Source organism: Dromiciops gliroides, chromosome 3, assembly GCF_019393635.1.
Source record: "Dromiciops gliroides isolate mDroGli1 chromosome 3, mDroGli1.pri, whole genome shotgun sequence".
Lineage (NCBI taxonomy): Eukaryota > Metazoa > Chordata > Mammalia > Microbiotheria > Microbiotheriidae > Dromiciops > Dromiciops gliroides.
In genome coordinates, this window is record NC_057863.1 from 2,118,802 (window position 1) to 2,240,697 (window position 121,896).

The 121,896-nt window shown below is 55.8% G+C and overlaps 2 protein-coding genes across 4 annotated transcripts; one reads left to right on the forward strand and one right to left on the reverse strand.

The window, feature by feature from the left end:
- Window positions 1-7,702: 7,702 nt before the first annotated feature.
- On the forward strand, window positions 7,703-85,518 carry CAMKK1 (calcium/calmodulin dependent protein kinase kinase 1). Its single transcript, XM_043994395.1, has 16 exons — window positions 7,703-7,847; window positions 48,197-48,687; window positions 53,233-53,280; window positions 54,279-54,332; window positions 58,392-58,443; window positions 59,666-59,799; window positions 60,617-60,653; window positions 61,668-61,689; window positions 62,236-62,324; window positions 69,849-70,048; window positions 71,847-71,900; window positions 72,811-72,884; window positions 76,273-76,360; window positions 78,529-78,657; window positions 79,846-79,943; window positions 82,571-85,518. The coding sequence occupies exons 2-16, from the start codon at window positions 48,244-48,246 to the stop codon at window positions 82,626-82,628; spliced, it is 1,581 nt and encodes a 526-aa protein (XP_043850330.1). The 5' UTR covers window positions 7,703-7,847; window positions 48,197-48,243; the 3' UTR covers window positions 82,629-85,518.
- A 14,301-nt stretch (window positions 85,519-99,819) lies between these two features.
- On the reverse strand, window positions 99,820-120,990 carry MELTF (melanotransferrin). 3 transcript variants are annotated; one of them, XM_043995786.1, is made up of 16 exons: window positions 120,892-120,990; window positions 117,177-117,331; window positions 116,827-116,926; window positions 116,085-116,267; window positions 114,514-114,670; window positions 113,272-113,339; window positions 111,000-111,187; window positions 110,473-110,653; window positions 109,919-110,070; window positions 108,882-108,978; window positions 106,650-106,844; window positions 105,922-106,078; window positions 105,733-105,800; window positions 105,023-105,210; window positions 102,504-102,702; window positions 99,820-101,166 (listed from the first exon to the last, which is right to left on the reverse strand). In XM_043995786.1, the coding sequence occupies exons 2-16, from the start codon at window positions 117,264-117,266 to the stop codon at window positions 101,090-101,092; spliced, it is 2,100 nt and encodes a 699-aa protein (XP_043851721.1). In that variant the 5' UTR covers window positions 117,267-117,331; window positions 120,892-120,990; the 3' UTR covers window positions 99,820-101,089. The 3 variants fall into 3 exon arrangements, with proteins under 3 accessions (XP_043851721.1, XP_043851720.1, XP_043851719.1); XM_043995785.1 differs by lacking the exon at window positions 120,892-120,990 and adding an exon at window positions 118,361-118,542 and having other exon boundaries at window positions 106,650-106,841; XM_043995784.1 differs by lacking the exon at window positions 120,892-120,990 and adding an exon at window positions 118,361-118,542.
- Between the last annotated feature and the right edge of the window lie 906 nt (window positions 120,991-121,896).

The window sequence follows — 121,896 nt, forward strand, 5'->3', positions numbered from 1 at the left end:
TCTCCCCCTCTTCCTCAGCTTCAGCTGAGCGAAAAAGCCCCGTGGGCTATAGAAGACGCCAGGTCAGACAGCTGGGGGGAAAAAAAGCCCCAGCTCCCTCCGACCTGAGCGGAGCTATCTGAAAGATAGCCTGTGCTGAGGCACGAGCTGCTCGCGCCCCCCCCCACACACACACACCCACCAGCCGCAGCCCTGGCTGGCGGATTAGCTTGGTCTGTGGGGGCGCAGGAAGCCCCGAGATTTGAGTGGAGAGAAGAAAAGGTATATATAGAGCTGGGAGTTAGCAGAAAAAAGGAGGGAGCAAGGACAGAGTAGAGAGGCTGACTAGAGGGCAGTGCGGACAAGGACGGAGGAGAGTTCGGTTTGGACAAGGAGCCGGGGCTTAGAAGAGGTCAAGAGGGCGGCTGACAAGATTAGAAAGGGGGGGGGGACAAGACAAACAGTAACACAGGACTGGGGGGCTGACAAGGTTACAGGCCTTAATACGAACCAGGGAAAGTGTAACGTGCCCTGAGGCCGAGGCGGCTTAAGGCCCTTATTGTATTCAAGAAGTTCAAGGCGCAGCAGGTGGGAAAGAGACGGAGTGGAAAGAGACCGCAGGAAAGCAGTCAGGTTGTACATTTTATTTCCCTGTATTCTTAATTTTAAATAGTCTCTCATAAATAAACTCTGCTTGGATTATTTAGTTAAGAGCCTTCTTAATCCTGTGCTTATCAATTTGGGAGTGGAGTAGTATGGTGGAACTTTATAAACGGCCCACATTAAATTAAATGCAGTCAGATAGCCAAATAGTCAAAAATCCCCAGATTAGTCCTCCAGTCAGATTAGCCCCCCCCCCAAAATTAGGCTAGTCAATTTAAAAATATTTCCACATTTGAATGGCAACCCAGATGGGACTTACAGCCCAATTATAATTTTTCTAAATTTATAATTTTTCATATAATCATAATTTTTCATAAATCCAATTATATATTTTCCCAGGTTAGTTATAGTTATTAATAATTAATTTTTCTACACTACACAATAAATATATTCCACTTAGAGCCTAATGGAAAGAGCCCAGGGTGGGTGTGAGGGGAATGTTTTGTCTGTGTGCTTGGCCATGAATCCTTTGTATTTGTATCATTGTGTAAAGACGTTATTTAACCTTTTCCATGCTTAATGCCATTGTTAGCTTGAATGCTTTCAGGGGTGCTAAAGGAGTTGGTTTTTTCTCTGAAATAAAATATACTTGATAATGGTGGCCAGAGTATTCTTGGGTGGAGACATGCCACTCCCATGCCACTGGGGAGTGGGAAAGTACTTCCCAAATTGTATGTATCCTCTCGTCAGGACAGATGCTTCAGTATCAAGGTCACATTTCCATAGGTAGAGTTATTGTGCATATTCTGCTATTTTCACTCTTCATCACTTCATCTATCTCATCATGCATTGTTCCTATTTGTCATTTCCTATGGAGCAGCCATCATTCATTTCATTCATAGACTACAATTTGTTCAGCCATTACTTTGTTTTTTGTTTTTGTTTTTTTAGTGAGGCAATTGGGGTTAAGTGACTTGCCCAGGGTCACATAGCTAGTAAGTGTTAAGTGTCTGAGGCTGGATTTGAACTCAGGTACTTCTGACTCCAGGGCCGGTGCTCTATCCACTGCACCACCTAGCTGCACCTGTTATTCTTTTTTTAATATTGTTATTCTACTTTTTTGTGAGGCAATGAGGGTTAAGTGACTCGCTCAGGGTCACACAGCTAGTAAGTGTCAAGTGTCTGAGGCCAGATTTGAACTCAGGTCCTCCTGAATCCAGGGCCAGTGCTTTATCCACTGTGCCACCTAGCTGCCCCTGTTATTCTACTTAAAAAAAATCTCATCTCTACTAGTAGTTATTAGGGTGCCTGTTTTCCACAGCCCCACCATCACTGAGGCTTATCATTTCTATCTTTCTTTGTCTTTTCAGTACCTATATAATGAGTTATGGAATTTATTTGGAGTTGATTTCACGACATGGGAGACGCTTACACAGGACTACTCAGCAGGGCGTGCCCTCATCAGAGAAGGTGCTGTGCTCTATGAGCAAAGCAGAACTGAAATAGCTCCAAAGAATTATGATATGCATAAATTTATTGAATCCATCCCCAAATGTTCACATAGACTGATTTTTTATCTTTAAAAAATGTTTCGAGGGCAGCTAGATGGCGCAGTGGTTAAAGCACCGGCCCTGGATTCAGGAGTACCTGGGTTCAAATCCGGCCTCAGACACTTAACACTTACTAGCTAGCTGTGTGACCCTGGGCAGGTCACTTAACCCCCATTGCCTGCAAAAAAAAAATTCCCCAATTACAGGTAAAAATAGTTTTCAACATTCATTTTTTTAAGATTTTGAGTTCCAAATTTTTCTCCCACCCTTCCTTCCCTCTCCACTCATGAAGCCAGCAAGCAATCTGATATAGGTTATACAGTACAATCATGTTAAACATATTTCCACATTAGTTATGTTATGAGAGAAGAAACATAACAAAGGGAAAAAACACAAGAAAGAAGAAACAACAACAATAAAAACCCACACACAACAAAAGTAAAAAAATAGTATGCTTTGATCTGCATTCAGACTCCATACTTCTTTTTCTGGATGTGGGGAGAATTTTCCATCATGAGTCTTTTGGAATTGTCTTGGATCATTGTATTGCTGAGAATAGTCAAGTCATTCACAGTTCTTCATCAAACAATGTGGCTGTCGCTGTGAACAATGTTCTGGTTCTGCTCACTTCACTCAGAATCTGTTCATGTAAGTCTTTCCAGGTTTTTCTGAAATCTGCTTGATCATCATATCTTATAGCACAAGAATATTGCATTACAGGGGCAGCTAGGTGGCGTAGTGGATAAAGCACTGGCCTTGGATTCAGGAGGACCTGAGTTCAAATCCAGCCTCAGACACTTGATACTTAACTAGCTGTGTGACCCTGGGCAAGTCACTTAACCCTCATTGCCCTGAACCCCCCCAAAAAGAATATTCCATTACATTCATATACCAAAACTTGTTCAGCCATTACCCAGTTGATGGGCAACCCTTCAATTTCCAATCCTTTGCCACCACAAAAAGAGGTGCTATAAATATTTTTGTATACGTGGGTCCTTTTCCCTTTTTTATGATCTCTTTGGGATACAAACCTAAAAGTGTTATTTCTGGGTCAAATGGTCCGATCAGTTCACAACTCCACCAACAATGTATTTGTGTTCCAGTTTTCCCACATCTCCATCATTCATCATTTTACTTTTTTTATCATATTAGCCAATCTGATAAGTGTGAGGTGGCACATAGACCATTTATGCCTGACGTATGGTAGAGCATTCCAAGCTCATATTGTTCTGATCATCCACAGTCAGACACACTGTAACTTGACTCGAACATGGCGATGTCACTTTGGTCCTCTTCAGGAACGAAGGACAACAACGAATGGGTTATGGTAGTTTCGGTCTGAAACTCTATTTTAAAACTTTTCAGGCAGTTATTAGTAATTTGCATATTGTCTTTCAAGAACTGCCTATGATCATTTATCTTTTAGGGAATGGATCTTCCTCATAAAGTTGTGTCATCTCTTTATAGAATTCTGATGTCAGATTTTTATAAGGAATGTTTTCTGCAATGATTTTTCCTTATCTATTTCTTTCCTCTTAAAATAAATGTTTATTGAATCAAACTGCATTTTCTTTTGATTCCATATGCTTTTAGCTGTGCCAAAGGTCTTTTTAAAATCATCAAATCCCTCTACTTTGCTCCTCTTGTGTCTTCTATTTGTTGAATACAGATAATAATAATAATCAGAGGGCTGCTGGGTAGTTATCTCTCCTGGGTCGTCTTGCAAAGAATCTTAAATGATTAACTTCTGTGCAGTAGGCAGCTTGTTGGAGGCAAAGAGCTCCAAGTTCATCCATAAAACCTCTGTGGCGGGCTGTGGATCCCTTTGGGAGGATTTCCATGAGTGTGCCCAGGATGGGCTGTGATCTGCAAGGCTGGAGGAAAGAACCACATCACCAAGACCCAATGAGTTACCTCATCCCCCTAACTAGAGAAGACTCCCTTCACAGAATTCATCCACAGAAATGACTCTCAGAGCTGGAAGAAGCAGTGGGGCTGCTAAGAAAAACCATGCAGGACAATTCAGATTGTTGACATCTCAACACAGCTGAGCATGTGGACAGCAATGCTGTGCCTTCCTGCTGTAGTAGGTAGAAAGAAAGGTTAGAGTTAGTCAAGACCTGCTAGCCTAGGTGAGCTAGAGACTGGATCTCAAAGCCCTGGATACCTCTTCTGCTTTGTGCTTCTTCCCTAAGCGTAGGTGACCAAACAATAACCCTGTTTATAATTCCTCCAGGTTTGGAGGAAGCTTCCTGAGCTCTATGTGGGCGGTGATCCTCCTGGATCACCCAGTTCGTGATGAATGACAGTAGGAGAAGCCGACACTTCAGAGAGAATGACAACATGGATAGAAGGAGGAACTCCAAGCTGGGAGTGGCTCATTGGAAGACATGGACCTAGTGGGAGTTTTTTTTTTTAATAATAATAAACATTGTTGTTTAAAGTTTTGAGTTCCAAATTCTATGCCTCTCCCGTCCCTGAGGCAGTAAGCAATCAGATAGAGGTTATCCATGTGCGATTATGAAAACATGACCGCATTAGTAATTTTGTATAAGAAAACTCAACTAAAAGAAAAAAAATGAAAGAAAGTGAAAAATAGCCTGCTTCAGTCTGTATCCAATCAATATCAGTTCTTTCTTTGGAGGTGGATAGGATGTTTCATCATTAGTCCCTTGGGATTATCTTGGATAATTGTATTGTTGAGAATAGTTAAGTCCTTCACAGTTCTTCATCCAACAATATTGCTGTAGCTGTGCACGATGTTCTCCTGGTTCTGCTCACTTCACTCTACATCAGTTCACGTAAGTCTTTCCAGGCCTTTCTGAAATCATCCTGCTTGTCATTTCTTATAGCCCAATAATATTCCATCACCATCGTATGCCACAGCTTGTCTAACCATTCTCCAATTGATGGGCATTCCTTTGATTTCCAATTCTTAGCCACCACAAAAAGAGTTGCTATAAATAGTTTTGAGCAAATAGGTCTTTTTCTGTTTGGGGGATATAAACCCAGCAGTGGTATTGCTGAATCAAAGGGTATGCACAGTTTTATAGCCCTTTGGGTATAGTTCCAAAGTGCTCTCCAGAATGGTTGGATCCACTCACACACAACTCCACCAACAGTGGATTAACATCCCCATTTTCCCACATCTTTGGGAGCTTTTTGGAAGGTGCAGAGTTGAGATGAGTATGGAATGCTGAGTCAGCAATCCAGGGAAATGCTTCAAGGTTGAATACTTTAAGTATCAATCTCCCAAAAGAGTGTCACCATTGTTCTGTTACTGCTGCTTGTTAAGTGATTTGTCTGTTCACCTGCTTGTGTTTTGTCTGAAGGTAACAAATAGCTGTCCTACCATTGATACCTACTGTACATTGAGTACCTTTCTACTCCCTCGAGATGAGTGGGAGATAAGCTTTGAGTGGGTCTCCCCAAGGCTCTCGGTCAGGGCCATAAAGAGTCAGAGACAAGGAGAAAAGGCATCTAGCCCTTGTTCCACTCGAGTCCATTCTCTGCTCCCACTCCACCTGTGCTGAGTCCCCTGGGTCTAGAGCGGAGAAGGGCCCTTAGTAGGAAAGGGGCAGCAGAGGTGTCCCAACCCTCTGGTCCAGCAGCCGTACAATATCACGGGACAGGAATTCTCTAAGCGTGGCTTTAACCATGACTGCGTGCTGGGGTCATTGTCCCTTTGTCGGATTCCCAATTGGAAGTTCCTCTCTCCATCTGCTTGGCCTTTGTTTACTTTCAAGGGAGAAGGAGACACTAGGCAGTGTCTGAGGGTCTGGCTTTGTCCCACGATTGCTCAGCATTTTCAGTCGCTCTCTGGGACAGCTAAGGAAAGCTGCCAGTCACAGCCTGATCCTGATGGGTGGCTGGGCCAGCTGCAAGTCCTGGCATGGGGCCCAGGCAGTCCAGGATTCCTGCAAACAGCTCTGCTTTGGAGGTTCAATGAACCCCGGGCACTATCCTCAGCTATGGTGGGCCTCTTCTGGGGCTCTGGTCTGGAGCAAGGGGAGGGGAGAAGGCAAGAGAGACCAAAAAGCCAACGTAGAAGGCCAACCAAAGTCTTCTTTTGCTACAAACACAGCGTCTCCCCACGGAAAAGGGAAGGGGCATATGGGTTTCCTATCCAGTCTGTTTCATCTCTATCTCCATGTCTTTGTACTGACTGCATTTCTTCCTTACCTCTGTCACCCCAAAACCTGAGATTTCTTCAAGGCTTAGCTCTTAGGTGTCACTTCCTCCATGAAGCCCACCTTGATCTAGCCCCTTGTCACTACTTCTCCTCTGTTACTCTGGGTATCCCTTGTATCCCCCCTTCCACCCCTAGAGATCACCAGTCAGCTCCTTGAGGTCATGGACTCACAGGAACACAAGAAATGTCATTGAATGAGTGGACGAAGGAATGAATGAATGGGTGAATGAGTTAGTGAGCGAGGTCCCTGGCCTCCCTTTATCCTTTCTTGTCCCAAGGCCTGCATCTCCCTGGCAGGCCAGGCTTTCAGGAGAAGATGGAGGTGGCGTGTGTCCGAGTCATCTGTCCCCCCCACCCCATCACCACCACGCAGGGGAGGGTTCTGACTTCCACCAGTCGGTGGAGCGGGACCGTCCCGACCCAGGGTCTCCGCTGTGAGGTGCCAGAGAGGGAGGCAGAGGGATGGGCTCCTGGACTGTGGGCCCTGCTTCGGCCCAGGCCTGGGATCCTGGCTCTGGCGGGGTTCAGGACTGTGGCTTTGTTTCTAGCCCTGACTCTGCCTCCTCCCCTCCCCCCTCTCCAGTGATCCTGAGGCGGAGGCTAGGGAGATGGGGGCAGCCGGGTGGGAGCTGACAGTGCTGGGAAATGTGGCCTGAGACTAAGCCCCTAACCCACGCTCTCCCCTTCAATCCCAGCCCCAGTGATAGTGAGCAACCTCCAGCTGCGGGCGCGCTTGGCTCGGTACTAGCGGCTGAAAGCCGCTCAAACCTATTTCCCAGCGGAGGAGCCTGAGGCACAAAGGGGGCAGCTCCTGGTCCAAGGTCCTACCGCTGGGAAGGGCCCGGGCCTGGGGGCAAAGTCAGATCCGCTCCTGATTCGAGGGCGCTGGCTTCTGCCCCTCGGCTCCTGGGTTTGCTAGCCCTGGATCCCAGGTACCCGCCCAGGTTCGGCACTCTCACCTCCCCGGCCCAGGTGTCCGCCCCAGGGGCGGCGGGGGCGCCGGACCTACCATTGGACGCCGACAGGGTGGGGGCCCGCTTCCCCGGCCCAATCTGGCAGCGGCCCGGCCAGGGTCCAATGGGCGGCAGTCTGCTGGGCTCTGGCCCCGCCCCTCCGCGGCCGGGAGGCTGAGCCAACCGTGCCTAGTCTGGCTGAGTCGGGAGCTGGCGGCTGTGGCCGAGGCGGGAGGAGGAGGAGGAGGAGGAGGAGGAGGAGGAGGAGGAGGAGGAGGAGGAGGAGGAGGAGGAGGAAGGAAGAGAAGGAGGAGGAGGAGGAGGAGGAGGAGAAGGAGGAGGAGGAGGAGGAGGACGGGGAGGAGGAAAGGAGGAGGAGCAGGAGTGGCAGAAGGAGCCTCGGCAGCAGCTCGTAGACGCGGCCCCCCGGCCCGGGATCGAGGCAGAAAGCGAGACAGCCCGGGCCCCCGGCGCACTTCAACTGGGCGCCGCTGCCGGCAGTGCCTGACGCCGGCCCGGCCCGGTGCCCACCTTCCTGTCTGCCCGAGCGGAGGCTACTGCAGAAGCGAGGTAAGCCTGGACAACCCGGCCCAGCCTGGCGGGGCCTGGGGACTGAGCCGAGTCGAGCAGGGCAGAGCCGAGCGCCGGGGTCGGGAGGGGATGCTGACTAGGTCGCCATCCCCATGGCCCCTGGGGCCGTGCCCATGCCCTGGTTGCTCAGGGACATGGTGCTGGCCGCCAGCTCCCGGGAGCCTGGTGGATTATCCGCCTGCGGGGACTAAGACAAGTGGGCAAAGAGAGGTGCCGCCCTCTGAGCTGGGCAGCTGGTCGTCCCTAACGGCCCGCAGGTCTGGTCAGCCTCTTCGCGTGGGAGCTGGGAGCGGGCTGGCGGGAAGGGGGGAGCGCCTGTGCTCTGGAGAGGAGGCCTTTGCTGGAGGGCTCCTGTGTGTCAGCTGGAAAAGGAAGCCGGTGCCGACGCTCCCTCCACCCCACCCCCATGTCCATAGGGGCGGCCCGGAGGTGCCCTCATTGCTTGGGGTGCTCCGGCAGAGCAGGGCACACACCTGTGCAAGTTGTTCCAGAGGTCCTCAGCTCATGTGCGCCAGCAGCCGGGCCCTGGCCCCTCCCCCTCCCCCTTTTTGTTCCTGGGGAGCTGCTCTGTGTCCCGCCCCCTCCCTGGCCCTTCTGTCCGGCTCTGCGGGGGTGGGGTGGGGGCCTGAGAGCCAGCAATCACTCATCCTCTCTCTCTCTCTCTCTCTCTCTCTCTCTCTCTCTCTCTCTCTCTCTCTCTCTCTCTCTCTCTTTCTCTCTCTCTCTCACACACACACATCACACCACACCACACACTCACCCTGCCGCCCCCCCCCCCCCATAAGGGAAAGAGAGCAGGGATCAGTCCCTGCCTGGCCTCTGGCCACTGGCACTGCAGGGTGCAGCCAGGCTGGGCTGGGGGCCTGCTTTGGGTGGCCCCTGGGCTGATCTCTGCCAGCAGCAGCTCCTGTTTCTTACCCACCCACCTAGTGGTAGGCAGCTTCTTGGTTGCCTCTGGCTTTCCCATCCTGAGGGTGTGTAGGTGGGAGCTGGAAAGTCTCAGAGCTGAGAATTGGGGCGTCCTCCCCCTCTCCCTTGGCAGCACCCCCTCCCGTTGGCTGGGGCACCCCGGCCTTGCTGCTGCTGCTGTCCTGAAGGTGCCAGGCCCCACTGGGGGCCTCGGAGCTGGGCAGTTTGCTCCTCCCCACACATGCCCAGTTCCCAGAACTTGGGGCGCTGGCCATGTTAGCGCATTCCCCTGGGCGGCTGAGTAGTTCTGTGCCCGTGGGAGGTCTTTGGCTGCCCAGACAGCTCCTGGGAAGCTCTGCTTCTCATTATCATTGAAGGTAAACGCCCAGCCCGGGATGGGTGGAATATTGTCCCTCCGCCTCTTGGGGTAACCAGTCTCCAAAGGACCTTTGACCTTCTGGCTTCAGAAATGCATGATTTCACCAACTCACTAGCTTTGTGATCCGTCTGCCTCAGTTCCTTCCTCAGTGTGGGTGGCCCCTCCTCCTAGGACCAAGATGGCAGATGGTCTCCAAGTCCTGTCCCAGCTGGAGCTCTCAAATTCTAGGTGGGCACTGCTGGGGAGCTCAGCCTCCTCCAGCTTTTCAGCCAGGTGGTAGCATCAGAGTCGCTCTTCCCTGGCCTGACCTCAGGGGACATCTGCTCTGGGCCCCGGCAGCCGGGACGAGCCACGGGACTTTTCCAAGGTCAAGGAGACGATAGAAAATGACTGATGGTGGAGTGTGATTCTTTGAGTGGGGGCAGCAGACTCACCATCTCCATGGCCTAGCCGCTCTTGTCCTGGCCGAGCCTCACCTCCAAGTCTGTGAAATGAGGCCAATGGTGCCTGCCTTCCTTGCCTGCCTAGGAGTCTGGGGAGAGGAGTGCTCTGCAGACTGTGGCGGGCCCTGGAAGTGGGGGGGGGGTTGTTTGCAGGCAAGGAGATGAGCTCTGCAGAGCCGACAGACAGCAGTGATGGGAGCGGGCTCCTCTATCAACCAGCCCTTGTGCTAAAGTATTACCTCAGAGTCTGCAAACATCCCGGCCGTGAAATCTGTCCTGGGAAGCAGATCGCAGCCCTTCTTGGCCTTTGGAGGTGGGTGGATTCCTGAATTGCTGCCATCCTGGCACGGTACTCAAAGCTAATGAGGTTCTGGTCGTGGCTGGGTCGGCTTGGGGCCACTCCTGGGCCACATCCACACCAGAGAGGCCTTGGAATCGGGCTTCAGTGGCTCTTCAGAGAATCTGAGTCTTCCCTTGGAACGGAGCTTCTTAGTCAGACCCCCTAACCCCGCCCCCCCCCCCCCGGCCTGAGAGGGGCCTACAGGCCGACGGACCGTAGAAGTGTGGGCCTCAGTCAGGACGCCTTCCTGCCTCTGACTGGCTGGCCCTGGGCACATCGCTCAATCCCTCAAAGGCCTTGGCAGCTCGGAGATGAAGATGCTGAGGGTTTAGTGCTCTCCATCGGCAGAGGGACTTCCCATACAAGGAGTCCCCTACACGCATGATCTCATCCACTGCTCCTAGCCAACAAGCCAGCAAAAATCCCAATGGAAGGGATGGGCGGCGGAGGCTTTGGATTCGGCATCTGTGGTCCACAAGCACAGGCCCACCCGGCTCCTGCCCGGGAGGCGGAGGCAGATTCCCTCCCACCCCCTGGCTTGGGCTGTTTTCTTCATGGCCTCCTAGACACCCGCTCCATTTACCTCCCAGCAAATGGAGCGGGTGTCTAACAGATGCATACAGAACGGTTTTATTGCTGAAACAAACAGGGACTGAAGAGTACGGGATGTGAGCTGCATTCAAGATTCACGCAAGGGCCTTCAGCGGCCCTCCTCTGAGACCAAAGCCCCTTTCTGGGGGAGACTGTCCTGGGCCGGGCGAGAGGGGAAGGCTGTGGGGAAGGAGGAGGATGGGGACCCGCTCAGTGGCTCTTTGCCCTCTGGGATGTGGCTTTCAGGGCACTGAGTGACTGAGGTGATTCCCGGGGCTCCCTGGCTAGGCCGGCTCGGGGGTCAGGACTGCAGGTCTGACAGCTGGAAGGCTGCTGGGCTTGGGCCGGGGCTCACCAGTGCCTCCTCCTGTCGTGGCTGGCGAGGGTCAGTAGGTCTCTGATGTGGCGTCATCTCGGATACCCTAGCCAGGCTGCAGGCAGACCTGGCATTGTACCCTCCAGGCCCTTGGCTGAAGCCATTTCGGGGGCCTGGGCTGATCAAAGGAAATCTAGCTGGTCAGTGGGAGAATCCTGGCATCGTACCAGGCTCTGGGGAGGATGGGTATGCCCCCCTTCTCTGTGCCCTGGACAGGGCTGCCTCATCCGAGCCTTTCTGAGGTTTCAGGACCTGGTGTCCTCCGTAGGATGGGGGCGGGGCAGTGAGGACCAGTCTGAAGGTAGCCAGGTCACCTCTTCTTGGTGACCTTTTCCTAGGACCCCACTTATTAGCTCTTCATCTATGGACTATTTGCCAGTGGGAGTGGGGGCAGGGGCAGGGCTTTAAGAGCCCCATTCAGAGATATTTGGCGGGGCAGCTAGGTGGTGCAATGGACAAAGCACCGGCTCTGGATTCAGGAGGACCTGAGTTCAAATCCAGCCTCAGACACTTGACACTAGCTGTGTGACCCTGGGCAAGTCACTTAACCCTCATAGCCCTGCCCCCCCCAAAAAAAAAACCCCAAACCAGAGATATTTGGGGCAGCTAGGTGTCTAATGGGATAGATCACTGGCCCTGGAGTCAGGAAGACCTGAGTTCAAACCCGACCTCAGACATTTGACACTTACTAGTTGTGTGACCCTGGGCAAGTCACTTAACCCAGATGACCTCAAACATCCGGGACCATCTCCAGTCATCCTGATGTATATCTTGCCTTTGGACTCAGGTGGCTCTGGAGGAAAGTGAGGCTGGTGGCTTTGCACAGCCTCCCTCACTTCAATCCAGCTCACTGAGAGTCATGACACTAACCCCAAAGTCACGGCCCTCTTGCAGAATGAAGGACAGACAACAACACAATAAGAGACATCTTCTACGTGCTCTGCCAACAGCTGAAGGTGGCCAGGCCCAGGGTGGGGCTCAAGGGGGGCTGAGGATAAGGCGCCAAGGTTATCTGGGCTCTTGTTCAGCTGGTGGGAGTGAGGCGCGAGGTGGAGGCCGCCCTGCCCTCCAGCTAGGGGAGCAGAGGGGACCCTGCTTTCACGCACCCCTTCTTCTAAAGGTCAGGTCAGGGTAACCTTGCTTTGGACACACTGACCACAAGCTCAGCTGGTATTACTGGGGCTCAATAAGGGATGAAATAGGACATGTAAAGCACAAACACTTGAGTCATACAAAGGACCCTCGGAGCCTTGGCAAAGCCGGAGGGGGCAGGGCCGAGGGTGCCTGGAGCCACTGCCTCTCTGGGCGGACAAGTCAGGGGGAGTTCACTCACCCCCAAGGAGGGAACAGAGGTCACTCAATGAATGTCTCAGCCACACTGAGGGGCAGTGACAGGAAAGGCCCCCTCCTCTATATGGTACCGGAAAGATGACCATTACCTTGCCCTCCCCCATATCCCCTGGTCCGGTGGTCCCATTGTTTCCAGGCATTTGGTGGTGGGCCATGGGCAGCCGCCTGACAACAGAGCTTGGAGGTGCCTTGTGTGAAGGAGGAGGTCCCCAAGCTGGGGCCTGTCCCATGGGCCTCCTGGTGACCAAGGTCAGTGGAAGGAAGTGGTCAAGAGGAAGAGAGAGACGCAGTCAAGGGAAGGACTGTGTGAACCTGAAAACCCTGGAGACAGATCAGCCCTCTCTTCCTCTTCCTCTTCCTCTCCCTCTTCCCCCCCTCCTCCCCCCTCCCCCTCCCTCCCCCTTCCCCCTCCTCCCCCTCCCCCTCTTCCCCCGCCTCCTTGCAAGCTGACCAGTCTCCAAGCATTCAGGCTGTCTCAGAGGAGGCAAGGCTGCCTTGGGAGCTGGGGCTCCTCACTCCTGCCCAGCTGTGCATTGGGCTCCCGTTCACTTGGAATCGCTTCTAACTGAGAGCCTGTGACACTGGGAACAGCCATTGTTGGCCATGCCTGACCCCGTGACTCTCTTTGTTTGAGATGTTAGTGTCTCCCCCCACCCTGTGGGGTCCTCTGCAGAGCCCACTGTGGGATGAAGCTCCATGGGCCTGCAGGGCTGGGGCAGCCTCTCTCTGGGCTCATTCATCATGGACAGGTCCAAAGAAGACTGAAGAATTCCTCAGCCAGGCCAGGGGGCAGCAAGACAGGGTCCTGGGGGAGCTGTCAGCTGTCTCCATGGCCCTGGGCTCTGGACTGATCTGGCACAGCTTGGGGGGGGGTGCTCCAGGCTCCAAAGCTCAGCAAGTCTCCTTTTCTAGGCTGAAGGGCAATCGGCTACCACAGGGAACTTGTTCTACTCGAGGTACCTGCCCAGGGGGAGGGGGCACCTGAGCCCACCTGGCTTGTCTGGCAGGGCTGCTCAGGTCTCTGTCCAGGGCCCCGGGTGCTCAGGTCTCCATGTAGGGGCCCAGGTGTTTAGGTCTCTGTCCAGGAAAAAGTGAATGAAGGGGGCCAACTAGGAGGTGCAGTGGATAAAGGACCGGCCCTGGATTCAGGAGGACCTGAATTCAAATCTAGCCTCAGAAACTTGACACTTACTAGCTCTGTGACCCTGGGCAAGTCACTTAACCCCCACTGCCCTGCAAAAACAAACAAAACCAAACAAAATTTAAAAAAAGTGAATGAAGCAGGAAGGACCCTCAGAGTCCCTCATTTTACATATAGGAAAGGTGAGGCCTAGGGTTAGGTAACTTCCTCGGGCCTGACTGCATCCAGAGCCTTCCCTTGGTCCACGCTGCTTTCTTTGTTTCTTGGTCCTATGGTCCCTGCCTCTTGGGGCAGCCACACTTCCGAAGAGGTCATGGACAGAGGACCCTTGGGGATGGGGGAGGATGCAGGTGGTTTGGGCAGCAGGGCCTGTGTCTCTGAAGTCACACCACCTATGCTGCTGTCCCCAGTTAGTCACAAATGCGTTCTGCCTGTTGACTTCTCACAGAAATAGTATCACCATCAGCTGACACGGCCACCCTCGTTCTCCATAGTTCCTCAGCGATTACAGGGGTCTGGCGGGGCCGGGGAGCAACATCTGGGTCGCCACTGGGCTAAGAGGACGCAGGAGTCAGCTGGGAGCATCCCTCTGTTCTCTGTCCTCGGCCCGGGTCACACCCCGCTCTGCTCAGGGCACTGTGGTCTAAGGAAGACGCTGACAACCAGGTGTCCAGAGAGACAGCCAGGACAGGGCATGGTCTGGACTCCATCTTTTCATATGAGAAACTGTTGAAGGAATTGGAGATGTTTGGCCTGGAGAAGGCATGGCGCGAGGGACCTGAGAGCTGTGTCCTGGTGTGGGAAAGTCTGTCCCGGGGAAAAGGGCAGAGATTTGGGGTTTGGCCCCGGAGGCAGAGCCGGGAGTTACAGGTTGAAGCTACAAAGTGGCAAATTGAGGTTTGGTGTCACAAACACCTTCCAAACAATGAGCCGCATCCCCAGGGGAAGCCCCCCAGGAGCCGGTGGTGGCCCCTCCCAGGAGGTCCGCGCCTGTCAGGTTATTGTAGACACGGGGCCTTGTTCAGACACAAGATGGTCTGGGTCCCCTTTGAGACCCCTTCCCCCTCCCCTCCCCTTTCCTCCCTGCCCCTCTTCCCTCTCCCCTCTCCCCTCTCCTCATCTCAGCCATCTCTGAGTCGGAGTTCTCAGTGGCCAGCTCCTTACATCGGCGCTCCTTGTGTGGAATGTTCTGCTGAATGGTGTGTGTATGTGTGCATGCGCACACACATGCATGCTGGGAGAGCGCAGGGGCATGAGTCTGAATCCACACTAGCCTGGGGCATGGAGGTGTTGATCTGCACTTTGGATCTCTCCTAGGAGTGTCCAGGGCTGATTTTTTAGTAGAGGGACGATAGGGGTGGGGTAGGGACCAAGTCCCAACCCCCCTCTGCATCTCCTTCATAGCCCACCTACCTCCGTCCTTTGCACAGTCTGATCCCTCATAAAAACTGATGGAACTTGAATAGCAGGGCTCAGTGAATACTTGGTCGATGGGTTTGGGGCATGTTTTTAAAGACCAAGTGAAGAGGAGAGGCAGAGAGGACCTAGGACTGCCTCGTGCCATCCCCTGTGGGTGATGAGTGGCCGCACTGCAGTTTGGGACAGGCTGAGTGGGGAATGAGTTGGAGGGCAGCTCCCTGGGGAGCGCTTTCTTACTGTTCGTCCTGGCTCCTTCCTGCCATCCCTCCCTGCCGGGTCACCCGGCCAGTGAACTCCCCGGGGGCCCAGGTGTTAGAGCTTCAGCCTCCCCGAGCATGGCATCTGCCGTGAGCCTGCGCCACCTCTGCTGCCCCTGCAGCTTGTCTGTGAGCATGACTCGGCAGCAGCCCGGCACCACCACTGAAGAGGCTGGATGCTTCCCAGTTCTGCCAGCCTCTGACTCATCTATGCAGGTTGGCTGCCGGCCGGCAGGGTGGGCGGGTGACTCACTTAACCTGGACAGGATTCGCTTGCTGGCAACAGCTACCGGCATCACTCAGCACCGGGCAGGGGCTTCTCTGATCCTGAGCAGGAGCAGAAGCTGGCTCCCCGGGGCCTCTGCCTGACTTCCCAATCAGCTTTGCTCCCTGCTGTGTCACCCAATTTCTGCACCAAGGTGGACCTCCTCTCTGTTCTAGGAAGGGCAGTGCAGGACAGTAGCATAGGAGCTTGCAGGCTTGGGCCCGAGGGTTGGGGCTGACCCTGCTGCTACCCCTGCCCAGGCTCACAGATGGAAGGGGCTCAGAGGCCTTCTGCCCACATCCGCTAGTTTTACAGAGGAAGAAACTGAGGACCAGAGACTAAAAGGACTTATGCAGGGTCTTCCCCCTGCATAAGAATGAGGAGTCGGGCTGGGATCCGAACCCAGGGGCTCTGACTCAAATGCTGAGTTCTTTCTAGCAGCTTGTGCTGCCTTCAAGGGGCCCTCACGTTTATCATTCTGTGGCTTTCCCCTCCCCTCCCCTTCCTGTCCTCACTCCTCCTCCCCCACCTTCATCCTGCCCCTGTGCACCAGGGAGCCTGATCTGTCACTAGCCTTGGTCTGTCACAGCCATTCCCACCTCCATGCCCATTCCTGCTCTTCCCCCAGACCTCCTCTGGCCCCCCCTCCTCTGGGGAGGCCTCCTTGTCTGCCCCCTCTCTCCCCTCCAACTCGGCCATCTGTTGTCTTCCCAAGCTGGGTGGGCCCAGAAGCCCCCCATCCTCTTGGCTCATCTCCCCAGTCTTGACACCAGCAGACACTTTGGAGCGCCCTGTTTTTTCTCTCCTCTGGGCTGGGTGGGGGATGAGGACGGTACTCTCTGCCAGGAGCCTGTAGGCCAGTTGGGGCTAAGCCAGGAGAGATCCCTTGGGGGACTCCTAGGGAGCTTCAGGGATAAGAGCAGGGCAGAGGGGCAGGAGCCCTGGACAGCTTCTGAGAGCACTCTTGACTGGCCCCACGCCCACGGGCCAGATGTTGAGCCACGGTGTCATAGATTCAGTTGACAGAAGGTTCTCATCCCCATCCCTGGCACTGAAAGATGAGAAAGGGCCGGAGAAGGGCAGGGTCTTGTGAGCTCGAGCCCCAGCATTTGAGCCCGGTTTCTGACTTCAAATCCAGAGTCCTTCCCACAGCTTCCCCAGTGCCGGACTCAGCAGCTGACCCACCAAGGGGAGGCTACAAGGCAAAGTAAGCTGCCGATGTCAGTGTGCAGCCTGAGGGACCCCAGCAGACTGGGCCAATGGGCTGAATCTGAGAAGAGGAAGCACAGTAGGAATGAATGTGGTCCCCCCTGGAGGTGAAATGCACCCTGTTCATGAATCCAGCGGGGCAGGGCTCATCCACCAGTCTCCCTGTGAGCCAGCAGCACGTGGGCTAGGGCAGTCTAGCCCCACCGGAGGGACAGAGCCCGCCTGACCTCTTCTGGAGCTTGGGGCTTGGTTCCGATGACCCACAGTTTTAAGAACACTCTAAGAAGCCTGAGAGGGCATAGCGAGGGGAAGAAACTGGGGTGGTCAAAGGGACAGACGATGTTTAGCCTGGAGAAAAGAAGACTGGGGGAGTGGTGGAGATGCTATGTCAGCTAGCTGTTTTCAAGTATCTGAGCAGCCAGCACATGGAAGAAGGTTCAGCCTTGTCCTGCTGCTCTGCATCAAGGGGCAAATTAGAAATGATTCATGGGGTGGACTTGGGGGGCAGCCTGCTGTGAGGAGGAGGGGGAGGTGCCAAGAGGCAAAGTTGCCTGGATGTAAGAAGAAAGTCAACAAATTCTCTCTGAGTGGCCTGGGGAGGCTGCCTGGGGAAGCAGGGGATTCCCCCTCACTGGGGGTGGGGCAAGCCAACTGCCCCCCCCATTGGGAATGTTAATGAGGAATTCTTCCTGAGGCATGGCTGAGCTAGGTGAGGCCAAGCTCCTTCCCAGCTTTGAGACTCGGAGGCCAAGGTTTAAGTCAACCCCTTCTCTGTCTCCATTAATCCCCAAGCCTCCCTTGAAGCCAGAGCTTCCAGCTCTGCCCCCCAACCACAGCTTTCTCCAGGTTGGCTCTGAGGAAGGTCAAGTGTAGCTTCTCTGGTCAAAGCCGGGAATTGTGGGGGGGGGCTACTTGTGAGTAGTGGCAAGGCAGAGGGGCATTAGGGCCCCAATGCCATCCTAGTCTTCTCCCCTTCCACTGGCTAATGGAGAGACAGTTATACAGAATGAGGAGCTTGGGTAAAGGTAGAGGAGGCAATGCCTGGGTCTGACACAAAACTGGGAAATGAAACCAATTATCTAGCAGGTATCAGAATCAAAAGTCAAACTGAGTCAGATGGGCTGGCAGAAGGAGCCCAAACTACTCACAGGAAAATGCAGAAGTGGGGGGGGGGCTCTGCCAAAACTCAAAGGAGGAAACAAGGAATGGAAAGGGCTGATTTCACAGCAGTTTTTAATAAGGAGACGGGGTCTAATTAACCATAAACTCAACATGAAAGTCATTTGAGAAGTTTGGTGCATTGGAATCCAAGAGGGTCTGGCAAGCGGGGAGAGAAAAGGTGGCATTGCTCAGACCTCTGAAGAGGGCCAGGCATCGAGGAGCCAGGGGTCTGGGACCCAGGGGTGCCTGCCCTTCCTCTGGGCTCTGTGAGTGGGGAGGGGAGCATCCTCAAGGGAGAACCGGCTTACAGTGAAAGAGGAAGTGGGAGGACGCTGGTTGAAGAGCGGGTGTATGGAGGGAAGTTCTTGGCAGCAGAGGCCAGCGCGAAGCCCCATGTGTGGGGAGTGGACCCGGGGGTTGCTCTGGTGGCTCTGAGCACTGGCCCAGCTCAGCAGGAGAACTCTGAGGACCTGCATCGATGTAGGGGTCTTCCACACTGTGGCCATCGGGGAACGTCCAAGACTGGGTGTTATAGAATCAGCGCTTGGGGGGCAGGGCAGGGACATCGGGATGGGCTGTGAAGGGGTCTGGGAGGATGAGAGTGTCCTAAAGTCACACGACTTGTGCCTGAGGTGGGGAGCCTGGACTCCTCTCAGGAAGTAGGGGGAGGAGGTGCCCGAGGGCCGGGCTCTGGGGCCCCACAATGACAAGTCCTCTGGGGGTGGATTCCCCCAGGCTCCTTGAGTGAATGTCAGCTTCTTATGGGTAGGGATCTCTCATTCTGCATGTGCGTCCTGGTGCCTGGAACATGAGGTGATTAACAAATCCTTGTGCATCCCTTGAGAGAACTGGCCTTGGGGTTCTAGGTTCTAGACCCTGGTGCTTCAGGGGCAGAGGAGCCCAAGGCTGTCCTCATCGGGATTCCTCTCTCCAGAATGCCATCTGGGACGCTGGCTGTTGTCATTCCCCTTCCTAGGCTGTGAGTCCCCCAGAGCCCGAGGTCACCAGTCCACTCAGCACACAATAAGCACTTCGTGACCACTGAATTGAATATGGGATGGTTCCTCTGGCTTCCGCCTTCAAACCACAGTTGTCATCTGCCCTCTGTGGTCCGGTGAACCTTGGCCCAGGGTGTCATCCCTCCATGCCCTCCTTCCTCGTCTGTCCCCTTTCTGGGCGCCTGCCCCTGCCCTTGTCATCGGGCCTGCCAGGAGGATCCTCCTCTCACTTGTGACTTCCCAAAAGCCTTCCCTTCCTTCAGGGTCTAACTCCAAGGTCCCATCCTTCAAGAAACCTGCCTGCCTGCCTCCCCCTAACAGGAACTGATCTCTCCTCCCTCCTCTTCGAATCTCCCAGGCCTGTGCTCAGAACTTGTTGAATCCTAACGTGTATTAGGTGTGTGTGTATGCATGTGAGTATGTGAGTGTGTGTGTGTGCATGTGCATGTGTGTATGTGTGTGTGTGTTCCTTTTACCCAGCCCTGCCCTAGCGGAAGGAAGCCCCCACCCCCCCCAGGCAAGCACTGGCATTTTCCTCTCTGAGTCCATGGAACTGGGCTTGGCCCTTAATATTTGCTGACATGAAATGAACAGTGTTTTTAACTGGTCTCAGCTCTGCCCCACTTAAAGCCAATTCCTGTGCAAGTCGAGACATCACCCACATGAGGTCATTGGTCCTCTTGCCAGAAATGAGGACCAACAATGACAACAGCAACAGCACCCATTGCTCAGGCCATGGGGCCTGGCCACTGACGAAGCAGGCAAGAATCTTGGCCAAGCCCAGGGCCCCGAGCTGGGCAACTGTTGGCAGGAACTTTACCATCCCCAGGTCCTTCGGTTCCCCTCCGCTAGGGTGGCTTTTTCCCCAGGACCGCCTGGGGCTGCTTTCCCTCCAATTTAAGCCCTTTGGGTGTAGCCTCAAAGTCGGGCCTTCTCTCTGAGCTTGTGTTGGAGAGCGCCCTTTCCCACGGGCTGAGGAAAGAAGAAGGGGTATGTTTTGGGGGGATGGGCCAGGGTGAAGGAACCTCTTTTTTTCCTGTCTTATCACTCTCAGCTCCAACCCCGAGAGAAGGGCTGCATTTGCAAGGGTCTGGGGTCCTTTCATCAGGGAAGGAGGAGAAAGAAGACTAGCAATGGGGAAAGCAGGGTGAGGGGAGCAGAGAAGGGCCCCAAGTGGAGCCCGTGTGCCTCGTGGGCTGACGCACCAGCCCTGCCCCGCTCTGAGGAGCGGCCGCCCAGCTCAGGCCTCAATGCACGGCTATGAACTAAGCAAGAAGCATTTATTAAACACCTCGCATGCGCCAGTCCCTGCCCCTTAGGAGCTCCTCGTCTGACGGGGGAGGCCCATTAGCATTCTTAGTTAGGGGCCGACCAGATACCAGAGGAGATCAAGGAGCTGCTACTACTAACACACCCGTCTGAACAAGAGGATTCCATAAGTTACGGATGTGAACGCTGCAAAGAAATAGGTCTATGTGACAGTTTTCTCGTTCTAGATTTTCCTGGTGTACAATAAGGTCTTCATTTTATTTGAATAAAACATAAGCTAAGAAAACTTGAAAATGAAGACACCTGTTTTTGTAAAAAGGAGGAGGAGAGGGAAGGGAAGGGGCAGGGGAGGAGAGGGGAGGGGAAGGAGAAGTGGAGTGTTGCACACAGAGTTTGAACGCCCTTGAAGGGGGAGGAGATGAGACCCTCACACAGAAAGGGGTGTCAGCAGGCAGGAGTGTGGGGAAATCCCAGGGGGTGTGTTCCTTCCCCTCAAACAGATCACAGCCAATGGTGCTAGGAGCCAGCGAGGCTCATTGACTTCCTAGAGTCACACAGCCTGCAAGTGTCAGACAAAAATCTAGACTCGAACCCAGGCCACTCAAGTTCTAAAAGCACGCTTTTGGAGTTAAGCCGAGTGGTCCAGCTCAAAGCTGAGGCAGGAAAGCTGAGGCTGGGCAGCTGAGGGCCGTTTCTCCAGAGGGGACAGTCGAGGCTGTGGGGCCCAGGTGAGGAGGTGACAACAGGCTCCTTCCCAGGGAAACGCTGCTGCTACATAGGAAGGAACCTCGTAGGGAGGTTGTGGAGACCTTGGCTCTCGGGGGCAAGCCCGTGTGCCACATTGTATTGATGGAAAGCTTTCTGATAGCCAAGCCCCTCATTTTATAGAGGAGGAAACTGAGGGCCAGAGAGGGGAGTTATGGATTTGCAGTCACATTGAGTAATTGACAGAGTTGGGGAGGGATAAACATTTATAGAGCACCTACTGTTTGCCAGACGCTGTGCTAAGGGCTTCACAAAAAACTCTAATTTGATCCCCACAACAACCCTGTAAAATCAGGGCTATTATCCCCATTTTTACACTTGAGAAAACTGAGGCAAACAGGTTAAATGGCTTGCCTGGGGTCATGTAGTTGGTAAGTATCTGAAGAAGGATTCGAACTCAGGTCTTTGGGATTTTAAGCCCACTGCTTTACCCACCAAGCCACCAGCTACCTGTAATCTATCAGATGGGATTGGAACCCAGGTGATCTGAGACTCCCATTCAGAGAGAATTCTGAAAGAATGGGCAGCGTTGGGTTAGTGTGAGGTCACAGTTCACAGTTGAAAGGTCAGTAAGGAAGGCATCCTGCATTTTGGGGGAACTGTAGGGTGGACTTCAATCCAGAAAAGCTCAGTATGTCTCTCCAGGAGGGGGCCCAGCCTACTTCAGCCTGCCTTTACCTCCTCAAAGATCCAGTGACATCTCAGCAAGTGTTTTCATAGTACCTCAGCTGCTTGTAGGATGGAGTGCGTGTACCTTAGTGTCAGGCTAAAAGCAGGTTCAGAGGCAGTCGGGTGGCTCAGTGGATAGAGTGCTGGGCCTGGAATCACAAAGCCCTGAGTTCAGATCTGGCCTCAGATGCTTCCCAGCTATGTGACCCTGGGCAAGTCACTTCACTCTGACTCAGTTTCTTCAAATGAGTTGGAGAAGGAAATAGCAAAGCGCTCCAGCATCTTTGCAAAAAGAGCCCCTGGACAGCATTAGTGTGCTGGGGTCACGGAGAGCTGGTCATGCCTGAACAAAGGCATATTCAATCCCCAGCCCCTCAGCCCAAAGAAGAGCTTGGACAGGCCCTTGTGGGGTGGAGCAGAGTTAGCCTGTCTGCTGGATGGGGGTCTGGACTCTCACGGGGCGCATGTGTACACCAAGCCCTCCCTGAGGCCCCATTTGGCTGGTGGCCATTGGTGACCCAGGCATCAGTTGGTGTTGGCCTTACCTCGGCTAACCTCCAACTGGCTCTTGCTCCCACCCAGAGAGTTTGCCTGTGCTGTGCATCCCCACCTGTCTGTCTGTCTGTGTGTGTCTGTGTCTGTATTTGTCTGTCTGTGTGTGTCTGTGTGTCTGTGTCTGTGTCTGTATTTGTGTGTGTCTGTGTGTGTCTATGTGTGTCTGTATTTGTCTGTGTGTATCTGTGTCTGTGTGTGTCTGTGTCTGTATCTGTGTGTGTCTGTGTGTGTCTGTGTCTGTATTTGTCTGTCTGTGTGTGTCTGTGTCTGTGTCTGTCTGTGTGTGTCTGTGTGTGTCTGTATCTGTGTGTGTCTGTGTCTGTCTGTATCTGTCTGTCTGTCTGTGTCTGTCTGTGTCTGTGTCTGTGTCTGTGTCTGTCTATGTCTGTGTGTGTCTGTGTGTGTCTGTCTATGTCTGTGTGTGTCTGTATCTGTCTGTCTGTGTGTGTGTGTGTCTGTGTGTGTGTCTGTGTGTGTCTGTGTGTGTCTGTCTGTGTCTGTGTCTGTCTGTGTCTGTCTGTGTCTGTATCTGTGTGTCTGTGTCTGTCCCGCTCTCCTTCCCTCCCCCCTTCCCTCTTTCTCCCCCCTTTTCTCTCCCTCCTTCCATCTTGCTCTCTCCATCCCCTTCCCCTCTCTGTCTCTTCCTCTGCCACCTCTTCCCTTTTCTCTAAATTACCTTGTGTCTGTACTTTTCCTTTGCTAACTATGTACATAGTGTTTTCTCTCCAGTACACAGGAAGCTCCTTGGGGGGCAGGATCTAGTTTTTCTTTTGGGCCCACCCCCAATGCCGTGCCCAGTAGAGGCACTTAATGTCACAGATGGGGAAACTGAGGCCCAGAGAAGGGAAGGGACGTGGGTCAGGATTTGAACCTAGGTTCTTTGACTCCCAACCAGGGCATTTTCTACCTCATTTTGAGGATATGGGGGTGGGGGCAGCGGTACCTCCTACTAAAACAGAATAGGATATCTGTGTGTGTGTCTGTGTGTGTGTCTGTGTGAGTGTGTGTGTGTGTGTGACAAAAAGAGAGGATGTGACTGGCACGGGAGCCCCCACCCACACATTGGGATGCTGTTTCTGGCCCAATTTCTCCGGGATTTTCTCCTTCAAAGCCAGTCCTCTCCCCCGTCTGGAGCCAGCCTCGCTTTGGTTCCCCCCGTCCCTGCCCTGTTCTCTTCCCCATGTGGGCCCTGGGAGCTACCTCCATTGATGCCTGACCCATGTCCACTTTCTGTGGGGACCTCATAGAGCAAAGGACTTGGTGTTTTGTCCCTCCAAATAGGCAGCCCCACATTGAGTGGCTTCCGGGCTGGATGTGGGGAAGGGTGAGTCCGGGGGAGGCTGGGCTGGGCACTAGGCAGGACGGCCTGAGAAACAGCCCCCCCCCCCGGCCCTGCCTTCCTCCTCACTGCCACCCTTCCCTCCAGCTGTCCTGGCTGTGGAATTCCTGCTGGCCCCTTGGCCACACACCATCAGCAATCCTTCATCTCAGGTGAAGGCCTGTATTCCTCACAGGCCACGTCTGGGAACTTTTCTTCACCCATCCTTGCATGTGAGCCCATCGGCAGACAGCCCGGGCCACACTGGACAAATGGGCATCAGAAGCTGGAGCTCTGACATGAACCTGTCCACCTGGAGACTGAGGCACAGAATTAGAAAGGGGGGGAGGGAGGGAGAGAGGGAGGCCCCAGCCAGCCCTGCCTGGGGCTGAGCCACCTGCAGCTAGCTTTAACTGCCAGTCCACTGCTTGCCCACAGTTCTCCCTGAAATCCTCAGCTTCATTTCTGCATTGGCAGAATCTTCCTCCCCACCCCCTTGGGGTTCAGCTTCCCACCCCAACTTTGGCCACCGCTACTGCCCTTGACCGTGCCCTGGGTCCACATGCAGGACCCAGGGAGGCAGGAATGCCGGGCATCTGGCTCCTGCACTTGGCCCAAGCCTGGGGTTCTACATCTCCTAGCCCCAGCTCAGGATGCTCTGCCCTGGATCGGGCCTGAAAGAACCTGCCATTCCTCAGGGCCAGGGCCCTGCCCTTTAGAATCTCTCTGAGCCCCTGTGGGCAGAGGTGCTGGAAGCAATGGAGAGTGACCCTCCCACCATCGGGCAGCTGCCTGCCTGCTGCACCCGGGCTTTTCCAGCTGGGGCCTGGTGGGGAGGCGGAGATCCTGCCACTCCAGAGGGGCCTTAGAAACAACGGCATTAATGAATCAGAGCAGAAGTGTCTGGAATGCATTCTGGGCTGCGGAGCGTTCGCAGCCCATGGTCTCACTGCAGCTTCCCAGCGCCGGGAGGTGCTGTCCTGCCTGCATGACAGTCACAGAGCTGGTGTGTGATGCCCAGGCAGATCTTGAACCCGGGGCATTCTGACCCCAGCCCGCTTTCTCCCCTGGATGCCAAGCTCGTGTTCTTCCCAGCTCCCCAAGCTCCAGCCCCTTCTGTAGGAGGGGAGGCTGGAAATCTCATCACATGGCACTGAATGCCTCTGAAAGGGGCTTCCGGGCTCCCAGAGCCCTTCTTTCCTCTGCCTGGGGGCTAAATCAGGAGCGGGGACCACCAAGTGCAGGCTGCTGGGGTTGGGCAGGGCAGCTTTCTTGGCATAGTAAATTAGCCTTCTGAACCCTAGACAGGGCCCTAGCTCCTTGGTAGTGGGCAGGTGGCCAGTACCTGAGCAGCAGGAGGGCTTTGGGGTTTGCTGGGTTCTCTGTCCAGGGTAATCTCCATTAGATCAAACCACTGGTCAATAAGCCCATGGGAGTACCCCCCATTATATCCAGGACCTAAGCTCAACCAATACTTTGTTATGTTGACAAGCGTAACCAAAGAACAGGGCATTGAGCATCTACAGGGTGCAGACCGGAGCAGCTGTTGTCTAACTGGGGTGGTGCTTTGGCTGTGTGTATTGTCTGGCAGAGCACTGCTTGTGTGTGTGGGGGTGGGGTGGGGTGGGTGGGTGTGGGTGTGTGTGGGTGTGTGTGGGTGTGTGTGTGTGGGTGGTGAGGAGCATGGGAACGTTGGTCTCTGGTCTGGTCCAGGGCCTTCTTCGGCCAACTAACATCTGAACCCAGTTTGTATCTACGGCAGTGTTGGGTTTTCCTCAGTTTCCTCAAGACCAAGGCAGGGCAGTGGGGGTGCTGTGTGATCTTCTCCGTTCTTGGCACTAGCTGGAAGCTCCCAGAAGCAGCTGGGCTTGCTTTTGCATAGGAATGAAGACAACGTGTAAATAACCACGTGAGCAGTTTCTTAGGAGGGGCTCAGCCCAGTAGGCCGCTCACCTGGGAGGGCTTCTTTAATCCATTGTCATTAGCCCAGGAGATCATTGTTCCTTTCAGCTCTTAGTGACCCAAAGCTTATAGCCCAACAAGAGGCCTGGGGACCAGACAAATCGAATGGCTGCTCCGAGGCAAAGAAAGAGCCCAGGATGATGGGTGCAGAGACAGGGCCCCGAGATCCACTCACCAATAACACTTCAAGTCCAGCCACGGCTGACACCACCTCCACTGCCCTTAGAGCACTCCCAGGTGGGGTTCTCTCAGGGAAGCTGTGGCCACCCCCGTGACAAACACACGCATGCCCCAGGTCACCTTTTGGATCAGCTCTTCTGGGATGGGCAGAAGGCTTCAAGGAGGGGACGAGGAAGGTATCCCAAGTGTGGGGGACATTCTGTGCAGACACAGAGATGGGAGGGCATGAGCTGTGGTCGGGGCTGTGCTGGGGCCAGCCCATAGGCAGTCAATGATTAAATATTCAGTGTGAGCATTTACATCTTAGAAGCTGGCAAATACTACAAATCAGAGCTTGATTTATTATTTTATTGTACTCTAGGCTTAAGAAAGTGATGGAGAAAATGGTGACAATGCAGATCAAATTTTAAAATGATACATGTATTTTCAGAGTCAGTTGTTAAACATCTCCCAGCATCTTGACAAAGTCCATGCTGGTGATAAGCCTTGTCTGGCAAGATTACAGAACAATGTGAGAGAAGGTTACAAAGGCGGAGTGGGCTTTGGATGTCAGACCAAGGAGGTGGCACTTGCTGGGTCTTAGTGCTCACCAAGACCTGTAAGAAGGTGGGTGGGTGTGGGAAACAAGGACAAGGGTGAGGGCAGCAAGCAGAGAGACATGGGTAAAGTCAGGATGGCCTTGCAGCCTTGAGGGGGCTGGCAGAGGCTAAGCTCTGTGATCATCTAGGTCTTGATTTTCTCCTCGCATGGCTGCTCATCTGTGCTCAGCAGCCCTGGAATGAATGCCTGCTTCTTCCCTGAGATTGAAGTCTTATGATATATTTTAGAACAACCTCAATGTTAGGCCATCAGTATCTTTTACCTTTTTTTAGTATCTTTTACTTTTAAGGATAGTTTCTGTTGATGGGTTTTGTTGGACATTTTTATGTGTACTTTTTTTCTTTTTTATTATTTTTGTCCATAAAAGTATTTTATTACTTTCCAGTTACATATAGAGATAGTCTACAACATTTGTTTTTATAGGATTTCTAGTTTCAATTTTTTCTCCCTCCCCCCCCAAGACAGCTAGCAATCTGATATAGGTTATATATGTACAATCACATTAAACATATTTCTGCATTAGCCATGTTATAAGAGAAGAATCAGAGCAAAAAGGAAAAACCTTAAAAAAGAAAAACAAAAAAAAATAGAAATAGTATGGTTCAATCTGTATCTAGATTCCATAGTTCTTTTTTTTCTGGATGTGGAGAGCATTTTCCATCATGAGTCCTTTGGAAATATCTTGGACCATTGTATTGCTGAGAAGAGTCAAATCCATCACAGTTGATCAACACACAATGTTGTTGATACCGTGTACAATGTTCTCCTGGTTCTGCTCATCTCATGCAATTCCTTCCAGGTTTCTCTGAAATCCGCCTGGTCATTGTTTCTTACAGCACAATAGATGGCCAACCCCTCAATTTCCAATTCCTTGCCACCACAAAAAGAGCAGCTATAAATATTTTTGTACATGTGGGTTCTTTTCCTTTTTAAAGACCCTTTCTTTACATTCTTTTGTTTTGTTTTGTAGGGGCCAAATTTAATATGGGGAGAGTTAATTGGGTGGCTCGCCATAATATTGAGGGACTTCTAGGTCCAAAGTTTCCTCCCTTCTGAACTGCCTTTTTAGTTATTTCTCCCAGGCCAATAAGAAAGGAGATTAACAGCCTCTTTTCCACAAACAAATCAGGTTTTATTAATGGGAACAAAATACACAGTAAAGGTGAAATTAATTAAGTCAATGACAAGGAAATAGGGAAAGAGAAAAATGGATAAGTTCCCTGGCTCTAGCAAAGACTGACACAATCCCCAAACTTGCTTCTGGCTTAGCTAATTCAAAGATCCTGGACTGGTTTTTAATTAACCCACCACCTCCCCTCCCCCCCCCCCCAGTTTCAGTAGGAAACAGCTGTGCAGCCTCTCAGCAGTCTCCTCCTGGAAGCTCACTGACAGAAAAGATGAGCTCCCCTCAGCGAGTGTTCCCTTTTCCACTTTTACTCTCCCTCCCCCAAAAGGGAGGTCCTTCAAGCTGGATGTCAGAGAGTGGTTCCCCTGCTGACACTAGCAGATATGGCACTCAGGGCAGGCCAGGTGTGGCCCATATTCAATCATCCCTAACCGGTTTCCCAAACAGTACCAGTTCATTCAGGTGGGACCCCTGCCAAATTCCATTATTTTATCACAGTTTTGTTTTGTTTTTGCAAGGCAATGAGGGTTAAGTGACTTACCCAAGGTCACACAGTTAGTAAGTGTCAAGTATCTGAGTTAGGATTTGAACTCAGGTCCTCCTGTATCCAGGGCTGGTGCTTTATCCACTGCGCCACCTAGCTGCCCCATAATTATTTCTTTTAATCCAGGAATTCAGACCATCTTTGATGTTATAAATGTTCAAAGCCTCTTTGGGTTTTGTTCTTGATATTATCTGAAGTGAGTCAAAATTATCTTACTCTTCTACATCTCCTGCTACTATTTAGTGAATTACATTCCTTCCTTTTATTTATTTCTCTATTTCTTTCTCCATTCATTCATTCATTTATCTATTTATCTATCTATTTATTTATTTATTTTCGGGGCAATGAGGGTTAAGTGACTTGCCCAGGATCACACAGCTAGTAAGTGTCAAGTGTCTGAGGTCGAATTTGAACTCAGGTCCTCCTGAATCTGGGGCCAGTGCTCTATCCACTGTGCCACCTGGCTGCCCCCTTTCTTTTAATACATGAGCTATTTGTGATAGGTGAATATGAGTTTAGCTTTCTTGGCATAGCAGTTACTGGATCATAGATTTGGGATGGAGCAGAATTTTAGATGTCCTCTAGCCCACACACTGCCAAATGAAGGTAGAGAAAATTAGAGAACCATTCTGCCTGGGTCCACTACACTTTGTGCTACAGAATCTTGACCAGGCCCTCACCGCTGCAAGGCAAACCTTGCTTCTCCCTAATGAGCTCTCCAGCCCCCTCCCCACCAAGGCTCTTCCAAATCTCGTCCCTCCTCAAACCTTCCATGGTCTCCCCCCCCCCTGCCCCCGGCAGCTGAGATTCTTGCCCTCTTTGTTACAGAAAAAAATGAAGACCGTTCATCATGAGCTTCCCCTTCTCCCCTCCTTATCTTCCATCATCCTTCCGATGACTTCCTCCACTATCCCCTCCCTCATTACCCATCTCACATGAGGAGGTAGCCCTTCTCCTAGTTCTCCATGTTCGAATTATCCCAGTCCATTCCATCTTCTCCACAAGACTGCCCCTCTCTCATTTCTACTCTCTCACTTACCTTCAATCTCTCCCTTTCAACTGGATGCTTCCCAGATGCCTGCAAACATGGCTATGTTTCCCCATCCTTAAAAAACCCTCACCCTGGGGGCAACTAGATGGCGAAGTGGATAAACCACCGGCCCTGGATTCAGGAGTACCTGAGTTCAAATCCGGCCTCAGACACTTGACACTTACTAGCTGTGTGACCCTGGGCAAGTCACTTAACCCCCATTGCCTTACAAAAACAAACAAAAAACCCTTCACCCCATCCATCCACCTCCCCCCCGCCCCCGCCCCATGCCAGTTATCATCCCATATCTATCCTGCCTTTTGTGGTTAAACTCCTGGAAAATTCTGTCTACAGTAGAATTTTCTTCCTTTCCTCTTACTCTCTTCTTAAATCTATATAGTCTGACATTATTTCACCAAAACTACCCTCTCCAAAATGATTATCAATCTCTTAATCACCAAATCCAATGGTCTCATCTCAGTCCTCATTTTCCCTGATCTTGCTATAGTCTTTCTCTCTGTGTTCTCCTCCTACCCCTGACTGTTCCTTTGCTGGATCCTCCTCCCAATCACACTTTCTAATGACGATGATAACAACAGCAGCAGCAGCAGCAACAACAACATCTAATTACAGGATTCCCTCTGGGTCTGTCCTGGGCCTCTTCTCTTCTCCCTCTATACACTTTCCTCTCATCTGCTCCCAGGGATTTACCTTTCCTGCCCCAACCTCTGCCCCAGCCTCTGATCCCACATCTCCAACTGCCTTTCAGACCCCTTGGACTAGATGTCCAGTAGACACCTTAAACTAAATATGTCCAAAACAGAACTCAGCACCTTTCTTAAAAAAACATTTTATTTTATGTGTGATATATAATTATATTTTATACATATGTCATAGACATAATATATACAAAGACATATATATATGACATGTATAATATAAATTTTCTACATTATTACATTTAGATATACCTAGATTTCTTCTTCTTCTTCTTTTTCTTCTTCAGGGCAATGAGGGTTAAGTGACTTGCCTGGGGTCACACAGCTAGTAAGTGTCAAATGTCTGAGGCTGGATTTGAACTCAGGTCCTCCTGAATCCGGGGCTAGTGCTCTATCCACTGGGCCACCTAGCTGCCCCCCCATATATTCTTTTTTTTTCAGATATATTCTAATACACATAAATTAGCATTTTAATTCCTTAAATAACTGTTTTATAAATAACAAATATATATCAATTTATATGACAAGTTTGTTTAAATATAATTACTATATAAATAATACCTAAATTACTCATAAATGCACAACATATATATGTGTATATACCTCCTGTACCCTTCCCAGCACACCCCTCCCCCACCTTTCCAGATTAAACATTTTTATTTCTATTTTTCTATTCCAATCTCTACCCCTCCCTTGCCCCCTCCCTGAGTCAGTAAATAATCCAATATGATCATGGAAAGCATCACCATATTTGTCACTTAATGAAAGAATGTGAAGAATAGCCTGCCCCAATCTGTTCCATTAATATCAGTTCTTTCCCCGGAGGCGGATAGCATGTTTTATCAATATTCCTTTGGGATTGACTTGGATCGTTGCATTGCTGAGAATAGTCAAGTCACTCACAGTTCTTCATCAAACAATATTGCTGTCTCTATGTAGAGTATTCTCTTGGTTCTGCTCACTTCCCAATACATCATTTCATACATGTCTTTCCCCCCTCTTTCTGCCTTCCCTATTACTGTACAAGGCACCACCATGCTCCCAATCCCCTGGACTCTCAGCCTAGGAGTCATCCTGGACTCCTCACTCTCTCGCCGCCACCACCCTTTTATCCAGTCTGTAGCCAAGGTCTGTGGATTTCACCTCTGCAGCATCTCTTGTCAGTTCCACCTCTGCAGCATCTCTTGTCAGTTCCACCTTTCCAGCATCTCTTGTCAATTTCATCTCTGCAGCATCTCCCCAATAACCCTCTCCTCTCCTTTGACCCTTCCCGGACTCTAGTGCAGACCCTCCTCATCTCACACCTGGACTATGGCAATAGCTGTTGGGGGGATCTGCCTTCCTCAAGGCTCTCCCCCACTCCGGTCCATCTTCCATTCAGCCACCAAAGTGATTTTCTTAAAGTGCAGGTTTGACCATATCACACAAACACCTCCCACTCAATAAACTCCAGTGGGTTCTTCTAAGTCTCTCCTACCTTCCACAGGAAGCCTTTCCCAAGCCCACTTAATTCCAGAGCTGTCTGTAGCTTGTTTGCATGGATTTGCTTGTGTGTTTTCTCCCCCGTTAGACTGGGAGCTTCTTGAGGCCAGGGATTAGCTTTTGCCTTTCTTTGTATCCCCAGCTCTTAGCACAGTGCCTGGCACACATAATAGGCACTTAATGCATTTTATTGACTGACTGGTTAATCCAACCACCCTCCCTTTGACAGAGGAAGAAACTGAGAGACAGAAGGATGTGACAGCAGCAGGATTTAAGCTCAAGTTCTCTGTTTGTTTGGTGGGGTTTTGGGGTTTTTTGCAGGGCAATGAGGATTAAGTGACTTGCCCAGGGTCACACAGCTAGTGTCAAGTGTCTGAGGTCAGATTTGAACTCAGGTCCTTCTGAATCAAGGGCTGGTGCTTTATCCACTGCACCACCTAGCTGCCCAAGCTCAAGTTCTCTGAAATCGCCGCTGGTTTTGCTTCTCCCTCTTTAAAAAAGTATCTGTTTTAATTTAGTTATTTCTAAATATGGACATATTTTCACCCCTTTCTCTTTCCACTCATCACAATGCACATATCAAACTCAAACTGTACTTGTTTCCATTAAAGTTATTCACAATGGCATGGCTTGTTTGGTGATTTTCAAGCTAAAAAGTGTTACTGCTTTTAGGAAGTTATAGTTCTGTTGACCTAGAATTCCTTCTCTGTTGGCTATTGAGCTTTTTGTACTTCTTCAGTTTTGTGGAAAATTTCTTTGAAATTTTTCAGATTCTTTTGAGGAAACTAGGGGGTGCCAGAATACACAGAGTATTTGGCCTGGCATGAGTTCAGATGTAGCCTCAGATACTTACTAGCTTCATGGCCCTGGGCAAGTCATTTCACCCTAGTCCACCTCAGTTTCCTCAACTGTAAAATGGCGATAATAACCACACCTGCTTCTCAGAATTCTTATGAGGGTCAAATGAGATAATATTGGGGGCAGCTAGGTAGTGCAGTGGATAGAGCACCAGCCCTGGAGTCAGGAATACCTGAGTTCAAATCTGGCCTCAGACACTTGACGCTTACTAGCTGTGTGACCCTGGGCAAGTTACTTAACCCCAATTGCCTCACAAAACAAACAAACAAACAAATGAGATAATATTTGTAAAGTGCTGAGCGCACAGTGCCTGGCACAGAGTAGGAATTCCACAAATGTTTATTCCCCATCCTTCCCCTTTTCTTCCCCCTTTCCCCTTTACTGAATGTGCTGACAGGGGCAGGACACATAACTGAGAGAGATCGACTCCTGTGCCTTTAAGAGTTGTGTATAGTGCTGTCTGCTTTGTAGTCTTCTTCCCGTGGCCGAGAAGTACTGTGATCTATTTGGTGTTTTAAAATAATTTTCTTTTTTTAAGCTCTTAGGTGTTCTTTCTTTGCTTTTATAACTTAGAAACTTAGCGATCATGTACCTAGAAGACTTCTTTTTTGGCGGGTGGGGGTGGGACAGGGCAATGAAGGTTAAGTGACTCGCCCAGGGTCACACAGCTGGTGTCAAGTGTCTGAGGTTGGATTTGAACTCAGGTCCTCCTGAATCCAGGGGCCGTGCTTTATCCACTGCGCCACCTCGCTGCCCCCCACCCCAAGACTCCTTGTTTTTGTTTTTGTTTTTGCAGGGCAATGAGGGTTAAGTGACTTGCCCAAGGTCACACAGCTGGTGTCAAGTGTCTGAGGCTGGATTTGAACTCAGGTCCTCCTGAATCTGGGGGCCATGCTTTATCCACTGCGCCACCTTGCTGCGCCCCCCCCCCAGACTTCTTGATAGGATTTCACCTTGCTGGGGTCCTGTGAATTTGTCTCCTTGCCTGTATTTGTCCACAAGAACAAGTTTCTGCAGTTCCTCAGATGTTGGGTTGGTTTCTTTGATTGTTTTTATATACTTTCTAAAATTTTCTGACCTTTCTTCCAAGTTCTCTGCTTTAGCCAAAATATCTATTCATTGTTTTTGAAGTTCTGTGACATTCTGGGCATGATTCGATTTTATTTTCATGGTCCATCGACTGAATCTCAGTTTTGTGCATGCTGCTGGATGATCCCTTCTAGGGTCTGTCAGGGTGGGTCCCCTGTGGGGGGTCCACTGGGCAGCTGCTGAGGTTCTCTGGAGCTTCCAATGTCTGCAGCCTCCATGGAGGCTTCTGCCTCTCCTGTGTTACTTCCATGTGTCCTTGTGTCTTTTTTCCTCACTAAGTCAGTGTCACTATAATGTCCCCTCAGCCCATTGACTGTTTTGTCTTTTCTCCTTTCATATTTCTTGCTCGCCTGCCTGCTAGCAGTGTTCCAACCACATGTCTGAGGATGGCTTATCCCCGGGATCTCTGATCTTGCTGCACCAGACACTGGTCCTGACTCACGCGTTATTGTTTAGACAAGTTTTATTTCTCTGGCTTTGTTTCTGGGTTCCTGTGGAACCCCGAAACCCTGCTCTTTGCTGTTGCCTCTCCCTGAGGCCTTTGCTGCTGGGTCTTTGGGTTCTCCCCCCTTTCTCCCCTCCAGTCATTCCCTTCTTATTCCTCCGGGCTCTGAGGAAGGTGGGGGAGTGCATGTCTGGCTCTAAAGTGATGCTTTCTAATCTCCATTCGGTTTCTTTGTTTCTCTGCTCCACGGGCCTTCCCTCCGTGGCAGTGATGGCCACAAAAGGAGCAGGTCATGCAGCCAGCATCCAAGGCCAAGGCTGTGGGGCTTAGAAGGGGTGGGTGCCAGCACAGGGAACGGTTCCCACCTCTGGATTGAGGGTGAAACCCATTGCCCTGAGATTGGGCCGAACGAGGCCATAGGCCGGCTGAGAGCCGGACATGCAGACCCTGGTGAGCTGCCCTGATTGGTTGTCAGGCTGGGCCGGATGCCCCTTCCCTCCTGGTCAGGGTCTCCTCCCTGCTCTTCGAAGGTCAAGGAGCAGCTGGGCTGGATTCTGTGCTTTCCCTCCCTGGGTCTCCCCTTTCCCCTCCCCCACCCACCCCAACAACAGTAGAAGCTCAGAAAGCTTAGGAGAGGGAAGCCCAGGATCGCAGCTTCAAGCCTGGCCTCAGGTTTGGGGGTGTTTGCGCCTCTGGCAGACATGAGGAAGTCAGGAAGAGGAACAAGACTAGGGGCAGGAAATGATGACTTCTCCTTCGGACCCAGTGAGTTCAGCACAAATTTGAGTGGTTCCAAAAACATAAACTGTGCAGCTTGGCTTTGAGGGCCCCCCCCCCCCCCCCCCCGCCAAAGTCCATGAGAATGGCTCCCAGAGGGTGGGGGAGGGGGCTGGGGGCGGACTCACTCTGGCTCCCGTCCCAGGGCCAGCCCAGTGAAGCTGTTGCTGATTCTGCCTGATGGGGTCAGCAGCCCAGGGCCAAGGGCCTTGGGGCTGATGCCAAGCAGCCGGGATCTGAAAAGAAAGGTCAAAAGAATGACCAGGTGAGATCCCAGCCAATGACAGGGCGTCTTTCCAAACCTCTGTTTCCACATCTGTGAACTTCAGCTGGATCCAACAAGTATTTACTCTGCGTCCGATGAGAGTCAGTGCAACATAGTGGATAGCAAGCTGGCCAGAAACCAGGGAGACCGGGGTCCAGTCCAGCTTTTGTTCTGACCCACGACGGACCAGGCCCTGCGCTGGGGCAGGCCCTACTCCGCCCGCGGAGCATGTGCCTCTCGGGGCGCACACCCGGAGAAGTCATCAGTGCCAGATCACTGTGCCCAGAGAAGAAATATAAAACAAACTCAGACCCATTTCAGAGACTGGGGTGGGGGCAGCCCCAGATCAGGCCTGGTAGGAAGCTTGGCATCACTAAAGGCAGAGGAGAGAGGGCATCCAGGCATGGAGGGCAGCACGAGCAAAGCTGCAAGGGGGGGGGGTCATGGGAGTAGAGACGGAGCAGAGAAGGACGCTCCCCGCCTTCTTCCTGGGGGTGCTGGGTGGACACAAGGAGACTTCTGTTACTGGAAGGGGGCTGAGGAGTGGGAAGCCCAGCTCCGAGGACTGTGGGGGGAGGGGCGAGGAGGGAAGGGAGGGGGGCAGCTCCCTCTCCGCCCCCAGGTGAGGCCTCTCCCCTGGTGAGCCTCCCACCCCACCCCGCCCCCCAGCTGGCCCCTTCTCTCCCTTCCCTGTCTGGCTGCCTGGTTTTCGGTTTCAGAGGCACCTTTATGAGTTTTAATTAAAGGGCCGATGGTGTGCGTCAAGCCTCAGGCGCTGCGGCTCCCCTGCTGCCACCGATCAGTCTGGGGCACCTCACTGGCCAACTTCTGCCAACATGGGGATGGCCCCAAAGGAGGCCTCCCCTTCCTTCTTCAGGACAAGGGGGGATTGCAAAGAAAGTCATGCCTGGTGCAGTGACCGTTACACAGGGAAAGGACAGGCCAGCACCGGGACTGCTGAAGTGGCTGCCTCCGCCAAGGTTAGCCAGGAGCAGGAGGCCCAGATGCCTTCTCGGGAGTGGTTAGTATGGACGGGGCAGTGTCCAGGGCAGAGCTGAGCTGACCGGCCACAGGAAGGCTCTGGCTCCCTGCTGGGGTGGCAAGACAAGGTCACAAGCTCAGGCCCAAATGGGGCTTATGACCCATCTGTGGCCCTGGGTCCAGGGTGGGAGGCAGCAGGCGTGGAGCATATGCATCCCTGCAGAGTCATGGGGCACAAGGAGGAAGAGGAGAAGGGAAGGTTGTTCTGGGGCCAAGGGCTACCAGCTGGCAACTTGGCTAAGGGGGCTCCTTTGCACACATCCATCAGCTGGGCTGGGCCCAAGGGCCCAAGCTCCAAAGATGAGCAGAGAAAATTTCCCCCCAGGATGGGGTCTGGGGCCCAGAAAGGCCTGGGGTGAAGGCCCAGGGCTCGGACCACTGTGGGGGGATCTGGCTCAGGTGGCACTGTGCCTAGGCTGGGGACATCTAGAGGGTAACAAATGACACCTCCTGGTGAGTGTTTTCTCTGCCCCACATCCGGGTCTGAGGTGGCAACTGTGTGAGACTCCCTGGTTGGGCTCCTCTCCAAACTCATCAAGGTGCTCTCCCTGGGCTTGTGCCCAGTCATTCTGGCCCTCTAGCAGCATTCTGGCCCTGAAGCAGCATCTGCTTCAGAGGTGCCACCTCTGGGAGAGAGCTGGTTGGCTTCTGTGCCATGTTACACCCACTGTGTCATGCCACACCATGCCCACTGTACCACACCATGCCATGCCACACCATACTTACTGTACCACACCATACCATGCCAAGCCATGCCATGCCATGTGATGCCATGCCACACCCACTATACCATGCCAGGCCACACTGTGCCATACCACACCATACCATGCCCACTGCACCATGCCACATCAGGCCATGCCATGCCCGCCAGGCCGACATGTGGGACAGATGCTTGCAGAATACACGCCGTTGCCTCAGACATCTGTCACTGACTCCAGCGGTATCCGTTGCCTGGGTGGAGGGTGTCCGGGGAGGCTGAGCCTTGCCCACTTCTGTGGAGCATGGACCAGCCTGGGGAGGGCGCCAGGCAGATTGGCAGGCTGGTTCTCTTCTCCTGCTTTCTGAGCCGCCGGGTTAAATCCTGGGTCTCCTCTGCGTCCTCTGGCCTCGGTCGAACAGCTCATCTCTGGGTCTGTTTTGTGTCCTTGGGATTTCAAACCCGATCCTTCCTGGGGGGGCGGTGAGAGGCATCTGGCTGGGCCTCCCTGAGTCCCTGGTCAGGTCCCTCCTTTTCTCAGGGAGGGATCAGGGCTCACTCTCCCTCCTGTTTGGGAGTGGAGGGGCCAGCTGCTCCCCACCTGGTCTTGTACCAGCTTTGACCTCCTCAGAAGACTTGTAATGGACTTTTAAAAAAGAGAAAAGCTTTTGATGGGTTTTTGAGCTTCATCAGGAGGGTTCCTGATGCGGGCTGGGTCGGGTGGGAGCTTCTGCAGGGTTGGGGCCAGGGCCCCCTAGCTGGCACCCCAGGGAAGGCAGGCCCCATCCCTGGGGCCTCCAGGTCTGCCCTTACAGGGATTTCCTCCAGGAAGGTCCTACCCACCTGCCCCAGGGGTGCCCAGGTGGGGTATCACTGACCCCTCCCATTACCAGCAGGGCACGGTGCCCATCTGCCCTCTAGCCCTGGTTAATATTCCCTTCTCCGAACTTCTCTCCCGCTGCATTTGCTAGAATTCTTGGCCCACTCGGGCACCACCAGGTCTTGTGAAGCCTTCTTGATCCCCACCTCTCACCCGACCTGTTCTATCTCCTGCTAACATCTGTGGCCTCTCCCTGTGTCCAGGAAAATGTAAGCTCCCTGAGGGGAGGGGAAGCTTCACTTTGGTCTGCGTGTCCACAGTGTTCAGCCCAGTGCCTGGCAGAGCAAATGCTTGGATCACTTTATCCAGATCTGGCCATTCCTCTGACGTGGGTGCTGCCAGCACCCCCTCCCCTCCCCCTCCCCAGGCCCGACTTTGGTCTTCAGAAACCAGAGGCCTCCATGCCCTCCAGCCCTTGCTTCTGGGTGGGCATGCCTAGTCCCTGCTTGTTCCTGGTGTCTGCACCAGGCATTGGCCTGGGTGTCTGGAGAGGCCGGGCCTGGGCCTGCCGCCGACCAGACTGCCTTAGATGCTTTGCTTATCTGAGCTGGAGATCCTCCTCCCAGATGAGGCAGGGACCATTAGTACCTGCCACCCGGCAAGGCAGGAGCCCTTGTAATATGTAAAACCCCGTCGAGACGTCAGGGTGTATTGTCCCTGTGGTCAGTGGGTTGTTCTGGGTTTGTGCCTGCCCAAGCTCAGACTCCTTAGTGGCTGGGTCCTGCCAGTCTCTTTGTCCCCTTTGGGATGGAGAGACAAACAGCCGGGGGAGGGGGCGTTGGCTCGGTGAAGCCCCCTTCTTAGCCCTCTTCTTTGCCCAAGAGCCTTCAAGAGGCCCGAGGGCCTGAAGAACAGGGTCCTAGCATGGCCTTGGCATTGACTGTGTCGGACACGTGGCGTTTGAGCTGCTGCTGGCCAACCAGGCGGAAGTGCCCCAAGGCAGGAAGTTGATGAGCTTTAAGCTGTGAGGGCTGGTGAGGCCCCGAAGGGCGGAGAGGGAAGGGCAGCTGGACGCCCGCTGGGAGGGGCAGCTAGGGATGATGGGCAGTGAGTTACGGAGATGAGGTAGCCAGCATGATGAGGAGACTGCACACCTGAGAGGGCCAGAGAGCGGCCTGGGAGAACCTTCTCTGCAGGGCCTGCTTCACCTCCTGGGCTCATGCTGACAGCACCATCTCAGCCTGGGGAAGAGAAGGCCCCAGGGTGATGCTGGGGAGGGCGGGGGATGCTCTGGGCCTGATCACTGGGCCCACGAGAGGCTTGTTCTAGGAGTCAGTAGAAGCTCCGTCTCTGGAAGGGCTGCCTGGGGAGGAAGAAGGCTCGCTGTCCTCTGAGGCTGTGAGGTCCCGGGATGCCATGGGGTGATGCTCAGAGCCAGATCCCGGCACCTTGCGTGTCTGCACAAGCCGTGAGAAGCATAAAGCTTCACACACTGTTGGGCTGGTGGGATTACAGAGGAGTAATAACCTGGGGACTAACGGGCAGGTATTTAGCGGCTCCTCCTTGGCCGTGATGGGCTCGGTACAGGGCTAGGCTCCTCAGAGGGGGGGGGAGGGGAGTCCTGTTTCATCAGGTGGCATAGAAGCGGCCTCTGAGAGGGCGTCCCGGTGCTTGGAGAAGCCCTTTTGGCTGTGGCTCTCCCTGGAAGTTTCCTTGTTCTCTCTGCCCACACACGCCTCCCCTGGACGGAAGGATTGTCTTTGGGAAGACATGACCCTCTGCCCTGCTCTGCCCTGCCCCGTCTCTGTTCCCCCTGCCAGCTCCCCAGAGCCTACCCTATCATTCCTCCCACCCTCCTGCCCCTTCTGATCTAAGCAAGGGGTGCTTGGGGCACCCCAACCCCCAAGGCAGGCTGGCTGAGCCGGGTTGGGACATCCATCCGGTGATGCTTTTGGTCTTTATCCCAAGGTCATCTCGTTATAGGACCAACTCCTATAGCGCCTGCCCTTGTAACAAGAGAAGTGGCCACTGTTCACAGTGTATGTGGCATTCCTAGCCCGTTGTTCCCCACTTCTCTGTGGAAAGGATCGAGGATGCTGGTGGTGCGGTGGATAAAGCGCTGGGAAATCAGCAAGACCTGAGTTCAGAGGTGACCTCAGACACTTTGTGGGTCAAAGGAAATAGCATTTGTAAAGCACTTAGCACAGTACCCGGCATGTGGTGGGGGCTGCAGAAATGCTCATTTCCTGCGTCCTTCCCCTTCTCCGGCTGAAGGTCATACAGGGCTTTCCAGGTTTCTTTGGATTTCTCACTGTTGTCATTTCTCATGGGACAGTAGCGTTCCCTTGTGCCCATGTATCTCTAATGCCCTTTTGGTGCAGCTGGAGATCGGCCCGAGCGCTCCGGGAAATTATCTGTAAGTATGCCAAGGAAGTGGCTCAAATGCACACACCCTGGCACCCTGGGGTTCCATGGTCAGGGTCAGAGCCTGAAGGAAGGGCCCTATGGACACCAAAATCTTCACAGCATCATCACTTCTTGTGGTAACAAAAAATGGAGCCAGTGGGTGCCCACTGGTGGGGAGTGGCCGGCCCAAGTCCATCAGAATGTGGTCCCAGGGCGCTGGTTATTCTACTCTGACTCCTGGGAGCCTTCTGAAAATTGGCTCCCTGCAGCTGGAAATGCCCCTTCATCCCCCTCCGACTGAGATGTTGGCAGTGTTTCCCAGGGATCCCTGAGACTTTGATTAGAACCCAGTGGTGGAGAGATACACCTTCTCAATACACACAGAGTCAACATCACAGAAGCCACACTTGCCCCTGTCCCTGTGAGATTGGCAGCGGGTCTGGGTCCCCTTGAGCCAGCGGTCATCCTCACTGCTGGGGGGAGTCTGGGCAGGCTCTGGGGGTGGGCAAGATGGCCAAGCTGCTGCCACCCTTGTTCCCCGATGGAGCTGTCAGAGATCGGCCTCGCCGTTGGTGTGAGCCTGCCTGGGATGCTGCTGGGAAGGACAGCCGGAGACCAGAGGTTGGAGAGCAGGGGATTGTACACAGAGCAGACAGTGACAGGGATGGTGCATGGGAGGGTCTGGAAGGTCACTGTAACCTGATAAAAACCCACTCTCACCACCCGGAGCTCCATAACAGGCACTGTGCCAGCTCCCTCGGACGTGGAGAAGGCCCCCCGGGGGGGGGGGGCTTCCAGTCTGAGAGAAGAGCCCAAGAACCAGGAAAGCAGATTGTGCTGCGGATGAAGGCCAGGAGATCCCAGCACCCAGACGAGGTCCTCCCCTTCTGAATCCCCCGTGACCCCACGGGCCACAGCATGCCACGCCCTCCCACCCTCCATGGTCTCCCCAAGTCTGGCCAAGCTCCCGCTCATTGCTTCCATGACACTCTCTGCCGTCCCCTCTTCCTTTGGCTTCAATCTTTCCCAACAATGAGTCCCGTCTTCTCCTTACATGGCCAGAGGATTTCGGCTTCAGTAACTGACCTTCCAGGGAAGAGCCTGGATTAATTTCTCTAAGTTTTGACTGATTTGGTCTCCCTGCTGTCCAAGGGATTCTCAAACGTCTTGGAAAGTGTCGATTCTGCGGTGCTTAGCTTTCACTAGAGTCCAGCTCTCACCGCTTTATGCTGCTACTGGAAAAACCACAGCTTTGACGATGCACGCCTTTGTTGGCAAGGTGATGTCTGCTTTTTGGTCTGCTCTCTGGATGGGCCAGAGCTTTCCTTCCAAGGAGCAAGCCTCTTAATTTCATGGCTGCAGCCGCCATCTGCAGTGATGCGTGAGCCCCAGAATAGAAAACTAAGCCAGTACTGGGGTCTAACTCTGGTGGAGGCAGCCCCGGGCTGCCAGAAGTGCAAAGGTAAAAACAAGAAAACCACGTTCTTGTGGAGCTTGGGCCCAGCTGGGGGTTTCCTTTCTAATCTGGGTCTAGCTGGGCAGATGGAGGAACGCCTCACGGGGAGACACGTCACTTGGACTGCACAGGCCAACGTTAGGGTGGAGTGCATTCCCAGTCTTTGGGGATGAGATCAGGAAACACTCCCTGGCCCAGTTTGGAATATGGTGTATAAAGAGGAGGATTGTGCAATGAGGCTGGATGAGCCCAGGGAAGAAGGACAGAGGGGGATCTCTGTGGAATGCAGTTTGGCTCCAAACAAGGTCGGGACTTGAAGGATGTGCACACACAATGGCTGGAGGGACATATCCCAAAGGGTGGAAAGAAGAGGTGTTGAGTGGAAGACCCAAAAGCAGTGGCTGGCGGCTTCCCTTTTGTCTCCGTTGCTCCAGCCCTTGGTCTTGGCCTCTTGGGGCTGGATGAGTGTCTGGGGTGTGCTGAGACTTGGGGGAAGGGGAAGGATATAAAAAGCTCATCTAAGAGCTTCCAAATGGTCCGAGTCAGCCGACCGAAGAGGGTAAGGCCGACCCACCGTGAGGGAGGAAGCCGGAATGTTCCCAGAGGGGACCCAGGGGCATTTGTGGCCCATCTCCAGCCTGGAGAGGGCAGGGCAAACAGGCTTGGGGGAGGGGAGCTCAGCCAGGTAGGCCCCGAGGCTGACCAGATCTTCTGATTCAGGTGGCTTTCAACCTCAGTCAGGGAGTGCATCTGCTGATGTGATCAGGTCATCTCTGAAAACCGTAGTCATCAGTCAATAAACATTTATTTATTAAGCACCTACTATGGGTCATGCACTGCATCAGGTGTTGGGAGAATGCATGGGAGAGAAGCTTGCTAGAAAGTTGCTGTGGGGGGGCATCAGAGGGTCAGAAAGGGGAGGAGAATTCCAAAACATGATATTACCTAGAGTTCTGTGGGATCTGAGGAAGACATGGTGATGCAGAACAGGTGTGCCACCCTCCTCACCTTTCTGATAATGAAGGCTACAGGATTAATGTAGAGCTTGGAAGTTTACAAATCACTCTGTGGACTTTGAAATTCCATCCTCACGAACCCGTCAGGGCTACAGATGAGGAAACTGAGGCTCCCCAGGAGTTTAGTGGCACAGCCAAAAGTGGGCAGCTGTTACTGACAGCTGGGAGGCACACCCGCCCGGATGAGTGCTTCCCAGGGTTCATCCTCATGAGTCAGGAGGCCTCCGATCAAACTGGCCAATGCAGACACGTGCTGGAGGTGCCATGTGTGTGTACGAGGCCAGGCGTCTGACGGGGCACGATGCAGACACGATGGAGAACTGGGCAGGACGATCATACACTGGCTGAGTGTGTAAGGGCTTCAATACCTAGGCCAGGAAGGAATAATTACCGGGTTGACCGACCTAGGGGTCGGGTCTTCATCAGAGTGCCTCCGGGCTCTGTCAGTGGCCCTGTCTGGTTTGTCATTGACTTGGATGGATCCCAGCAGCTTGCTCATCACACGCCCAAACGACGCGGAGCCGGGAGCTTGAGTATGTTGACAAGCTGGAGCAATGCGCCAAAGGGAGGCTCAGAAAAGCCTTTGCCCGTGCACCGGCTCGTGCTCCTCGGGCTCTTCCTTCCACGCCCGCTCATCGGCCACATGCTCCTCGGGTTTGGTCATCGAAGGGAGCGCTCGGGTCCGGCGCCAGACCGGGACAGTCGGGAAGCTCTCCTCTCCAGCAGCCAGTGTGGACAAAGGAGCTGAGCTGGGGCCATACTCGGGCCGGAGAAGAGGAAGGATAGGGAAAGTGTGCACTGTCAAGCCAGTTCCCCTGCGCAGGGGGGAAGAACAGTCGGCTCCCCAAAGCCCTCCCAGGGCTGTAGGCCGGGACTGATGTGGCCTCTCTCCGCGATTGTTGAGAACAGTCCTGGGGAGCTGAAGAGAGGCGGCCAAACGCCTGTGGGATTGTGTTTCCATGTATGACAGGTCTACTCAGGCCCCCGCACAGAGGTACAACTAGGGGGCTGCCCCGCCTCTGGGTCTCCTCCCCTGCCTCAATAGGGGGTGCCCGGGGGCATCGGGATGTGGCCTCTTCCTAGCCAGACTCTGACTCTCCTGCTGCTAGACAGACTTGGGCAGTCTTCACACAGACCACGATATTTGGGAATGATGGGCAGGCAGGGGAATGCATTGTGAAAGCTGACACCGAGTGGAATTAATTGGCCAGGCTCCTGAAACAGCCTTTTGTGTCTGCCAAGAATGGCTGACATTTCTATTTGAGCGGATGCTAAGCCGGGGAACCCTGGAGTTCCAGACTTGGCCAGGCTGAGAAGCCTTCTCCAGGTGCGAGGGGTGGGTGCCTGCGCCCGGGACCGGGTCCAGCTACAGAACTTTCCCTCGGTATGTCATATTACAGTAGGGCTCCTCCTTCCGTTATGGGAGAAACCCGCCCTGGGCTTGCCAAGATGCCTGGGAATCCCCTCCAGGCACCACCTGGCATTTGGGGAGGACTACTGGTGTGGCCAGGCTGGTGCTGGCAGGGGCACCGGGATGAGGGCAGAGTGGTCACCGGGTCAGACCAGACCCGGAGCCTCGTTGGGATGCTTTGGGCTACCTCCTCATGCAGTGATGCTTTTTGTCTTTATGTCAATCATTTCAACCCTTTCCCCGAAAACACACACACACACACACACACACACACACACACACACACACACAAACACAGAAAGAGAGAGAGCGCTTGCCTCTTGATTTAGAAAAACCTTTAAGCTAGAGGACTCAACAGAGTGAGGGCATCTGGTAATGCTTGCAGTATTCTGCCCCAGTAGCCCCTCACCTCTCTACAGGGAGGCTGAAGACTTGCTTTTCTGGGGTGTCCATTCTTTTCAGCTCCTCCGATTCTCTTTTGATCTCCTGGTTCTGTATTAGCTCATACAAACCTTCCCGTGTTTTTGCAGATTGCTCACATTCCTCATTTCTTACAGTGCAATGGTGACCCTTGCATTGGCCATTCCCTAATTGATGGGCACTGCGTTCACTTCCAGTCCTCCGATCCCCCAAAGGCCAGGGTGGCCGTTTGGGGAACCTTCCTTCTCTTTGACTGCCTTGGGGCATGTGAGCTCAGTGAGTCAGAGGATAAGGACAGCTTGGTCAGCTTTCCTCCATGGATGCCCTGCGTGGCTGGGCACACATGCAGCTCCACCCACAAGGTCCCCAGCAGCTCCTCCCTTGCATGTGTCCATTTGTTGATCTCTTTGCCACCCTTATTTCTAAAAATGGAGAGGGGTCTCAGCAGCCCAAGGGAGACACCCTTCCAGAGAATTCAGCTTCCCAAAGGCTGCTCCGGACTTTTGGGGACCCCTAGAGCAGTAGGTTGTGTTAGATTTTTTTTCCCCATTGGAAAACGAGCCAGGTTTTCTTTGCGAGCTTAATTGATCAGATTGCAGCCAGATTCCCCGGAAGGTCACATTCATGCCCTGCAGGACTGAAAGGCTCTGCCTCCATCAGCTGCTGGGAGCAGCCCTAGCCCGCCCCCAGGTCGCCAGATAGCCGGTGGCCCATGCTTGGGGGCTGGGGCTGGCTCCTCCAGCTGAGTTCTGTTAGGGTTTTTCCATGTTATTCATTTTTCCCGAAGTGAAACCTTCCCATCCTGACTCACCAAGGAGAGAGAGCACAAGAAGCCCTGGCCAGGACAAGAGATGGAGGCACTGGTGGGTACTGTGGGCAGAGCGCTGGCTTAAGCAGCTCTGCTCACTAGCTCCAAGACCCTCCAAAAGCCACAGAAACTCTTGGAGTCTCAGTTTCCTCTGGAGGAAAGATGGGGGGAGTATTTGAAAAGCTGTCCCATGGAAGAAGGAGCAGAAGACAGAGGGAATCAGTCTAATTAGAGAATGGCCTCTTTGAAAAGGTAGTGAGTTCCCTGTCTCTTGAGGTATTTGTGCAGAACTACAGTGCACTTCTGCCAGGGCTGTCATTGAGGGCATTTCTGTTTTGGTGGGAAGCTGAACTAGACCTCTGAGGTACAGTTTTTGGTTCTCTGAGAGCCTTGAGGATAGAATTGTGGAGGCTGTCACTGGCCAGCGGCCTGAGGACCTGCATGGTCTGGCACAACACTTAGACACGTGCTGCGGTGGGTGGGCTCTTAGGTATCCTTTGTCTGGAGAGCCAGGAGCCTGTGGACCAAAGGTGCTGGGCTTGGAGGACCTGGGTTTGGTCAGCTGGGGGACCTGGACTCAGTTTTCTCATGTGTAAAATGGGAGGAGGGCCAGTGTAGACTAGATTTGCCTCGAGGTTATGCCCCTCACCTTGCCTGCCCCAGAGGAGGCACCAGGCTGTTGGGCCCGGGCCTGAAGCTTGCTAGGGGCAGGGGCCTCACACCAGCTCAGCCTTCAGGGCTAGCAAAGAAACCGGGACAGGGTGGGGAGGGATAGGCGGGGCCAGCTGGCGTCTGTGGGAGGGAGACAAGGCCGCATTTCTGCGCCTGCCAAGGCTGGAGAGGGGTTGCCATGGTAGCAGTCTGTTGTGCTCCGGATCCGGGCGTGGGTCAAGGACGGCTTGGCTGGCTCAGGCCCCCTCCCCCACGTGCTAAAGCAGCTTAAAACTCCCAGGGCAGAGCCAAGTATGGGGGCTTCAATGAGGCCAGGCTCCGAGTCACAGGACCTGGGAGAAGGGGGAGCAGACGAACTAGCAAGGGGGCAGGAGACAGTGAATCAATATAACTGGAGAATGGCCTACCTTATAAGGTAGTGAGCTCCCTGTCACTGGAGGTATTCACACAGAAGCTCATCCACTCACTGCCTACTTGGGCTCCTGCAAGTCCTTTCCCTCTCTGGGACTCAGCCTGTAATACGGAGGGGTAGCCTGGAGGTCCTGGTCCCTGCTCTGCTCCTCGGTGGGTGCCTAGGAATGATGTGGACAATGGTGGAGGGTGGACCTCCAGAGCGTAGGGGAATGGGAGTACCAGCATCAGAACAGGGACTGAGGGTGTGGGGAAAAGAGGACCCCCATCTGCCCTGCCCTGGCCTCGCAAATCCTCCTCAAGGTTGACCCGCTACCCTCATCTCTGGTAGCTGCTCCCATCCCAGGGCCCCCTCACTGGCTCCTTCCTCGGCCGTCCGATGCAGAAGGCACCGATGAACCTCTCATGGACTGGATTGAGGCTGGGGTGGTGACGGCTCCTCTATGCTCCTCAGACCCCATCTCCAGAGAGGCGGGAGGCCCTAGAATCTACGGCCCAGCGAGGCCCTGGGGCACTTACCTTGGAGAAGACTCCAAGGGCCCCAAGGGTCACAACCAAGTACTGGGAGGAGGCATGTTCTGCTCAACCGAGGGCATGACCAAGAGTGCCAATGGGGAGAGAAGCTGCAGACAGTCAGGAGAAGGCGGCATCCTGAGGGCAACAGGTCCCTCTGCAGCGGGTGGGCTCGCCCTCTCGGGAGGTCTTGGAACAGAGTCTGGACCACCACCGGTGGGAGCTGTTCTAGGGGGGCTCCCTTCACTGCAGGTTAGACTCCATGGCTGCTAAGCTCCCTTCTCCCTCTGTCCCATCAGGCTGGACTCTCCTGCCGATCCTTCTGTGTCCCCTCACCTGGGAGCACCCAGGGGGTCCTTGGTGAGATGCTCAAGCCCTTTGGAGCTGGGGCATCTGGAGGAAGTGACCAGGCAGTGGCCAGACTCCCAGCCTCCTCTGGGCTCGGATTATCCTGTAGACTCTGGGCTCTCCCCTCAATGGTCCTCAGCTCACCCAGATGAAGGTGTCTGGTTTGGGGGCTTCTAGCCTGCCCAGAATCCATCCTCTAGAACTGGGCTGCCCACAATGACAAGGCCCCAGGGCTTGAGGTTCGCCTGGAGAAAGGGCAGGATTTGGGTTGGAAAGGGGCAAGAGCATGCTAGGGAGCCAGACTGCATGGCAAAGACCCCAAGACAGCTGTGAGTAAGGGGAGAGGGGCTCCCACCCAAAGGAGAAATCCCTCCCACACAACCCAGCGCTCAGGGCTTGCTGGGCGCTCCTACCACCATCCTTCTATGGATCTGAAACTGCCTTCCCTAAATCATCCCCCTTAGTCCTAGTTTTGCCCTTGGCTATCTTGGAAGGCCTTGAATGCCAGGACGAGAGGTTTAGACTTTATCTTGAAAGTGATGGGGGAGGACAGGAATGCCTTTAGGTCTATTCAACAACAGTCGGGTCAACAAATATTAGTCCCTCCCCTGTCACTTTATGAAGGACTGTGGGGGGCAAGGGATGGGAGGGAGAAAGATGAATAGACCTGTGTCTCCCTTGCCCCTCCCAGCCATCATCCATCCTTTGCAACCTCAGTGCTAATGCCAGGGACTCTTCTTACATAAAGAACTCAGCGTTCAGCTGTGTGACCTTGGCCAAGTCCTCACGACTCAGTTTCTTGCTTGTAAAATGGAAAGGTTGGCTTTCGAGGCCTCTTCCAGCCTCAGGTCCCCATTCCCCTTCAGCCCCCTCCCAGTGCGTCACGTTGGCTCTCCCCCAGGGAAGGTCATCCCCTCCCGGGCCTCAGCTTCCACCTTCAGGTAGAGGCCGATGGCTCAGCACTCTCTGGAGGCCCCCTCCACCCCGCCGCCCCTCCCTCGTGTCCCATCAACGCCTCACCCCCCCATGCGAACCCTGCTCCCATCTGTGCCTGCCCCGTTTGTTTGTTTGGGCTGAGTTGGACTCACTGGCCTCTGAAGGCTCTGCTGGCTTCCAAGCCTGGGCCTGGGGCTCTGCGCCTGCTGCCTCCCACCCCTCAGTACATGCTGAAGCCATAGGCGAGGCGGGGGGGGGGGGCCTGGGTCTCCATCCTGGCTGGCTGCCACTCTCTGGAGACATTCTCTGGAAGGGGAGGGCTGGGGGCAGAAGCCTTGGTGGGCTGGCCTGTGTGGTCTCCGGGAGGGGCCGGGAGCTGCCTGAGCTCCTGCCCAAACCAAGCAACTTCCCCAACTTCTCCAGCATCGTCTGGGGGCCCCTTGGGGTGTCCTGGCCATGCCCTTTCCCCTTGAGTGCCAGGCTGACTGTCCGCCAGCCTTGGGCAGTTTTCTGGAGCAGTTCATGTGGGTCCCTCCCAGGGCAGCCGAGGGGATGTGGGCCTGCCGATGCTGCTGTCCTGCCGACCCAGGGCAGGCTCCTGTGTCCTCAGAACCACCACCTGATGTGACCTTGAGAGAGCAGATAAGACCAAAGGTCACTGGAAGGTAGGGCCGGGATGAGAAGGAACCTGGCACTCACTTGGGCCAAGGAGAGGAAAATGAGGCCCAGAGGACTTGCCCAAGGCCAGGCAGGGAGTAAGGAGCAGCACTGTCACGTACAGCAGTCACCAAGTGCTGCCTTTGGAGTCTGAGGCTCCCAGTGCCCCAAAGTCTGTGACCTGCGGCACCACTCATCCCCTCTTTCCATCTCTTCTCTTCCCAGGCTGGGTGTCTGCTCCTGCTGGACCGAGGCCCAGGCCGCGCCTGTCCATGAGACTGGCCTTTATCCCCACCATGGAGGGAGGCTCAAGCCTGTGCTGTCAAGACCCCTGTGCAGAGCTGGTGGAGAGAGTGGCTGCCATTGACGTGGCGGAGCTTGGGGAAGCCGGCCGGGGAGACGACTGCGCTGTCTTCTCTGCGGACGGCCCCGGCCGAGCCCTCCCCAAGAACAGCGGCGCCCCCGAAGCCCGAGAGAGAATCCCATCGGCGCCCTCCCTGACCACGAGAGACGCCCACCCCCAGAGCGAGCCCGAGAGCGTCCCTGGCCGGCCCTCCCTGTCCAACAGGAAGCTCTCTCTCCAGGAGAGACCGAGCCGAAGTGGCCTCTCTGCTGCCTGCACCTCCGCGAGCGGGCCCTGTGCAGACCGCATCTCCCCCCGCGCTGTGCGCCGGCCCACCGTGGAATCCAACCGCGTGTCTGTCTCGGATGTGGAGGTACGAGAAGCAAAGAGCGTGAGGACGCCCAGCCTGGGGACAGGAGTGGGCGGGGTCACGGCCTCTCTGCCGGTGCGAATGAAGGGGCCGCGGGGAGCGTTTCTAAGGATTCATCACGGCTTCCCTGACTTCACGGGTGGGCCCAGCCCTGGGCTCGCCCCTATGGTGCGGGGCAACCAGTAGGTGGAGACTGGGGCGGGGACGGGGCAGCGGGGGTGGGGGTGGGGGTGGGGGAAGCGCACTACAAGCCTGGGTAAGGAGGCTGGCTATCCCGGGAGGGAAGGAGGCTGGCTATCCCGGGAGGGAAGGAGGCTGGCTATCCCGGGAGGGAAGGAGGCTGGCTATCCCGGGAGGGAAGGAGGCTGGCTATCCCGGGAGGGAAGGAGGCTGGCTATCCCGGGAGGGAAGGAGGCTGGCTATCCCGGGAGGGAAGGAGGCTGGCTATCCCGGGAGGGAAGGAGGCTGGCTATCCCGGGAGGGAAGGAGGCTGGCTATCCCGGGAGGGAAGGAGGCTGGCTATCCCGGGAGGGAAGGAGGCTGGCTATCCCGGGAGGGAAGGAGGCTGGCTATCCCGGGAGGGAAGGAGGCTGGCTATCCCGGGAGGGAAGGAGGCTGGCTATCCCGGGAGGGAAGGAGGCTGGCTATCCTGGGAGGCTGCACAAAGCAGCATTCTCTAGGTGCTGGCAGAGGAGCCAGGGGACAATAGTGAGCTTGGCTTCCTTCCCATGCTTGCACAGCTGTATAAGTCATCATCCCACAAGGATGTTTGAACTCTTGGGAAAGGGAGCCATGATCCCAAGGGATTCCCCCTGGTTTTACGGATAGCGGTGAGGTCAGACTGACCACACTTCTTCTTTGAACTGGGGAATGAGGGAGTTTAGGGGAGCCCCATCAGCATGGCTGACGTGCATCTTAGTAAAGTATCTGACGGTCGCCCAGGAAGTCCTTATGGGCAGGATGGGGAGAAGGAGTTGGCTGCTAGGGCAGTCAAGTGAATCTAGAACCATCTGAATGTCCAGATCAGAGTCCATGATGTGACTGGTGAGGGGGCCCAGGCTTGGGCCATGTGCTATTCCACAGGTTTATCTGTTTGAGACTAGGATAAAAGAGCAGGCGGCCTTCTGCTCATCAGACGTGCAGCTGATGCCAAGTTGGCAGAGAACACGACCAGCCTGGGGGCTAGGGTCAAGACCCGAAAAGCTCTCACTAGCCCAGAGCATGGGACCAAATCAAATCAAATGGAACCTTGTGGGGAGACTTGTCTAATCTTCAGCTTGCATTCCAGAGAAATCAACAGGTCGTGTGTGTGTGTGTGTGTGTGTGTGTGTGTGTGTGTGAGGCTAGCTGACAATGGCTCTGAGAAGGAATGGCATACCCATGTATGATGAGGCCCGTGGTGCACAAGAGCAGGACCCTTCAAGGGCTGCCCTGGGGTGCACGTGTCCCAGAGCAGGCTAGTGCCAGGGCCAGGTGCACTACCTGAAGCCTGTCTGGGGAGCTCTGCCAAGGTACACCGGGTGAGGCTTCTTTGGCTTGGAGAAGGCCTGATCTCCAAGTACTTGACGGGCTGGACACAGAAATGGAAGTGGCCTTGGCCTTGAGGAGCGGCCCTGGTGGCAGCGGCACCAGAGGCTGAGCTAGGCTGGGGGTCAGGAGTGGCAATGCCAGCTGTCCCAGAATGTAAGGGGCTGCCTCCCAGCAGTGGTCGCCTCCCCACCGGAACACCCTGAGCACCTTGCAGGCAGATCCTTTTGAGGATGGCATGAAGGGATTCCCCCTCGGAGTGACTGGGCTGCCCGGCCCACCGGAGAGCCAGGGGCTGGGTGCTGGCCCACCCAACGTCTTGTCCTACACTACGACCTGCAGGAGGGCAGGTCCTTTGTATCCTGGACTCCCCCAGCTCCCACCCAGACCCTGCATACAGGAAGTATTTGCTTCGCAGATTTGGCCTGAATGAATGGAAAAGAACCCACTTGTCCCGTGGTCCTTCTAGCCTCCTCCCTGGAGGATTCTCATTGCCTCTTCTCTGCCCAATGCCTCCCACAATGGCTTGTTCCTAGAGTCCCTCTGCCCAGGCGCTCCCCTCCTGTACACTTAGCGTGACTAAGTGATGGGTGGGAGGCTGGGGGTGAGGGCCGAGCCAGAATTTTCTGGGCAGCTCAGCCTTGTGTGCAGACACAGAGAAAGGGCAGCCAGATCGGGTGCGTCCTCCAGGGGCTCAGGGTTAGATGATGCTGCAGCACTAGAGGAAGCACATCGTTGGCCGATTGGAGACAGGCAGCTCCAGCCCAGGCTTAAGGACCAGCTGAGGGATGAGAGAGGCATCAAGGGCAGCATCCAAGTGGGGGCAGCCTCGAGCTGCCTCCCAATGTCCATAAAACAGCAGGAATCTGCAGACAGATCCCAGACGTGAGGACAAAAGTACAAGTGAAAACACCTCCGGGAAAAAAAGTGACCACAGATGGGATTTGGGGGAGCACACATCCACATCAGCTCACATCAGCTCACATCAGCTCACGTCAGCTCACATCAGCTCACTCAGCTCACGTCAGCTCACATCAACAGCAGTCATCAGCTCATAGCTCATATCAGCTCACATCAGCTCATGTCAGCTCACATCAGCTCACATCAGCTCACTCAGCTCATGTCAGCTCACATCAGATCACTCAGCTCATGTCAGCTCACATCAGCCCACATCAGCTCACTCAGCTCATGTCAGCTCACATCAGCTCACATCAGCTCACTCAGCTTATGTCAGCTCGTGTCAGCTCACATCAGCTCACATCAGCTCACATCAACAGCAGTCATCAGCTCATATCAGCTCACATCAGCTCATATCAGCTCACATCAGCTCACATCAGCTCACTCAGATCACAATGAGCTAAAGAGGTTGATTAAAAGCCCCGCTGTGCTTCTTGTTGATTAGGAAAACACAGAGCCAAAGGCCAGCAGAAGTGGCCTCTTGCTACTGTGTCCTAGCCCCTGACCTGAGGCCTCATGGAGGCCCCCAACATGAGTTTGCCTCCCTCTCTCTGACAAGCCCCAGAGCTTCTGATCAGGTGAGGAAGGCTCTCAAATGTAGAACCCAACTCAGGCTCTTGACTCTTGGGGAGTTAGTACCTTGTCAACACTACTCCTTGGCTTGGACCCGGAAGGCCTTCTTCTGGCCCCTGGGAGGGAGGGAGGTGGCTGGGGCTCAAAGACCATCAACAGCCACAGCAAGTCCTAGCCAGAAGCCAGCCCCACCCAGCAGTTTGTCAGAGGGAGGTGCTGTCTTACCCCCACCCCAAGTCTCCCACATTCTGCCAGAGCCCAGGAACACCTATAATTATTGTTAGGAAGCCACAAGGTCTCAACAGAACCAACACATGCCAGGAGACCTGAGTTCACACCCCAGCTGTGTGACCCTGGGTGAGTCACTCCCCTTCCTCTGGAAATTTCCACGAGTACTTGCCTCTCACTCTCCTGTGGTGAGGACCAGGCTTTGGACAAACGCCCCCAGCCCTACAGAAAGGGCTGTGACTGTCATGTTTCTGCATTTTTGACTGGCTCTTCTGGGCTGTGGTTTGCCCTGTCTGCCCAACTCCTCCAGAGTCGATTTCCTCACCTCCCCACACTGGACCAGGGCCGGGCTCGGACAGGAGGCCCCTGCTGGCCATGGAGCACCGGTCACCTAAAATGACCAAGTCCTAGGAGGAGGCGTGGTCTCCCCATGCAACAGAGCTGCTGGCCACCCTCTGATCAGTGGAGAAGAGGGCTGAGGGAACCCCTAAGGCTGGGTGGGGCAGCCTCAGGACCAGCCCAAAGGATCCCCACCTCCCCGGCCAGCTGCCATGTCCTTGAGGCTGTCATTCCAAGGCTGCCTGTGGGAATAGTGTCAAGAAGGGTGATGTCACTGTGTTGGCTGAGCCCACCCCCCCATTGCTACCATTCTCTCCTGGGTGGGGGCAGCTCCCCTACCTTCAGCTTTGCCCACTGGCTAGGAGAGAAACTCAGGGACCAGAAGTCAGGGGGCAGGGCACTAGGGCCCCTTTGAGCCTGAGCCAGGCACCTTCAGCCCCCATCGATGAGGTCCCCCTTGGTGGAGCACTTGGTCTCCATGCCAGTCCCTGGGCACACAGAGACCCAAGTGATGCCCTGACCTCAGTCCTAACAACAATCTTGCTGACTGGCATTTCTGAAGCACTCAAGGGGCTTTGCAGAGCCCCTAACTCTTAGACCCTATCACCACAGCCCTGGGAGGGGGAGGCCCTCATGATCCTATTGTCCAGGTGAGACACTGGAGGCTCAGAGAGATAAATTGTGTCTGTCCGGAGCAAGGCTTGAGCCCGGGTTGTATGGCCAAGGACCAACTGTTCTGGCTTCAGACAAGGATGTCAACCTCGTGGGCACAGGGGTCTCCTAGTCCCCCCCCCGCACTCCCAGCCTTCCCCCAAGGCTGTCGTGGTCATCCCATGACCTTGGCCCCTGTTGGGGCAGCCCCCTGATTTCTGGGTGCTCCCGGCCTGGGCAGACCCCACCTGACTCTGCCTTTGTCTCTCACAGGACTGTGTGCAGCTGAACCAGTACAAACTCCAGAGGGAGATCGGGAAGGTGAGGGGGCTGCCGTGCCCTGTCCTGTGCCCGTGCTCCCCGCCCCACTCCAGGCCTGAGCTGGCTCCTCTCTCCAGAGCAGCTTCTGCCTCCCCTCCAGCCAGGGGCAGGGCACCCCATGAAGACAGGGGCGGGGGGCGGGGCAGGCTGCCTGGCAGAGGAGAGCTGGGCCCAAGTCCCCCACAGCACTTCATTGGCTAAGCACTCTCTGCCCCCATGGTGGACACCGGCTCAAATGCAGTGTGTGTCAGGAAGTGCTCTGCAGACCTCAAGGCTCCAGAAATGGGAGCTCCTCCTCCATCCCTCCCTCTGTCCCTTCCTTCCTTCCTTCCTTCCTTCCTTCCTTCCTTCCTTCCTTCCTTCCTTCCTTCCTTCCTTCCTTCCTTCCTTCCTTCCTTCCTTCCTTCCTTCCTTCCTTCCTCCCTCCCTCTCTTCCTTCCCCCTTCCTTCCAGGAGCAGGCAAAGCCCCAGGGATAAGCAGAGGAGAAGGGGCTCAGGGAGAGAGGCCTCCCTGTGGGAGAGGATGCTTAGGGAGGGGCAGGCAGAGCTTGGGGCTCAGCCTCTGGGGTTGGGGCACAGCTGGAAAGGCTGCAGAGATACAGTGAGTGTGTGGATGCTGGAAGCTTCTAGTTTTTTGTTTTTGTTTTTTGTGGGGCAATGAGGGTTAAGTGACTTGCCCAGGGTCACAGAGCTAGTAAGTGTCAAGTGTCTGAGGTCTGATTTGAACTCAGGTCCTCCTGAATCCAGGGCCAGTGCTTTATCCACTGTGCCACCTAGCTGCACCTTGGAAGTTTCTTTGTTGAGACTGAGTGGATTCTGCTCCTCTTGAGTCCTGCTCTCTGAGCTGGGCTGAGCCAGAGGAAGGGGAGGGGGTGGCTGAGCAGCCAAGGACCCTTGACATCGAACCAGTAAGAAGAGGGGATGCAAAGCAGGGCTGGCCAGCTATGCAGGGAAGCCAAGGGAAAGGAAGCTGACTCATGCCCCTTGTGTGTCCGCAGGGCTCCTACGGGGTGGTGCGCCTGGCTTACAACGAGTCTGATGACAAGTATTATGTAAGTGTGTGCTCATGATGGGGACTAGTGGGGGGAGCTCTGAAGTGTCATCATTACTGACAGATTGGAGTCAGGGGAGCTGGGTTCAAATCTTGCCTCAAGAACATACCACCCTGGGGGACTGTGGGCAAGTTGCTTGGCCTGACTAAACCTCAGTTTCCCTCCTCTGTAAGAGAGGCCTCTGAGGGGATCTCAGCTCTGAGTGTGTGACCAACGGTCCTGCCTCACTGATAAGCCCCAGGAAATTGAACTTCCTCAGCTCAGGTCACTGGGCCCTGCTATGGGGACAGACATCTCCTGCTGGAACGTCCCCAGCCAAGTCCCTCCAGAAAGCCTGTATCCCAGCTTCCCTCCTGCCTGGGCCTCCAGACTCCTTCTGTCCAGCCTTCGGAAGCCTTTATAAGCACCAGCTAGGTCAGGTCTTGTGCCTGGCGTCCATCCTTGAGCCAGATGTCAGGAGTGGATGCCGTGGCAGAGCTGTCTCGGGCAGCAGAAGACCCTGCCTGGAGCCTGGGCCATCTCAGAGCTGGAGAGGCCCCGGCAGCCTCTGGCTTGACCCATCTATGGCAGGATCCCCCATCCAGCTTCTGTCTGGAGGCCCCCCAGGGCAGCCCCTTCCATGCTGGGGGGCCATAGGAGCCGGCAGGCCGTCTTCTTCCCCACCACCCTTTGGGTATTTGTCAGTTTGAGGACTCCTCACTGGCACGGGCTGAACTTAAGAAGGCCCTGGGGTCTGGGGCCACACTTCCTGCCAAATAATTGAAGATGGTCAGGAAGGGAGAACCACACTAATGCCCAGCCCAGGTGACTGGCATTTCTGGTGATGCCCTGCAGGACCTATGGCTGGGCTGGGCTTAGGGAACGGTGGCATCCAGGGGCCATTGTTGGCCCCCATTGGAGGACAAAGCTGCCAGGCTTAGGATGAGGCAGCTCCATCCATGCCAGTCTAGGATGGCAAGATAGGCGAGGAGCATTTGCCCGGCTGCTGAGGAAAGGTGTGAGAAGCCAATGAATAAATATCTAGAAAGTAAAGCACTTCCTATGTGCTGGGCACTGAGCGAGGCACTGAAGGAAGGTATTTGTTTACAGTTGTTGGGATGATGATGGGAGCCCTTCTCAGTTCTTGAGCTGGGGAGTGACAATGTGGTCTGTGAGCAGGAAGGTGACCTTTCAGGATTGGGCACATGTCTGGGGCTGGACTTTCAAGGCTGCAGATGATGGGGAGTTCTCATCCTCTCTAGGGTATGGAATGCATCTCCTCTTTACTCTTCATTCCCAAGAGGAGAAGGCTCCTTGAAGGAATGTCAGGTGTGGCCTCCTATGCGGGTGCCCTGGATTCTTCCTGACAAGGAAGGAGCTTTCACAGCGATCCTCAGCAGGGATGCAATGGGGAGCCCAGGGCGGCCCATGCGGGTCACTGTAAGGCTGTTCTATGGACTCAGCATAAAGCCCAGTGAGAAATGAGCACGTTCAGGGGAGGACAGAGTGGGAAGGAACATTTTCAACCTGATGTCTCCCTGAGGAAGAGAGGGGAGCATTCTGCTCCAGTCACCAGAATCTGAGGCATCTGGAACTAGTTTGGAAAGAGTGTTTGGGGGACAGAGGCCCCTGGAATAATGCTGTGTACATTGCCTCTACCCCACGCATGGTCAAGACCAGCCCTGTGGGATATGACTCAATCCGGGGTGATAAGAAGAGTGAGCACCCCCCTTTTGGGTGAATGCCGAGATGTAGAATAGAGGCCACTTTCATGGTCCATGTATATTCACAGCTGACAGCAAGTGCACCAGCTGCTGCAATAGAGAAGGAGTGGCTGGACAGCAGTTCAAAAGAGGGAAGTTCTTGTGGACCTGAGGATCAAGAAGGGACATACATGCACATACAAACTCATGATGCAATGAAAGAGAGGGAAGGAGAGAGAGAGAGAGAGAGAGAGAGAGAGAGAGAGAGAGAGAGAGAGAAGAAGAAGAAGAAGAAGAAGAAGAAGAAGAAGAAGAAGAAGAAGAAGAAGAAGAAGAAGAGAAGAAGAAGAAGAAGAAGAAGAAAAGAAGAAGAAAAGAAGAAGAGAAGAAGAAGAAGAAGAAGAAGAAGAAAAGAAGAAGAAGAAGAAGAAGGAGAAGAAGAAGAAGAGAAGAAGAAGAAGAAAAGAAGAAGAAGAGAAGAAGAGGAAGAGGAAGAAGAAGAAGAAGAAGAGAAGAAGAAGAAGAAGAAGAGAAGAAGAAGAAGAAGAAGAGAAGAAGAAGAAGAAGAAGAAGAAGAAGAAGAAGAAGAAGAGAAGAAGAAGAGGAAGAGGAAGAGGAAGAGAAGGAAGAAAGGAGGAGGAGAGAGAGTTTTCGGGCATGAGGAGGTGATGGTCCCATCAGATCACATCTGACGTCTCATGCTCAGTTCTGGAGATCCTACTTTAGGGAGGACATTGATGAGCTGGGGAGTGTTCGGATGAGGGCACTTAGTGGGGTGAAGGTGCTTGAGATCCTGCCGTGTGGGGACCAGTTGAAGGAACTGGGAATGTTCAGTGGAGAGAAGAAGGGAATGATGACGGACAGGAAGATTTGTCACCTGAGGGACTGGACTCTCCCCAAGTGCTGTGGTCTGGCTGGTTTGGGAGTGGGCTTCTCCTCCCCCTACAGGTCTGAAAGCACTGTTGGAAGAAGCCTTGGCCCGCATCTTCTACAAGGGATCTTAGACCCCACAATCTGGCTGAGGTGTCTCAGAGGGCCCTGCCAGCTCAGCCCCGGGGCATGGCGTTGGGATGGAGTCGCCTCCGGCTTATCCTGAGGCAGCTGGGTGGGGGAGAGGGTTTCCTCCAGACCCAGTCACAGAGATCTCTTGGCCTGGGCTGGGGCTGCTCTCCCGGGTGCTTCCGGGATCCTGTGCTTTGATCAGAGCCGGCCGTCCCGCTGCTGGAGGTTCTGAACGTCTAGACCAGCTCAGCTCTGTGGCAGAGGACCCTACAGCCATGGCCCTGCCCGATGACCAGACAGCAGCTTCCTCTCAGGGGCATTGGCATGAATGCAGCCTTGGATAGATTAGTCTGGGAAACTGATTCCTTTGATGGGTGACCCCGAAGGGTCTCGAGGTGCCTTTCTTAACTACTCCAGTAGACCTGTGGGTGTCCTTCCATTGGTGCACATGGCTGCCCATCCCTGCCTGACCATCTTGTGCAACCAGAGTCTGTGCCCTGCTTTAAGTGCCCCGCCCAGGAGCTCACCCACTGTGCCAAGGGCCATCCTCACACCCGCCTGACATCCCTCCTGCAATGTCCTCCCACAGGGTCCCTGCTAAGGCCCTGGAATGAAGAGAACCTGAGTTCAAATCTGATCTCAGACACTAGCTGTGTGACCCTGGGCAAGTCACTTAACTCCAGTTGCCTTAAAAATCCAGAACCATCTCCAGTCGTCCTGATCTATATCTTGCCACTGGACCCACATGGTTCTGGAGGAGAGTGAGGCTGGTTACCCTGCCCAGCCCTCCCTCACTTCAACCCAATTCATGCGAGTCGTGACATCACCTCCCAATGTCCTCTTCAGGGATGAAGGGCACAATATCCCCTCTGATGCCCTTTGCTCAGACAGCTGCTGGCACCCATTGTACATACACCCACACCCTGCCCCAGCATCGCCCCCAGGCTATTACCCCCTCCATTCCCTGGAGATGGTTATGGTCCAGGCCTCATGGCCTGGAAGTGGTCTTGAGAAAGCACTTGGGGCGGCCCTGCCCTGCTGAGCGATGCCTCAGGCCAAGAAACCTCGGGCAAGGGAGCCCGGGGACCTTTCTGACTGTCATCCCCCATGCCTGGCTCAGCCTCTCGGGCCAGTAGAATGGGAGCCCCCTCAGGGCAGGCCAGCGGCATTTTACCCCTTGTGTCTGGACCGCTACGCCCGGAGCCTGGCTGTGCCCGTCCCGGGCACCCTTCCTGGGTCTTCTGTCAGGAGCGGGCAGCTCCCGCCCTCCTGGGTGTGGCACGGGGAGGGAGGCTGGACCGCCGGGTGGAGCAGCCGGTGGCAGCCTTTGTTCCTGGGCAGGACGTGGCACTAACACCCCTGTTTTGGTCCGCAGGCCATGAAGGTGTTGTCCAAAAGGAAGTTGCTGAAGCAGTACGGATTTCCACGTAGGTGACTCCGGGGAGCAAGAGAGCTGCGGGTCCATTAGCCCCAGCGAGGCCCCGCCCGGGTGGGGGGAGCCTTCCCGTGTCCGCTGCAGATCCGGCTCCGAGGAGCGGGAGGGCTGGGAGGGAGGGAGCAGAGGCAGAGCCGAGAGACGCCATGGGGAGGGGATGGTGCGTTCAGGTGGGGGTGGGGGGGCAGGGACCCCCTGCTTACCCCTTCCGATCTGGCCTGACGTCTGCTCCCAGTAGCCCCCATGGTCAGCCCCCATCCTGCCTTCCCTGTCCATACTATGGTCTTTTCTCACGGGACCATGAGCAACTTGTGGGCAGAGACCCTGTTACTGTTATATACCTTGTGTCTCCCACGAGGCCCAGCCAGGACTGGGACACAGCAGGTGCTCACCGACTGAAGGATTCCCTCCACGGATCCAGTTTCCTAGAGAAAGGCGAGGGGGCTGCCTTAGGAGGTAGTGAGCTCCCCGTCCCTAGGGGCTGTTCAACAGAGGCTAGAATGTTGTAGATAGGGGAGCCTCTGCCAGTCCAGATTTGGGACGTGAGAGTGTCCAGTGAGCCAGGCAGGAAGTACCCCAGGGCTGAGAAGAGCCAGTGGCACAGGAGTGTGGACCAGGACCTGGGTGTGAACCCTGACTTACTTCCTTTGTGACCTTGGGAAAGTCACTTCTCCCTGGGCCTCTGCAAACAGAGGAGCTGGGCCAGCTGGCCAGGAGTTGCCCATCCATCTCTAAATGCAGATCCTGGACCACCAGGAGTTTACTAGGGGCACTCCAGGAAGGCTGTCAGGAGGAGGCAGACCGAGGATTTAATAAGGTGTAATGGCAGCAGCTTCTCTCTCTGCTTTCTGCAATTCCAAATTGCTGCTGGCCTTCCCCAGCCACTTCTCAGGGCTGCTGTCCAGCTAGATTCCAGGACACCAGGTCCTGGAGAGGATGCCTGTGGGCCCTCCTGAGGCGGCAGCAGCTCGCCAGTGATGGGGTGTGCGAAAGCAGCTCAGGACGGGGGCCTGGGAGGGGGCCCCAGGAGGGGGACCCTTGTTGGTCCCATCAAGCCGAGGCTGGGGTCAGGTGTCTCTAGGGTCCCTGGCAGCTCTGGGAGCCTTCAGCAGCTGTTGTCATCGGGTCAGTCTCCAGTTGGGGGCCACCCTGTCCCCGGGTTTTTCTGCCTTTCCTGGGCAAACATCCCCTAAGCCTCACATGACTCTTTGTAGGTCGTCCTCCTCCACGAGGCTCTAAAGCTGCTGCAGGCGGTCAGACTGTACCCCTGGCACCCCTGGATAGGGTGTATCAGGAAATTGCCATCTTAAAGAAGTTGGACCACGTGAATATCGTGAAACTCATCGAGGTGAGTCCGTGCACTGGGCACAGGAGCCCCGGGGCGGGGAGACCGGGCAGCTTTGGCTGGAGGGAGGCCTGGCCCCTGGCTCCCCAGCAGACCACTCTGAGCTGGGGCCTTGGGGATGACTGGAGGTTAGGGGAAGCAGTCAGAGCCGGGGAGACTGCCTGGGGCGGGGCACCAAGAACTGCAGGAGGCTGTTGGTCACCTGGAGCTTCTCACCAGCCCTCTCCCCCATCTCTTCCCCTATGCTGTTTTCCCATTTCCTTTCATCCGCCTTGGGGGGGGGGGTTCTCCCTCTTCACCCCTGAGGACCCCCATGTTCCCATAGAAGCTCTTCCTTCTGGGACAAGAGCCCGAGTCCAGGATTTTCCTGGTCCTGGGGACCTTCAGAGAAGGGGATTCCCTCCACATTTCTCTGACTCCCCCACATTGTCAACCCCTCCTCCAACCCTGTTTCCCCGCTGTCATTCTTCCTTCTCCCTCCTCCACCCTGCCATCCTCCCCTCCACCCCCACCCTGCCATCCCCCCTCACCCCCCTCCCTGCCATCCTCCCCTCCCTGCCATCCCCCCTCACCCCCCTCCCTGCCATCCTCCCCTCCCTGCCATCCCCCCTCACCCCCCCACCCTGCCATCCCCCCTCACCCCCCCCACCCTGCCATTCTCCCCTCCACCCCCTCCCTGCCGTCCTCCCCACCCTGCCATCCCCCCTCACCCCCCACCCTGCCATCCCCCTCACCCCCTCCCTGCCGTCCTCCCCTCTGTGCCCTCTCCCCCTTGGTCCCCTGGCTTCTCCCCTGCTAACGCTGCTTCCTCTTTGGACAGGTCCTGGATGACCCCGCTGAGGACAACCTCTACATGGGTGGGTATCAGCTTGATTCCTTACCCTGGAGGGGAGGGAAGGGAGGATTTCCTTTTTTTGGGTTAGGGGGGTGGGGCAGTTGGGGTTAAGTGACTTGCCCAGGGTCACACAGCTAGTAAGTATTAAGTGTCTGAGGCTGGATTTGAACTCAGGTCCTCCTGACTCCAGGGCTGGTGCTCTATCCACTGCGCCACCTAGCTGCCCCAGCAGAGGATTTCCTTTCTGAGGAAGATAAACTGGGGTGGGGGGACAGGGAGAAAAGAGACCCCAGACCGGTCCTGGCCATTTGGGACAAGGCTGCTTAAAGGTGTCATGTCCCTGCTGAGCCACTTAGCCTCAAAGAGAGGATGGCCGCTCCTACCCTCCTCGGACATTCCTGGCTGCTGGTCTCCTTTGGAGGGGTCCCGGGAGGGACCAGGAGCAGCTGGGCTTGGGCTCTGGGTATGAATCCTGCCTCAGGCAGCTCCCCGCTGTGTGAGCCTGCTGCCAGTCAGAGAGGTCTCATGATCAGGGGCTTTGGGGCGCACAGGAAGGTCTTGTGTGCCCCTTCTAGACCCGCAGAGCTCGGGGCCTCAGCACGGATGGTGGGGACTTTTCCTGCTTACATCCTGGATAGATGAGGCTGCCAGATGGACCCTGGACTAGCAAGGCACTCCTCCGGGTAGGGCTGTGGGCATGGCTGGCCTCTCTGACTTAGCACAGCAAATCATTTTACATATGGGGAAACTGAGGCCCAGAGAGGCCTAAGGCTCAGAGGATCCCCAATGTGGAGGTCATGAAGTCCAGCCCCTCACTTTTCATATGGGAAAATGAGTCTCCAGCAGAGAAGTGCCTTGCCCCAGGCTACCAGGTGGGATTGGAGCCCAGGTTTCTGGAAATCTGAGCCAGCATTTTCTCAGTCCCTGGAGGGGCCTGGAAGGGTGGGTCACATGGCTTCTGGGGGGCTGAGTGACTCATGGGACTGTATCTGTAGCTGGACTTGGGACCTCACAGCCTCCTCTATTTTCCTTCCAGTTTTTGACCTACTCCAAAAGGGGTAAGTAGCCAACAAGTTGTATAATCCCCCTCTGGGTCACCCCTTAATTTCCAGGCTGGTCAGCAAGGCCGGTCACTCCCCTGGAGCATGAGGGGAGCAGTGAGGGTCTAACCAAGGGATCATGTCAGACTGGGGAGTCATGGGTGGGCCCCTGGAGGAGGCAGAGGCTGCTGTGAGCACCCCCAGGGACCAAGGTTGAGGCCAGGCCAACCAGAGGCCCAGGAGTTGGCCAGTGATGTATTCTGGATAGTTTTCAGTCTCTTGCTTATGTCCTGGGAAATAAGGAAATAAGGTATTCAATAGTAGAAGAGGGGGAGAGACAGAGACAGAGACACAGAGAGAGATAGAGACAGAGAGACACAGAAACAGAGACAGAGAGACAGAGACAGAGAAAGAGAGAGACAAAGAGAGACAGAGACAGAGGAAGAGAGAGACAGGGATTGCCAAGGGCCCTAAATGTTCCATCGAGGACATAAGAGAGCAGCCTCTGGCCCCCAGAGACTTGAGCCCCTCCCCCTTCTGGCCCCTCCTGCGTGTTCCCCACAGCCCTGTCATGGAGGTGCCTTGTGACGACCCCTTCACGGAAGAGCAAGCTTGGCCCTATCTGCGGGATATCATCCTGGGCCTGGAGTACTGTGAGTAGCCTGTGCTGGGTAGGGCACGCCCCCCAATCCCCCTCCTCACTTGTCACTGGCAGAGTTCATCCTCAGATGCCCGTCTCCCTTCTGCTGAGAAGGAGGGGCTGGGCTTTGAGGGGAGAGCTGACTCCTCTCCCCTCCCATGGTATTAGTTTGAAGTTTGTACCACCCTGGTGGTGCCACCCCCTTTGTTCTCTGAGCTGACCTCCCTGGGAGGCCGGTGAGCCAGGCTGGCCAAATGACTCCCTCACTTTCTGTATGGGGGAACTGAGGCACAAATAGTCTGAATGACTAATCCAGGTATCCTCAGGAAGTCCGAAGCAGGCAGAAGCTCCTTGGTCTCCAGCCGAGCATTGGTCAGGGAGAAAGGCACCAAAGTGAAAGCCAGGGACTGCCTGCTGCCTCCTCCTCCCTGTAGCTATCTACAGAGAACAGCAGGCACTCTACAGTGAGCCTTACCCCTGGGAACAAACAGCATTTCCTGGGCACCGTGCCAAGCACGTGACAAAATGCTCCCACTGGAGCTTCACAACAGCCCTGGGAGCTAGAGGCTGTGGTTGTGCCCGTTGTAGGAAATGAGGCAGACGGAGATGAAGCGACTTGCCCACACAGCTGGCAAGGGTCTGTGGTCAGATTTGAACTCAGGTCTCCCTGACTCCAGGCTTAGCTCTCTGTCCAAGTGATGGGGGCTGTCTCCAAAGAAGCTTCTCCTGGAAGGCCAGGGAGCCAGTGGGAGCCATGCGTGGGGCCGTGGGCGCAAGCAGATGAGGGAGCGTGGGCATGCCAGCCTGGGAGAACTTGTCTGGGGGTGAGGTTTGGTGACGGAAGGCTGGGCTAGCCAGCCTGTCTGCAGGGCTGGGCCAAGCACACTTGGAATTCCCCAGGAGAAAACGCAGCCTTGTGCCAGAAACAAGAAACAGGATTAAGCAGCCACTGTGGTCAGGCCCAGGAGACTGAAAAGGGCGGGGCCATCAAAGGGCCCATCTCGGTGGAGACCAAACAGATCCGCTGGTGGGAAATGGAGAGGGCTGGGGCTTGGGAGCCTTTGGTCCCTGGATCCATCCATCTACCAGGGGGAGGCTGGGAGGGGCTTTAACTCCGCCCTCCAGCCCTCCAATCAGAGGGGACTGAAGGGACTGAGGAGGTGTGAGGACCGGAGCCAAAGCAGCCTCCAAGATGGAGAGCCGGGCCTAGGCCGTGCATTGGCCGGTGGGCTGACTCTTAGGGGCCGAGCCCCACAGCTTACTGGGCTCCGAGTCCCAATGTCTGGCTCCACTGTGGACGTCTGAATCCTTTCCAAAGCCTCCATTGAAGAGTCGCTGAGAAAAAGGGGGTCTGGGTCCCAGCCCTAGGGCCGTCCTCAGGACCAGCCGGAGGCTTCTGGGAAACACGGCCCGGTGGGGGAAGGCGCGTGCATCGTCTAGGGTTGTGCCCATGTAGAGGCACCCGTCACAGAACAAGATGACAGGCTATCCTCCGCTAAGCCCTGAGAGGTCTCCATTCCAAGGGGCCCTTCCTCGGCTCTTGGTGGAGTGGAGAGGAGCAAGGGGAGGGGAACGGGCACCCATAAAGCACCCATTGTGTGTCAGGCACTGGGCTAAGAGCTTTGTAAATGTCTCTGGTTTTGGTCCTCATCCTCCCAACACCACCATCACTTTGGACATGCCCCCAGGGCCTTCCTACCCCAAGCCCAGCCCTCTATCCACCAGGCCCTGCTGCTTCTGCCCCTACTGTGTGCAAGGCCCACAGCAAACTATAGGGTGGTCAAAATGGCCACCCTCAAAATAAGGACACAGGCATCTGAAGGATTTTCTTCTCTTCATCAATCCGTGCCTATGCAAAGTCTTAGAGGCAGGGTGTCCTGGAGGGTGGTCTTGGACTGCGGGCATGGGGGAGACAAAGGGGAGCCTCAGGCGACTCTCCAAGGCCATCAGCTCCAGAGACCGTTAATGATCGGCCCTGGCAGAGAGCACCTCCTCCATCCCAGGACCCACCCCTCCCCCAGCCCTCCCTACACAGAAGAACAAGCATGAACCTAGTTAAGAAGACACCTTTGGTGGACATGAGAAGATTGGCATCACATGTCAGGGTTAGTGGTTAATGAAGCAGCGACTGTCACTTTTGTCCCTCATGGAGTACTGAGTCTCGGTGGCCCCACACATCTTCAGGAGGCCTTCGTTGTGACAATGATCATCAGCAGGGCTGACTTGGGACAACAGACTCAGCCTCCCTTGCCTGAGCCTAGGCTCCATGGACAGAGCCCCGGAGGGTCCCCCACCCCCACCTCACCTGCCCACCAGCTGTTGCCCTTCAAAGGGTGACCAGGCTGTCGATGGGAACTTTCATGGTGCTTACTTTTTTTTTGGTGAGGCAGTTGGGGTTAAGTGACTTGCCCAGGGTCACACAGCTAGTAAGTATCAAGTGTTTGAGGCTGGATTTGAACTCAGATCCTCCTGACTCCAGGGCCGGTGCTCTATCCCTTGTGCCACCTAGCTGCCCCCATGGTGCTAACTTTAAATAAAAAGGCAGCTGAGACCATCAACAACCAATGACACATCAGGAAAATCCTGCTGAGGAGGGTCCTGGAGCTTAGGAGAGGGGTTGGGGCTGGCTCTCTAGATTGGGGGGGGGTCTCCCTCGCAGAGATGCTAACTGAACCCACAGGACCTCAGGCACTCATCTTGGAAAGGGGCCAAGGGCTCTCCGGGTTAGGGCAGCAGCCAAGGGGGAGAAGGGAAGCTGAGTGTTAGAAGGTAGAGGCAGGGCCTGAGAGGATCCCCAAGGGGGACCTTTCTCAGAATCCCTATGAGAGCTAGTAGAGAATAGTGTAAAGAGCTCTGAGTTTGAATTCCAGTTCTAACTTCCTGGCCTGTGTAAGTCCCCTGACCTCTGTGAGCCTCAGTTTGCTCCTCTTAAAATAGGCGTGTGATTCGCCCTTCAGTGCTCCACTTCTCCTGGGGGCATCACAAGCAAACATTTTAAAACCTACAGCTAGAGGAGGCAGCTAGGTGGTGCAGTTGACAAAGCCCTGGAATCAGGAGGACCTGAGTTCAAATCCAGCCTCAGACACTTGACACTTACTAGCTGTGTGACCCTGGGCAAGTCACTTAACCCTCATTGCCCTGAAAAAAAACCAACAACAAACCAAAAAAACCACTATAGCCAGAAATGGGCGGAGGCCTTCCTGCTCTTTATGCCCCCCAGGATGGACACAAATGCCCAGTTCAGGAGAAATGACCATTGGAGAAAAAAGAAAGAAAACTCAAAATCTTCATTCTTCTTGGCTTTTATAACACGTACACACATCCCCTTAGGTCTCCATTTGGCTGGGGGCCATCACTGGCCTGGCCATCCTGGGGTGGGCTTGCCTTGGCTAACCCTGCTACTGGCTCATGCCTCTCCCTCCAGAGAGAGGCTGCCTCTGGATGCCTGCCCGCCTCTCTGTCTTTGTCTCTGTCTCTGTCTCTCTCCCTTCCCCCCCCTCTCGCCTCCCCCCTTTCTCTTCCCCCCCCACACACGCACTCTTCTCACCACACGCACACATGCCCCCCCAGGACTCCTGCTGAGCTTAGCACCCTCACCGGCCTGGCCATCAGTTGGTGATCTGCTTCCCCCTCAATAACCCCCAAGGGATTCATGGCCCCTGATAAGGACAAGGGGGCTGTGAGGAGTTGATCCTCTCCCCTATTTGCCAGCTCTCACCCACAGAGTTCCAAACCTCTCCGTTCTTCATGGACTTTGCCCCTTGGGCTGCTGATTCTTGGGGGAGCAGAGCTATTTCCAGAGCCCACCCACTCCTAGGCCCTGACTCCCTACAAGCTCAGAGTGGGCAAGGCAGACAAGCATGTGGCAGCCTGAGCTGGAGGAGGGTAAGAGGCGGGCAGGCTGTAGCTCCAGGCACACATGGGCTCTCAGCCAGTGCTGAGTGATCTCCAGGAATAAATGCCCCGCGCCCACTTAGCTCTGCTGCTTTCTCCTCTGAGGAAGGAGCTGCCAACCGAGAAGCGGGCAGGCTTCCTGGAGGAGGTGGGGGGAGGGTCCTTGAGGACCCCAGTGAATGAAAAGCAGGGAACTGCTAGGGCTGGTGAGGCGACCCAGGGGCAAGGGTGGCAACCCTGATGCCGCACCCATAACCAGCAGGCTAGAGTCCTGGAAGGGCAGAGCAGAGTCAAGGCAATGTCAGCAGCTCCGGGCCTCCTGGCCTGCTGGGGCCCAAGGGCCCCTCTCCAGCCTCCCAGACGGTGACCTTCAGGGATGGGGGGGCTCATCACCTCCTTCGGCAGCCCATTCATTCTGCTTCACCAGTCCGTACTGAGAAGGGGTTGAGCACCATAGTGAATGGAGGAGAAAACCAGCTCCTTACCATCTCCCCACTCCCTGCGTTAATTAACACAAGCCGCACCCCATGCTTAGGGTGCCTTCCTCCTTTTTCTGACCCCCATAATTCTTCTTTGCCTCCTTGAAGGCCCCTCCCACTTAGGGGCCGCCTCCTCCAGGAAGTCTTCCAGACCAGCCCTCTGTGCTCTCTTCTCACTATTCCACAGCTTTGGGATGGGCACAGATAGGGCACTGCCACTGAGACCACCTGCAGTCCATGGATCTGGCTTCCAGTACTAGCCCTTCCCTGCTCAGCCTCAAGCAAGCCACTTCCTTCAGTTCCCGGGTCCTCATCTGTAAAATTGGTGCACTGGAGCTCTGTCTCCTTCCATCCCTGCCCTGTGTTGTGTTTGCCCGTGTTGGAGGTGAATCTCATCTCCCTCCTCCACCCAGTGGAGGCTCCCTGAAGGCAGGACCTGTTTTCATGGGGATCTTTAATCCCTAGGGCCTGGGACAAGTGCCTGGGACAAAGCAGGGACTTCATAAGTGCTTGTTGGACTGTGGAGGGAAGTCACACCATCTGGGTGTGGACACAAGATGGGAAGGGGGAGGCTCTCGTCAGCAAGCATTTATTGGGCTCCTCCTGTTTGCTGAGCCATGTGCTCCCGCTGGGGAGTATCAGAGCCGTGGGCTAGGTGGGACTCTGCTCCCCAGGGGGCTCTTCCCCCCTGCCCTGCAGGGAGAGGGGGGAGATAAGCAGGTGCATTCTCCCCTGGCTATATTAAAACCCAAAGGACGAGGCAGGTGGGGTCTGAGCGTCAGGGCTATGTCTTCAGAAGGCTGGGTCACAGCAACCTCTTAGGTGATTAGGGAGCCATAGCTCATTGTCTTCATTTTACAGAATTGGCCAAGGAAAGGGACTGGTCTGTGGCCGTGAAGCTGGCAAGTCATTAAAGCCAGAACTTGAACCCCAGTCCTCTGACTCCAGGGCTCTTCCTACTATTTTTGTTGTTTAGTCATTTTTCAGTCATGTCCAACTCTCTGTTACACTGTTCAGTGGTTTGCCATTTCCTTCCCAGCTCACTTCACCAGTGAGGAAACTGAGGCAGGCAGGGTGGTGTGACTTGCTCAGGGTCACAGCTAGTCAGTGTGTGAGGCCAGATTTTCATCAGGCCTAGCGCTCTGTCACTGCCCCTTCCTTCTCGCTCAACTCACCCTTTGCCCTACGCACAATTCACGAATCTTATTTCTCTTTGAAACCCTTTGGGTTCATCCTGCATGGTGGTTCTGCGATGTCTTAGGAACCCACCAGATCTTCTGTCTCATTAGATGTTGATTCGCTTTCCTTTGATCGCACTCTTTACTCACAGACATGGACATTCTTTCTCCTGATCTGGAGGCCATATTCCTTTCTGCTATGGATATCCTCCCTACTGGTTTATGCTCAAGGCCTTTCAATGAGTTTTCTTCTTCCCCAAATCTTTGGTGACTTCAGTCGCTCTGCCTTGTTTTCCCTATTGCTCACTTTCTGACTCCCTCCCTTTTGATGGAAGTTTCCCTAAGGGCTGGATCTCAAAGCATTGCAACTTCTCAGGCTACCAATTCATGGTTCACCAGCCCCAGATGACTTGGCGTGGGGGGAACAGAACTGCCCTCAGTGGGATGCCGGACTCTTCCCCTCAGTCCTAGCAGAGTCCCAGATGGCCCCCGCACGTCTCCTGATCCAGTTCCTTCTGCTCCTCTGTTCTCTGACTGAACTCTGTTGTGGCACAGAGCGTGACTGAGTTGTCTTTGAAGCCACTCTTAGTTTCCACTGTGCTGGGGTTGGGGGCAAGTCCACAGGTCAGCTGCAGCCTCAGATGGTGGGCAGTGGAGGAGAGGGCACTGAGTCAGCACCTTAGGGGTTACTTTCTGTACACCAGGTTTTTATCTTATCTGGTTCTTGGCATCCTAGTCTGTTGATGCAGCTGAAATAAGTCTTGTGCATAATTCCTGTTGGGGGGCAGGGCTTGAGAGGTCATGAGGGCCGGAGAAAAGGCCTAGGGCCTCGCCTGTTGGTCAGGTGGCCTAGCAGTTGGCATTGACCCTGGAGGACCCGGGTGGTCTCCTTTTGTGCAGTCTTAACCCAGCGGCCCCTCTCTGAAGCCTGCTCACCCTGGCTTCCCCCGGGGACAGAGCAAATGGCAATGAGCTCACAGTGTCATGTGGCAACCCAGAAGCCCATGTGGGTGAAAGGCAGTGTCTGGGAGGGATGGGGAGTCCCTGCTCAGACTCCATCTGGAGGCCTGGGGGCAGAAAGCCTGTTGTCAACCTGGAGAGAATCCGGAGAAGGATGAGAGGCTTGGAGAAGAGACTTGGGGGACGTGGAAGCTGTGTTCAGATATCCAAGGGAGGGACCCGACTTGCTTTGCTCAGCCCCCGACAGAGAAGTGCGCAACAGGAAGAACACTGGCGCTAGGGCAGAGGCTCTGGGCTCAGATGTTGCACTTGGGTGACCGTGGGCACATCCCTTCCTCTCCCTGCAGCCTTGGATTTTTTACTCATCAGTAAAATGAGGGGGTTGGACTTGGCGACCTCTGAGCACTCTCCAGCCACGGACTGACCAGGAGCAAGAGCGCATTCAGGCTCTTGATGATGAGAGCAGGCACCAGGAGGAGATGGGGGGCTCCCCAAAGAGGAGGCAGCATGACTGACCCCTGCCTTGCAGGCCCCTGGGAGAGGGCACAGGCGGGGCCAGAGGTCCCTCTCACTCTACAAGTCTGGGCTTGGTGACCTTGGTCTACAGAAGTCTGAGAGAGGGCAGGGTCCCAGATCACAGAACCCTTGGAGGAGGCAAGCAGCCAAAGATGGCGGCTTCCTCAGATCATGGCCCAAGAAGTCCAGGGTGCGTGTGGACAACTATAAACCACCATGGATGATGAGCCCAGGCTGCCGGTCATCCCAACAACGCTCTGCATGGGCGCCCCACGTGGGCATGGCTGGGTGCTGACAGCATCTGTCCATACTGGGGTGCAGAGAGGCATGGCAGACTTTTGGGGAGCCTTAAGCTCTCCCAACAATGGAAGGGTCCCCAGGGGGCAAGGTGACCTCTGGAGAAGCGTTCTTCTGGGCTCTCTCGCACCATCATGCCCCGGCTCCTCGGTTGGCCCAGGCCGCCTGCCCAGGATGCCCTGCCTCATCTCCTCTTCTTGCCTTTCCCCACAGTACATTACCAGAAGATCATTCACCGGGACATCAAACCGTCCAACCTGCTCCTGGGAGACGACGGCCGCGTGAAGATCGCGGACTTTGGGGTCAGCAATCAGTTTGAAGGGAATGATGCCCAGCTGTCCAGCACTGCGGGTACCCCAGCCTTCATGGCCCCGGAGGCCATCTCGGACTCGGGCCAGAGCTTCAGAGGAAAGGTGGGTGCCTGGGCCCAGTCTGTGCACACAGTGGGTCCGCAGCCAAACTAGAATTTAAAGAGCAGAGGCTGGACTGCCAGGTGCCCCATCCCACCCTCAGGCCTTCCCGGCAGATGGACGTTGAGACCCCAAAGCAGATGCTGTCAGCTGGGGGGTCCCCCCTCCTCCCCTTCAAGCTTCTCCTCAGGGCTGCCTGGAGAGGACAGACTTCTGCCCACCTCCCTCTTTCCCAACCGCCCCTCCCCTGAGAATGCGGTGTTTGGGGCCTGGGGTTGGGCAGAGACAAAGGGCTCTGTGTGGCTGAGAGAAGACATTACCCTCTGCCTGCTCCCTCCCCTGGGGGTCTGCAGCCCAGTAGAAATATATTTTTGAAGCCCTGGGAGAGAGGCAAAGCAGATGGTGTTACCCCATTGAATAGTTGTGGAAACTGAGGCACAAAAAGACAAGCAACTTGCCACCACGCTCTCATGCAGAGCAAAGGGCAGAGGAGAGAGGAGCCCAGCCCCAACTGGGCACTCGCTGCTCAGCCAGTGTAGTTGGTAACCAGGAAGCAAACTGTGGGGGAACCCCAGAGAGGAGGTGAGATTTGAGCTGGTCCCTCCAGCGGGAGCAGGAGGGTGGAGCCCAGGCATAGTGGGGGACTAAGGGTTCAGAAGTTGTCTGCATTGGGCTGAAAACCCAAACCAAATTAGAGGAGGGAGGGAGCCGGGGATGGAGCTCAGAGGGCAGCAGTCAGCCCGCATTCATTAGGCACTCTCTGTGTGCTAAGTGCCCAGGCCAGGGAGCAAGCTTGGACGACAGTGAGGAAAGTAGAAGAGGAGCAGATGTTGGGGCCCCTGAAGCTGGGGGAGGGGAGGAGGCAGGGGCGGGGGTCAGCAGGGCCCAGGAGGGGGCGCAGGGCTGCCTGCTGACACTGGGAGGGGGGGGAAGAGTGGAAGGCCAGGCTGCCGGTCCAGGGTCTGCCTAAGCACAACTCCCCCTCCCCTCCCCAGCCTCCCCAAGCAGCCTTTGCCTGGAGAAGCCTCCCCCTCCCATGGCTTGGGTCCTTCCTGCTTTGGGTCAGTGTCCATTGTTATCAGCTTTCCCCACATAGCCAGCTGAAGTCCGCTTCTCAGGCTGGATTTAAAAGACCAGTTCCTTCACCTACTCCGGGTGACCCTGAGCAAGTCACTCCCCTCTCCCAGGTTCTCATCTGTAAGAGCGAGAGGCTGGGAAGCCTGGATGGCCTCCAAACCCCTTCAGCTCTGGGGCCAGGATCCTGCTTAGGGGAGATCAGTGAACAGTTTATCCCCCTAAAAATGAGCCAGCAAATCTCCCTTCCCCCTCCCGGCCCACAAATACTTGCAGGCCTGAGACAGAGCCTGGATGATCCATTTTTTGTTGTTGTTTTTGGTGAGGCAATTGGGGTTAAGTGACTTGCCCAGGGTCACAAAGCCAGTAAGTGTCTGAGGTCAAATTTGAACTCAGGTCCTCCTGACTCCAGGGCTGGTGCTCTATCCACTGCGCCACCTAGCTGCCCCGATGATCCATTTTTTTGAGGATGGGATTGGTTTCTCCCTTTGGCTTCTTCCCATGGAACACCTGTGAGAACCCTGAGCCAGAATGACCAGTGCCTTGGACCCAGGAGGGTCATTCGCTGAACTGAGCCCCTCCCTGGTCCAAGGGAGTGAGAGCTGGAGCTGCCAGGAGTGAGGGTTTAGTGGGGTGGCTTCCACCACCTGCCTGGGACCAGGGGCTGTGGGGAGAGCCGGCTGGGACACCCCAGCTTTAGTCACCCCAACTTTCTGCTCTCTTGCAGGCTCTGGATGTCTGGGCAACAGGCATCACCTTGTATTGCTTTATCTATGGGAAGGTGAGTGCATACACAAGTATCAGCTTCATTTCACCCCAGATCCCATGCTCCCCTCCCCCTGACTTCATAGGGGGCTGCCTGGGCAGGGCACCCCCACATGTAAGAATAGAACATGCCCACACAGATCTGTGGCTCGTGCTTGGCATGAAGTCATTAGCTCTCAAGCATTTCAAGCTCTCCCTCCCTCTGAGCAAAGTGCTGCCCCCTCCCTTGAAAGAGTAGTTCATTCTATCCCTCTAAGACAGTCCCTACCCCCCACAGTATAAAACACAATTTGTGTATATGGGGATGGGGTCCAGGCAAAGGGAGAAGGGGTGCAGCCAAGGACAGTCTGTGCCACCTTCCCAGCTGGGCCCACTGGGGGTTTTCCCTGTGTAATGGAAAGTGATCAAGCCAGGGCAGAGAGAGACTGCTGGCTCCTCCCTCCCTCCCTCCCTCCCTTCCTCCCTCCCTCCCTCCCTCCCTTCCTTCCTTCCTTCCTTCCTCCCTTCCTTCCTTCCTTCCTTCCTTCCTTCCTTCCTTCCTTCCTTCCTTCCTTCCTTCCTTCCTTCCTTCCTTCCTTCCTTTCCTCCCTCCCTCCTTCCAACTTTTCACTACTTTGGAGAGCTCTTCATCCCCATTTTCCTGACAGCCATTTGATACTCAATATCTCCACACTGACCCCATGCCCTCCCTCTCAAACCTGCCCTTTGTCCTAGGTGCCAGGCTTCCCCCCAGGTCCCCCAACGGCTTGGTGACTCTTCTTTCTCCCTCGCTCCCTTCTCCAGCTAACCCCCATTCCATTGACACCCGCTCCTCGGGCTCCCCTGCCCCCATCCGTCCTGGCCACATGCCGGCTATGGACGCTCCCAGCCTCCCCCACACTAGTGTCTCCAGATGACCCCTCTTAAAGCCCGGCTCTGCCTTCCAGTGCCCCTTCATTGATGACTCCATCCTGGCCCTTCACCAGAAGATCAGGAATGAGGAAGTCGGATTCCCAGAACAGTAAGTAAGCTGTCCCTGCATGGGCAGGAGCCTGGGCATGCATGCCTGCAAATGTGTTTCCCCAGGATCCCAGTGGCTGCTGCCCTGGGCCCCCAGAGTGGGCACCCTTGAGGTCTGACCCGAGGAGGGACAGCTGGTCTTTGGCCCCACTCCCACCACCCCTTCTCCCCTCTCTATCCCTTGTTTCTGATGTGGGCCATTAAGTACCAGTGGACAGAGACAGCCGCAAGGGCCCACCAGATTAGGGCTGGAGATTAAACCCTACGCCATGAAGCAAGTGGAATCAGAGGACCTAGGTTCAAATTTTGCCATATTCAACAAATCACCTTCATGGGGAGAGCCTGGACTCTGGGGTCCCTTTTGGCGCTGGTCCTGTGATCTTTTGAGCTCTGAGCTCATGCCTAGCATAGCCAGTGGCTGGCACCTAGCCCGAGGGCCACCTCCTCCAGAAAGCCCGCCCTGGCTCCCCTACCCCTAGTCAGTATCGGCACTGTCCTCTTTCTTGTGTGTGACATTCGCCTCCATGGGGTGGGTGTTGCATCCTCACAACAGCCTGTGAGCGCAATGACAGCAGGCACAGGGTCTTCAAATGGATGCTTGTTAAACCGACCCCAAAGGCTGGTCCCTGGCTATAATTCTGTAGCCTTAGGAGTCTCCTGGCTTCCTTCACATATAAGGAGGGACCCGACAGCCCCTGGAGGAGTAGGGACCTCCCTCCTGCCTGGAGAGCTGGGTTGGGGAGGAGGGAAGCACCCCCTTCCCCCCTACAAGGCCAGAATTTTAACCTCCTGCTGGGGCAGAGCAGGAGGAATGGGCTTGTGGGCTATATGAGGGGCCTGAGTCACTGCTGAGGAGACAGAGACCCTGCCCTAGGCCCCAGTGGGAATTCTGAGGGAGCCGGGATTAAAGAACAGCTCCTCTGCCCATGGCAGGATCATGAGTACTAGCTGGAGATGAGGCAGCAAGGGGATGGCATGCTGCAGGAGGGATAAGGACACACACCTGCACACACATGCCTGAACACACACATGTGCATACACACAGCTGTACACATTTGCACACACACCTCCACGCACACATCTGCACATACAGCTGCACACACAGTGACACCCATGGCTGCACACACACGTGCATACACACAGCTGTATACATTTGCACGCACACATCTGCACATACAGCTGCACACACAGTGACACCCATGGCTGCACACACACGTGCATACACACAGCTGTACACATTTACACATACTCCTACACAGATGACTGTGCACACACACACCTCCACACACATTGACACCCATGGCTGCACACACATGCCTGCACACACACATGTGCATACACACAGCTGTACACATTTGCACACACACCTCCATGCACACACGGCCACACATACACATCTGCACACGCAGTGACACCCATGGCTGCACACACATGCCTGCACACACACATGTGCATACACACAGCTATACACATTTACACATACTCCTACACAGATGACTGCACACACACACCTCCACACAAATCTGCACACACATTGACACCCATGGCTGCACACACACATGCACACACAGGTACCACCCCACCCCACCCCCACCCAGGGCAAGCAGGCTCGGGCCGGGCAGCCAGACCTATCTGAGGAGGTGCCTGGGCTGCACACACATGCCTGCACACACACATGTGCATACACACAGCTATACACATTTACACATACTCCTACACAGAACTGAGGGGGACCAGCGGCTTTGTCTCGGCTCTCTCTGCCTGGGGGGGAGGTGGTCTCCAGCCTGCTGATGGGGAGCTGCTGACCCCTACTGGCCTGACCAGCAGAGAGCTTTCCCAGGCTTCTGGGGGCGTGCCCAAAGGAGCAACATTAGCAGGCAGTGATGCCCCAGACGGTCCTGGCACCTTCTGGCCCTGAGGGCGCACTGGGGCAGCCAGCCAGCAAACAGCAGGCAGGGGCAACAACAGCGGCGGGTTTTGTGGTGGTGTTTTCTGCCCGTCAAGGCCTCCTGGCAGGGTCTGGGTCCCATGGCCGGGATGTTCCTCCCAGCACCGCCTGCCCCACCTGCTGCCGCTGACTAAAATCTGGTTTCCATCCCAGGCTTAGGTGGGGGCCCTCTGGGGCTTTCCCATTGTAATTAAGGCCATTTAGACTCCATCGCTAGGAACCTGGCTAGGAGGCAAGCTCAAAGCTAAGGGGGCTCCCCAGGAGGTTCAGGAGCCCCCAGACTCACCCGGGCCTCTCACAGCAGCCAGGCGGCCTTGGGACCTACAAGGAAAGAGGGTCATTGCTGATCTCTGTGACTCCCTGGGGCTGCCTACCCTGTCCCCACCCCCTATGCACCCTCCTCTTCAGGGCTGCTGCCAGCCTTGCGGGGAGAGCCCGTGTGTCCTCTGGCTTCTGTTCTCGAGGCTGGCCTCAGGCACCTTCTCTCTTTGGAGAGTCACTGGCAGTCGACACTCCCCCTCAGATGAACAGGACATCTTCCCAGAGCCTGGAAAAAGCCACCTGCTTCATGCCACTTACTGGGGCTGATGACAGATGAAGGAGGGCTGTGGGAGGTAGTGAGCTCCCCGCCGCCCCCAAGCCCCAAAGCAGGGTCATCAGCCAGAAATTGGATGCCCCTTTGTCTGGGATGCTCCTGAGGGGCTCCCTTGGCCTCTAGGCCAGTTCTGAGATGGTGGGACCCTGATGTCCTGTGAAAGGCCATCTAGTGCCTGCGGCATGTGGGACCCCAGCCAAGGGGCAAGCAGATGAAGGGATGTCTAAGAAGAGGAGCCTGGGGTCCCAAAGGGCCAGCAGACGGCAGAGAAGCCAGGTTGCTCCCCTGCACCCATTGAGTGAAAGGCCCCAAGCTCCCCAGTGACTCTGCTGTGGCCGTGGCACACCGGAGTGCACAGAGTACTAAACCAGGAAATGGGAAGCTCCAGGTTCCGATTTAGCCTCAGACACTAGCACCCCGGGCAAGTCATTGAACCTCTGCTTGCCTCAGTTTCCTCATCTGTAAAATGGGGATCATAATAGCACATTAACAATGGTCAGATACTTCGACCAGTGCCTGGCACACAGTGGGTGCCATATAAATGCTTGTTCCCTCCCCGCTCCATGATCCCACTCCACAGGGGAGGAAACTGAGGCTCAGAGAGGGGAAGGTGCTTGCAAGTGAGCAGTGGGGATGAGAAGCCCAGGGTCCTAGACCCAGAGCTCCCTCGACACATGGCAGAGCCTGGCCTCGGGGATTCCAGCCAGCTAGGACACAGGCCAGAGCCCCGTCCAGCCCACCCCCCTCCCCTTTTCCCCCCTCCCTCTCCCCTTCCCCCTCCCCCTGACGCTTTCATTGGCCTGCCTGGGGGCTGCTCTTCCTACCACATCCTTTCCTTCCTTACAGGCCCCTGATCAGTGAGTCACTGAAGGACCTGATCCTCCGGATGTTGGACAAGGACCCCCAGACAAGGATCGTGATCCCCGAAATCAAGGTGAGTGGCCCTGAGCCTGGGCCTTCCTGGAGCACAGGAAGCAGCTCCTTGTGCCCAACCCTTCTCCTCCTCAGTCTTGCCTGCGTCACCAGTCTCTGATGGGCTCCCTGTCACTCCTCCTGGTGCCACCTCCATGTCACCTCCTCCTGGCACCACCTCCGTGTCACCTTCCCTGTCACCACCTCCCTGTCACCCCATCCTGGCGCCACCTCCGTGTCACCTTCCCTGTCAACACCTCCATGTCACCTCCTCCTGGTGCCACCTCCGTGTCACCTTCCCTGTCAACACCTCCGTGTCACCTCCTCCTGGTGCCACCTCCGTGTCACCTTCCCTGTCAACACCTCCATGTCACCTTCCCTGTCACCACCTCCCTGTCACCCCCTCCTGGCGCCACTTCAGTGTCACCTTCCCTGTCAACACCTCTGTTGCACCTCTTCTGGTGCCACCTCCGTGTCACCTTCCCTGTCAACACCTCTGTGTCACCTCCTCCTGGCGCCACCTCCGTGTCACCTTCCCTGTCAACGCCTCCTGGCACCACCTCTGTGTCACCTTCCCTGTCACCACCTCCCTGTCACCCCCTCCTGGCGCCACCTCCGTGCCACCTTCCCTGTCAACGCCCCCCTGTCACCACCTCTGTGTCACCTTCCCTGTCACCGCCTCCGTGTCACCTCCTCCTGGTGCCACCTCCGTGTCACCTTCCCTGTCACTGCCTCCCTGTCACCTCCTCCTGGTGCCACCTCCATGTCACCTTCCCTGTCACCACCTCCCTGTCACCTTCTCCTGGCGCCACCTCCTCTCCCACCACCAAATGCCCGCTTGCCCCTTTCAGCAGGGCATCTAACCTTCTGCTGTCATGAGCCTGAGGCTGACTCATGCACTATCTCCTTCCTTCCTCTGCCCACCCTTCCCTCTGGCTGTCAGATGAGGTGATGCTGTTCACCAAGACCCATCTCTGCCCTTTTTTCTCCCCTGTCCCCTCCTGCCTCCTCCCAGATGGTTTGTTCCCTCACTGGACCCTCTTCTCTCTCGCATCCCCGCCTCATGTCACACTTCATACAAGACTTTCCTCCATGTGCTGCCAGCCTTTTCTATAAGTCGAGAGCTCCATGGGTCAGGCCTCAGCCTATCCCTCATTACCTACTCAGTTGCCACCCAGAACACTGAATGTTTAGGGAATAAAGAGGAAATGACAGAGAGCCAGTGAAGGAGTTATTGGGAAGGTATGGGCAGAACCAGGAGGGGAGAATTCTCTGCCACCACGGGCTTGTGGGCTCAGCCAACCGGTAGGAAATGGCCCATGGCGTAAGACTGCTGAAGTCAGTGGGTTCGTCAGTTAGGGAAACCACTGGTGACCTTGGAGAGAGCAGGTTCTGCCCCATGGCGGGCATGGAGGCCAGAGGGAGGACAAGAGGGCAAGAAAGTGGATTGGCCAGAAGCAGAGGCATTGGAGGTGAAGGGGAGGAGAGAGAAAGGCCAGACAACAAGGAGGCATCAAGGGAAGGATGTTTTCTGGCAGGTGAAAAACAGGCAGGCCCCTGAGGTGGGAGGGAGAGGTGAGGGGCAGGGATGCTAATTAGCCTTGGTGGAGAGTGAGGGGGGTCTCTTTCTTTGCCTGGAGTGGAGAAGGTGCAGGGGGTTACCCAAGAAGCACCAAGGAAGGGAGTCAGGGGTCTCTGACAGATGGCCTTGGTCTCAACAAAGTTGGAGCTTGTGAGAGCCAAGTGTGGGGGTACAATTGGGAGCTTGTGGAAAGGGGACAAATGCATCCTAATAAGGACCAGAAAAGCAGAGAGGAGGGCAGTCAAGCGGAACTGAGGGCCTAGTGGAGGCTGATGTGCAGAGTGGCTGGGATCCACTTGGTTCTGTATGTGGTCCCAGGAGTGAGAGGATCGAATGCCCCGAAGTCCCGTAGTGAGGACATGGCTGGAGGTTGGGAGACGAGGCATCCTAGGTTGGGTTCTCTTTGAGGTCCAGTATAGAGGCAAGAGAAGGTGGGCTGGGGGGGGGCGGTCAGAGAGCATGAGAGAAGCAGCAGGAGGGCGGAGCTGTGGAGGGAGGGTCTCGAAGGTGGTGTGTTCCATGAGAAGTGTGCAGTGCCAGGGTCAGGGGGATTGCCCGTACCCAGGCTGGGCTTGCTGACTAGGACCTCTCCTCTTTTCCTCATGAAGTTACACCCCTGGGTGACCAAGAACGGAAAGCAGCCCCTCCCCTCGGAGGCGGAGCACTGCACTATGGTGGAGGTGACTGAGGAGGAGGTGAAGAACTCGGTCAAGCTGATCCCTCGGCTGCCCACAGTGGTAAGCGAGCCAGAGCTGTCCGTGGTGCTGCTGGCTGAGTGCCCAGTATGGGGGGGGCGGGGCTGCAGAGGGGGAGGCTCCATGGGCTCTCTCTGCTTCCCGTCAGAGAGAAGGCTGGGAAATGGGGGCTTTCTAGGGGAAAGGCACACACGCTGCCCTGGCTGATTCTGCCTAAGCGGGGCGGGAATGGGGGGGGGGGCGGGGAAACAACTGTCAGGGACTTGGTGAGAGGAAAACGCCTGCCCTGAGAGAGAGGCTGGCATGTTGTGGCTGAGCTCGCCTTGAAGAGCACACGAGGTCCGGCTGAAGTAATCTCACCAAGGGATGTTGTCACCCAAGTGAACTAAGCAGAGTGTTCAAACCCTTCCCCCACACCCCCATCAGTATTTCGCTACTGATTTGCTCAGCAAACATAGAGTTCCCACCAGCTGGGAACTCTGGTTAGCCTAGCCCAACAGAAAGGAATTCCTAATTAGGAGGGTTTGAAGGGGTCAGACTTTACATTTTCCTGAGGAATGGTGGGATTTGAACTCACGCCCTCCTGACTCCGGTCCAGCACTCAACTCTCTTGCTCGATGCCTCTCAAGCATGGAGGGCCCCCCTCATATGACACAGTTGGTTATGAGGAGATAAGAATGTTGAAAGGACCCACAAGTAAATGAAAACCCTTCAGAAGGAAGCTGGGCATATGGAGCTGAGGGTCCCAGGATTCAGTCCTGGGTCCCCCACTTGCTAGTCTGGAATCAGGCAAATCCTTCGACCTCCAGGGCCTCAGTTTCCCCATCTGTAAAGTGAGTCCCTTGGCCTTCATGGGCCCAGAATTCGCAGATTGTGAATCTGTGGCTCAGGAGCAGCAGAATTGGCCAGGTTTGCTCCAACTTTGTTGTCCCCACCTTGGCCTGAACTGACCCAAACAGAGCACTGCCCCAGTCCTTGGGCTCATGAACAAAGGATTGCTCTCTGCAATCAAAATGGGTGAAAATTCGATTCTGTGTCTGAAGTGGGACATGAGCCCACATACAGCTAAAGATGCCTGGCCCATGAAGCAAGCCCTGGCTTCAAACACTACCATCTATAGGCCGTGCACAGCTGGGCAGTCCCCTGTCAGACCTGCACAATTCCCTGTGGGACAATGGAAAGCTGTCTCTGTCAGCCAGTGGCCAATACTGTGTGCCTTCTCCCCTCTAGATCCTGGTGAAAGCCATGCTAAGGAAACGTTCCTTTGGAAATCCATTTGAAACCCACTTCAAATCAGAGGACCGGCCTCCACCAAGGAACTTATTAAAGTAAGTCATGGGTGGGGAGACGAGGTGATGCTCCATGGAGCTATCAGCCTCCTGAGGAGAAGAGGGGCCCCTCATATGGCAGATACCGGCCCGGTCAAGACTGGTTCAATGCCCAGAGGTGGGGAGGTGAGGCTCTCTCCTCTGCCCACGTTTGACCTCGCCTTCAGTGATGGGGTTGGTTCTGGGGCCCGTCTTTTAAGAAGGACCTTGATGAGCTGGACTGTGTCCAGGGGAGGGCAGGCAGCATGGTGAGGGGCCTGGAATCGAGACTGTGAGGATTGGCTGAAGGAACCAGGGAGGAGAAAAGAGTCAGGGGAAATGAAGACTGCTCTGCGGGTCTGCCTGGTAGAACCAGGGAGGCTTAACAAAAGGAGAGCCGCCCCACAGTGACCTGGGATGACTCAGGAGGCAGTGAGCTCCCTGTCACAGGAGGCCTGAAGGCACAGGTCTTGGTTGGAGGGGACATGAAGCCAGAACTGAGGTCCTGAGCCTCCTCTAGGCGTCCTCCTGTTGACTGCCCAGCATTTGGAAGAAAGCTTCTCTAGAGAGAACAACGCAGCTTTGATCAGCGCCCCCCCCCCCCAGCTCTGGCCAAGGATGTCCCACCGGCACAAGCCTCCTCCTGCCCCATCCCCACCCACATCAGCATCACTTATCCTTGGCTCTCTCAGGCTGAATGGCAAATGCCCAGGGATCGCCTGCCCCTTTGAGTCACCTCAACCATTCTCAAGGCCAGAGCACAGTGGAGCCAGGTCTGGCCGTTAGCCAGAGTCCCCCCAGCTTCTCAGCAAGATGTCCCCCTCCCCAGAAGCCCCAGGAAATGCTCCTCAAAGGCATCTTGACACTTTTGTGGAATCGGGAGGAGTTTGCCCAAGGAAGAGCCCAGGGGGCAGGTGGTCCCTGCACATTTGGCCTTCAGCCAAGGTGCCCCTGGCAGTCTGAGTTCTTGTGGCCTGGCTGCCCAAGCACCACAGTCAGAGGCAGTGACACTGGAGACATTCTGGAAAGAATGCTGACGTGGCTAAAAAAGTGAAAGGACATTTTTCCATTTCCATGTGCACCCTTTGACCTAGATGCCCACAAGTTTACAAGGTGAATCCCTGCAGGGGCTGCTGGGACTGGGCCAATGATGCCTTGGTCCTTAGCCAAGAGTGGCTCCAGACCCCCCTCCCCGGGGTCCTCTCCAGGAGCCTGCCTACCACCAAGGGCTCTCAGCCAGCCCTGCCCTTCCCAGCCCTGAGGAGAAAGCCAGGCACTTCTCCTTTCCCTCCCTCTCACTTCTCCATGTTCATGCCCGACTCCTACACTTTTTCATGAAGGCTGCCATGCGGATGACGGGCAGAACCATGGTCAGTAGAGATGGGAGTAGTACAATGCACAGCAGCCAGAGTCCTGAAAGAATCACACTGTACACTTGGCAAAGGGAAGGTGGATGAGGGGGCTCAGAAGCAGAAGAGGGAATGGGCAAGCTGCTTCTTGCCCTTGGCGCTCTCTCGCTCACTGCAGGGCCTCCTTTGCCCTGTCCCCTCCAATAGACAAACCTGCCCCATTTAATAAAGTAGATTATTCCCCGATTGGCAGGCTCTGCTAGAACTTGCAGTGTTCTCATAGCTCTGAGCGTTGGGTCAGGGGAGAGGATAAGGACCCTGCAATTCCCAGGGTTAGGGTTAGAAGTGGCCTGATCAGAACTGTGCGTCCAGCTCTGGGCAGCTCCCAACCCTGCCCATCTGCCTAAGAATTGGGCCCCACCCCGTCTGAGGGGCTCTTTCACTTGTGGGCACTACAGTTAAGGAAGGCCATGGACAGGGCAGGAAGTGTCTGGGGGAAGCAGCCCGGAGGGGCAAGACCTGGTCTCTGCCACCGCAGGAGGAGCTGGAGAAGGGAAGACACCCCACCCTGGCATGACCTGCAAGGCTATCGTCCCCACGGGACTCGCTTCATCCTAGCTGTCCTCCAAAGGCAGAACTCGGAGCACCAAGGCAGGCCCTTTCGAACTCCCTTGGCAATGGCAGGTGTTCCTGCGTGGAAGGGGCTGCCACAGGAGCCAGTGGCTCCCCTCACTGGAGGGCCTTGAGCAAAGACCAGACCCTCCCCATCCAGGAGATTGTAATGGGCTTCTGGCTTAAGGACAGCTTGTTCTGGATGGTCTCGGGGACCCTCCCAAAGGTGAAATCCTGTGGTTAACCCTTTCACACTTGGCCCCAGGGTACAGTTAGGATCGGGGTGAAAACTGCTCAGAGACTTCCCCAGGCTTTAGAATGAGGGAGCCTCTGGTCTCAGCTAGAAGCCTCTGAGGAGTCCTGCGCCCCCTCCCCAGGCAGCCTCTTCACTCTGGGAGACATCCAGCCCAAATCAGGCTCTCTGCGACTCCCTCGGGGACAAACAGAACAAGTCTTCCTACGGAAATGGCCCTTCCCCTACGGAAGTCTTCTCATACCTTGTCTTCTCCTCTCAGACAACACTATCCAGAGGTCCTCAAGGCCTGGGGGTATTATTCACAAAATATTAGTAAGTGTGACGGGAAGAGGGCCCCAGGGGCTGGCTTTGCTCTAATCTCCCAGGTTTAAGTGGTAGGGAGGTGGTCGTCCCTGGCCTCGGTACTGACAGGCTCCCTTCCCACGATACAGGAAAGAAGACAGTACCAAGGATGTGCCTGATGCCCATGAGGCCCGGCCTGCCTCCTGAGCCCCACCGTGGCCCCTGCGGGGGTCCTTGCACTGCTGCTGTCACCGCCCATCCCGTTGCACGCCGCCTCCAAGGGGATCATGCGCCCACCCCATGGACCGCCACCCAGAACCAAAGGTTGTGAAACAACCTCCCCCAAAGGGGAAGAGGAGGGACATGTGGGAGGGGAGGAGGAGCAGCCGCTGGCCGGCCGGGGAGCTTGGGTGACCACGCATGGGCCAAAATCCTTGCCTGCTGGTCCCGTCCAGCCCCAGAGGTCTGTGTGCATCCTCAGCCTGTGCCTCATCTCCATCTGTGCTTGAATTCCCACAGTGCGTGGTCACCAGCCTCCTAGACTTTGACGAATGAATGTGCTTAAGTTATCATTCCAGTGGCAAAGGAGCATCCCGTCCACGCCCATAGCCGTGGGTGGGACTTAGAATGTGGGGGAGGAATGCTCTTCAGTGATAATTCCCCGGGGTTCCTCCGGCTGGTGGGGGAAGGTCCCAGAAAGTCCATCCCTGTAAAGGGGATATCGGAGTGAGATCACGACTCACTCCCACCCGAGGTGAGGGGAAGGGATGCTTGCCCAGAGCTTCAGTCTGACGGCTTGTCACAGGGGGTGTGACTAAAGTAAGGCAGCTTCTGAGGAGGCGCCTTTGTGGCGTAGACATTCATTCTAGTCCCTCCCCCCACCCCAAGGAAAGAAAGAAGAGCCTCGTGTTTAGAATGGGAGTGATCCCTCCCCAACCCCTAGCCACTGCACCCTCTCCCCCTCTCTTGACATACCTCTTGTCATTCTTTATGTGGACCCTCCAGTCATTGTCCTGAGACTGGGAGGCAGGAAAGAGCAGTGGGTGGAAGGATGTGCCCTGGGGCAATTTCGGGGGTAAATGCCCCCATGCCCAGGAGCCCGGGATGGGGAGGGCAGAATCAGCAAGGGACAGTGTACACAATGACTCTGGCAGCAGATTTGGGGAGACCAGCTGAGGGCAGGACAGTGTGCTCGGCAATAACTGGAATTGGGATCCTTCCCCAAATCTTTAAAACTAGAGAGTAGATGATCCATCGTTTCCTAGCCTTCCCAAGTCAGCACCATTTGGTCTGACGAGGTCCAAATGCCCCCAGGGAAAGAGAATCATTGGGCTGTTCTTCCGAAAGAAAGCAGCCAAGCTCTTCCACAGCTTGAGCCTGAGCATTCAGATCGACTCTTGGGAGAGAAATGAGATCAGCTAAACACGGGAACACTCGGGCTCGTGTGAGTGTCCACGGGGTTGGGTCAACGCAGCCACCCGGGATGAGGCCTTTTGTCTCCCCTCTGGGCCAGAGGCTTCGGTGGCTGATGTTTGTACTCAGTTGGACCACACATTAACGGGCACCATTTCAGGCTGCAGACCAAGAGCTGAGATGGGATGCCCATGGGCAGAGACTGCCTCTTCTGAACTCAGGTCATCTCTCTGCAGATGGCACTTGATTTAGGGCGCTAAAATCACGTGAATGTCTCAAACTTCTTTTTTAACTGGTTGTTGGTTAACTGGTGAAACAACAGTGGTGGACAGCCCCTGTTGTTGGGGCCTGAGCACCACTATGGGAGATGTGCCAGGCCCCCACCCTTTGGGGGAGCTCCCAGGCTAGGGCAGGAGACCACCAACAGCCAGAGAACAGCAGACACACCAAGCCCCAACCACGGCTGCCAGTCAGGAGAGCAAATTTTAAAAGGGAACGTTCTGCCAACTAATGCCTAAAAATCACGTTCATATCCTTCCAAAACAGTAAATCCAGAAACCAGGTAGTTCGGAGAAAACTCTGGGATCCGTGAGCAGTGAGGTGAAAAACAACGAGGACCGACCCCAAGGGCTCCCCAAGCAGGCACACATGCTTTCTCCACACACCTGTTCCACACGTGTGCATGCTCTATGCATGATCTGTATTATAATGTAGATTTGCTTGTATATCAGTCTCTATATTCACTCTCAAGAGGTGGTGGGTGAGATAGAAAAGAAAACCCTGATGGGAGCAGCTAGGAGGAGAGAGACCCCAGGCCTCTCTTAGAGCTAAGGGAACAGAGGCTTCTGGGGGGGGGGCGTCTGCTGGAAACTGAGTATGCACCCAGGAAGGCCTGGGAGGGTCAGTGGGCCACATGTGGGCCCAGTGGGCACTGTCCTCCAGCACTGGCTTATGGGTAAGTTAGGGGCCGCCCTTTGTCCCCTGCTCCAAGGAGCCATGCAGAGGAAAGCAGCTGGATTGGTTGGGAAAGAGACCTTTTTTGTGTGCCTGGGTGCCCAGCAGGGCCTCCACAGAGTCTTTGGGCTGCACCCACGGGGCTAACCACACTGCCTGACTCAGTAGCCAAGCAGACCTGAGCAAATCCACAAATCAGGCTCCGATCCCAAGGACCCTGAGCCAGGACTAAGGGCTCCTTTCCCCCACTCCTCTCTTCACCTGAAGGTTCCTCCCATGCCCCTTCCTGGTCCAGCCACTAGCCCTTGCCACTCTTCCAAGGGTGCCCCTGGCTCTCAGTGCTATGTTGGGCTGACCACCTGAAGACCCCACCAGGGACATGTGCAAGTCTCAGGTGGGGCTCTTGGGCCAGCCCCTATGCCCAGGAGGGTATGGTGTAGGCTGGATTTCGTAGTTGCCCAGACAGCATGAATCCTTTCTCCTGAGGGAGTGGGGTGAACCCCACTCAGACATCTGACTTGTCATCCCCCTGGTCCTGAGATCATGGAAGGGCTGTCTGGGGAAGGAGTGACCCAAAGAGCTCAGGAGGGGTAACTTTCTGCAGGGGACACATTTGGAGCCAGACTTGAGAGGAGCTGGGAGAAAAGGGATATATGACTATTTGGAGAATTGTGGTCAGACGGCATGGAAACCTGGACATACTTATTAAAATGTAGATATGCGAAAACCAGTCTCCCGGCCTTATCATAAGGTCTCCCTCCCGCCCCCGCCCCCCCCCCGCCCCGTGCCTATTTGGGGTGTGTGTGTGTATACATGTGTGTATGCGTGTGTTTGGGTGTCTATGTGTGTGCACGCGTGCAGGCATGCGTGCACTTACCTGTGCTGGTGTGTGTATACATGTGTGTATGTGTGTGTTTGTGTGTCTATGTGTGTGCACACATGCAGGCGTGCGTGAACTTACCTGTGCTGGTGTGTGTATACGTGTGTGTTTGTGTGTCTATGTGTGTGCACGCATGCAGGCGTGCGTGCACTTACCTGTGCTGGTGTGTATACATGTGTGTGTGCATGTGTTTGGGTGTCTGTGTGTGTGCACATGCAGGCGTGTGTGCACTTACCTGTGCTGGTGCGTGTATACACGTGTGTATGTGTGTCTATGTGTGTGCACATGCAGGCGTGCGTGCACCTACCTGTGCTGGTGTGTATACATGTGTGTATGCGTGTGCACATGCAGGCATGCGTGCACCTACCTGTGCTGGTGTGTGTATACATGTGTGTATGCGTGTGTTTGTGTGTCTATGTGTGTGCACATGCAGGCGTGCGTGCACCTACCTGTGCTGGTGTGTGAGCCCTGGAACTCAAGACCCAACCTGACAAAGGGCAGGCTCATTGCTCATCACTCCATCTGCATTTCTAGTGGGAAGAATGTGCTTCATTGTCCTGTACAGGCTGGTCCCGTATCTGGTTTGGGGACCCTCCCTGGTCCTCAGATGAAGGATGTGTTATAGGTGGATCTCCTTCGGGGGATTTAAGGGGTTTCCTGAACTCGCGGGCCCTTCTGCTTTGGATTAAGGCACGAGGAAGAACGAGGAAAAACCTTCCCCACCCCCCCACCGGAGTGAGTGGCTTTGCTTGCAAGCCTCCTCTCCCCCACACACCTCCATGGAATGGAGGCTTCAGGGAGCCCAGGCTGCTGGGCCACGCGGACACTAGGAGCGTCCCGCCTGCGTCTCAGCTTTCACAGCTGTGTAGGCAGATTTCCCAACCCAGGGAGGCCTCCCTTGGCCTCATGGCTCCTGGCTTTGCTCTCTGGGTCTAGTCCTTCTTGGAAAGGCACCCCAGGCCCTCCACTGCTCTGGCTGCCTCCCCCAGACATGCGTCAGTCTGCCCATGTCCAGCTACCCAGAGCAAGACTCTACCTGCCTTCATGCTTTTCTGGATGATGCTTCGAAATGCTGGCTCATGGTGAGCTTGTGGTCTACCCATACCCCTAGCTCTTTTCAGACAAACAACTGTCTTTCTGTTCTTTTCCCATCCGGTATTTCTGATGTTGATCTTTGCAAACCACATGCAATACTTTACAACCAGTTAGATGGTGTCTATAGTGCTGGGTTTGGAGTCAGGAAGAACTGAGTTCAAATCCAAATTCAAACAGGGACTGGCTGGGTGAGCCAGGGCAAGTCACTTCATCTCTGTCTGCCTGAGTTAGTTTTCTCATTTGTAAAATGGGGACAATGATAGCACCTACCTCCCCTGAGTGTTGTGTGACGGACAGAGACATAGTTTTTGGGTAAATTAATCATTTTCTTAATAAGGCTAGCAGGTCAGTAATCAAAGGATGGTCATTTGATGTTCTCTCTCAGTGGTGGGCGATATTCAAATGAAGGGTTGAGTATCTCTATAGAGAGACCACCCATAACTTGAGACTATCAATTCAAAGAATATATACCCTTTGGGGGGGCTCAGTGACCCCTGGACAGAGAGATTATCTCTCCTCAGACCCCTCCCCCTTCCGCTATCTAGACAAAATCTTGAGTAGAACACAATGGGTTTTGCCACCTTAGAGTAAATTCCTTGTAAGGTTTGGTGGGGTCTGACCAAGATGAGGAGGGTCAGTGCGATCTCATCATCAGTAATGTCCTAAAAGGAAAACGAGACTCCAGTGGGGACTTTGGAAGAAGGTGGGGGGAGGGCTCTGAATCTCCCTGATATATTGGTTATTAATCATTACTTCTCACAGTCGTGAGGATCCAGTGAGGCGACGCTTGCTTGTCACGGTGCCTGAATACACACAGTCGGTGTTAATAAACGCTGGTTCCTTTCCTCCTCTCCTAATTACATTCTTCTCCTCACATCATGCCAACGTTCTGCTCAGTCCCAGCTCTAATGTGCCCGCCGCCCCTCTCGGCTCCGTCCCTGCTGCCTTCTCCAGCCGACCAGTGCTCTGGGCCGCAGCCTAAGCCTTCCAACACCAAGGAAATGTGAGCTACTTCAGCTCCAGCCGGCTGTGCCTGCTCTCCACTGCTGCTCCTGGGAGCCCCCCAGGAAGTGGCCCCCTTCCCCTCCTCTTTCCTCAGCCTCTCAATACACTTCAGCATTTGGCCCTGGCAGTCCCACGGGGAGAAGAGGTTGGCACCAATTGCCCACTTCACGGATGAGGATGCAGAGGCTGGTGACTTGCCTTGGAATGCCACCCCAGGCCTCCAAGTGGCCGGTTGGGTTAGTGTGCTGTGTGCCACGACCTGGGAGTTCCCCAAAGCCTTCCCTGAGGCTTTTCATCTGCTTTCTTAGGGGTCTCCAGTTCTGTTTTTTTTTGAGAGGGGCCAAACTAAATAGTAGGGGCCGGCTCCTATGTACGTGGGCCTCTGCCCACAGGGGGTGCTGTTTAGCCAGTTCTTGAACAAGTTGACTCTTGTCTCTGAACCCAGAGTGTCCAGGTAGCTCCAACTGCAGGGACTGATGGACTGAGCTCCAGAGGCAGCTGGGAAGACATGAGCTCGGCTCCTCACCCTCGCCCTGACAGGTACTGCTTGGGTCCCTCCCTGTCCCCGAGCCTCAGGTTACTCGCTAATGCCAGGAGTCTTGGATGGGCTGGGATCTCTGTCACTCCAAAGAAGCCCCAGGTCCTTGACACAGTGGGGGTTACGCATCTGGCCCAGGGGGAGCTCCTGGAGAGTCAGCAAGTCCTGCTGCTCGTGGTCTTCAGAGGTCTCCCCGCACCTACTGGACTTTGTTTCTATTTATAACCTCCAGATCTTCATTAACTTGTTGGCTTCTCCTGAACGCGCCAGCTCGCAGAGTGGTCCCCAAGTGACTGGTTCACCTTAACTCTGACAAGTCCGTGGGCCCCCTGGTGGGGGGTCCACTAAGTGGGTCACTAAGCATTGGGCAGACGGGTCCATCCCAGCTGGCCCTTCTGTTCTGCCTGACTGCCCCCTTGTCCTGTGTTGTCTTTGAGCAAACCACAGGCATCTTCTGTGGCCCACTACAGAGTCCCTGACACCGTCGGTTCTTCAGTTTCTACAGGGCTGCCCTGCTGGAGTGAGGTCATCTCACCATTCAGACTGTCTTGACCCGAGACTCAGAGGGGACAAGAATTCCCCAGGACAGCTAAGAAGCAGCAGAATCTGCATTTGAACTCGTGTCCTCTGCCTCTAAATCAGCCTCCTTCTACTCCGTGGGGATAAAAGTCCATGATCACTTACTGCTATGCATCTTCTCTTTCAGGGGTGGGGGGGGTCCCACCTCTCCCCCTTAATTTTGTTGTTTTTGTTTTGTGGGGCAATGAGGGTTAAGTGACTTGCCCAGGGTCACACAGCTAGTGTCAAGTGTCTGAGGCTGGATTTGAACTCAGGTCCTCCCGAATCCAGGGCCGGTGTTTTATCCACTGGGCCACTAGCTGCCCCTACCCCTTAATTTTTAAATAACTCTCTCCGGTCGCCCCAGAGATCAGTGACGGGCGGAGGCCCAGGGCGGTCCGGGGGAGGAGGCAGGGGAGGCCATCACAGCAGACCAGGGAAAAGGCCCAAGGAGGAGGCAACCCCGGAAAAGGGCCCTTGGGGTGAGGGCGGGTGGACAGCGGGTTGTAAAACAATGGGAGGCACTGAGTGTGGAGGGGGGTGGAGGGGGTGTGAATTGCGATCACGCTGGCGTAGTGATTGCCAGGGACGGCCAGCAAAAGGGGAGGGGCCAGAGGACGGTGAACTGGGTGAGGGGGGCACCCGCCGGGGTTCAGGGAGGCCCCGCCCCAGCCACCAGGTGGAAACCACACCCCCTGCTCTGCTCGGCTCTGGGAAACCTAGTGAGCGACGCGCTTGGGAGGGGCGCGGCTCTGGGGATGATGCAGAGTGGGGGCGGGGCACCAGCCGAGAGGAACCCGCCCCCCTCCCCTCCCCAGCGCTCCCGCAGTGACTCCTCAGTCCCACTGGCGCGTTCCAGGATCCTGCGCACCCGCCCCAGGGCCTGCTGGGAGAGGGCCCCCTGGACCGTGCTCCTTGGGCAGAAGGGGAAACTGAGGCACGCGATACGCAGGAACGGGTGTGAGTCAGAGGCGGAGGCCCTAACCCCATCCCATCACGCACGCCACGTCACCTCACGTGGGGGGGGGTAGTGCGGACCGAGGCGGAAACGCCCGCTAGGAAAACAGGAAGCCAGGGCTGAATTGACCAATCATATGCCTCGTGGGCAGTTCCGCCCCCTCCCTGCCCCGTCAGGACTCCGGGAGGATTTCCAAGTAGCGCAGCGCGACCTTCTTCCCAGTAGCCCCCGCTCCTTGGTCCTGTTCGATAGGAAACACATTCAGTGAGCGGAAGGTTCCGGCAAGGTTGGGAGGGGGCGGAGCCTCGCCCCTGCCCCAGATTCCCGCACCTAGAGCGGCGCTCTAGAAATGCTTGTAGTGCAGACGGGGAAATTGAGGCAGCCCAGAGAGGTGACAGGGTCCCGGGCAGCTCCAAGGGTCCGCTTCCCCGCTCCTACAGGCGGAAGAAGACCATTTAAAAAATTGGCAAATTGGGGGCAGCTAGGTGGCACAGTGGATAAAGCACCAACCCTGGATTCAGGAGGACCTGAATTCAAATTCGACCTCAGACACTTGACACTTTCTAGCTATGTGACCCTGAGCAAGTCGTTTAACCCCCATTGCTCCGCGAAAAAAAAAATTGGCAAATTGATTTCTTATTGGTGGTCTGTCAATGGATAGAGAGCCCCGCCCAGAGTCAGGAAGACCTGAGTTCAAATCCAGCCCCAGACATTTCCTAGCTCTGTGACCCTGGGCAAGTTACGAAACCACTGGCTGCCTCGATTTCCTCATCTGTAAAATGGGGACACAGTAAAAATATTCTGGTTTAGGGGCAGCTAGGTGGGGCAGTGGATAGAGCACTGGCCCTGGAGTCAGGAGTACCTGAGTTCAAATCCGGCCTCAGACACTTAACACTAACTAGCTGTGTGACCCTGGGCAAGTCACTTAACCCCAATTGCCTCACTAAAAAAACCAAACCAAACCAAACAAATATGCTGGCTTCCTTCCTTCCCCCAATCGGTCCAGCCACCTACAAGCCTCTGAGAATTGTGGTTTAAAAAGGGGAAGGGGGGATGCAGCTAGGTGGCGCAGTGGATAAAACACTGGCCCTGGATTCAGGAGGCCCTGAGTTCAAATCTGGCCTCAGACACTTGACACTTACTAGCTGTGTGACCCTGGGCAAGTCACTTAACCCTCATTACCCCACTAAAAAAATTTTTCAAATTTAAAAAAAGGGGAGGGGAGCAAGGGAGGAGGGGAGAGGAGAGGAGGGAGGGGAGGAAGGGAAGGAGTGGAGGGGGAGAACGAAGCCAAGTTGGTGATAAATCCATGAAATCTCACCTGTGGCTGGGGAGCAGGGGCTTCCATGTTTAGGAAACATTCTTAAGTCGAGTGGCCCCAGGATATCCCCCTCCCACCATCCCTTCACTCTTTGCGTGTGTTTCTAGTTTCTGGCCCACATCCCAGATTTAGAAGTAGAAGGGACCTTGACCATCCAACCCCCTCATTTCAGAGATGAGGACACTGATGTTTAAGTGACGTCCAAGGCCCCACATATGGCAGTCAAGATTCGAACTTAGGCCAGCTAAACCAGGGTCTGGCGCCCTTCTCACTGAACCACAGTGCCTCTGGTTCCTAGTACCATTTCCCAGCAAAAATTCCAGCACTTTGAGGATGGGCATTTGGAGAACCATTATTGGTATATATTCCTTTCCATTCTCCTCGTCCTCCTGAAGCAGACCCAAAGCCACCCTTGCCCAGGGTGGGCTACGGGAGGCCTGACCTTTGCTCTCCTTCCCCTTCCCCCATATCTACAGGACATCAACCCACAGGTCACCCACGAGTGCCCAGTTGATGGAGCAGCCCAGCCCAGTCCTACCCTGACCTTCCCCACGTCCAGATGAGTTTTTCTTTTCAGCTGCCGCTCCCTGTGACTGGACAGCACAGGGCTGGAGAGAAGCCCAGAGGCCCCAGAACTGGCCTGCATCCCTTGCTGTGGCCACAGGGTGGTGGGACAGGCTAAGGAGCTGTTCGCTCTCACAGGCTGTTTATTGAGCTACCCTGGCTTGGGGCCGTCTTCCTTTGGCTTCGAGACAGCTGAGCTGGGTAGAAAACTTTGTGGCCCAGTGGCTACCACCCTTCCCTACCAAGGGGGCATCTTTGGCCTCCAGCTGCACTTTCCCATGCCAGAGTCCAGAGCATGTGGCAGCCTGGAGGTCCAGAGCAGATGGAAGGGGAATTTGGGGGAGAGCTGGGAGCTGAGAAGGGTTTGCAAAATTGCAAGATGGTGGGGCTTCCATTCACAATGGCTGCCACCAAAGAGAATTTGCAAAGGGCAATGATTTCCCTGGGAAGTGGGCTAGAAGAGACTATCATCTGGGAGTCATCCCCACTGACCTTTTGTTCCTTGCCTCCCTCGTGAGGGATAATCTGCCTGTCCTTGGGCCCCAGGATTGTGAAAGATGCTGAAAAACAGAATAAGATCCCAGATCATTAACAGAAGTGACCACAGAGCCATCACCCCAAAGTCACAAGCTGAGCCCTGAACCCTCAAGTTTCTGCAATCCTTGCAAGTCTCAATGATCAGATCTTATCAGAATGGGAGTCCCCTTGGACTGAGTCCAAGTGTTTCCTCCTCCTATCCTTTCTGGGTAAGGATCTTTTTAATGAGGCTTTCTACTCTCCTAGCGGATGAAGCCACTTCACTGTGTGAAGGCAATCAGCGTCAGCCTCAAGCCTGGGACTTCTCTGGCTGGGCACTGAGTTGGCATTCCATTCTTTCAGTGAAAAGCAGTGCCTATGAGCCTGGGATCCACTAGAATGATTCCGGTCTGCCCTCTGGGCTTCACGGCATCCCCCCCTTCCCTGGGACATCAAGGTCAGTAAGGGGCATTCTAGGCAAGCCATGGACAGTGCTGGAGAGTGAGGCCAGCCTTCCCTGGTCAGCTCTTCAAGCGGCAGAAGATTCTGCTTTCTCCACTCAGCTCTCAGCACCAGAGCTTTCCTCCAATCCGATTGTGTCCCCACATCAACTGCAGATGGGCTGTCTCTCTCCCCTGGGCTCAGCTCCAGTCAATCTCGCTCCACTCTGCTCTGTCGGCTTCTTTCTTTCTCATTCCCCATTTCCCCAGAGACCTCTTAATCAGCCTAATCCTACCTCAGTCAGGATCTCTCTGTGTGTCCCTCTAAGGTTGAGAAACCCCAGATTCACATTTCTGTCAAAAGTGGCACAAACAGTTCTTTAGTTCCGTTTTCCGGCAGCAAATGTCCAAGTCCTAAGACCCACCCTAAGCACATTAGCTTTTGGAAAGAGCTGCCCTCCAGTCGTCACTGGGTGCCTTGGCTGCAAAGGGGCCGCTTTCACTCACGTCCTCACCTCTCTGCGAGCTTCTTCTCTTTGTGTTTTCTCACACAAACTCTCTTTTCCTGCTCTTTTCAGCAGCTAAGCTCTCCACATCCTGAGAGGGGGTGCTACATGCACCTAATGTCCATTACTCACCTTCATGCCCTCCTTGGGCCCTGGTCCCAGTGCCTCCACCCTTTCCCGAAGGCCAAGGATACTCTCTCTCTTCTCCTCTGTCTAGCTGGCATCTCTGGCTCCCTTCAAGGCTCATGGATTCATGTTGGAACCAAGGCATTGTCTAATCACCCAGCCTGAAATCACTGTCTTCCTGTATTAGCCTACACGTGGCATCCTCCCCATAGAATGGAAAGCCCTTGAAGGCAGACCTGCTTGCTTTTCCTCTCACTGCCCCAGCAGCGGGCATGCAGGGCATCACACATAGTAGGTGTTTAGACTGAATGACCTATGTGATGGTAGGTGGCTTTGTATGTCAGGCATAATTGAGCAGGAGATTGAATTACATTTGGGAAATTGTGCATGGTTTTCAAAAACCCAAGCACTGCTCTACCCACAGGCTCATCTTCCTTCTACCATGATTCCCCAGTGATGCATGAATGCATGAGGAAGTATTTATTAGGTGTTTACCGTGAGCCAGGCACCTGCTCTACAGAGCACCCTAATGCCAGAAGACCCTGGATGGTGGGTGGTTCAAAGAACAATAGGAAGTAAATGAATGATGGGCATGTGACCAAGGACAACTGGTCTAGAAGTAGTCAGATGGACATCGTCCAGGAGATGTGCGGCCATGGCAATGGTCTTCAAAACTGTCCACCAAGCCAGAGAGGGGCTGTGATCTGTACTGGTGCAGGGAGTAGCCGTATTGAAGGGCTGCAGATCAGTGAGGCATGAGGCCATTCCAGTCAGAGCCCTTGGTAATGGCCCCTAATCACAGGACTGGGGTCTCCACCCATTGCCCCGTGGAGGACCTGCTGATGAGGTCAGCAAAGTTCCCCAGGGGCCATTATCTCTCAGAACCCTGGGCCTCAGCTGGAATCAGTCCGTTCCCAGGACCGCAGCAAGTGAGGGGCTGGACCCAGCAGGACCCACAAAGTGCTGAAAAAGCAGGAATTGGGGGTGCAGCGGGAGCCTCGCATGTCTGGCCAATTCCAGGAATTCTTGGAATTCCTCCAGGCTGGGGGGGGGGAGGGGAGCTCCATGTGACCACTCCTCTTTCCAGTAACCTGGGGATGAGGCAAGCCCTGAGGCTGATCCTTGAGGGGCCTCTGGGGCCTCCGTCTCAAAGGTTAACCTCGGGTTCGGGTTCGGTGACTGATTGCGGGGGGGGGGGGGGGGGGGGGTTAGGCAGCGCCTGGTAGGCTGCAAACCGGACACAAGGGTCAGAGCGGCTGTCCTCAGTCTGAAGTCGGGCCCTCGGCCCCACCCCGGGCTGGCCCCCTGCTGAGTCTGCTGAGGTGCGCCGGTCCCGATGCCTTCCTGCCTTGCCAGGCTCCGCTGTGGGAAAAGCCATTGCCACGGTCTCTGGCAGCCTGGGGGGGGGGGTGGAGCACGGATGGAGGGCCGAGCCCCAGGAGCAGGCACGCCCACAGTCTTCCCAAAGGGGACAAACCGAACCTCCCGGCAGGCAGGCTCTGGGGTGACATGGGGGGTGACCGGGAGCCCTGTGCTACACTTCCTGCCAGTTGGTCCCACTGGACGTCCCCGGAGCCCCCAGTGACTGCTCCTGTCTGTGATTTCATGCATCACAAGCCTCAAAAGCTCAGCAGCTGAGAGTGCCCCTGACCCCCTGTGGCTCAGGGCCGGGAGGCCGATGCCCTCATGACCAGGGAGGGGGCTGAAAGTGGTGAGCAGACCCGGGCACAGGGTCTGGGGATGAAGGAGCGCCACGCCCTGGACTTCAAGGCTCCCCAAGCCTGGGAGGCTTCAGAGCTCCCACTCGGTCTTTCTCTTCCTGTGGCCCCTCCCTCCACTGCCACATCTAACTCACCCAAGTCCTGGCCACGAAGCCTATGGGCCCCTCATGCCCTCTTCCCCAGAAAGCGTAATGTCCTAGGATCCATCTAGAGTTGACACCCCCACGCATTTTACAGATGATAAAACCGAGGCTTAGGGAGGAGAAAGGACTTGTTCGAGGTCCCACAGGGAGTGAGCATTAAAGGTGGGCTTTGACTCCAGACACCACACTCTCTCCACTGGATCACACGCCACCTGCTCCTGCCTACACAAATAAAATCCAGATTCCCTAGCTTGGCATTCAAGGCCCCTCACAGAGAGCTCACCCTCACAGTGCAAGATTAACCCATCATCCCAGTCTTATCTGCCCCCATTCCCTTACGGAAAACTAAGCTCTAGCCAGACATCTCTCTCCAGACTCCCAAACCTGCTCCTCTATTTCTGCTGCTGGTGGCCCCTCTCCTCCACGTGGACCGCCCTGCTCAGAATCCCACCCATCCTCTCCCCGCCCCCACCCCAACCCTGGCTCCCGGGCCTCCCCAGGAAAAACAACCACGCCCGAACAGCAGGGGGCCTTGCTGTTACTGTCCGGGCACAGAAGGCTTATTCAGGCTCGGATTTCCTGTAGGGAGACGTCTGCCCAGCGGTGCCACACCCCTCGGCACTCGGGAAAGGTCGGTTTCTTTTGGCCTGCTCTGACCAGGGGAATTTCCAAGTCCAGAAAGTCTGGTCGGAAAACTGCAGCAAGCTCCGCCGCCCCCCCCCCCCAACCCGCCCCCGCCCCCACCTGGCCCCTCCACCACCGTCTGGACAGCCTGGAGGAATTGGGGGTGAATCATCGTCCTCGCTGCTCCCGGGTCCCCTCCCTCCGAGAAGAGCGGGTTGGCCTCCCACGGACGCGAGCCCCAAGACCCCAGAGCTGCTTGGAGAGCAAACGCTCGCCCCTCCCTCCCAGGACACGGCTCGCTGGTTACGAAGGCTCTTGTGACCTCTGGCTGTGAAGTCCCTCCAGCCGGGGCGAAACAGAACAAGCCGCCCCCAAGCCCAGGGACACAGTTCCCTGTGTCTTCACCCCCGATCCCCCCCCCCCCCGGCACGTGCGGTCACTAACGCCTCATTATAGTTTAGGAGTCACACGATGGGAGGCAGCTCAAAATGAAAGGGCTGGCTTTCCCTCTCTGCCCATTGCCCAGATAAGAAAACTGAGGGGGTAAGAGACCCAGGTCAAACCGTAATTACTGACAGAACGGAAACCGAGGTCTTCTCTCTCTCTCTCTCTCTCTCTCTCTCTCTCTCTCTCTCTCTCTCTCTCTCTCTCTCTCTCTCTCTCTCTCTCTCTCTTTTCGAGAGACACCTGCAAGATGCTCTCCCTATGGTCATTCACAGTATTGCAATAAAACGTGGGAAACTGAGTCACTAAGTCTTGTAATTCTTTTGGGAGGACTCGCGATCAATCTGATCAATTAATTCCATCCCACATCATTCTCTCTCTCTCTCTCTCTCTCTCTCTCTCTCTCTCTCTCTCTCTCTCTCTCTCTCTCTCTCTCTCTCTCTCCCTCCCTCCCTCCCCCTCCCCCCTCTCCCATGAGTGCTTTTGGTCCAAATGAGACCCACAGGACGAAGGGATTTGGACTGAGTATGGAACAGCAAGCTCGGAGGGCTGTACCAAGTGCAGGGGGTGGAGGGTCAAGGTGCGAGTCTGCTCCTTCATCAGCACGCACTCCTGGAGGGGCAGCTTGTGTCCAGACTTCCCAGGCACTGTCCCAGAGCACCAGGCAAAGCTTCCAGCTTCTCCCCACCCCTAGAAGGGGAACAAGGGGTGGGCATATCTCCTAACTTAAGGAGTGGGGTCTTCTGCCTCTGCCCTACACATCCCCTCCTCCCCTCCACCCCCTCCTCTCTCCAAAGGCCGGAGCTTTGTGGAGGAAGGCACCCTTCCATGACAGTTGGAGCCCTTGTGTGCCGGGCACTTGGCAGTGGCCAGGGAGATGGCAGCCCTGCCATCCCCTGCCCTGGTCAGGCCATATATAGTGAGTGGATTGGTCCAGCTCCGGCATGATTACCTGCAGCATCTGCAGGACGGTGACCTGGTTGGTGGGGGGCAGGGTGCTGAGTCATGAAGGACATGAGCCCACTTGCGGGGAGAAGGCTGGGAGGTGGGGCAGGGGGCAGGATAACCACCCTCTGAAGGGCTGGGGGCTGGAGGAGGGACTAGACCAGTTTGGCCCCAGAGCTGGGGGCAGTGTGTGTTGGGGGGAGGGAGACTAGTTATAGAGAAGCAGGAGAGGATGGGTGTATGGCAAATCTTGGTAATTACTTCCCAAGTGGACCGGGCTGTCTCTGGGGCAGGGCTTTCCCCTCACTGGAGGCAGAGGCTGGGTGACCACTTCTCTGGTCACTGCCCTGGGGATTCTCGGTGCCTCGGGTCCCCAAGGATTCTGGAACAATCGCTAGCTCTCTGGCAGCCCTGGGTGGAGCAGGAGTTGTGCTAGCCAGACAGGTCTAGTTGTGACACCAGTGTCGCTCCTACAGTTTCTGCCCTGGTTCTTCCTGGGGGGTGAGGGGCAGCAGGGCCTTAGTCTTCCTCCACCCTCCTGGCCCCGGCCCAACTTCTGGCCTCCCAGTCCAAGCCTTTGGCTGCCGCTCACCCTAGAACTTCTCTCCTACAGAGTTCCCGGCCTTGGAGTGTTCAATCATTCCCATGGCCTTCTCACCCTGAGATCTCTACCCAACAGGCCCACCCTCTTCTCCCTGGGGTGATTTTCTCCTGGGACTCCCATGGAGGGGCCCAGGATGACCAGACTTCATTCCTTTTTGGCTCCGCCCCCAATGTCTGACCTCCCTTGTCCTCCCCCCGCCCCCACTGCACACTTGGCCCTTTCTTCCCACCTCTGCCCAGTTTTTCAGTGTGTCTTCTCCATCAGAACATAAGCTTCCTTGCCCATCAATAGGGGAATGGCTGGACAAGTTGTGGTATATGAATGTAATGGAATACTATTGTGCTGTAAGAAACAATGGGCAGGAGGAGTTCAGAGAAACCTGGAGGGTCTTGCGTGGGCTGATGATGAGTGAGAGGAGCAGAACCAGGAGAGCCTTGTACACAGTAACAGCAACATTGTGTGATGAACAATGGAGATAGACTTGGCTCTTCTCAGCAGTGCAACGATCCAGAACAACGTCAAAGAACTAGTGATAGAAAATGTTCTCCACATCCAGAAAAAAGAACTGTGGTTTTTGAATGCAGACGGAACCAGACCGTCTCACCTTTTTGGACTGTTTTTTCCCTTCTTGTTTGAGGTTTTCCCTTGTGCTCTGATTCTTCTTTCACAAGATGACTGGTGTAGAAATGTGTTTAGTGTGACTGTACATAGACAACCTATATCAGGCTGCTTTCTGTCTTGGGGAAGGGGGAGGGAAGGGGTGGGGGGGAGAAAAATGGAACTAAAAATCCTGTAAAACAAATGCTGAAAACTGTCCTTCCGTGTAACTGGAAAATAATCAGATACTTTTTAAAAAAGGACATAAGCTCCTTGAGGGCAGGGACGGGTTTTTGGTCGTTGGTTTGGTTTTCTGCTTGTCCTTGTCCCAGTGCCGAGAGCAGGACATGGCATGGCGGGGGGGGGGGGGGGGAATAAATAAATGTTCACTGGCTGGTTGCTCTAGTGCAGAGGTTGGTCCCAAGGAGCTGAGCCCCCTGCCTCCCCAGCCTCTGATCGTGGGACCTACTGAGGAGCCGCTTCACAGCTGCCTTCTCTGCTAAGCCTGGTCCGACTGCCCCTGGCCAGCGACCAACATGCAGGTCACCCTGTGTGGGACAGCTCTTGGAAGGCCGTTTAACTCGTGATGGACTCCCAGAGACCACATAATGGAGCCTGACGCCATCCTCAAGGGGTCCAGTGGATGAAGAGCCAGGCTGGGCCTCCCAAGGCTGCCTCCAGCATGCGCTAGTTGTCTAACCCTGGCAAACCAAGGCTCTTCTCCCAGTTTTCCCATCAGTAAAATGGGGTAGTGGCAGCCCACCCTCCCAGGATCAGGGGAGGTCACGCAAGCAGTAGAGAACTCTGCAACCCCCCAGTGCTGACAAATGTTAGCCGTTCTCCTTAGTCCTAACACTGACCCCGATCCTCTGTTTCACACGGCCCAACGCCTGCCCAAAGTGATCACTGGGGTGGAACCTCGGCTACCACCCTTGGCTTGGGGCTCTTTTCTGCAAGCACAGGTGAGCTTGGCCTCTGTCAGCCTGCCCCTGTTCCTCTAGCACCGAAGCCTCATACAGAGGAGGTATCAGTGAGTGAACGAGGGGTGGTGGCCATTGGGCGCAAGGCTTCCCAGCTCTTTACCCAAGGGAACACTTGGCAAACAAGGCGCCGGCCTTGGGGGAAGCCTTCTTTGAGGGGAGCTCTCTTCAACGCGGGTGGGGTGAGGACAGCTAGGTGGTGTGGTGCATAAAGCACAGGCCCTGGATTCAGGAGGACCTGAGTTCAAATCTGGCCTCAGACACTTGACACTTACTAGCTGTGTGACCCTGGGCAAGTCACTTAACCCTCATTGCCCCACCAAAAAAAAAAAAAAGTGGGTGGAGTGGGAGGAAAGTCAAGCCTGTAGAAAACACAATGATGGACAAAGGGTGCATTCTCAATAGAAGCAAGGCCAGGCCTGGGAAGGCAGCTTTGTTTCACAACCACTCTTTATTCGTGCCCAAATCTGTCGGCCCACAACCCACCCCCAAGTAGCACTCACAGCCCGGTACACTCAGGTCAGCTAGTTTCATCTACAGATTCCTCAGGTCGACATAGAGCTGTAGCCAAGGCCAGCAGGGCCCAGGCCTCAGGGAGCCAGACACTGCATAGACATACACCGGCTGCTTCAGAACCTCCACCCAGCTTCCAGCCCAGGAGAGAGGAGCAGGACACAGATGGGGTCTGCGCTACAGCAGGAAGAGGGGCCAAGGATGAGAAGGAAGGCAGCTCCTTCCACAGCCTGACGGCCCCCCTGGCTTTTCAGTGAAAGGATCCTGCCCCCTCCGTCAGGGCAGTGTTGACCCTCGCCCTCAGGACTGAGGCAGCAGCAGCATCTCTTGGGATGTCTGCGCCACCCTGTCCCCTCAGCCAGGCCCCCGAGTGTTCATGGCAGATGTATATCTTCGGAAGGTGCTGCCCTTACAATCAGCCAAGGGGGCAAGGGAAGGCAGGCCACATGGCAGTCACGGGGGCATCAGGTGTGAGCCTCCGGATGCCGAAAGGCATCTTGCGCCCAGGCCGGGGGCCCAGAGTGGGGGTGGCAGAAGAGATGCGGCAGCAAACACTTGGAGCCCTGAAGCCAGAGTGGGGGCTTCCCCAGGCCAGGCATGGGATGGTGACCCAGGGGTGAGAGCTGGCAGAAAGGAGAAAGGGAAGGAAGGAGAACTGACCCTGGCCCTGGAAAGCAGAATGGGGGCTCTTCTCCCCTCTCCATCCCCAACCTCTCAGTCCTGAGGGGATTCTGCAGAGAGGGGCCTGTGTGGTTGCACCCGTTGGCATGTGCAGGATCCTGGATTCCAGCCACGCTAAGCCCATGTGGGTGCTAGCACTCCTCTCTTACACCCCCTCAGGGCTAGGAAGTGCAGCTGAGCTGCTCCCAGAAAACCTCTTGGTGGGCAGAGAAGTACCTCGAGTTCAGGGATGTGGGGGTGGGTGGGGTGGGCTCTCCTGGAGACTTGGGGGCACTCGACCTGCACATAACTCCCCTCTCAGCCCTTCCGTCAGCTCTGCCTTTTCCATTCTCATTCACATTTTGGGAAGGAGGGATGCGTCATGCGAAGTTTTATTCTTGTTTTTAAAAGCCCTTGCCCCAACCCTCTGGATGTGGGGAGCTGGGCCATTAGGTATATGTACTCTCTGGCTGCTCCAGGTCACCATTAACCGCATTGATAAGGAAGGGTTTTCTTGTGTATTTGAGGTTCTGAGCATCCTCAGGGAAGGGCTGGGGCTGCGCTCACAGGTCGGGGCTGCTCAGGATGGAGCAGAGGGACAGCAGCAGAAGCAGCAGCAGCAGGGCTGGGGTAGTGGTCACTGCCAGACAGGAAAAGAGATGATGGGATTACTTAAAAACAAAAACCCTCAGGGGGGGGGGTGTTCTCCCAAACTCTCCCCCAGGCTGTCCCCGGCACCATGGACAGCTCCCGAGGGTGCTGTGGTCCTGTCTGAGCAGTCCAAGGCTATGTGGGGCTGGCCAGAGCCCCTTCTCTGAGGAAGAGGAGAGGAACTGAGGACAAACCAGGAGACGGGGCCTGAAAGGAGCCTGGAAGGCCTTTGACAGGAAGCATTCACTGTCCTGAGGGCCTCAAAGGGTTAGCAAGTGCCCTTCTCCTAACAGCCCCAGTAAGGGAGGCAGGTGCCACTGTCCCCATTTTATTGCTGAGAAGACTGAGAAGGCACAGACTTGCTCCAAGTCAGTCGCTAAGAAGTCAGTGGGGTCTTTCCACCTGCCTCCCATAAGTCTCTGGGCCTGGGAGTTCTCACAATCTTCTGTATAGATCCATATTTAAACTCCGGGCAGTTTCCCTGGTGCACACTTGGAGGTGGTACCATGGACAGAGCACTGGGTCTGGTGTCAGAAAGATCTGAGTTCAAATCTAACCTCAAACACTTACTAGCTGTGAGATCCTAGGCAAGTCACTTAACCCTCACCTGTCTATCTGTCTCCATTTCCTCAGTGGTAACATGGGGATGATAACAGCCCCCACCTTCCAGGATGGTTGTGAGGATGAAATGACATAAGATTTGTAAAGTGCGGCACACAGTAGGCACTACATACATGCTTCTTCCCTCCATCCCCATGGCCTTGTGCCGCTGGAGGTGCACAGACCTCCTAGCAAAGCACAGTGGCTCTGAGTCAGAGGCCCTGCAGATGCCCCACTTCAAGTCTCTGGGCTTCCCTGGCCAAGAAGAGCCCAGAGTCTAAGGCGTGTGCTGGAGGTTTTGGGGGAGGACATGTCCTTGACACATGTACCTCCTGCATCTGCCCCCTTGATCAATGGCCTCACTCTTGTCCCTCGGTCCCCACCACTGGGGTAGTCTAACACTCAATTCATCCACTACAGGGCTTGAGCCCCAGTCGGTGGGCTTCCCCCAGGGTACATGCAAATACTCTGAGCAGGAGTGCACACCTCCCAGGGCCATCCACACCCTCCATTGGACCTGAGTGCCATTTCTTCAGGGTCAAAGGAAGAGGCCAGACCTCCCTCCCTCCCAAAAAGCTCTTTCACCTCTGAAGAGAGGGGCCCAGCTTGGAAGACACTGGGCAGAGGCCAGAGAGGAAGCTGGATTTCTGTCCAGTGCCTGGCTCTCGGGATGGATAGGAAAAAGGGGAGGGGGGTATGGGGGGGCGCTGCTCCAGGTCTTCTTACCTGCTGCTGAGCACTGCAGTGACTGAAGGCCCTCCAGGGAAGCCACATAGTCCTGGCCCAGCCAGGCTGTGTACGACGTCTTCTCCCGGACAGGCACCACTCGGACCGTGGAGTCTTTGAACAGCAGGTCTTGGCCGTGGTAATCCGAGGAATCAAACATCCTGAAGCCATTCTTGTTGCTGTCATTCCCAAACAAGTCCTAGAAATAGCGTTCATTCGTTCGTTTGTCCATCCTCCGTCAGTCCGTCCATCTGTCCGTCCATCCATCCATCCGTCCGTCCGTCTATCCATCCATCCGTCCGTCCGTCCATCCGCCCGTCCGTCTGTCCGTCCGTCCGTCCATCAATTCGTCCATCTGTCCATCCATCCATACATCCGTCTGTCCATCCATCCGTCTGTCCATCCGTCCATCCATCCATCCGTCCGTCAATTCGTCCATCTGTCCGTCCGTCCATCCATCCATCCGTCCGTCCATCCATCCATCTGTCCATCCATCCATTCATCCATCCATACATCCATCCATACATTTACCCATGCCTTTGTGTAAGAGACATTTTTAAAGCACCCACCGGGCCAAGGTTCTGTCCTAGGCTCAAGAGCAGCCTCTGCCCTCAAAGAGCTCACACTCTATTGGACACAGAGATTGTCTCTTAATCTACCCTGGGACTCGGCCCCTCTCCATGCCAGGGGCTTGGCTTATGCAGTGACCCACTAGACAAGCAATTCATTCAAATGCCGAGAAAACCTAATTCTCAATGTCAAGGGGGCAGAGGATCTCAGTGGTAGCTCAGCCGTGTAGAATTGACAGTGACTGGGAAGTGATTACTGATGCCAAAGATCACAGTGGATCATTCCAGAATCAGAGAGCTGGGGCGGGGGAGGGCTCAGCAGCCACCCAGTCCCACCCCTAGAAGAAAGGTCTCCCTTGGAGACCTCCAAAAGTGGGAGGCTCACTACCTCCCAAGGCAGCCCAGCTGCTTTGCAACCGTTTTTCTGCTCTCCAGCCTCTTTCCAGCTTCCCCCAAGGGCTCCTGCTCCTGGCCTCTGGGGTCACTTCTCTGATCGCTTCTCCACATGACAGAAGGTCCTGTCTCCCTACGCCTTCTCTTCCAGCTTGATGTGCCCAGTTCTTTGCACTCATCCCCTTCCTCATCCCAGCTAACCCCCTGCAAGACAGTCCTCAGTTTATCAGTGCCCTTCTCAACCCATGGTGCCCAGAACTGACCACAACCCACCCGATGAGGTCTGGCCAGGACAGAGGACAGGGACCCACTTTGATCTGGAAGCTCTGCCCCTCCCAATGCGCTATCCCTGACTCAAACAGAGCCTGAGGTCCACTACCCCCCTCAGGCCTTGAACAACACATCCTGTCTTGTACTGGAGTGCAGCTCTTGACGTGGCTGCAGACCGCATGTCTCTTGTTAGATGCAGCCCAGTGCTCTCTCTGCCAGCTTGGTGTCAGAGTTGGTGAGGGCCTCCTCTATACTGACATCGAAGTCATTGATAAAAATGTGAGATGGCAAGGGCCAAGCGCAGATCCGTGAGGCATCCACCGGAGACCTCTGACCATAAGGGGGAATAAGCTCCAAGTCTCTTTCCATTCATCTTTTTTTTGCCCGGGCCCAACACAGTGCTGGGCACATTGTGCCCAGCAGGAGCCTCCTAACTGCTCAGCAAGCTGGCATGTAACTGAACTATACCACCCCAGTGAGCAGAGGGGCCATCGTGCTTTGGTGCGGCTCCTCTGTTGAGGATGTCGGGAGGCCAAGAACAGAAGGCACAGGACGATGGGTGTGGATGGATGTGACCCTGGCTAGACAGCTGGAGCCAGAGACCCTGCGAGCCTGTGGCACCCTCGCCCTCGCCCTCTGACAAGGACATGAAAAGCCGGCCCTGGGGGAGGGGACCTTGCGGAGGCCGCAGAGCCCTCCCTCAGACCCCGAGAAAGACAGAAAGGCTGGGCTCCGGCCCGGCAAGCTCAGGGACCCTGAAGCCCCACTGAGCAGAGTGGTCAGGCTTGGGGATCTGCTTCGAGGAATGGGGATGCATCTGTCTCGGAGAGACCAGGGAGCCAGCTGGGACTCTGGACCCCCAGGGCAGCAGATAAAGGGCCTCGGGGCTAATGGTTAAGAGCTGGGGGAGGGGGAGCTGCCTTCCACAGCCTCCCCCTGCTTGGCAGCCATCCAACCGAACCATGGCTGAACGCTGCTGTCCACAGCCACCTGGACTGCCCTTCCCCAGTAGAGGGAGGGAGAAAGGCCTCAGCCCCAATTGGGCACAGATGTCCCAGGGGTCTGGGTCTCATCGGGGCTGCCTCTGAGCACCCTGCTTCCTCTCGGGGCCCCTGCCGATCAGCAAACATTGATTTAGCCAGGCACAAAGAGGGACAATCCCTCATGGAGTGTATTGGGCGTGCAGGCTGGGCATGGGAGCTGGGCATGGGGGCCCCAGCCAGGCTGGGCATGGGGCTGGGCATGGTCTCCCTTCACTCCCCACCACACACACCATCCCCTCCTCACCTGTGCTTTGTCCAACAACCCATACACAGTAAAGATGTTGGTGTCCGGGTGTACCATGACAGCGTGAGCCGGCACCTGGGCCAGGTTGCAGGCCTCAAACTGCGTGACCTCGGCTCGGGCGCCATTGGGACACAGCAGTTCGTAGTCCTCAGAACGCAGGCCGACTGCCCAGTCCTCAGTGTTGTGGCCTGGGGAAGTTGGAGTGGGCAGGAGATCGAGGAGTCACCATGGGGGGCGCCCGTGTCCCAGCTGCAGCCCCCAGCCTTTGCCTCCTGCTCTCCTCCCAGATGCTCAGGGTCTCGGGCCTCCCCTAACATGTCTCCACTGGGCAGATTCTGGGAGCTTGGCCATAGCAGCTCTGGACCCATGTCCTGCAGGGGGCTCCTGCTGACCCCATGGCCTCGCAGTCATGCTGTCCTCAGGCACAATTCTAGGGGACTTTGTGGTCACCAGGACGGCCCCAGAGGCCAACTAGTCCAAGCCTTTTATTTTACTGACAGGGAAACTGAGGCATATGAAGAAGGGCACACAGAAAGGACCAGTGGTTTGGGCCCAGGCCTCAGGCCTCAGAGCCTCTGAACTATGCTCCAGAGGGTAGACACGGAGGGTGTTTGTCTCCTCTATGCAGAGAATCATCCGGGATATCAAGAAAAGATGGTGCCTGGGGAGCCCCGGAGCCCCCGCCCCACCGTGGCCCTGAGGCCTCCTACCGTTGGTGTTGTCGAAGACTGTGGAGTGCTTGAGGAAGGCCACGTCTCCAGCGCCCTCAGCCAGGCACCTGTCCAAGACCAAGATGGGAGACAGCTCTAAGCTCCCAGAGGGCTTTGTTTCTATCCCGAGGTGTCTAGTCCTGGCAGAGCCAAAGACAGGCCCCAAAGGCTGCCCCCGAGCGGCGGTACCTGAAGGCCCCGCTGTAGCCATAGTAACGCTCCTGGCTGTTGCCATGACATTTGTTCAGGCCGTGGTCATCCCCGACGCACAGCTCACAGAGTCGGGCCGGGTAGTCTTTGGCATTGTTCACGGGCACACAGCTGGCCGAGAAGAACTCACTCACGGCTGGAAGGGAAAGGGCAGTGGTGAGCAGGTGGCAGGGACTGCGCCCCGTGTCCTTCCGCACTGGCACGAGGAGTTCTCCGAGAGCCTCACGCTCCAGTCTCTGCTGCCAGGCCCTGGAGGTAGCTGGTCCCTCCTTCCCCCACCTCATCCGCCCCAGACCCTGAGTCTGCTGGGAAAGGGGGGCCTTGAAGGTCCACCAGGAGCCCCGCCCCCATCTCCTTACCCCCGGTCCTGGCCAGCGGCCCTTATCAGAGGGGCTGAGAACACCAGGCCCCAGCTTGAACTCATTGTATGTGTGTGTGGGGGGGTCCCTTCTTGGGGCTGCTCTGGCTGTGGCTGCAATGAGTGAGAGCAGTCCCAAGCACTGGGGTGCGGTGGGGGTGGCTTCAAGGGGCCCCCAGGGAGGGCAGGGCTTCTGCTGGCTCTGAGATGGCCCCCTCTGTCGGGAATGTGGGAGGGGGCTGTCCTGAAGGGAAGTGAGGCAGTGGGAGATTCCCCTTCCGGCCAGTCCCAAACACTGTGGGGGTGGGGTGGGGTGGGGGTGGGGGACAGGCCCCTCCCCCACACACACCTTGGAGGACATCACAGCCCCGGGGCCGGATGAAGCCTCTCTGGACCAGGACCCCGACAGGGATGTCCCAGCCTGACGGGATGCCGTAGCCGGAGTGACAGGACCGCTTGCCCTGGAGCTCATCGATGGTGAAGGCATAGGAACTGTTCCTCTTGACCACAGCCACTGCGTAGTATGTGTCCTTCCTGTCGTCTGCTGGCGGTGGCAGAGGGAGGCTGAGAGCCCGTCCTCCCCCCCTCTCCAGCGGGCCCCACCCCGCCCCAGTCTCCGAGCCTCCCCCCCTCCTCCCTGCCCCTGGCTGGCAGCACGATCCTTCATCCTGGACTGCCCTGGCTAAGAGGCGTGAGCAGGCGGATGCCGGTGGGTCGAGCTCGTGGCTTCCCCCTCCCCCCCTCAGCCGCAGTAGCTGTGAGGCCCAGCGGCGCTTCACAGACTCCCTCGCGTGATCCTCACCAAACCCCGGGAGGGAGGAGCTGTTATGGTTCCCATTTCACAGTTGAAGAGGCTGAGGCAAGCAGCAGTGAAGTGACTTGTCCAAGGTCACACAGAAAATGAGGGCCCGAGGTCAGATTTGGACTCGGTTTTCCTGACTGACTCCCTCGATCACCTGTGTGACCTGGTCTCTCTCAATCTCTGGGCCTTATTTCCCCCTCAGTCAAATGAAGAGGTTGGGACCAGGCCCTGGACGTCCCTCCTGCTCCCAAGTCCTCTGCTCCCCAAGCCCATGCTCTAAATGGGTCCTTCCCAGAGCTCACCCTGATCTCTAGGTCAAAAGCCTAGGCACTGTGGGCAACAGAGTGGGGGGGCACTAAGAATGCCAGGGGCACATGCCTGCACATGGGCAGTGGCCACTCCCAGGCCCCTGAAGGACCCCCAGTGCCCTCAGGGTCTCCCACCCTGGGCCAGGAGCTCGCTGTGTGACCCTGCAGATATACCCCACCTCCTCAGGAGCTGTGCCAGGCCTGGGCACTGTCTGGCGCCTCTGTGGGATTTTTCTCATCTCACTAAAAAGATGTGGGGGATGGGAAGGGCCTGAAGGCCCCAACACACCCCAGGAGCCTTGAGATCTGGGCTGGGCCAAGTTCCAAGGGGCTCAAGGGTAGCCCGGCTGTCAGTAGAAAGGGTCCTTGGGCTCAGGGGGCACCAATGTCTTAACCATTGGTCCCCCCCAAAGTGGGAGGTAGTGAGGTCCCCATCACTGGAGGTCTCCTAGCACAGGCAGCATGTGGGAGTGAGGGCTCCTAGGTGCTTCTGTGGTCACAGACAGCTCAGGGATCTCTCCCAATGCTGCTGAGAGGTGAGCTCTTAACTTTGGCCACTGGCTGGCTTCCCCCCCCACACACACACACATCCTTACACTCACACACACATCCTCACCCTCACACCCTCACACACATCCTCACCCTCACACACACCCTCACACTCACACCCTCATACACACACATCCTTACACTCACACACATCCTCACACTCTCACACACATCCTCACACTCACACCCTCATACACACACATCCTCATCCTCACACCCTCATACACACACATCCTCACATTCACACCCTCACACACATCCTCACACACACACACCCTCACACTCACACCCTCATACACATACATCCTCACACCCTCATACACACACGCATCCTTACACTCCCTCACACACACATCCTCACACTCACACACACCCTCACACTCACACCCTCATACACACACATCCTTACACTCACACACATCCTCACACTCACACACACATCCTCACACTCACATACATCCTCACACTCACACACATCCTCACACTCACACCCTCACACACATCCTCACTCACACATACCCTCTCACACACATTCTCACACTCACACACATCCTCATACTCACACCCTCATACACACACATCCGTACACTCACACACACACATCCTCACACCCTCACAGACATCCTCACACTCACACACACCCTCACACACACATCCTTACACTCACACAATCCTTACACTCACACACATCCGTACACTCACACACACACATCCTCACACTCACACCCTCATACACACACATCCTTACACTCACACATCCTCACACTCACACACACATCCTCACACTCACACACACACATCACACACATGGGTGCTGGGGCCCCAGAAGGCTCTCCCAGGCCTCCTGACCAGCCACCCTTCCCTCGGGGCTGGGTGGGGCTTCACAAGCAGCCAAGACCACAGAAGGCCCCCTTTCTCTTACCCTGGTAGCTCTCCCCCGCAGCTGGCACCAGGCCGTAGCTCCGCCCGGCCGTGTAAATATCGGCTCCACTCAGAGTGACAACATCGGCTTCCTTGGCCTGGAGAGACAGGATGGGAGCTGCCTCCTTGTCTGGTCCTACCTGCTTTCCCTGAAACCTCGTGGACATGCTGGTGTTGGCAGCCACACTGTGGCCTGGCCCCCTCCAAAGGCCTCTCTCTTTCCCTCCTCCCTGCCCAGGGGAAGCTGCTGTGAGCTGGTCGGCCTGGGCAAGGAAGAGGGAGGGAGCACACAGCCAGGCTGGGCCGGCCCCTCTCTAGGACCCAGGACAGCAGGTGCCCAGCCTCAGGGCTGGCACAATCATGGGGATCACCTCATTCTGTGGGCGGCTGATGCAGTGGGGCCCCAAAAAGGATGAGGCTTCCCAAGGGCACTTGGCCCTGCCCATCTGATGGTCAGTAGACATTTATGAAGTGCCTCTTGTGTGCTAGCTACTATGCCAGTCCCTGGGACATGTCCTTGGCAGCTGGCAGCCAGGCAGGGGCTGTGATCAGTGCTGCCTGGGGGTCATCTCTCACTTGTCTGGACCCTCTTCTCAGTACATTTTCCATCATTCCTCATAGACACTGGGCTACCCCATGGGCACCTAACACACTTGCCAATGGGAACTGCCACCCTCAGCCATGCCCATGCTCCTGGCCTCCCATGGAGGAAGAGTGACCTTCTCCAGCTTTGCTGGGGGACTTGCCCCCAGACCAGAGTTGGAGGGATCTGGGGGGGATCTCAGGGGGGAGTCTGGTTTCTTCTGCCCCTGGAGCAAGTGCTCTCAGAGGTGGCAGGGCCCGGGGCAGAAGGGCAGAAGAGCAGAACTGCCCAGGGATGGAGTCCCTGGAGGGCAGAGCCAGGCCCACAGAGAAGAGGCGAGGCCCAGGACAAGGCATATGTCCCCCCCACAGATGCCCCAGGGATGGGCAGGGAAGAAGTCACCAGCACTGGCTGCTGGCCATCGCCCTCCCTGCTGCCCAAGGGCCCTGGCCTACCTTAATCAGCTCCATGCAGTGTCTGGTGGACTCGCCTGAGATGCACTGGATCTCGGGCTTCAGCTGCTTTCTGCTGAAGGCCACAGCCATGTCCCCACATTTCTGGATCTCCAGCGTGGAAAGCACACACCAGCGAAAGTAGCTGGGCAGCCCTGGGGGACCAAGAGCCAGGTGAAGGGAGGCTGGCACTTTCCTAGAAGTTAGCCATCCACGCCCACAAGATGCCCGCCTGACCCAAACCCAGGGGTGGGGTGCGGCTCCCCATGGGGGGGGGTCCCTATTTGGACCTAGGGGGCCTCAGTGCTGGAGGGAGGGCTTAGTGCTTACCCACTAAGCTGGAGCCCTCACGGCAGGAGGGTGGGGATTGGGCTGGGGGAGGAGACCAGCCGAAAGGCTGTGCATTGGCCCGACCCGACCTCAGACCCTTCCTGGCTCTGTGACCTTGGGCAGGGCGGGGATCCTAGTGACACTTACCTCCCCAGCCAGGTGGGTGAGATCATACCTGTAAAGAGCCTGGCACCATGCCTGACACACAGTAGGTGCTTGACACTTACTGTTGGGGTCACAGACCAGGCCCATCATGGCACGCAGGTACTCAGTGCCCAGCCAGGCCTGGTAGGTCTGCGTGGCGATGGGCACCAGCTCCACGGTGGAGTCCTTGAACAAGAGGTTCTTCTGCTGGAAGGCATCGGACTCAAACATCTGGAAGCCCGCACCCTCGTGGTTGAACCTCATCTGTGGGGGTGGGGGGCGGTGTCAATGGGAATGGAGGCTTCAGTGCCAGCCTCCTCATGAAGAGCAGAGGCCTGGACCAGGGATGTGAGTGGCAAGAAGGGGACAAATGGGGTGAGGGGAGGGGCTGGAGGAATAACAGCTATTGATGAGGTGGGGGAGGGGAAGAAGGGGGTAAGGGGAGGGAGAGGAAGGAGGGAGGAGGAGGACAGACAGATAGACAGAGGCAGAGCCGTCACAAAGCAATGGGGACAGGCTTCTAGGATACCAGGCAGGCGGCAGCAGCTCCAGAGCGCTGCCCTCACCCTTGAGAACATCCCCGGGGCGGATCCTGCCCCTCCTCCTCTACCTGGCCTTCATTCAGCATCCGGAAGACCAGCGCCCCGTCCGTGTCTGCCCTGACGACCACGGCGTGAGCCGGCACCCGGGCCAAGTGGCAGCGCCGCCACTGAGTGACGTCCGCCCGGCTGCCGTCCCTGCACAGCAGCTGGAAGTCTCGGGACAGCAGCGGCTTCCCCCACGAGCTCAGGGTTTTCCCTAGGAGAAGAGCTCCCGGTCAGAGCGCTCCGGCCTGGGGCCCCTGGGCAGCCGGAAGCGGCGCTTAGAGGAGGTCTGTCCCGTGGGGAAGGGGGCCATCCTCAGGCTCTGTCCAGCACCCCTGCTTCAGCAGCGGTTCCTGGCGCCTGGGCTTGAGGGGGAATCCTGCCAGGACCCTCGGCGTCCGGAGTCACTCTGAAGCAGCGGCTTTCTGGGGGCCTCCCCCTCCCCCAGTCTCAGCAGCCCCTCAGCTCGGGGAGGAGACACCGTCTTTATGCGCGGTTTCCCTTTGGTCCCAAGAAGCCACCAACACATCAGCCTCCTGCCGGGTCCCTGGCACTAGAAACACAAGGATGTGCAGCCCTCAAAGACCTCCCGGTATGAAGGCCCGGGAGGGGCAGGGCTGGAGCTAAGGCGGACTCGGGGGATAGGCATAAGTGAGGTTCGGAGAAGGGTGGGGGCGCTGGGAGAGGTGGCCTCCTCACGGGCTCTAGGATTTCAACAGGTGGAGACAGGGCACCGGAGGACCAGGAGAGGTACCGAGGCCACAGCAGACAAAGGCACGGAGGCTGGAATGGGCGGGAGGCGCGTTCCCAGATTCTGTCCTGGGCCCCCTTCTCTTTTCTCTGTGCGCCTGCCCTCCCTAGGTGACCTCGTCAGCTCCTAGGAATCCGCCCTAACCCCACTCCGTGGCTCGACTGGATCTCGTATTTGCCCAGTCGGATGCCTTTTTTTTTCAGTCCCCATCCTCTCTGCAGCCTTTGAAACCGCTGGCCACCCCCCCCCCCAACTCCGTCTTCCTTGTGCTATTGTGACACTTCTCTCACCTGGATCACAGCGCCTAGCATGAGGCACGTGCTTAACAAATGCTTATTAACTATCTGACTTCTTAGTCTCCTTCCTGTCTCATCACCCAGAGCCTGCCCCTAACTGTGAGCATCTCCCAAGGCCTTCTCTTCTCTCTCTAGACTCCGTCCTGGTAAATTCCTTGGTTCCTATGGATTTAACTACCATATTTAGGCTTTTGACTCCCATATCTAAATATCCAGCCCCGACCTCTCTCTTAAACCCCAATTTCCCCTACTCTGCCTATTGCACTTTTTTAAGCTGGTGCTCTGACAGGTATCTTCCCCCTTTTCACTCAAGGGCACCGCCTTCCTCTTAACCAGATTCTCACCTTCAGAGTCGCTTTGGCTCTTCTTCCCTCTTCCTCCTCCCTTACATCTAGTCAGTTGCCAAAGCCCATCCATTCTGCCTCTCTGACTCCTCCGGTGGCCCATCGTCCTCTCCACTTTACTGCAACCCCCATTCACCCCCCTACCCCGCCTGCTTCGGGTCTCTCTGATCACCCTCCCCACAACCCCCACAGTTACCTTCCATGACACTCCCTGCCTCAGACATTCCCGCCAGCTCCTCAGGCTGGGAGGCGAAGCTGTTGTTCACAAGCCAAACTGCCTGTCCAGTCCTAGGACTGCCCCTTGACATGCTCCAAGGGATCTGTACCGAACCTCAGCATCGTCTCCCACCTCCGAACAGTTGTACGGGCAGTGCCCTAAGCCTGGAATGTGTGGCCTCCCCCCAAATCACCGAAGGACCTCAGGAGCTTAAGGAAGAGGACCCCATGGCATGGCGCCGGGTCAATCCCTCTCTGCCAGAAGACCTCCAGTGGGGGGCGGGGATCTCTGGCCTCAGTCTCCACCCACTGCACAGGGGGACGGCTCCTCCCACATCACATCTCTTGTGTACCAAGAGTCTAGGATGGTGCTCAGCGCACAGTAGGCACTTGATACATTGTTGACGACGTCCCAAGAGCCACAGTCTGGAGGCGAGAGTCCAAGAGGAATCCCCGGAGCCAGAGCAGGCCCCTGCCCCTCATCCTCCCTGTGGCCAGCTCTCTGGCCAGGGCTGTCCTCGGCCCAGGATTTCAGGAGGGAGTAGGACAGGGACCTTTCCAGCGCCTCCTTCCAGGCCCTCCCCCTCTAGGCTCGGCCCTTCACTTCACTCCACAAGGGGCGCTCGATGCCCTCCTGCCTCCCCGCCCCCCCCGTCAGGGAGGCTCCCCCCGAGCATTGGCCCACACCCACCATCTGTGTTCTCCAGAACCGTGCTGTGCTTCACAAACGCCACGTCTCCCGCCCCGTCTGCCAGGCACCTGTAAGAGGGAAGGGGATGGGCAGCTCAGCCCCCCAGCGGCCGCCCCCAGGTTCCTGAGAAAGTCTGCAGAGGCCAGGAGGCAGCCCCAGTCCGAGTCAGCTCCCAGACACGTTCTAGAACGGATCAGGAAAGGGTCGGCAAGTGGACATCCCTGCAAGGAAGACGTGAGCCCAAAGGGCTGGCCGGCTGCCTCCACAGCCCCCCGAGCTTGTCTCCTGAACTGGCACATCAGGGGCCTCTGGCAGTGTGGTTTTCCTGCCCACCTAAGTCAAGTGTCTCATCATTCTTGCAGAGAAGGTTGGGGGGAGGTGTCGATGCACCGGGAGATGGCTCAGACCTGGCTACACCCAGGACTACCGGACACAGGGTCCTTCCTTGTGACCCCATCTCAAATGGGTAGGAGGCCTTCAGCGAAGTGCCCTTGGGCCACTTAACATTCCTACCAATGGCAATGATAAAGACCCAGCGAGGTACCCAGGACGACAGCCAGGGTCCAAATGACCATCCTGGTCCTTCCTCAGCAGGACAGAGCGCCCTGGGCTGAACTGAATCAGATGAAAAGTAATAGGGCTCAGTTAGACATCTGTAGGCCCCATGGCTTTAGCACCCGTGCCCATGCCCCCCAGTTGTTCTCTGGGGTGGGGGACAGCTGAAGCCTTGTTCTTCCAAATGCCCACCCCAGGGTCCTCTACAGAAGGGTAGAATTTGGGCAGCTGTCACAGGAAGTGACTGCAGTATGAAGAAATGCCAAATCCGTTCCTGAAACATAAAGATCAAATGAGGACATTGGGCTGGATGTCTCTTCTAACTTTGTTGCTCAGTAATTTGTCCAAGGCAATAATGCCCAGGAAGATGAGAACGCATTGCTCTGGCCTGGTTCTCTGCCAACAGCCCACCCCCCCCCACCTTGGCCCTGGACACAGAAGCTCTTCTGGCCCTGACCTGGGGGTTAAGGCCGGGGTGAGGGGAGCAGGGAAGAATCTCCCCCTGGAATAACGCCCAAGCTATAGGTTGTCATGTTGGAAGCTGATGTGACTCCTCCCGACCGCCCCCTTCCCCCAGCTCTCTGGATGCTGGTTCTCTCTGTGGCGTCCACGCTGCCGTGCCGCCTGTGGGCGGGGCCCTCTGGACACCCTGCTCCTCCCAGCTGCTGGCTCGGCTCTCCCTCTTACCTGAAAGCCCCACTGTAGTCATAGTACCTCTCCAGGGGGCTCTTATCACACTTTTTCTCGCCGGCAGCATCGCCCCTGCAGAGCCTGCAAAGGGAGTCCGAATAGTTGGTATCCACGGCCCCGGGGACACAACTGCCCCCGAAGTAGCTGCTGACCGCTGCAGGGGAGAGAGGTGGGAGAAGTCAGAAGCCTGCCCGGTTCAGGGTTTTTCTGGGGGGGAGTGGAGGATGGGCCCTGAGGCAGGGACCTTCTTCTCTGAAGAGAGGATCAACAGTGTTGATAGGCAGGGCGGCACATACTGAGGGGGACGCTCCACTAGGCCACTGTGGGGCCCTGGGCAGTCAATGACCTCTGAACCTTGGGTTCTCCCCCTGGAGAAGGGGGGATAATCCCTGCCCTGTCACCTCCCCCAGCAGTCATGAGCATCCCAACCAGATGACCCATGGAGGTCCCTGGTGAGGAAAGCCCCTGCATGAGAGCCCTTGTCATTCCTCTACCTCCACCAGGCTCCCCTCCCATCAGCTCCAGGGAGGCTTCCGGGACTGCTGGTCCCTTCTCCTGGCTGGGGCTCAGCTGTAGAGATGCCCCCTTCAGCCCGACAGTGGTTTTGGTGGGGAAGACGCTGAGCTGGCCCCACTGAGGCGGGGCACGAGGTGGGTGCTCGGTGAATGCTTCTGGATTTCATCAAGCATCCGCTCAACAATCACTTATTAAGCAGCCACTAAGTACAGAGCCCTGGGAGGACTCTCAGGAAATAAACCATGGCTATGCTCACATGAGATCATATCTGCCACTGTTAGGGCATCGTAATAAAAATGCTTGATCCCTTGCTCCTCTTTGTACAGATGCAGACCATTGGGGAGGGAGAAAGCACGAACAAGGGGAAATCAGGAAAGGCTTTCTGGAGGTGGTGGCACCTGGGAAGATTGGATGTGGCTGAGGGGAAGAGGGAGGACATTCCTGGTATGGGTACAGCCTGGGCAAAGGTCTGGAGGTGGGAGATGGAATGGTACGAACACGGAATAGCCCAGAGCCTAATCTGTGGGTAATTTTGAGTGCGTGTGATGTGGGATTAGCCCTGGGAGGTGGGCAGGCCCAGAGGGTGAGGGGCTTTAAATCGCAAAGTAAAGAGCTGGCGTTTGATCCCAGAGGTGCCGAGGCGTCCCAAGGATGCTTGAGCAGGGATCTAAGAAAGATGACTTTGGCACGTGAGCGGGGGACAGAGAGACTGGAGGCAGGGAAATCTGTGAGGAAGCCAGAGGTGCCCAGGGCCTGCATGAGGGCGGACGGGAGGGCGTGTGTACCCAAGCCGCTGCAGCCGGAGGAACGGTGGGGTCAGGTCACGGATTGACTCCGTGGGAGGAGGGAAAGGGCCCTCCCACCCCTCGGAGCGGACGTGCACACGGCATCTCCCATCTTTGCCCCGGCTGCCTGTCCTCCGTGCCTGGAGAGCCCTTCCTCCTCATCTCCACCTCCCAGGACGCGCTCCTGTCAAGGCCCAGCTCAGAGGAGCCTCGGGCCTCCTCGTACCCCCGGGCACAGCCGCCGGGGGTGGAGCCCCAGAGCCTCACCTCTCAGCACGTCGCAGCCCATCACCGAGAGGTGGCCGCTCTCCACCAGGTAGCCCACGGGAACGTTCCAGCCCACAGTACGGTTGATGCCCGTGTGGCAGGACCTCGCCCCTTGCAAGCGGTTAATGTTCAGAGAGGAGTTTCTTCGGACCACGGCCACTGCGTAGTAGGAAGTGCCGGCCTCTGGAAGGCAGCGGAGGGGGTGGGGCAGACCCACGGGTGAGGGAGGGGGCAGGGTGTGGCCAGGCAGGCGGGATGCGTGGAGGGGGGCGGTGCCAACCAGCAGGGCTGGGGGCAGGCCTTGGGGGGGGGGCTGGCATTCACTGGGCATAGCTCTGGATTCAGAGCCAGAGGAACTGGGTTTGAAATGAGGCTGTTTCCTCATCTGTAGAATGGAAGCAATGGTCCCTCTCAGGTGCTTCTGCCATAGGGCTAGGGTGAGGTGGGAGGGGAAGGGGCCGGAGGCACCAGGTATGTGACATCGGGACCCCAAGGAGGTGACGCCAGCGCCGCAGGACACTCAGCCCCACCCCCAACCTTTGTGAAAGGCACGAGGGCTTCCTGTGGGCTCCTGGGAGGCTCTCCGAGGGCAGGGGGCTGGGCCCTGGAAGAGGCAGCCCAGGGTGGGCCTGACTGAGGAGCGCCCTGCCCCCCCAGACCATGGCTTGGTCTCTTCGGCCTCTCCTGACAGAGGCCAGCCCTCGGCCCTGCCTCTACTGACAGGGCCCCGTCATTCCACTACCTTGGTCATACATCTCGCCCACCACTGGCTTCAGGTTGTGGTACTTCCCGGCCTCATAGATGGCTCCTCCGTCCAGTGTGATGGCGTCTGCCTTGTTGGCCTGTCCAGGACCAGGGCAGTGGGTGTGTGCAGTGGTCAGAGGCCCTGGCCCATCCTCCCACCTCCCCAGCAGCCTCTGGGGCCAGGCCTCCCTTCACAGAGGAGGTCAGTGAGGCCTGAGGAGAGACTGTCTTGGGTAGAGTCCCACCCCTCCTGGTGAGGAGAGGGTCTTGTGCAGGGGACCCAGTGCCAGGAGGCTCCTGTCCACTGGGTGGAGCCGGGAGCACAAGAGGTAGTTTGGGGTTACCCACCTTGATGAGGTCGATGCAGTCATCAGCTGAGGTCCCCTGGACACAGCCAAGGGATGGCTGGATATTGGCTTCCTTGAAGGCCCCTGCCATGGTCAGACACTTATCCTGCTCCGGGTTCGAAATGGTGCACCACCTCAGCTCACTCACTCCCAGGGCTGTGGGAGGACAAGAAAGGTGGAGGCCCCTGGGCTTACCGACTGGAGACCTTACCCCAGAACTGTGACTGGGGACCCTGCAGGCTTCTCCCAGGTGAGGGGGGAACATTTCCCAAAGTTCTTCCCTCCAATCAGACATCAGGGGCAGGGTGGGCATCTCAGGCCCACAAAGTCACTTCGAGGGAGACTTCAAAGGCTCTCTTTGTCTCACAACCTGTGCAACGTCCCAACTAGGTCTAGGGCAGCCAAGCTGCTCCGAGACCCCTGGGAGGGGCAGCCCACAGCCTCCTGGCTTCATCTCCCACCTCCAGGACTTTTCTCTGGCTGTGCCCCCTGCCTGGGATGCTCTTCCCCACTCCTGCTGCCCTCCCATCTCTGGTAGGAAGCCTTTCTCAATTCCCCTTAATGCTTCCCCTCTGCCGACCATCTCCAAGGTACCCGATGGACAGCTTGTTTGCGCAGTATTTGCACGTCTGGTCCTTCAGACTGGGAGCCCCCTGAGAGCAGACACCGTCTCTGGCCTGTCTTTGTATCCCCAGAGCTTAGACCAGCCCTGGGTATATCGTAGGTGCTTAATAAATGTTTTTTGGTTCAGGCCTCCCATCCCACTCTGGAAGAGCAGCCTGCTGAGGAAGCTCGGTCTGCTCTGAGCCAAGACCCTACAAGGTATGGACAGAACAATGTCCTGCCCTGCCCCCTTCTCTGGGGCACATGGGGAGGGGCTTCCATGCCTTGCCCCTCCTCCCCCCTGAGGGCAGGTGCTCTGCCCCTCTTCTGCTGCTGGGTCATTTCTGGTGACCAGGGGCTCAGCTAAGGGCCAGCATTGGCTCTGCAGTCCTTGTCTGGTGGCTTGGGCTGAGACAGAACAAGAGCCGGGTCTGGGTTCAAATTGCAGCTTCACTCCAACTTCCCATGTGTCCCTGAACATCTCCCCCAGGCTGCCTGTCCTGCCCACTGCCCCCTCTGGCTGCCAGCCCAGAGCCCTGGAGGGCTGTGATTGCTCCCCTGGGAGGAGAGGGGGTCACTTACCTGCGTGGAAGGACAGGAGCAGCCCCAGGACACTGCAGAGGCTCCTCATGGTCAGGTCTGTGGCCCCTTCTGTGTCCCCACTGCTGCCCATTAGCCTTTGCACCTCCTGTCAGGCTCAGCCTCTCTGGTCCCCACTCTGGCTCCCCAGGGCTGCCCTTTGCTACTTAAGTGCCCAGCAGACCCCTCCCAGTCGGGAGGGAGGTGGGTGGGAGGGGAGCGGTTCCGGTCCGCCTCCCTGCCGGCCAGAAGTGAGGACGCCTGGCCAGACTCTGGCACCATCTGCTGGGACTGAGTGGATATGGCACCTGCTGCCCCGGGGCGGCTGGCCCTGCTTAGGACCACCACCACCCCACCCCCTGCAGAGGAGCCTAGTGGAAAGGGGCAGGTTTGGGGGCTTGAGCCCAGGTGCTGCCTTATGAATTGTGTGACCCCAGACAAAGCCTTTCTCCTCCCTGGGAGCAGTTTTCTGAAGATTGAAGAGTCTGAAGAGTGTTTGCGAGGGTCCCTGCTGGCAATTCCCTGAGCAACCCCCGACCCTGGCGCTCTCTCCCCGAGCCTGCAGCCTCCCCACAGGATCATCTGCCCCAGCTCCTGCCCACTGAGGGAGGAATTCTCCTTCTCTGTCCAGGTGGAAAGGGACCTGGGGGAGGGGGGTGTCCAGTGAACTCCTTCCACTGGGCCAGGCCTCCAGGCCCGAGGGGGCCCTGGGAGAGGGGCACAAAAGCTGTGGACTCTTGGGAGAATCCTCCCCTCATGGTGCTGACACAGTGGTCCCAGCTGTCTGACCCTAGGCGAATCAGTTTGCCCTTCTGAGTCATGGGCGTGTGGGAGTGATGCTCTCAGTACCCTCCTCACAGGGGCCGTGTTGTGGGGAAATGCTCTGTAAGCATGAAAGACCTAGAAGTGGGGGCTGATGATTCTGATTTTTCTGCTCCTCATGAGGTTGGGCCCAGCCCCCCACCCCTTGTCTTCAGTGGCATCAAATATAAAACTCTCTGCTTGGCTCATAAAGCCGTCTGTAACTCGAGAGCCCTTTCTTACCCTTCCGGTCTTCTTCTTTTGGGGGGGGGGCAATGAGGGTTAATTGACTTGCCCAAGGTCACACAGCTAGTAAGTGTCAAGTGTCTGAGGCCGGATTTTGAACTCAGGTCCTCCTGAATCCAGGGCGGTGCTTTATCCACGGTGCCACCTAGCTGTCCCCCCTTCCGGTCTTCTTCCACAGTCCCAACACTTGCTCTCTGGTCCAGGACATTGGACCTGGCCGCTCCTCACAAAAGCACCTGAACTTCAGACTCCAGGCATTTGCACCGGCTGTGACCCATGCCTGGCCTGTTCTCTCCTCACTCTGCTTCCTGACCCTCTGCAGAAAGCCTTTCCCTCAGGGCCAGGGCTTTCTTTGTTTGTACAGGGTTGCTCACATGTTGTCTGCCCCAGTAGGTTGTGAGCTCCTTGGGGACAGGGACGGTCCTTTGCCTTCCCTTGTATCCCCAGTGCCTGGCACATAGTAGGTGCTTAATTCATGCTTGTTGACTTGGTTCCTCAACGATACAAAACCTACCTGGTGCTGTGAGGGCCACATGTACCAAGGAGACCAGCCCAGGGGTCTAGAGATGGGCCCACAGCGGTTCAGAGCCAGGGATATGGTGAAGACAGAAAGATGCTCCAAGAAAGAACTTCATCCAGAAGGGAGCCAAGGGCCCTTTTATGGCAGAGTTGAGGAAGTAATAAGCTTCCGGAGGAAGGAGAGTGGAAGAGGTGCCCAGGATCCGCCTGTGTCTTCTCTGGGGCTTCAGAAGCCTCAGCCCAGCCTCTGTGGCCAGCTCTGCACACCCATCTCCATGAAGAGGCTGCTGGGCTCTCTCCACCTCACCCCACCTCCCTCCTATGTCTCAGGACCACATCTCCAGCTGCCTTTTTGACATTTCCAATGGGGGTCCTGCAGTCCTCATGGATCCCCCCAGCCCAAACCAGAGTTCCTCTCTTCCCTCAAAGCCCACCCCTTCCAAACATCCCTGCTACTGTCTAGGGTGCTGCCACCCTCAGCCACCTGCCTCAGTCATTCTCAACCCACCCCATATAGTGAGTCAAGTGACAAGTCCTATCAATTCTGCTTAAAAATACACAATACATCAATAAAAATAAAGCTGTGCTTAAACACTCAACGCAGAGACAATTTGGCATTGATTGCATAGGGGAACGACATGGGCAGAGCTGCATTTTAGGAAGGTTCATCTGGACAGCTACGGGCCAGCCAGATTCTTCCTAGACCATGCAGGTCTCCTGCTCTGCAATCTTGCCTCCGTCCCCACTTCTTTTTTTTTTTTTTTTTTTTTTAGTGAGGCAATTGGGGTTAAGTGACTTGCCCAGGGTCACACAGCTAGTAAGTGTCAAGTGTCTGAGGCCGGATTTGAACTCAGGTATTCCTGACTTCAGGGCCGGTGCTCTATCCACTGTGCCACCTAGCTGCCCCTCCGTCCCCACTTCTAGCATGCCCCCGTGTGGGAGACTGGAGAGTCCAGCGAGACGCTTACCCTGCAAGCAACCCCTGAATCTGGATCAGCCCTAACTTCAGTCTTGGGCAGGGGCTGGCAAACTCCTGCCTGGGGCCTGACTTCAGCCGCCCGGTCTTGTCTGGCCATGAGCTAAGAATGGTTTTTACATGTGTAAAACTGAAAAAAATCAAAAGAATAGCTCATGACGTTTGAAAATCATCTGAAATTCAAATTTCAGTGTCCACAAATAGTTTTGTTGGAACGCAGCCCCCGCCATCTGCTGAGTGCTACAGTGGCAGAACTGAGAATCTGTTGGGCACACTTCAACTTGCCGTGAGGCGGTGACAACTCGGCAGCTTTTCAGGTGCCACTTACATCACTCTACCGTGACATTTTCTCTTTATTACCATTGCAAGCCATCACCGAGACAAGAAAAGAAGAGAAAAAAGTCTCATGAGTGAGTTTTCGAGCTCCGGGCCAACATTAAAATTCTTCTCCCTCCACCACTGTCATCTGCATCCAAAACTGGATGGCTTCGGGAATCACTTTCACTGAATAATGAATTCAACCTGAAATCAGGAGGCAAAACAGCTTGTGCGACAAACTTTGACTCTGCTTCGTTCGTTCTCTGACATCAAGGGGATATCATAACTTGCACCGAATTGAATTGAAGTGAGGGACGGCAGTCGCCAGCCTCACTCTCTCCTCCACAGCCATCTGTGTCCAGTGGCAAGATAGACATCAGGATGACTGGAGTTGGCCTCGGAATCACCCAGCTAGTATGTGTCTGAAGTGAGATTTGAACTCAGGTTTTCCTGACTTCAGGGCCAGTGCTCTATCCACTGTGCCACCTTGCTTCCCCTAGACTCTGGTAAAGTCAACTCAATGACTGATGTTTTTTGAATCACAAGTCATGTCAAGCTTCCCTCTGCTTCATGTCCTGGACTGCCCAGGGTTAAAACAAGAAGTGAGATGTCCGTTCTCACTCACTTTTGCAGCAGGCATTGTTTCTGAGCTCCAACAACCGTCCTTGCAGCATTTTCC

Coding starts and splice junctions, on each gene's coding strand:
- CAMKK1 (XM_043994395.1), top strand. CDS start 48,244: ATGAGACTGGCCTTTATCCCCACCATGGAGGGAGGCTCAAGCCTGTGC. Junction 60,654..61,667: donor TGAGGACAACCTCTACATGG/GTGGGTATCAGC, acceptor TTTTCCTTCCAG/TTTTTGACCTACTCCAAAAG. Junction 61,690..62,235: donor TTTGACCTACTCCAAAAGGG/GTAAGTAGCCAA, acceptor TGTTCCCCACAG/CCCTGTCATGGAGGTGCCTT.
- MELTF (XM_043995784.1), bottom strand. CDS start 118,451: ATGGGCAGCAGTGGGGACACAGAAGGGGCCACAGACCTGACCATGAGG. Junction 110,071..110,472: donor CCTGGTCTGTGACCCCAACA/GTAAGTGTCAAG, acceptor TTGGTCCCCCAG/GGCTGCCCAGCTACTTTCGC. Junction 105,801..105,921: donor GGCTACAGCGGGGCCTTCAG/GTACCGCCGCTC, acceptor GGTCTTGGACAG/GTGCCTGGCTGAGGGCGCTG.